The sequence below is a fragment of the Humulus lupulus genome, chromosome 3 (assembly GCF_963169125.1).
Source record: "Humulus lupulus chromosome 3, drHumLupu1.1, whole genome shotgun sequence".
In the NCBI taxonomy this organism is placed as follows: domain Eukaryota; kingdom Viridiplantae; phylum Streptophyta; class Magnoliopsida; order Rosales; family Cannabaceae; genus Humulus; species Humulus lupulus.
The window spans coordinates 19,598,342-19,742,520 of NC_084795.1; the positions used below are offsets into that span (position 1 = coordinate 19,598,342).

General features: G+C 36.3%; 7 protein-coding genes, 2 long non-coding RNA genes and 1 other non-coding gene across 10 annotated transcripts; 6 read left to right on the plus strand and 4 right to left on the minus strand.

The window, feature by feature from the left end:
• The first annotated feature begins 46,308 nt into the window (after positions 1-46,308).
• Positions 46,309-48,414, plus strand: LOC133822282 (tryptamine 5-hydroxylase-like). Its single transcript, XM_062254568.1, has 2 exons — positions 46,309-47,321; positions 47,534-48,414. Exons 1-2 carry the CDS (start codon positions 46,386-46,388, stop codon positions 48,152-48,154), a joined length of 1,557 nt encoding a protein of 518 aa, XP_062110552.1. The 5' UTR covers positions 46,309-46,385; the 3' UTR covers positions 48,155-48,414.
• Positions 48,415-48,447: 33 nt separating this feature from the next.
• On the minus strand, positions 48,448-50,516 carry LOC133822284 (protein HHL1, chloroplastic). Its single transcript, XM_062254569.1, has 6 exons — positions 50,163-50,516; positions 49,798-49,935; positions 49,324-49,410; positions 49,158-49,205; positions 48,920-49,059; positions 48,448-48,722 (listed from the first exon to the last, which is right to left on the minus strand). Exons 1-6 carry the CDS (start codon positions 50,427-50,429, stop codon positions 48,710-48,712), a joined length of 693 nt encoding a protein of 230 aa, XP_062110553.1. The 5' UTR covers positions 50,430-50,516; the 3' UTR covers positions 48,448-48,709.
• Positions 50,517-51,524: 1,008 nt separating this feature from the next.
• LOC133822285 (probable carboxylesterase 11) lies at positions 51,525-53,963 on the minus strand. The gene is made up of 2 exons (XM_062254570.1): positions 53,141-53,963; positions 51,525-52,409 (listed from the first exon to the last, which is right to left on the minus strand). Exons 1-2 carry the CDS (start codon positions 53,821-53,823, stop codon positions 51,872-51,874), a joined length of 1,221 nt encoding a protein of 406 aa, XP_062110554.1. The 5' UTR covers positions 53,824-53,963; the 3' UTR covers positions 51,525-51,871.
• A 2,598-nt stretch (positions 53,964-56,561) lies between these two features.
• LOC133820975 (uncharacterized) lies at positions 56,562-60,492 on the plus strand. Its single transcript, XR_009887243.1, has 3 exons — positions 56,562-56,632; positions 59,560-59,639; positions 60,153-60,492. It is a non-coding gene; the product is annotated as an uncharacterized LOC133820975 (long non-coding RNA).
• A 915-nt stretch (positions 60,493-61,407) lies between these two features.
• Positions 61,408-62,789, plus strand: LOC133823730 (uncharacterized). The gene is made up of 3 exons (XM_062256576.1): positions 61,408-61,917; positions 61,998-62,229; positions 62,320-62,789. Exons 1-3 carry the CDS (start codon positions 61,408-61,410, stop codon positions 62,787-62,789), a joined length of 1,212 nt encoding a protein of 403 aa, XP_062112560.1.
• Positions 62,790-69,363: 6,574 nt separating this feature from the next.
• On the plus strand, positions 69,364-70,845 carry LOC133823731 (uncharacterized). The gene is made up of 4 exons (XM_062256577.1): positions 69,364-69,435; positions 69,535-69,925; positions 70,019-70,167; positions 70,267-70,845. Exons 1-4 carry the CDS (start codon positions 69,364-69,366, stop codon positions 70,843-70,845), a joined length of 1,191 nt encoding a protein of 396 aa, XP_062112561.1.
• Positions 69,785-69,890, minus strand: LOC133828291 (small nucleolar RNA R71). Its single transcript, XR_009890919.1, has one exon. It is a non-coding gene; the product is annotated as a small nucleolar RNA R71 (small nucleolar RNA).
• Positions 70,846-81,918: 11,073 nt separating the features above from the next.
• Positions 81,919-82,866, plus strand: LOC133820976 (uncharacterized). Its single transcript, XR_009887244.1, has 3 exons — positions 81,919-82,175; positions 82,293-82,357; positions 82,560-82,866. It is a non-coding gene; the product is annotated as an uncharacterized LOC133820976 (long non-coding RNA).
• Positions 82,867-86,590: 3,724 nt separating this feature from the next.
• Positions 86,591-88,220, plus strand: LOC133822286 (stemmadenine O-acetyltransferase-like). The gene has a single exon (XM_062254571.1). It carries the CDS (start codon positions 86,724-86,726, stop codon positions 88,053-88,055), a length of 1,332 nt encoding a protein of 443 aa, XP_062110555.1. The 5' UTR covers positions 86,591-86,723; the 3' UTR covers positions 88,056-88,220.
• A 40,462-nt stretch (positions 88,221-128,682) lies between these two features.
• LOC133823734 (uncharacterized) lies at positions 128,683-130,102 on the minus strand. Its single transcript, XM_062256582.1, has 2 exons — positions 129,824-130,102; positions 128,683-129,711 (listed from the first exon to the last, which is right to left on the minus strand). The coding sequence occupies exons 1-2, from the start codon at positions 130,100-130,102 to the stop codon at positions 128,683-128,685; spliced, it is 1,308 nt and encodes a 435-aa protein (XP_062112566.1).
• Positions 130,103-144,179: the final 14,077 nt, after the last annotated feature.

Here is a 144,179-nt window from a genome sequence, read left to right on the forward strand (position 1 = left end):
GCACACTCCTAGGATATTAAGGGGTGCACACGCAAATGTCTGGATTGTTAACCTGACATGAAAATAAATAAGTGCACACGCAAGCTAAAATTGTTTGGATTTTTAACCCGACATGAAAATAAATAAGTGTATACGCGAGCTAAAAATGTCTGGATTGTTAACCCGACATGAAAATAAACAAGTGTACATATGTAACGACCCAAATTCGCTAATAAGGCTTAAGGGCCTTGATTAGTGTGCCTAGAGGGCATAATGGGAATTATGTGTGTGACTTTAACGATTAAGATGCATGATTATGATTTAAAGCATGTTATATGACTATTTGAATATCTGAGATGCATGACTATGTGTATTAGTATGCATATAGGCCCTGAATAGGTTAGTAGGGCATAATCGTAATTTTGGCCATTATGGGCATAACTGTATTGATATATGTGATAATTTTCAAGACCACATTATTATGTGGATATGTCTGTGATCTGCGACTCGAGATGATCCTAGTGAGCAAAGTAGCGAAAAAGTCATGGCGGGGATTTATACTCGACTCGGGGTGAACTTAGGGGTATAAATGGGAATTTAGTGAGTGTATTGGAGTCTGTCTTGACATTGAGGAATATTAATGGTGATTACTTAGGTATCGGGAAAAAAATATTAGAGACACTCGAGGAGTTAGCGGGAATTGGGGTAAAATGACTAGAATGCCCTTAAGTGGATTAAAGGGTTTAGACTTAATAGGGAGGGCATAATAGTCATTTGGCTTACAGGAGTTAAGTATTATTAAGGCTTTATGTTAGTGGAAAGTGTAGAGAAGTGTAGAAGTCTGAAAGAGAAGGAAAAGGAAGGAAAAAGAAAGGGAGAAAACAGAGAGAGTTTTCTAGGTCGGTTTATATTTCCTTCATCTGTTTCTTGAGGATTTCTAGAGCAAAGCTCAAAGGAGAACTGGGATAGACTGAACATCAAGGATTCTAAGCTAAGTTTGGGGAATTGGCAGAGGTTTAGCAAGATTCACTAACACTTGAGGTAAGACTTTAGAGTTCTTCAGTTTCTGTTTCTGGTTTTTGAGCTATGGTGTTTAAGTTGAATTGGATGGAAACTTTAGGGAATTCAGGCCTAAGACTGAGGAGGAGCAAGCCAAGGAAGTCTAGAAGCAACTTATGGTCGAAATCCCATCAAAGATATAAATTCTAAGCTCTAACTTTGATGTTTAACTGGTTTCAGCTGAGTTTCATTGTCTAGAAGTGGCTATGGTGAATTTTGAGTTTGGGGATGCATGTGCTTGAGTTCTAGGTATTTGGGGTGCTTGGGATGAGTCGAGTATGGTCATAAGGTTGTTTTTGAGTTTGGGTAAGATTTGGAAGATTTTTGGTTGAGGTTGGTTCGAGGAAATCGCAGGAAGGAGAACTGGGGTGGTGTCTGTCTGTGGCTAGCGCTACAGCGCTAGCCTTTGGGCGCTATAGCGCTAGGCCAAGTTTGCTGATGGGGTTTTGCTTTTGTTTGTAGCGCTGTAGCACCCTCCCATGAGCGTTGTAGCGCTACCCTGTCTTCTGAAGGGGATTTTAGGGTTTTTTACAAGGGCTTTTGACCTAGGGTTTGGGGTTTGATTCCACCACCTTGTTTGGTGGAACTAGGACTTCCGGGGGGCTCAGGATTGGCTCCGAGGCTAGGTTTTGGACTTGAGGATTGATGATGACTTTAGCCCATGGTTGTGTTTAGGTGAGCGCTAGGGCTCGAGGGGGATCGTGCTCGAGGAGTTGAAGGATCAAAGCTAGTGAATTGAAAGGTAAGAAAATTGCACCCGGTTATATGTTTGTGATGGGACTAAGTGCTCCCGATATTTGTATCATGTCAATGATGGTATTATGCCATGGGACATGTAAAAGCGGCCTAAGAGCGACGTACACTATATTTGCGCACAGGGCGCAACTTGGCCACTGGTAGCTGAGGACAGCTTAATATTCACTAAGCTCGGTTTAAGCGGGCTGGAGTCAGTGGGATAACGGAGGGAGCAACCTGAGGGCGCTAGCCCTAGTTATCATTTGTGAACTGTAAATGATAAAAGTTGATATGTTTAGTATGTGGAATACTTGATTATACTGAATGGTTATATGGTTGAGATTATGTGATGCAATGTGAGATATTAGTTTGCCTGTTGATTGCTTATGCTCTGTTGCTATATTTTCTTGCTGGGCCTTGGCTCACGGGTGCTACGTGGTGCAGGTAAAGGCAAGGGCAAGTTGGACCAAGCCTGAGATGGAGAGCTTCGAGGTGGAATGTACATAGCCAGCTACTCGATCACCACGGTCGAGGAGTGGATCAGGACAGGGATTGCCTAACTGTCTGTTTTTCCTTAGTATGGCTTGATATTGTATGTAAACCTTGTGTCATTTGTAAACGGTCTTTAAACTTATATTTTTGGGATCCCATGTAAACAGATAGTGTTTCTTAATGAAAATGTGGCTTTCGATACCAAAACATTTTAACCCTAGTTCCTCTATAGTTTCAGTAACACAATTTTAATTAAATGACTTGATTAGCAAGTCTAGCACTTAATAAACACACGGTGTAACGGTCTTGGCTATCCAGGGCGTTACAACACACTAGCTAAAAATGTCTGGATTGTTAACCCGACTTGAAAAAATATAAGTGTATGGATTATGAACCAAACACACAAGCTAAATTAGTTTGGAACAAACCAGTAAAACCTAATCGACAGTAAAAAATTTGGGATTTTAGATAAACTAGCTGCGAACTAAGTCGACTTCAAGGCTAGAAAGTTTTGCAAATAAGTCTCGACTTCATAACCTCGAAGACATACTCAAGGATGAGAAAAAGTGACTAGAAAAGCAAATATAACCAAACTACTAAAATAACATGCCAATTATACTTTCGAATACATGGTGAGAGTAAGGTTCAACCTTGACAATAACGAAGTCGAACATGGATACTTTGAGTAAATTGTGCATGAATGCATTGAAATTTGAGCTTAAATCCAATAGATCTATTTGTGCAAATAAACAAATATAAAAGCAAGCCTTTAATATCCACGTGCTCAAAATATTTTGACCCAGAAATGTAAAGCATAAAATTAAGGCAAAAAGCTGAAAGTAAAATCAAATGCATGCAGATTTTCGAGCTAGAGAATCATGTGCGTAAAGATTAAAATTACTATTTAATGATAATAAAAATAACTCTGAATCGAGCTATAAATTGTCTTCGCCCCAAAGGCACATATATATAAAAAAAATATATAAAGCGATAGTTACAAAAGTCATAATGGGACGCAGCCCATGGTCTCGGCATCATGGGTTAGACGCTCCCCAACCCTAGTGTTAGATGCCTTTGCTGCCTCCTTAGCTTCAAGCTTGGCCTCCTCTTCCTCAAGTCGAGCTTTCCATTTGGCAGCAAACTTGTCCTCGAGGTTGGCTAAGAAGTTGGTGTCGAGGTCGTGATTGTTCACCCAAATCTGGTAGATCGCCATGTCGATGGCACGATCCTTCTTGGATTTGAACTCCTCCAATAGGCAGGTTTTCTCACCTTTGATTATCTCAAAGGTTGCCTTCTTTTCCTCCTCCAACTTGGCATTCAGCTCTCGAAGTTCCTTAATCTCAGAGTCTTTCTCCTTGATCTCGGAATTCTTAGCCTCGACTTCTTTCAAGGTCACCGCCATTGTTGATTCGAGGTCAGACACCTTCTGGGCAGTCTCCAGCTTCAGCTCAAGTTCAAACACCTTCAGAATGGCTGCATCCCTCGCCACCACCTCCAGCTTCGCTGCCTTGAGCTCGTTCGCGAGCTTCAGCTGGGCATCTTTGGCCTCTTGAGCATGTGCCCTGCTCGTGGCCACCTCATTGTTCAACTTGAAGTTGTGTTGGACAAATGATGCAAATGCCTGTACACCAAAAATAAACATGAGTTATTAAAGGTACAATATAGGTTAGTACAGTACAAGAGGGTCAAAGTAAGAATGACTAACCGAGGAGATGAGCTCGCCACCCTTGTCAAAGATGGTGTTGGCATCGCGGCAAGATGTTATGAACTCCCATTGTAGGGTGCCAAGGGTGCTGAGACTTTGACCCACACGAGACAAGACATCCGAGCCCAGATTGAATCCGTGCGACCCAGATGCATTGTCAAGCACGTATTCCCGGACGTGAGTTGAGATCGTCCAGAAACGTTCCTGTGTGGGGGCTTGTTTTTTCTGGGCTGGAGGGGCTTGCTAATCTGGTTGGGTGACAGGAGGAGGTAGGGTGATGGCAGGCACCACTGGCTTGATCTCATTATTCACCCCGACCTCGGAGGTAGGGTCGGTAGCTTGATCCTGGTAACGAGCTACCGAGGCTGGAAGGACCACCTAGGGCCATTTGGGCTCTTCGAGGGGCGACCTCCCCGTTGGGACGCCCGCTGGTGTTTGCTTGCCTTCGCTGCCAGGGGTCGGTTGAGCACGTTGTCAAGATCATAATCCATTTCACTTAACAAACACAAAAGTCACAATTTAGTGATCGAGCATAGGTTAATAAATAAAGCAAGACTAAGGATAATAGAAACCTAACTGGTACTCTCGACAGAGCTTGAGCTTGGGGTCCATGAAATTCCCCTATCTTCTGAAGATGTTGGGGGAGTCCCATCTCTACAGGTGGGAGATAACCTTGAAAGGTCCATATATACGTTAGTTCCATATTGAATGGCAACCCTATCCCATACTTTGTTTAGACTATACATGGTTTGATACTTCCCTAACCAGCAATCGAACCTACGAACTCTATGATCTACCCATGACCATACAAAGAAATTATCCCAAGGTTCCTTAGAGAGGATCATTATGTCGAATTTGTGCTTAAGCAAAGAAGGAGACCACATGGAGGAGTCGAGCACAACTTTACCTCCATCACCCGAGCTTGGTGAGCCTTCGTCATGAGCCTCGTTGCCCGAGGTAGGCCGATCGTGTCGACGGGCTACAGGGGCACGTGACCACGAGTTTGAAGATCTCCTCCTTGGAGGAAGTCTGTCAGTGGGAAGCGGCACATGGTCCCACCTCAAATATTTTGTTAGGAAAAATGTATTTGCCTCAATGGAAATGGTAAGAGATTTACAACTCTATGCAAAAAAATACAATAGACAAGGATTGATTAAATAAAGTGTTACAACTCTATAACTGAAAATACAAATAAATAAGAGAAGGATTAGAAGAAGAGAATGATGAAATACAACTCTAAGCAAAAGATACAAATAAAGTAAAAGTGTTTGAAACAAAAGAAAAGAAAAGATTACAACTCTAAACAAGAAAAACAAGTAAATGAAGAAGAAGAATAAGAAGATGAAAAATAATAGAATAAAAGAGAATAACAAGTAACAAAAGACAAACAACTCTCACTCACATTACCAAAGTGAAGAGTGTTGGGGATCACCAACTTGAACAAGGTTTGAAACCTTTGTCCAAAAGCTTATTTCCCCTAACTCAAGCACTAAGGGATCTCTCACATATTTTGGAAATGCTTCCTGGAATAATCAAGCCTCAAGGTGATTTCTATCCAAGTGCTCTAATGGATAGAAAAGTTGTGTCTTACAAGTGAGCAATAAGCTCCTATTTATAGAGTTTAGGGACACCATTTGAATTTCAAATTCCACCAACCCCCATGGTTGTTACCAATGATTAATTGGATGTTTATGGAATTAAAAATGAGATTTGAGAGTTATTTGGGTTTTTGTAGCCGTTCAACAAAATTGGAAAAAACTGAAAATTTGGTCAGAAAAACACCTGTGGTCGCGGCCAGGGACATTAGTGGCCGCGACCACTGCTCTCTGTCCCACAGGTCACGACCACCAACATTCTGTGGCCGCGACCACTGACCATTTTCAGCACATGAAATTGTGCTGTTTTTCTAAACGGTTCCAAACCCTCCCAATTGATTTTGTAACCCCCAAAACACATTATTGGGGTGAAAATCATATCTCTAACAGCCATTTCACATATTGCTTTAAGAAATTAATCTCAATATTGTGTAACAACAAATTTACACAATAAAGGGTAATATTTGGAAGTTACAAATTTGTAGCTGAATTTGTAACACCAAATATGTTACATATTTGGATATTTCTCACAAATCTAAATATTGTAACTCTCTATTATATGTTACAATATGTGACACTCTTTGTCACATTTATTTAATCTAAATATTATATTATAAAATAATATAACATATTTGCGGTAAGCCGAGTCATCCGTAGACTGGCCTTCTTCTAAGAGGTCGCAGGCTCGGAGCCGATTTTTGTGAAGGAGGTAGGACAAAGACCTTCGGCCATAAGGCAGTTGGAGCATGGTTGCCATATGTTCCACTATCATTTTTGATGGGGTGGGGCAGTGGAAATTGGCCATAGGAACAAACGAGAGTGAATATATTGAGCCTAACTACTCAATGGAAAAAGGAACAAGAATGTTAAGATACTTACGGATACGACGAAAAGAATAAAATCTAGAAGGAGTGAGACCGTCTGTCTAGAAGAAGGCGAGCTTGAAATTCGGAGGGTGTGATAAGGTCATTGTTGTATTAATATTTGATAAGTTTTTCCATGCTTAGATGGTGTTATGATAGCATTTTTAGTAGTTTTAACATAGTTTCATGACACTACAACATATTTTCTACATTGCATTTAATGATGATAAATCTAACATTTTGATGGCAAGTGTAGTTTATAAATCATAGGTTGAAAAAAGACTCACTGAGATGACGTTAAAATGAAGTTTTAGGAGCATTCCAGGCTTTTGGGATTGAAATGTTGAAGTGGCGGCAGCGTACAAGCTATCTAAGGTCGAGAATTGAAGAAAGGTCGCGACCCATAAAATTCATGCTGCGGCACTTTAATTGGAATTGACATTTCATATTTTTTTGTTCCAGACGAGCCGCTGCCCAGATTTTTCAGGCCACTGCCTACTGTGAAGAAAAGTGAAGTTGGGTTGCTGCCCAGTTTTTTCAGGCCGCGACGTGCGTGGCCAACTTTTGCCAATATTTTGTTTTAGGTCACGGCCTGCAACGCTATTTTTCAGATTTTCAATTACATTTTAAATAGAATTTAAAGAAGACTATAAAAGATTATTAGAGTTAATTTGAGATTAAGTTTTTTATTACGGTTTAGGAGAGAAAAAGACTCAGAAAGGGCTGGAGAGAAGACTACAACACTACAAGATTATTGTTCATCAATCTAATTTCTTTTCTTCCCATAATTTCTTTAATTTTAATTATAATTATGTTTGTGATTATGATTACTATTATGGAGTATGTTCTTTTTAGGTTAAGGGTTAATTCAAAACTCAAGACATGAATTCTTGATTGTTGATAATGAATATTATTCTTTAATTTCTATCAATATTAAATTGTTTCTATTTTTCCAATTGAATGATATGAATTTTGTGATTTCTTGTTAGGTGGCCAACTAATTAAGGTTTTACATTATTCAATTGTCATCTTAGAATTACTACTCACCTAATAGTTTAGGATTCTAAGTGTATGTGATAAATTGCAATTGATAGTGATGTCAAAATAATTGTTGATTGTGATGAAACATAGAACCTAGGTTAATTGAATTATATGATTCATTAATTTATTGCCTAGATTAACTTGTCTCCATAGGACTTAATGCTTTATCTAAGTTAAATAGATTGTATGCTTCATAGATGTATTGCTTATCTAAAAGAGTTAATTATTGAGCGCTTTGCCTTGATTACTTATAATAGGGAGACTGAGATAATTGTCTGCTTCAGCGTTATCTGCAGGGTTAATAGTTTAATTGAGAAATTGGAATAATATTTATTATTAGTGATTGGCAATGATTGATGAGGGTGGAGATTAAGCTTTAACTGTTTCTTAATATCGCAATATCAATTTTTATTTGTTTTCTAGTTTATGTTATTTAATTTTGAGTTCAAAATCTAAATCCCCCTTTTAAGTTTTAATGTTAATTATTGAATAATAAAGTGAACGATAGTCCTCGTGGGTTCGACCTGTGCTTGCTATTATACTAAAATAATTGGAAGTAGTGAAAGAAAAATAATTGTTAAATTTGTTGTGGTATACGACACGCATCAAATTTTTGGCGTCGTTGCCGAGGACTATTGTTATTCTCTTTATCATTCAAATTTATTTGTTTGCGACTAATTAGTTTTTATTGTGGAATTGTCAAGTGTATATGTCTGGTGAGGACGATACACAAGATCGACTACAAAAAGATTAAAGATAATCTTGAGGCATCGTTTGCATCACACTCTTCCAGAACTATCACTGATAATCCACTCTTTCAGCATCATTATCAACGTGTAGAGTCTGTTAAAGAGTCATTATCATCTGACAACGAATTTGATTCTAACGATTCAGTTCGATCCTATAGAATAATGGCCTAGCAAAGGACGTTGAAAGAGTTGGCAGTGCCAGATCTTGACCAACAACCGCTTTGCATCAAGTATCCACCTTTGGTTGTTAACTTTGAGTTGAAGTCGAGCCTCATTCACTTATTGCCCTCTTTCCATGGGTTGGGCGGTGAGGACCCGAATAAACATCTGAAGGAGTTTCATATTGTCTATTTTAGTATGAAACCTGCTGTAGTGATTGAAGAACAAATTAAGCTGCGAGCAGTCGTGGTGGGCTTACCCAGGACTGTTGGTCAGCATGATTCTATTTGGGTGATAGTGGATCGCTACACCAAGTCAGCTCACTACTTGCCAGTGAGGACTACTTATACAATTGATCAGTATGCAGATCTCTATGTGAGAGAGATCGTGCGCCTCCATGGAGCACCGAGGTCGATCGTATCAGATCGGGACCCCACTTTTACTTCCATGTTCTGGGGGAGTTTATAGAAGGCCATGGGGACACAGTTGAAGTTCAGTACTGCTTATCATCCTCAGATAGATGGACAATCTGAGAGGACGATCCAGATATTGGAAGACATGCTGCGAGCATGTGTGCTGGACTTTGGTGGATCTTGGAGTAAGTATCTACCTTTGATAGAGTTTTCCTACAACAACAGTTATCAGTCTACGATTGGAGTTGCACCTTATGAGATGCTGTATGGTAGGAAGTGTAGATCTCCCATTCATTGGGATGAGACATGTGAAATGAGATACTTGGGTTCTAAGGCAGTTCAAAGGACTAGTGAGGCCATTGAGAAGATTAGAGCTTGGATGCTCGCTTCTCAGAGTAGGCAGAAGAGCTATGCAGATCTCAAGCGCAGGAACGTGGAGTTCCAAGTGGGAGACTATGTCTTCCTTAGAGTCTCGCCATGGAAAGAGGTGATAAGGTTTGGGAAGAAGGGTAACTTGAGCCCTAGGTTTGTAGGTCCATTTGAGATCCTGGAGAGGATTGGTCAGGTGGCTTACAGGTTGGCCTTACCTCCGGCGTTGTCAGCCGTGCATAATGTGTTTCATGTTTCAGCTCTTCGGAGGTATGTATCTGATGTGAATCATATTTTGAGCTATGAAGATCTGGAGCTTGAGGGAGATCTCTCCTTTGAGGAGCAGCCAGTTCGGATACTTGACAGAAAGGATAAGATCCTCAGGAATAAGACGATACCTTTGGTTAAGGTGTTGTGGAGGAACAGCAAGGTCAAGGAAGCGACCTGGGAGCTGGAGTCAGATATGCAGAGTTAATATCCCGAGTTGTTCAGGTAAATTTCGAGGACGAAATTTCTGTAAGGAGGGGATAGTTGTAATGCCCTGAAATCCCTAATGCGGTTTAATGGCTGGATTAGTAGGCTGGGAGAGCCATAATTGTTTAATTATGCCATTAACTAATAATAAACATGTTTATGTGAATTATATTGTAATATGATGTTATATGCATGCATGTGGGTCCACATTTGATTATTATGGTGTTTTGGTAATTTGGCCCGTTGAGGGCATATTTGTGTATTTTGGTGCATATTGTGAATTATGGATGAGATCCCATTATTATGGAGATATATTCGAGCTATTCGGCATGAGACGGTCTTATATTTCAAATTAGCGGTTTTGTCATAACGGGGTCATTTATTGGGATATTGAGTAATGAGAATGCTATTTGATGATAAATTGGGAGTTATTGAGATAAGGAGGAAGTTCTGGAAGTTTTGATTATAATGTCCCCGGGGGTGTTTTCGGGACCCCGAGCACTAGGTTTTATTTGAGGTTACTTAAGCTTGAAGTAGCTTGTCAGATAGAACCGTACGTTAGAAAATACTTTTTCTATCTTCCCGTTAGTTCCTTTTGCCGTTTGAGGCAAATTCAAAGAAATCTCGAGTTCTAGGAGTCAGAATCAAGCGAGGATTGAGGCATAGCGATCCTAGGAAAGATTAGAAGCTTCTTGACCGAAGGATTTGACGAGAAACAACCCAATCAAAGGTAATCTAAGTTAAGTTTTGAGTTTTTAGAGTTTCTAAGCTTCGAATTGGATTTTGTGAATCGTCGAGTTTTTGGTTCGTTTGAGCCTCGGGATTTGATGGTTTTTGATCCTTGCGAAGTTTGGGAACTTTGATTTTTAGATTTGGAAGTGCTTAGGTGTGTGTTTGGAAGGTTTGGGATGAAGAAGATCGAGTTTTGGCTGGTTCTGGGTGGGGGGCCGCGGCCCTGTTCTTTGGCGCCGCGGCCCAAGCTCGAAGAAGCAGCTCGAGGCTTTTGGCCTGTGCTGGGCGCCACGGCACTGGGTAGTGGGCACCACGGCCCTTGCTCCTAATGTGGTTAGGGGCCGCAGCTCTTGGGTGGTTTTGAGGCCGTTTAAGTGTTTTGACCTCGGGAACTTGGTTTTAGGCCTCGGGATTGTTCCTATTACCCAGATTAGTGGGGATTGATGTCCCGGAGGCTAGATCTTGGTTCGGGAACCTTTGTTGTTCATTTTATTGATGGTGTCCCATATTTGGTTATGACTAGGTGACTGCTAAAGGCTTAAAGGTTGATCGTTCTCAAGGGTCGTTCTTTTATTCATTCTCGCTCAAATCAGAGGTAAGAGAACTGCACCCCATATGTGACATGCATGGTTATTCATGAGGCATGTTGAATGTGTAAATGTGGACATGGATTGATTATTGAATGCTTAGCAAATCTTGCTCACTTGTGCATGGCACTAACTAATTAGTCAGAGTTGGCAAAGGTGTCAGTATCAACTATGAAGCTGTGACTTATTAGTCAAGTTCGGCAGTGGTACTGGGCACTGGTCACACAGTGCTGACTCAAAAGTCAGGAATGGCCTTAGTGTGTTCAATGCAAGCCAATAAAGATTAGATCTAATCGACATCTGCATTAAATGACTCAGAAGAGCATTAATGTCAGACCGACCTCAAGTTCGATGAATACTATAAGCGCATGTCTAGTCAAAGGCTAGTTACTTAGAGCCACAGTGACTATTTAGTCACATGGCTGTGGGTGCTGAGCCCCGTGTGACTTACCCAGCAGTCACTCATCTGTTCATCTGTTTAAGCTAGTGACTTACCCAGCAGTCACTCATCTGTTTAAGCTAGTGACTTACCCAGTAGTCACTCATTTGCTTGAGCTAGTGACTTACCCAGCAGTCACTCATTTGTTTAAGCTAGTTACTTGCTTTTCAGTCACTCATTATGGTTTACCAGAACCTCAAGTGTTAAATCACTCATTTGATTAAGAGCTATAAGCTCTTTCATGGTTATTGTAAACACAAAGTGATATTCACTCATTTTTTCAGAGCTATAAGTTCTGTATGATTATGATGATCATCATTTTATATTATATGTTTGCATTATTGTGTTTTCTTGCTGGGCTTTGGCTCATGGGTGCTATGTGGTGCAGGTAAAGGGAAAGAAAAGCTCACCCAGCCTTGAGTGGAGAGCTTAGGTGGTGATGTGTACATATGCGACCGCTTGACCACCACGGCCAAGGAGTTCTCAGAGGAACTAGGGGGTTTACCCTATTTTTGCTGCTTAGGTCGGTGGGTTTGTGAACTTGAAATTGTAATGACCATTTTGAGTTGTAAATAACTTGTAAATGTTTTTTATGGGCCCGTGAACAGTTTTATGTATTAAATAAAATATATCCTTTCTTTTTTATTGGTTTTCCACCTTAGCCTGTTAATAATACCTAGAAGCACATTTTTAACCAAAGAACAGGGTAGAGAGTTAAATTTCTGGTTCACCGTAACTATTCTGGGGTGACCAGGGCGTTACAGCCCTACTTTATTTGAGGGAGAAACCGAGGGTGTTAATGCTGTAGGAAATTTCACTGGTCAATTACGTCAAATGTACTATGAAACCTTTTCACAAACTTATAATCTTGGCTGGCCCGATCATCCAAATCTTTGTTATGGGAATCAACAACAAGTTGCTCCACAATCTACATCTGCGAGACCACCTGGTGTCACTTTTCAACAGCGGTCTCAACAAAATTTTGTACCTAGACCATCGCCAGCACAACAAACTGCTCCTCCACCAAGTGCCAAACCCTCCACTGAAGATTTAATCAATGCCATTGCTACAAATATGCTTCAGTTTCAGCAAACTACCCAAGCTTCCATAAAAAGTTTGGAGTATCAGGTGGGATAACTAGCAGCATCATATAACAGGTTGGAAGCTCATCTGTAACGTCCTACTACCCAGGGACCGTTACGGTGTGCATTTTTAAAACAGTGCTAAACTCGTTAATCGAGTCATTTGGCCATAATTGTGTAACTAAGTATGATTAACAGTTTAGGGTTAAATTTTTTTTGTTAAGATACAACGTTTCACTAAAACGTTTATTGTATACAATGGGATCCCAAAATATAATTTAAAGGTTAATTAGAAGAAAATATTTACAACCAGTCGACCTGAGCGGCAAAATGGGGTTCAAACCTAGCTCCTCTATAAACCCTCGGCTGTGGCGGTTGAGCAGCTGCATATGTACACATCGTCACCAAAGCTCTCCAACTCAAGGATGGTCCAACTTTCTTTTGCCTTTACCTGCACCACATAGAACCCGTGACCCGAAGCTCAGCAAGAAAACTCAATATGCTCATGAACACTAATAACATGTTACTAAATAATAATAGGCATGCCTAGCAATAATAGCTCTATTTATGCATGCAAATAAGTCCAAATAATGGTTGTGGGCCCTGCCCTTTGGTATAGATGATTTATGGGCCCTTCCCTTAACAAAGATGACTTATGGGCCCTACCCTTTTGTATAGATGACTATCAAGTCATATCGAGAATAGATGGCTAATGTGTCCATCTGAAATAAATGACTCAAATAAGTGACAATTAAGTCATGCACTTGGGCTCTGCACCCTAATCAAAAGAGTGAATAACACGTTATGATTTTAGTAATCATACTGAGGCTTGTAGACCAAATCAGATGAGTGATTAACACTTTGAGATTCTAGTAATCATGCTGGGGCTTGTAGCCCTAATCAGATGACTGAGTCACACTTTGGGCTTCGCACCCTAATCAGATAAGTGACTGATGAGTGAGTCACGAACTTGGGCTCAGCACCCATAGCCATGTGACGTTGTAGTCACCTGAGCCTTTTGGCCCTAGCTCTAAGTAACTAGCCTTTAGACTAGACAAACACTTTTAGTTTTCATCAAACTTGAGGTCGATCAAGCATTAATGCTCATGATGATTCATTCAATGCTTATGATGATTATATCTAATCATTTCAGCTTGACTAGTCTATCCAAATCTCAAAATTAAAGTTCCCAAACATCCTAATCTCCAAAGACCAATAAAACCCAAGCTTCAATTCATCCAAAAACTCATCAAAACATAAAATCCAATCAAAGCATAAAAACTTTAAAAATTAAGAACTTAAAACTTGGATTACCTCCGATTAAGTTGTTTCCCAAATAAATCCTCCAACTAATAAGCTTATAATCTTCCCTACAATCGCTATGGCTCGATCCTCGCTTGAATCTGAGTCCTAGAACTCAAGTTTCCTTCGAAAATGTGATCGGGTGCTGAAAAGGGAATGGGAGGAAGATAGAACGTTCTGAATGTTCTTTTATACTTCTAACAGGTTACTTCAAGCTTAAGTAACCTCAAGAAAATCCTAATGCTCGGGGTCCCGAAAACGCCCCCAGGGGTAAAATAGTCAAAATTCCCAAAATTTCCCACTGATTTCACTAACTCCCAATTTATCATCAAATATTTATTCCCATTACCCAATATCCTGGTAATGTACTAAATACCCCTTGACTCACTCCGAGTTAAGTATGAATCCCGTTGTGACTTTCCCACTAGCTTACCTCCTAGGATCGTCTCGTGCTGAGTAACCCTAGCATAACCAAATAATAATGAAGCACCCACACACATGCCACATATATGCCAAATATACCCGAAATGACCAAAATATGAAAATCACCCAATTAATTAGAAATGGGTTCACATGCATATTTAATACACCTAAACATGCATATAATCATTTAATTGCATAATAAATCAATTATGGCCCTCCCGGCCTTCTAATCAAGGCCCTAAGCCTTATTAGGAAATTTGGGTCATTACAACTATCCCCTCCTTACAAAAATTCCGTCCTCAAAATTTATCTAAATAGCCCGGAATATCAATCTCGCATAACTAATTCCAGTTCCCAGGTCGCTCCCTCAACCTCACTGTTTCTGTATCATACCTTAACCCAAGGTATAGGTTTGTTCCTCAGAACCTTGTTCCTTGTGTCAAAATCTGAACTGGCTATTCCTCACAGGATAACTTAGCCTCAATCTCCAGATTCATATAACTCAACGCATGAGTCTCTTCTAACCCATGTCCTCAACATGGAAATATAAAATACATTGTATACAGTCGACAATGCAAAAACTGAGGCCAATCCATAGGCAACCTGATCGATCCTATCCAGGATTCAAACGGTCCTTACTAATCTAGAGCTCAACTTGCCCTTATTTCCTCACCCCTTTCCATGGTGATACTCTAAGGAAGATATAGTCTTCCACTTAGAACTCCATGTTCCTGCATTTCAAATCAATATAACTTTTCCATTTACTCTGAAGAGCGAGTGTAACGCCCTGGTTACCCCAGAACAGTTACGGTGAACCGGAAATTTGGCCCGCTACCCGAGTCCTTTGGTTAAAAACGTCTTCTAAGTGTCATTAACAGGTTAAGGTGGAAAATCAATAAAAAGGAAAGGATATATTTTATTAAATACATAAAACTGTTCATGGTCCCATAAAAACATTTATGAGTTATTTACAACTTAAAATGGTCATTACAGTTTCAAAATTACAAACCTGCCAACCTAAGCGGCAAAAATAGGGTAAACCCCCTAGTTCCTCTGAGAACTCCTTGGCCGTGGTGGTCAAGTGGCCGCATATGTACACATCACCACCTAAGCTCTCCACTCAATGCTGGGTGAGCTTTTCTTTCCCTTTACCTGCACCACATAGCACCCATGAGCCAAGGCCCAGCAAGAAAACACAATAAAGCATGATATAATATCATTAATGATCATAATAATCATTCAGGACTATCAGTCCAAACAAATAGGTGACAGTCGCAAAAGTCACTAAGTTGGGTCTAGCTCCCTTTAGCCTTGTGACTTTGTTGGTTTTTATTGATCAAATCAGAGATTATACGCAGCGGAACAACAATCAAATTGTCAGTTTAATCCCAAAATATTTCTAGATCTACTTCTTCACATGCATATATATATTGAATCAAGGACAAGAATAGAAAAATTACCTCAGGTCCTTCCTTGCTGCTATCTTTTTGTATGGCTAAATCCTTGAGATCTCACACCAAGATCTTCCAAAATGTTCTCAGCACACAAAGAACGAGTGTGGGCTCGCTATACAAACAATAGGCAAAAAACTATTTATCAGATGTTCTCAACACATGAGATCTGATAAAGTTTGAACCTAAGTTTTGTGAAGAACAACGACTTTTGTTTTTGTCACTGAATACTTTCTCTGAGAGAGATTTCTAGATATTTTTCTATCCCTGAAAAGTTACGTTCTGTAAAACTGATATCCTATATTTAATATATCCAATATATTAAAATATTTGTTATTTTAAACAAATTCAAAATAACTGATCAGTTATCAAATTTTTGTTTAAATAATAATATTTTAATCATATTAAAATATCTCATTATTTATTTAATATTTAAATAACTAAAATTGTGGAATCAAGAGACTGAGCACACTCTCTTATGTGTGTAGCACAGTGACTATGCACTGTGCTACACGTGTACCACATGCCTGTGATGGCATGTGATTTTTCCCAATTTTTATTATTATTTAAATACCAAAAATCCCAAAAATAAATTAATTCAAAATTAATTATATTTTTGTTAAATCAAATAATTAATTAATTACACATAATTAAACAATAATTATGTTTGATACATAGAAAAATATTTTACTTATCACATAAGTCCTTTTTGCCCATTTTTGTATTTACCTTTGTCAGTGATTGTTTGAGCCATTTCGGGGACCATGGACCTATAACATTAAGCTCCAATAAATTGAAACTAAATAATTAAACTCTTTAATTATAATAGTTAATTTATTAATTCTGATATTACTCCACTATAAATTCAGAATTGCACTCTTTATGTTATAGATATACTTTTACAGAAATCTTTTCTTAAGTCGTCCATTGATTTAACCATCTTTCAATAGTTCAACCCTCTAATTAATTAGTTCATAAATTAGAATGGAAAATTTACCATTTTACCTTTCTAATTTACTTCTTATTCCTTAAGTACCATTAATTCACTAGTGAATAATTAATCTATAATCTAATTATAGATTTGAGCTCAAAATCATTCAGTTCCAGAATTAACCCTTAAGGGAACTAATATACGATCCGTTAGGAAAGATTAGATTCTGTATTGTTGATACATGTTCCCAGCCATCCATGATATTAAATCTCCAAAACAAAAGTCACTAGCCTCATTATTTGAAGAGACCTTAACGAATGAATCAAAAGATTTAATAAACATGAACAGGAGTTCATGAACACTCAGGATTTAGGTTGATCTATAAATGATCATCAGTTATGATATGAATTACAAGTCTTTATTGTTAAATGGTTTTTGGATAAAGACTTTAATTCATATCGGTCCATGTCATATATAACCATATTATATAAAGCACCTTTATCGAGATGTCTTTCCACATCAATAATCCGAATCTAGATTATTTCTATCATTATGATACTCAGTAAACCATACTTACAACTCTAATTAAAGAATTCCATAACTTTAATTTGTTGTTGTTGACTATTTTTATTCATTCATGTGATCTTAATTCTCTCGTACTAATACAAGATCACATCCTCAATAATGAATATGGAATTTTTCTGATATTTACAAAATTATTCAAACAATAATTTAACAATCTAAATATAATAATAATAATAAACAATTGTATTTATTTATTCACAGAAAAACAAGTGTCTTTACATGCTTTTAGGACACACTCCTAACACTTGTGACGATTGGGTCACCGGGGCTTAATAGATAAGTGAACTTTTATTAGTTTGAACAGGATAGGTGCATGGTGACTAGTCACCAACATAACCTTCCTCATGACCATAGAGTCATAACCCTGGAACAACGTTCCCTAGCCATTCAATAAATACAAAATTGTGACAAGCAGTCACCAGGGCCTTAGGCCCTGGCTCTAGTAACTAGTCTTAGACTAGACAAGCGCTTATAAGTTCATCGACCTTAGGGTCGGTCCATCGTTAATGCCTTAGAGCCATTCAACGCTGATATCGATTAGATCTAATCTTCATTTGGCCCTGCGTTCATGACGCTATGCCATTTCTGACTCTTAGGTCAGTGTCCCTGACTAGTCAGTACATATACAAGTAAACCACATTCGCTAGCATTTAGTAGGCAATCCATGTCCACATTTATAAATCAACATGCCTCAATAATAGTCACGCATGTCATGCATACACAGGGTGCAGTTTTCTTACCTCCTGTTTGAACGAGAGATAATAATAAGAACAACCCCTGAGAACGATCGACCTTTTGGTTCCTTAGCAGTTACCTGGTCATAACCAATTATGGGATTCCATCAATAAAATGAATAACAAAGGGTTCCCAAACCAAAACCTAGCCTCCGAGACATCGAATACTACTAAATTGGGTAGTAGGATCGATCCCGAGGCCTAAGGCTAGAATCCCCAAGCCAAAAACCCATTTCTGGCCAAAATGCCACTAAGGGTCGCGGCCCTCCTTGGCCATGCCGCAGCCCAACCCCCTTTTGAGCCAATACCCTAGTTTTTCCTCCCTTGCGATTTCCCTTGGAACCAACCTATCAAACCAAGCTCAAACACCACCCAAACATCCAATACAACCCCTAACTTGATCTATATGACACCCTTAACAAAACCCAAGTTAAACCCCAACCAAAACTTCCATCAATTCCAACTATCCACCACAAAATCACAAGCTGAAACTAAACACCAAAACAGAGCATACCAGAAAACTAGTGGCTAGAAACTTACCTCAAACTCAGGTTGTGATGCTCTTCAATGGTGGAACACTCTCCCAAACTCCCAAGGTCTACTTCCCTAGCTAGAATCCTCAACAAGGGCTCAAAAATCACAAAGAAGATGAAGGAGAAGGAAGGTACGGTAAGCTACAAGAACTTGCTCTGTTTTCCCTCTGTTTCACAGCCTAAAGGGGTTTATATCTATCCTAGGGGTAAAAAGACCATAATACCCCTAGGTCAATTAAAGGTTTCTAAAGGCTCCCAAGGGAAAAATTGTCATTTCCAACCTATCTCGTTAATCATAATTAACGCTCTCCAATTCCCGCTATTCTCGATAATCACAAACACCAATAATTCATATCATGTTACCCTTTAATTCCCGGTAACGCTCTAATCATTAAAATCACCCCGAGACTCATCCTGAGCCCCGAACTTAAACCTGTTATGACTAGACCGCTAATCAATATTCTAAGATTGTCTCATGCCGAATAGCTCGAACAAACCCACATTATAATGTGGTCTCAACAACATATCACCGACATGCATACAAATATACAATTATACCCTCAACGGGCCAAATTATCGTCACACCCCTGTAATTTACATGTTGACCCACATGCATGTATTTAACATCATATTATAATATAATTCACATAAACATGCATATAATAATTTAATGGCATAATTAAACAAGTATGGCCCTCCCGGCCTACTAATCCCACCATTAAACCATATCGGAGAATTCGGGGCATTACAGCGAGCATCCCAGCTCTAACCTTTTCATTAACTTCAATGATCCCCTGAACTACCTCAGGATCAAGTTATAACATCTCATCCAAATGAATGGGCAATATACATGCTCCTCCATACAACGTCCCATAAGGTTCCTTCCTAATAATTGGATAACTATCTCTCTGATCTTCAGCTGGTAATAACCAAATCAAAGATCCACCTTAAGGAATATTGTCTTATGCAATAACCGAGTCTTTAGTTCTTACAGCTCCGCTGAAGCCGTTCAATACATTGCCCTAAACCTGGTTTCATCTCTAGTACCAACCTAATTACCATTCTATCTCTTTATATAAAGGTAATTCTGGCAATTCCCCTGGAAACACATCCAAAAACTCACAGACTAATCCAGTCTGTCCTGGTCCCACTGGCACGACCTAAGTGGTATCCACCACACTAGCTAAGAGTTTTTTGCATCCTCATGCAATAGATCTCTAGCTCTAAATACAAATGTCATAAGCATACAAGGTCCATGCGCAGGGCCAACAAATACAAGGGTTTCTCACCCTCAAGCTCAAGAGTTACCATCATTTCCTTACAATCTATCCTTGCCCCAAACTCGGCTAACCAATCCATATCAAGGATAATATCGAATTCAGTCATAACCATCCCTATCAAATCAACTGATGAGTCCATTCTCACCATAATCTAACCCATCTCTTAAAATTACCAATAGAGGATGACTTTCTCATCACAACATAACCATGTAACCTGCATATCAACTCCATGCCTCTCTAAATGCAACAAGCAAAGAACAACATGGCACCAAAACCAATCAACATAATACAAGAATCAAAACCAAAAAGCTGACCTGCCACCACTGAGGAACCAGCCTCAGTCTCAGTCTCTGACTCTGACTGCATTGGAGCTGTAACGCCCTGGATAACCAAGACCGTTACACTGTGTATTTATAAATGTCCAAGACTAGCTAATCAAGTAATTATTTTAAAAACATGTCGCTAAACATGTAAGAGCTAGGGTTAAAAAGGGTTTTGGTCTCAAAAGACTCATTTCATATATTTAAACTATTATAAACACGGGATCCCATAAGAAAACAGAATTAAAATAAGTTTACAGACTCCCAAAATGCATGAATAATCATTAGCCATATTAAGGCAAAATAGACAGTCTTCAGGTCTCGCGTCCCTGCCTAAAATTCAACCGTGGCGGCCGGGCATCTGGCTATGTACATTCTGCTCCCTGAGCTCTCCAATCAAGGCTTATCTAACCTGCCATTGCCTTTACCTGCACCACGTAGCACCCGTGAGCCAAAGCCCAGCAAGAAAACATCTTATACAACTCAGTCAATGATATCGGACAGTTAATTCATTAAGCATGTATTCCCATCAGATAATCCACAATAGATATTCAGCACGTACATTCAGGTTCAAGATACAATCAATCACATATTACACTCATATCACATAATATTCAGGGCCGACGACTTAGGCCGCACCCTCTGTTTAACCCACTGACTCCGGCCCGCTTAAACCGAGCTCAGTTCATAATAAGCTGTCCTCGGCTACCAGTGGCCGAGCCGCGCCCTGTGCGCTAGTGAAACCCTTGGCACCCTTAGGCCGTTGGTTCACTAAATGGCTTGCATGGCATAATACCATCTTTTCAAGCGTTTACAATAGGGAGCCCTTAGTCCCGTTGCATATATTCAACCAGGTGTAGTTTTCTTAGCTTTAGTTTGAACAGTTATTGAATTACGAGCAACGCCCCTCAAGAACGATCCGTTCCTGAGCCTAAGCCTTTATCACCTAGTCACAAACAAAGTATAGGGTTCCATTAATACTCAAATATAGGTTTTCAGTTACAAAACTAACTCCCGAGAATCCGAATTCCACCAAGCACGGTGGTGAAACCAATCCCGAGCATACTAGACCACTTTCCCGTGCCTAAAACCCTCAAAAACTCATGTGTACAACCAAGGGCTGCGGCCCTTGAAGCTTAGCTGCGACCCTAGCCTAAAAACAGAACCCATGCCTTCCCAAACATAACACGCACCGCGGCCCTTGCTTTGGGCGCCGCGGCACCCTCCCCTGGCCGAGCTTCCTTGGCCCTTTTTCATCCTAGGGCCGCAGCGCTCTAGAACAGAGTCGCGGCCCTCCCATTCGTGCTCAGAAAACCCATCATTTCTAAGCTTGAAACCTCACCTTAAACCATCCCAAAGCTCCCCAACTCATAAAAAATTAATCCCAACTCCTTTAGCATGACTTAAACAACATAATTCCACAGAAAACACAGCCTAACACATATTAATCTTCTCTTTTCAATTTCTGAAACTCAAGAGCTATAAACACTCAAACCAGCCATTCAAATCCAATTTAAAACCTCTAAACCATGAGTTGAAACTTACCTCTTCTGTTGAACCACTTCACCAAGCCAAAGCCAAGCTAAGTCCCCAAGTTTCCTCCTCAATTCTGCCTTAAAACATCAAAACCATGTTTGCCTCAAAACTTAACCAAAACCCAGAATTTTCCAACCACAGAGGAGAAGATTAAATTGCTTACCTTAACCCTAGCTCAGTTCTTGATTAATCCCTGAGCTAAGCCTCCAAATCCCCACCTCAATCCTCAGAAATTCCAGCTTGATTCCCTTAAGATTTCAGTGTTTTCCTTCCCCTTTTGTTTTCCTTGAGAGTGAGAGAGAACTGAGGTAAAGAGTTTTAGTCGGTTTATCTTTTCTTCCCAGAGTTTCCTTAAGTCTATCTTATTGCTAAGTCAATCCCAAGGCTCGGGGTGTCGGAACCGTCCCCGAGGCCAAAACGGTAAAATCCCCTAATATTCCCGCCTAGACATCCTATCCTCAAATATATCTCCATATATTTATTTTCATGATCTGATAGTTCAAATCGCTACCCGATACCTAAAATACCCCTGACTTATCCAAAGTCATATCTTAAGTCCCGTTGTGACTTTTCCCGCTATCCGACCTTAGGATCGTCTCGAGTCGTGCTCTGCGAACCTGTCCACATAATAATATGGTTCTCACATATATCACATATTTATTTCATATTATCACATAATATCATCAACTATCATATAATTAACATTAATCACATATTCACACATTTAAGTCAACAATATCCACTCTAATCCCATTTATGCCCTCCCAGCATGCTAATCAAGGCCCCTAAGCCTTATTAGCGAATTTGGGTCGTTACAACTATCCCCTCCTACTGAGAATTTCGTCCTCGAAATTTACCTGAATAGCTCGGGATGTTGATCCTGCATTGCCGTCTCTAACTCCCAGGTCGCTTCCTCGACCTTGATATTCCTCCATAATACTTTCACTAACGGAATCGACTTATTCTGTAGAACTTTGTCCTTCCGATCCAAAATCTGGACTGGTCTCTCCTCATAGGACAAGTCTGCCTGCAGCTCTAAGTCCTCATACCTCAGCGCATGTGTTGTATCAGAAACATACTTCCGCAACATAGAGACAAGGAACACATTATGAACTCCTGATAGTGACGGTGGCAAGGCCAGCCTATAAACCACATGTCCAACCCTCTCTAGGATCTCAAAGGGTCCAACAAACTGAGGGCTCAACTTTCCCTTCACTCCAAACCTCCTCACACCCCTCAACAGTGAAACTCGCAGAAACACGTGGTCCCCAACCTGGAACTCCACGTTCCTACGCTTAGGGTCAGCGTAGCTTTTCTGTCTACTCTGCAAGGCAAGCATTCTAGCTCGAATCTTTTCAATGGCCTCATTAGTCTTCTGAACCATATCTGGCCCCAAATACCTTCTCTCACCCATCTCATCCCAGTGAATGGGCGATCTACACTTCCTTCCATACAACATCTCATAAGGAGCCACTCCAATCGTGGACTGATAATTGTTGTTATATGAAAACTCAATTAATGGGAGATACTTACTCCACGAACCCTCAAAGTCAATCACACATGCCCTAAGCATGTCCTCCAATACCTGAATCATCCTCTCAGACTGTCCATCAGTCTGGGGATGAAAAGTTATGCTAAACTTCAACTGAGTCCCCATGGCTCTCTGCAGAGCTCCCCAGAACTTAGAGGTAAAGATAGGGTCTCGATCAGATACAATAGACTTTGGAACCCCATGAAGATGAACTATCTCCCTCACATACAGCTCTGCGTACTGTTCCACGATATAAGTCGACTTCACTGGTAGAAAATGAGCTGACTTGGTGTATCTGTCCACTATCACCCACACCGAGTCATGAAGTCCAACTGTCCTGGGTAATCCTCCCACGAAGTCCATCGTAATATCCTCCCATTTCCACTCTGGGATACCCAAAGGCTGAAGCAATCCCGTTGGTCGCTGATGGTTAGCCTTAACCTGCTGACATGTCAAACATCTAGACACATACTCAACTACATCCTTCTTCATCCCGGGACACTAGTATAATGTCCGTAGATCCTGATACATCTTTGTGGTACCCGGATGAAGTGAGTATGGCGTAGTGTGAGACTCATCCAATATCTCACGCCTAATCCCCTCATCTGCCAGAACACATATCCATCCATGATATCGGAGCAAACCTGTCCCTGAAACTGAATAATCCTTAGCTGTCCCCGCTAAGGCATGCTGCCTACTTTCCTGCAACCGTGCATCTGTCAACTGACCCTCCTTGACCCGCTCTAACAGGGTTGACTGTAAAGTGATATTGGCTAAATGGCCCACCACCAATTCTATCTTTGCCCTGACCATCTCATCAGCCAATTCTCTCGAGATTTGAGTAGAACTATACAACTATCCTAGGCCCCTCCGGCTCAATGCATCTGCCACCACGTTGGCTTTCCCAGGGTGATAAAGGATATCACAATCATAATCCTTAACCAACTCCAACCAACGTCTCTATCTCATATTCAGATCCTTCTGAGTAAAGAAATACTTCAGACTCTTATGGTCAGTGTATATCTCGCACTTCTCTCCATACAGATAATGACGTCATACCTTCAGTGCGAACACCACTGCCGCTAACTCCAAGTCATGAGTCGGATACCGCTGCTCATACTCCTTCAGCTGTCGAGATACATAGGCTATAACTTTCTCATTCTGCATTAGCACACAGCCTAAACCCAACCTCAATGCATCACAGTAGACCACAAACTTCCCTTCCTCCGAAGGAAGACTCAACACAGGCGCAGAAATAAGTCGTTGCTTCAACTCCTGAAAGCTGTTCTCACACTTCTCTGACCAGATGAACTTCTGATTCTTCCTTGTCAACTCTGTCATCGGTGAAGAAATCTTCGAGAACCCCTCTACAAACCGCCTATAATAACCAGCTAACCCAAGGAAACTTCGTACCTCCGAGGCATTCCTCGGCCTCGGCCAATCCCTAACTGCTTCTACTTTGGACGGATCCACCTTAATCCCTTCTGCCCCAACTATATGTCCAAGGAAGGTCACCTCTGGCAGCCAGAACTCACACTTCTTAAATTTGGCATATAACTGATGCTCCCTCAACCTCTGCAAAACCTGTCGGAGATGTTGCTCATGTTCTGCCTCTGAACTGGAGTATACCAAAATGTCGTCGATGAAGACAATGACGAACTTGTCCAAAAATTCCTTGAACACCCTGTTCATCAGATCCATAAAAGATGCTGGGGCATTGGTCAGACCAAAAGACATGACCAAGAACTCATAATGCACATAACGCGTCCGGAAAGCCGTCTTCGGTATATCCTCGTCCTTAATCCTCAGCTGGTGATAACCAGATCGAAGATCAATCTTTGAGAACACCGTCTTACCTTGCAGCTGGTCGAATAAGTCATCAATCCTTGGTAGAGGGTACTTATTCTTAATAGTTAACTTGTTCAGTTCTCTATAATCGATGCACATCCTCAAAGTCCCATCCTTCTTCTTAACAAACAACACTGGAGCGCCCCATGGAGAGTAGCTAGGCCTGATAAACCCCAAATCCAGAAGTTCTTGCAACTGTATCTTCAACTCTTTCAATTCTGCTGGTGCCATCCTGTACGGTGTCCTTGATACCGGTTCTGTCCCCAGTGCCAACTCAATCTCAAACTGAATCTCCCTGCGTGGCGGCAACCCTGGCAGATCCTCAGGGAATACATCCAAAAACTCACACACCAATCTGGTCTCTCCCGGCCCTGCCGGCATACCTCTAGCGGTATCCACTACACTAGCCAGAAAACCTATGCATCCCCCTGCAACAAGTCTTTGGCTCTCAGTGCTGAGTTCATGGGTATGCGGGGTCCAGACACCGCACCCACGAAAACAAAAGGGTCCTTGCCCTCAGGCTCAAAAGTAATCATCTTCTTCATGCAATCAATCGTAGCTCCATATCTGGCCAACCAGTCCATCCCTAAAATCATATCAAAATCCTCCAAATCTAATTCAATCAAATCCACCGAGAGTTCCCTACTATCAACCATCACTGGCAGTGCCCTAATCCATCTCCTAGAGACTACCAGTTCCCCCGTAGGCAACAAAGTGCCAAACCATGCGGTCCGATACTCACTAGGTCTACACAGTCTATCAATCACTCTACTAGAAACAAAAAAATGTGTAGCACCAGAATCAATCAATACTGTAAAAGGAAAGCCAGTACTAGAAAGCTAACCTATCACTACTGAGGGACTAGCCTCAGCCTCCACCTGAGTCAAGGTGAATACCCAAGCTGGAGTCAAGCTATCCACCTTTCCTGCTTCACCTTTCTTCACCGTTGGGCAGTCTTTCCTGAGATGCCCCACTGTCCCACACACGAAACATGCCTTGGCCCGACACTCGCCCAGATGGCGTCTTCTACACCTCGGGCACTCTGGATAGGTCCGCCATGCCTCACCGCCACCCTGACCACCCCGACCCCTCCTATCAGGACCAGGAGCGGTCGAAGTGTCAGGAATCTTCCTCTTGAAGTCACTAGGGCCTCCGCCCCTACCTGCCCCTGAGTAAGGAGGCACCGCCCTGTGGCCCTCACGCCTCATTGCGCGCTCCCTCCATATCTTGTTCTCTGCTTCCTCAGCGGTAAGAGCCCTCTCAACGGCCTGGGCATAAGTTGTTCCTCCAGGTACCGTTGTGATCCTGACATCCCGAGTTATCATAGCATTAAGCCCCTTGATAAAACGATCTTGCCTAGTAGCATCAGTAGGCACAAGATCTGGTGCAAATTTTGCAAGCTTATCAAATTTTAGGGCATACTCAGTAACAGTCATATTGCCCTGTACCAAACTCACAAACTCATTAACCTTTGCTGCTCTGACAGCAACATTGTAGTACTTCTGGCCAAACAAATCCTTGAAACCTTCCTAAGTCAAAGTGGTAACATCCCTGGTCTGCAATGCCACTTCCCACCAAATGCGGGCATCCTCCCTCAACATATAAGTGGCATAGGCCACTCTATCCTGCCCCTCAATTCTCATAAAATCCATAATTATTGTAATCATGGTTAGCCACTGCTCGACTTTCAACGGATCTGGTCCACCCTAAAAAATTGGAGGTTGCTGCTTCCTGAACCGCTCATATAACGGTTCCCACTTGTTAACAACCTCCCCAGGCTGCACAGCTGGTACCACTGCAGGTGGTACAATAAGGGCAGCACCCCCTAATGGAGCCTGCTGTCGCAGAAAACGGATATGCTCATCCTGACTCAATAATCGAGCCTGCATCTCTGCCATTAACTGTTGCCAGTTCTCAGGGACTGGCGGGGGGGATCTGACCCTGATCATCACTACCGGTCCCGAACCTAGTGCCGGCTAGTCGTGCGGATTTTCTTGGACGCATAGCTATCCAAGTCAATCTGCAAATAACGACTCGACGGTCAAACCATGATGACAAGGTAAAAGCTTCTCCAAAACTCATCAATAGAGCATAATCAACCACAAATAACCAACATATAAGCATCCATGCACTATATATAATTAATCATCCATATTTTCATTTACATGCACGGCGATGTTAATAAACATGCCTCAATATTTTCACACAGCAGTCAAGGGCCAGGCCCTATCAGTATCTCATGCTTCCTAGTAATTCAGTAAATAACAACATGCATAGATCATCTCAGGCACATAAACACACATATGCACATTACCAAACCCTGATTTGAGCTTGTCTCTAGCAGCGAATGTACATGTCCAGGCTATCTTCAGGAACCCTTAAACTTAGGATGCTCTGATACCAAGTTGTAACGCCCTGGATAGCCAAGACTGTTACACTGTGTATTTATAAATGTGCAAGACTAGCTAATCAAGTAATTATTTTAAAAACGTGTCGCTAAACATGTAAGAGCTAGGGTTAAAAAGGGTTTTGGTCTCAAAAGACTCATTTCATATATTTAAACTATTATAAACACGGGATCCCATAAGAAAATAGAATTAAAATAAGTTTTCAGACTCCCAAAAGTACATGAATAATCACTAGCCATATTAAGGCAAAATAGACAGTCTTCAGGTCTCGCGTCCCTGCCTAAACCTCAACCGTGGCGGCCGGGCATCTGGCTATGTACATTCTGCTCCCTGAGCTCTCCAATCAAGGCTTATCTAACTTGCCCTTGCCTTTACCTGCACCACGTAGCACCCGTGAGCCAAAGCCCAGCAAGAAAACATCTTATACAACTCAGTCAATGATATCGGACAGTTAATTCATTAAGCATGTATTCCCATCAGATAATCCACAACAGATATTCAGCACGTACATTCAGGTTCAAGATACAATCAATCACATATTACACTCATATCACATAATATTCAGGGCCGACGACTTAGGCCGCACCCTCTGTTTAACCCTCTGACTCCGGCCCGCTTAAACCGAGCTCAGTTCATAATAAGCTGTCCTCGGCTACCAGTGGCCGAGCCGCGCCCTGTGCGCTAGTGAAACCCTTGGCACCCTTAGGCCGTTGGTTCACTAAATGGCTTGCATGGCATAATACCATCTTTTCAAGCGTTTACAATAGGGAGCCCTTAGTCCCGTTGCATATATTCAACCAGGTGTAGTTTTCTTAGCTTTAGTTTGAACAGTTATTGAATTACGAGCAACGCCCCTCAAGCACGATCCGTTCCCGAGCCTAAGCCTTTATCACCTAGTCACAACCAAAGTATAGGGTTCCATTAATACTCAAATATAGGTTTCCGGTTACAAAACTAACTCCCAGGAATCCGAATTCCACCAAGCACGGTGGTGAAACCAATCCCGAGCATACTAGACCACTTTCCCGTGCCTAAAACCCTTAAAAACTCATGTGTACAACCAAGGGCTGCGGCCCTTGAAGCTTAGCCGCGACCCTAGCCTAAAAACAGAACCCATGCCTTCCCAAATATAACACGCACTGCGGCCCTTGCTTTGGGCGCCGTGGCGCCCTCCCCTAGCCGAACTTCCTTGGCCCTTTTTCATCCTAGGGCTGCAGCGCTTTAGAACAAAGTCGCGGCCCTCCCCTTCGTGCCCAGAAAACCCATCATTTCTAAGCTTGAAACCTCGCCTTAAACCATCCCAAAGCTCCCCAACTCATAAATAATTAATCCCAACTCCTTTAGCATGACTTAAACAACATAATTCCACAGAAAACACAGTCTAACACATACTAATCTTCTCTTTTCAATTTCTGAAACTCAAGAGCTATAAACACTCAAACCAGCCATTCAAATCCAATTTAAAACCTCTAAACCATGAGTTGAAACTTACCTCTTCTGTTGAACCACTTCACCAACCCAAAGCCAAGCTAAGTCCCCAAGTTTCCTCCTCAATTCTGCCTTAAAACATCAAAACCATGTTTGCCTCAAAACTTAACCAAAACCCAGAATTTTCCAACCACAGAGGAGAAGATTAAATTGCTTACCTTAACCCTAACTCAGTTCTTGATTAATCCTTGAGCTAAGCCTCCAAATCCCCACCTCAATCCTCAGAAATTCCAGCTTGATTCCCTTAAGATTTCAGTGTTTTCCTTCCCTTTTTGTTTTCCTTGAGAGTGAGAGAGAACTGAGGTAAAGAGTTTTAGTCAGTTTTTCTTTTCTTCCAAGAGTTTCCTTAAGTCTATCTTATTGCTAAGTCAATCCCAAGGCTCGGGGTGCCGGAATCGTCCCCGAGGCCAAAACGGTAAAATCCCCCAATATTCCCGCCTAGACATCCTATCCTCAAATATATCTCCATATATTTATTTTCATTATCCGATAGTTCAAATCGCTACCCAAAACCTAAAATACCCCTGACTTATCCAAAGTCATATCTTAAGTCCCGTTGTGACTTTTCCCGCTATCCGACCTTAGGATCGTCTCGAGTCGTGCTCTGCGAACCTATCCACATAATAATGTGGTTCTCACATATATCACATATTTATTTCATATTATCACATAATATCATCAACTATCATATAATTAACATTAATCACATATTCACATATTTAAGTCAAAAATATCCACTCTAATCCCATTTATGCCCTCCCGGCATGCTAATCAAGGCCCCTAAGCCTTATTATCGAATTTGGGTCGTTACAGGAGCAAACACTCAAGCTAGAGTCGAGTTGTCCACCGCCTTTTGCTTATCCTTCCTTCGCCTTGGGAAATTTCTTCTAAGGTACCCATCTAACCCACATAAGAAACATGCCCTTGCTCAACATTCTCCCAGATGACGCCTCTTACACTGAGTGCATTGTGGGTAAACTTTCCAATCCTTGTTCTTGCCCGATCCCATAAACAGGAGTATCACTATCTGAGCTTCGCGATCGCCGGCACTTTCCTTCTCAATCTCATTTTCTATTCTCTCAACAACAAGAGCTTTCCCTACCACCTGAGCGTAGGTAGAGATTTCATGCACTGGGGCAACTCTAATGCCCTGAGCTATTCTGGGATTCAATCCCTAGATAAACCTTTCCTTCCGAGCTACATCCGTGGATACCTTATCAAAAGCAAACTTGACCAACCCATCGAATCCGTTAACATACTCTGTTACTAGGTTTAGAAACTCATTCATCTTAGCAGTCTTGACTGTGTCACAATAACATCTTTCATTAAACAGCTGCCTAAATTCTTTCCAGTCCATCATAGCTGTGTCTCGTGTCTGGGATACCACTTCCCATCATGTCCAGGCATCATCCCGCAACACATATGTAGCACAGATCACCCTATCATGGCTTACCATCACCATACTATCGAGGATGAAAATGACCATGCCCATCCATTGCTCAGCTCTGAATGGATCAAGGCCTCCCTCAAGGATTGGAGGGCAATATTCCTGGAATCTTCCACAAAGAAATTCCCACTTGTTCTCAACCCTAGGTTTTGCCAATACTGGTGCCGCTCTTGGCATAGCAAAGGAAGAGATGTTCCCTGACAAATGTTGCTGTTTCAAACATCTAATCTCTTCCTCTTGCCTCTGCAATCTTAATTGCATATCTGTAAACACCTGCTAGAAATTCTGAGGGGTAGGTGAAGAACTCAAACCCTGGCTGTAATTCCTAGCCTTAGTATAACCGCCACCAGGTCTCATTAACTATCTTGGATACATACTTTCTAATTAAATCTACAGTCAATAGCTTGACCCATTAAACATGATGAGCATATTCAAAATCCTTCCCTATGGACACAATCATACCACACTACATTCACAACCATTGCACTGCTAAAACACATGCCCGTAGCATTCGTACGTCAATTCATAATCCCTGCTCTTCCAACATACACACCATGCTTTCAACTCCAGCATGTAAATAACACATTTATATTTTCAATGAGCAGGTAATCATATAACCATATCAATAATCAAGAGTCGGGCTCTATCAGAATCTCATGCTTCCTAATACAGCGTGTAGGTAAAGCATTTACATTCTATTTAAGCAGTTAAGCATATAACCACATAAATAGTAACCATACCCTGAGTGAAGCTTGTCTTTAGTGACGAGTGTAAATGCCCAGCTTGTCTACAGGAATCCTTAACCTTGGCTTGCTCTGATACCAAGTTGTAACGCCCTACTACCCAGGGATCGTTACGGTGTGCATTTTTACAACAGTGCTAAACTCGCTAATCGGGTCATTTGGCCATAATTGTGTAACTAAGTATGATTAACAGTTTAGGATTAAAATTTTTGGTTAAGATACAACATTTCACTAAAACGTTTATTGTATACATTGGGATCCCAAAATATAATTTAAAGGTTAATTACAAGAAAATATTTACAACCAGCCGACCTAAGTGGCGAAATAGGGTTTAACCCTAGTTCCTCTTTAAACCCTCGGTCGTGGCAGTCGATGTAATACCCCAAATTTCCTAATAAGGTTTTGGACCTTGATTAGGAGGCTGGGAGGGCCACAATTGATTTATTATGCTATTAAATGATTATATGCATGTGTTAGGTGTATTAAATATGCATGTAAACCCATTTCTGATTAATTGGGTGATTTTCATATTTTGGGCATATTTGGCATATATGTGGTATATGTGTGGTGCTTCTTTATTATTTGATTATGCTAGGGTTACTCAGCATGAGACGATCCTAGGAGGTAAGCTAGTGGGAAAGTCACAACGAGATTTATACTTGACTCAGAGTGAGTTAAGGGGTATTTAGTACATTACCGAGATAGTGGGTAATGAGAATAAATATTTGATGATAAATTGGGAGTTAGTAAGATCAGGGGGAAATTATAGAATTTTTGACTATTTTACCTCGGGGGGCGTTTTCGGGACCCCGAGCATTAGGATTTTGTTTGAGGTTACTTAAGCTTGAAGTAACCTGTTAAGAAATAAAAAAAGAATGGTCTCTCTCCTTCAAAGTTCCATTTTCGTCTCCCGATCTCATTTTCGAAGGAGACTTGAGTTCTAGGACTCGGATTCAGGCGAGGATCGAGGCATAGCGATTCAAGGGAAGATTAGAAGCTTATTAGCCAGAGGATTTAGTTGGGAACGACATAATCAGAGGTAATCCAAGTTTTAAGTTCTAAGTTTTTAAAGTTTTTAAGCTTGAATTGGATTTTGTGTTTTGATGAGTTTTTGGATGATTTGAGACTTGGGTTTTAATGGTTTTGGATCATTAGGATGTTTGGGAACTTTTATTTTTGGATTTGGAGATGTTGGGATAGGTTTTTGGAAGGTTTTAAAAGAGGGCAAACGAGGTTTTGGCTGGGTTTCGAGGTGGGGCCGCGACCTTGTTCTTGGGCGTCGCGGCCCAAGCTTAGTACATGTAAAGGGAAAGAAAAGCTCACCCAGCCTTGAGTGGAGAGCTTAGGTGGTGATGTGTACATATGTGGCCGCTTTTCCACCACGGCCAAGGAATTTCTCGGAGGGAGTAGGGGTAACCCTATTTTTATCGCTTAGGTCGGCGGGTTGTAAATTTTACACTGTAATGACTGTTTTGTATTGTAAATAACTTCTAAATGATTTTATGGGCCCATGAACAGTTTTATGTTTTAAATAAAATATATTCTTTCCTTTTGATTGGTTTTTTCACCTTAACCTATTGATAACACCTAGATGCACGTTTATAACCAAAGAACTCGATTAGCAAGTTAAGCATGGTTCAAAGTTCACAGTAATGATCTTGGAGTAACCAGGGCGTTACAACTTAATATCAGAGTGAGCCAAGGTTAAGGGTTCCTGAAGATAAGCTGGGCATGTACACTCGTCATCAAAGATAGCTTCACTCAGGGAATGGTAACTATTTCTGTAGTTATATGCTTAATTGCTTAAATAGAATGTAAATGTTTTACCTGCACATTGTACTAGGGAGCATGAGATTCTGATAGAGCCTGACTCTTGACTAAATGATTACCGCTCCATGAATATATATAATTGTGATAATTGCATGCTGGGGTTGGAAGCATGGTAGATATCTTGGAAGCGTAAGGATTATAATTGATGTATGAATGTCGTGGGCATTTTTTTAGCACTGCAATGGTTTGTGAATGTGATGTGGTATGATTTTTCCCATGGGGAAAGCTCTTAATATGCTCATCATGCTTAATGGTTCAAGTTATTGACTGCAGATTCAACCAGCAGATATGTATCCAAGGCTGATAATGAGGCCTGACGGTGGTTGTACAGAGGCTGGGAGTTTCAGCTAGGGGTTGAGTTCTTCATCTGCCCCTCATAATTTCCAGCAAATGTTTACAGATGTGCAATTAAGATTGCAGAGGCAAGAGAAAGAGATTAGGTGTTTAAAGCAACAACGGAATCTGTCGGGGAACACCTCTTCCTTTGTTATGCCAGGAGTGGCACCCATTTTGGCTCAGCCTAGGGTTGAGAACAGATGGGAATTTCTCTGTGGAAGATTCCAGGAGTATTACCCTCCAGTCTTTGAGGGAGGCATAGATCCATTCAGAGCTGAGCAATGGATGGGCATGATCAGTTCCATTCTCGACAGTATGGGGCTGGTGGGTCACGATAGGGTGATCTATGTGACATATGTTTTGCAGAATAATGCCCGGACATGGTGGGAAGTAGTATCCCAGACACGAGACACAACTGTGATGGACTGGAAAGAATTTAGGCAGTTGTTTAATGAAAGGTATTACTGTGATGCAGCCAAGACTGCTAAGATGAATGAGTTTATGAACCTCGTTCAGGGTAATGCAACAGTAACCGAGTATATTAACAGATTTGATGGGTTGTCTAAGTTTGCTTTTGACATGGTACCCACATATGTAGCTCAGAAGGAAAGTTTTATTCAGGGATTGAATCTCGGAATAGCTCAGGGCATTAGAGTTACCCCAGTGCATGAGATCTCTACCTACACTCAGGTGGTAGGGAAGGCTCTTGCTGTTGAGAGCACAAGAAATCAAATTGAGAAGGAGAGTGCGGGAGAGTATGGAGCTTAAGCAGTGATACCTCCACTTATTGGATCAAGCAAGAAGAAGGAGTGGAAGACTTACCTAGAATTCACTCGGTGTAAGAGGCGTCATTTGGGAGAATGTCGAGCAAAGGCATGTTTCTTATGTGACATGGTTGGGCATTTCAAGAAAGATTGCCCAAGGCAAAGGAAGGATAAGCAAAAAGGGATGGACAGCTCGACTCCAGCTCGAGTGTTCATTTCGATGTAGCCAGAGGTTGAGACTAAGGCTAGTTCCTCAGGGGTGGCAGGTCAGCTTTCTAGTTTTGATTTTTGTATTATGCTGACTGGTTTTGGTACCACGCTGTTTCTTTGTTTGTTGATTATATAGAGGCATAGAGATGATATGCAGATTGCATGGTTATGTTGTGATGGGAATGTGATACTGTATTGGTGATTTTAAGGAATGAGGTAGATTATGGTGGAAATGATTCATCAGTGGTTTTGATAAAGTTGGTTATGACTGACTTTAGTATGATCCTGGATATGGATTGGTTAGCCATATGTGGGGCAATGCTAGATTGCAAGGAAAGGATAGTAACTCTTGGGTTTGAGAGTGGGAAGCCCTTGTGATAGTTGGCACTATGGATGGATCTTGTATGCTGATGACATCTGTATTGAGAGCTAGAGATCTATTGTAGGGGGGTGCATAGAACTCTTAGCTAGTGTGTTGGATACCACTTAGATTGTGCCAGTGGGATTAGGACATATTGAATTAGTCTGTGAGTTTCTGGATGTGCTTCTAGGGGATTTGCCAAGGTTACCTTTATATAAAGAGATATAATGGTGATTGGATTGGTGCTAGGGATGGAATCAGATCTAAGGCACTGTATTGAACAACTTCAGCAAATTTGTAAGACCTAAGGGCTCAATTATTTGATAAGGTGGTATTCTCCAGGGTAGATCTTTGATCTGGTTAATACCAGTTTTGCAAAAGTATAACTGTGGGGGAAATAGTGAGATCATTATGGAAAGAAGAGTAAGAAAAAATAGGTATTTCTTGAATTGTATGGGAAAATTTGGGGCAAGTTGAAAGAATGGAATTTATGTATGCTATGGTGTGATTTGAGCTTAAATGTATCTTTATCAACTACCCTTAACCTTAGCCATACATTACAAGCCTATAAATACCTTTTTATTTTTGATCATTGTGTGTTTATATTAGTGGAGAATGATTGGTTAATGTCTATGGAGTGGATGCTTATCATTGAAAAACATTTTGGTATATAGGGACTAATTTAAAAGAAAATGATTTTGCAAGTATGGATTAAATTTGATGCATTTGAGTTGGTGTTATGATTAACTGCTTAATAAATTATTTTTGAAAGTCAAATGGTGAATTACATATGGAGTTGAAATTCTAAAGATTATGAAAATCTAATTTGTTTTGGCATTACTTATGAGTGTGATTCTCAGAGACATTCAAGCTTTTGACAAAACCTTTGTTTAGTGAGTCTGGATTAGTTTGTATTATTTTCATTTTTAGTTTCGTTATTTTAATGTTTTGCTAAGGGACTAGCAAAATTCAAGTGTGGGGGAATTTGATAAGGTCATTTTTGTATTAATATTTGATAAGTTTTTCCATGCTTAGATGGTGTTATGATAACATTTTTAGTAGTTTTAACATAGTTTCATGACACTACAACACATTTTATACATTGCATTTGATGATGATAAATCTTACATTTTGATGGAAAGTGTAGTTTATAAATCATAGGTTGAAAAAAGACTCGTTGAGATGAGGTTAAAATGAAGTTTTAGGATCCAGGCTTTCAGGATTGAAATGTTGAAGTGGCGGCAGCGTACAAGCTATCTAAGGTCGAGAATTGAAGAAATTGAAGATAGGCTGCGGCCCATAAAATTCTGGGTGCGGCACTTTAATTGGAATTGACGTTTCATATTTTTTTGTTCCAGACGGGCCACTGCCCAGATTTTTCAGGTCGTTGCCTACTGTGAAGAAACGTGAAGTTGGGCTGCTGCCCAGTTTTTTCAGGCCGCGACCTGCGTGGCTAATTTTTGCCTATATTCTGTTTTAGGTCGCGGCACGCATTTTCCAGGCCGCGGCCTGCGATGCTGTTTTTTAGATTTTTAATTACATTTTAAATATAATTTAAAGGAGACTATAATAGATTATTAGGGTTACTTTGAGATTAAGTTTTTTATTACGGTTTAGGAGAGAAAAGACTCAGAAAGAGCTGGAGAGAAGACTACAACACTATTGTTCATCAATCTAGTTTCTTTTCTTCCCTTAATCTCTTTAATTTTAATTATAATTATGTTTGTGATTATGATTACTATTATGGAGTATGTTCTTTTTAGGTTAAGGGTTAATTCAAAACCCAAGACATGGATTCTTGATTGTTGATAATGAATATTATTCTTTAATTTCTCTCAATATTAAATTGTTTCAATTTTTCCAATTGAATGTTATGAATTTTGTGATTTCTTGTTAGGTGGCCAACTAATTAAGGTTTTACATTATTCAATTGTCATCTTAGAATTACTACTCACCTAATATTTTAGGATTCTAAGCGTATGTGATAAATTTCAATTGATAGTGATGTCAAAAAAATTGTTGATTGTGATGAAAAATATAACCTAGGTTAAATGAATTATATGCTTCATTAATTTATTGCCTAGATTAACTTGTCTCCATAGGACTTAATACTTTATCTAAGTTAAATAGATTGTATGCTTCATAGATTTATTGCTTAGCTAAAAGAGTTAATTATTGGGTGCTTCGCCTTGATTACTTATAATAGGGAGACTGGGATAATTGTCTACTTCAGCGTTATCTGCGGGGTTAATAATTTAATTGAGAAATTGGAATAATATTTATTATTAGTGATTGGGAATGATTGTTGAGGGTGGAGATTAACCTTTAACTGTTTTTTAATATCGTAATATCAATTTTTATTTGCTTTCTAGTTTATGTTATTTAATTTTGAGTTCAAAATCTAAATCCCCCTTCCCACTTCAGCTCGTGGTATAGCGACCTGAGGGCTGATAAAATCCTGAAGGAATTGGTTTGGAGCTGGAATGGGGCGAGCCCAACGAAATCCTGAAAATTCTTGAATATGATTTTAGGGGTAGTAGATCCCCTACCCTCATGTGCTCGCGGCTCCATGAGGCGAGCTTGATTTTACAATCGGGGCTGCCATCTCCCGGGGCGAAGAAGCTCTGTTCGTTCGAAGTTGCAGGCCGACACATCAGGGAGCTAGAGAGCCTAAGGCCGTGGTACACCAACAGCTCAGATATTTGACTGGTAGATGTAATTGAGCTCTAATAGTGCTCAGCCTTGAAAAATTCCTCTTTTAAGGTGGGAGTTGAAACGACTTGGGAGGTGGAAGGACGCGTTGAAGGGTCTTCCATCAAAGAGAATGAGAGTGAACCAGGCTCGAACGGGACGGTGACTTTGAGTTTCGGGTCCAATGGAACAAGCCTGATCTCGAGATCCAGATTGGGATATACCACCACTTGGAGTATCCTTCTCTCTTTTTTTGGCGTCGAAAACGGTCTCGAATATCTTCTTGCTCACACCTTTCTCTGTGCTCGCATAGCAGTCGCTGGTTTCGGTTGAAGGGCGATTCAAGACTGGGAGTTAATGGGAAGTAAGGGATAGCAAACTCAGGCCCCCACCGATTCTCAGAGTACTGCGACATCTAACAAGAAAGAAAAGGGTGATGGCCCAATATATTAGAAATAATAAGGAAAACATGATATCGATAACTCGAGCTCGAAAAGCTCGAGGTAACAAGATTGTCTCAATCGAGACTAAAGCCTCAAAAGGGCGAGATTAACTTGGATGTGATCCCCGAACTATTATAAAGTTCGGACATCGAGGGTGCACTCACACGAGAGTGGGGAAGTTAATACCAGTTTAATAGAATCCTAGATTTTTAGGGAAAAATCTGGCAGTTATCCAAAAAGGTGATGTTTTTGGGATTTGTGTATTTAAAACCCTAAACCAAAAACCCTTATTTCTTAAGCTACACAAAACCTTCTATTTCCAGGAAAACCTCATTTTTACATGTTTATACTAGAAATTTTGGGTCTGAAACAATGATTCCAACTCCATCAAAATTATTCGGATTAGAAGTTTGCCTAGTATCGACGTAAAAGCTTAATAAAACTGGTGAAAACCAATAAATGTGTTCTCACAGACAGAAGAAATATATAAAAAAAAAAAAACATATATAAAACATGCCAAAGAAAAGGATTAAGAACATGAACTTACACAAAGTTGTTCGTGGGAATGATGAAATCATCGACTGGAGGATTGGTTGTAGGAAATATTGCATGGAGTTGAATGTACTAGAGTTACTTTGCTTCTTCAGTTTAGTGAACATGCAAAGAAAACTTTGGTTTTTCTTCTTTCTTTCTCTGGTTCGAGTATTCTAAGAGGTAAAAACGATGAAGATGGAGGAGGGTGAGAATATATATATATACCCTTGTGGGGATATCAAGGGTTAGAAGAATTTGGGTTGTTGGTTTGATTTGGAATCTGATCTGACGGATAGGGTGTAAATATGATAATGGCAGCAAAAAGGGGATATACAAAAAGACGTGGGCAGATTTAGAGGGTACTTAAGTACTCTGAGTGTGCAACTGTAACGTCCCAAATTTCTTAATAAGGCTTAGGGCCTTGATTAGGGGGCTAGGATGACAAATCTTGGAATTATATGATTATGTGATATTTATGTGTATCATTATGTGAATATGTGAGTTATATTATAATATGATTAGATATGCATGTTTAGGTGTATTAAATATGCATGTGGGTCCATTTCTGTTTAATTAGGCAATTTTCATATTTTGGCCATTTCTGGTATATTTGGCATATATGTGGTATGTGTGTGGTGCTTCATTGTTATTTGGTTATGCTAGGGTTACTCAACACGAGACGATCCTAGGAGGCAAGCTAGTGGGAAAGTCACAACGGGATCCATACTTGACTCGGAGTTAGTCAAGGGGTATTTAGCACATTACCAGGATATTGGGTAATGGGAATAAATATTTGATGATAAATTGGAAATTAGTGAGATCAGGGGGAAATTCTGGGAATTTTGACTATTTTACCCCCGGAGGCGTTTTCGGGACCTCGAGCATTAGGATTTGCTTGAGGTTACTTAAGATTGAAGTAACCTGTCAGAAACATAAAAAGAACGTTCAGAACGTTCTCTCTCTCTCTCTCACTCTCTCTCTCTCTCTCTCTCTCTCTCTCTCTCTCTCTCTCTCTCTCTCTCTCTCTCTCTCTCTCTCTCCCGTTCCATTTTCGTCTCCCGATCACATTTTCGAAGGAAACTTGAGTTTTAGGACTTGGATTCAAGCGAGGATCGAGGCATAGCGATTCTAGGGAAGATTCGAAGCTTATTAGCCAGAGGATTTAGCGAGAAACGACATAATCAGAGGTAATTTAAGCTTTGAATTCTGAGTTTATTCTATGTTCTTGGTGTTCTTGAGTTTTACGAACTCAAGACTTGGATTATGAGTTCCTATGGGGATTTTGGGTATTTGTTGATGTTTTAATGTTGCTAAGCTATTGGGTGAACTGTTTGGGGGATTAAATTGTTGATTTTAGGGGCTAGGGACTCGTTGGGGGTCAGATTTGGAGCTTTGAAGCTCGAAGAACACGAGTTGAGGAACCCAGAAATCTGGTTTGGGCGTTGTAGCACTAGGTTGGTAGTGCTACAGCACTGGGTTGTCTATTTGGGGGTTGAGGTTCTTCCTGTAGCGCTACACAGTCTTCAGAATTTGGTTTTTTTTGGGTACTTTTTGGGGTTTTGACCCGAGGGCTCGAGGGATGATTCCACCACCTTGTTTAGTGGGATTGGAGGTCCTGAGAGCACGGGATTGGTCCCGGGATTGGGTTTTGGAACTTGAACTCATTGAAACACCGTTTATGGTTGTGACTAGGTTATCGCTAGGGGTTTGGAAATAGGATCGTGCTCGAGGGTTGTTCATTGGTAACCTGTGCTTGGACCAAATGTAAGAAAACTGCACCCAATATGTTATGTATGTGATGCATAGGATACATGTGATTAGGGCATGGCATGAATGTTGAATATGAGATTGATCAGAGCTTGAATCTCTATAAATATGCATGATCATAATTATGCTAGTGAATGTTGAGTAAGCATGATGAATGCCCTGTATTTGGATATTTGACATATGATATATGCCTGGTTGCATTGCTTACTTGTGAGTGAAACTAACTCCCTAGTCAGAAATTGGCAATGGTGTTAGTATTGATTATGAAGCTGTGACTCATTAGTCAAGTTCGGCAGTAGTTCTGAGCACTAGTCGTATGGAATTGACCTATGAGTCAAAAGCGGCATAAGTGTAATGAACGCAGAGCTGAAAAGATTAGATCTAATCGACATAAACATGAAATGCCTGACCGACCTTAAGTTCAATGAAAACAAAAGTGCTTGTCTAGTCCAAAGGCTAGTTACTTAGAGCCAAGGACAAAAGGCTCAGGTGATTGTAACGTCACATGGTTAGGGTGTGGAACCCAAGTTCGTGACTCCATAGTCACTTATCTGGTTAGGGTGTGGAACCCAAGTTTGTGACTCCATAGTCACGTATCTGATTGGGCTGCAAGCCCCAGCATGATTACCAGAATCATTATTGATATTCACTTAGGATTGACTTGATAGTCATCCATACAGGAGGGCAGGGCCCACAATCACTCATTTGGACTTGCTTGCATGCATGAATAGGGCTATTATTGCTAAGCATGCTTATTATGATTCAGTGACATGTTATTACCTGTTCATGAGCATATTGAGTTTTCTTGCTGAGCTTCGGCTCACGGGTGCTATGCGGTGCTGGTAAAGGCAAAAGAAAGCTGGACCATCCTTGAGTTGGAGAGCTTAGGTGACGATTTGTACATATGCGGCTGCTCGACCACCACGGCCGAGGGTTTAAGAGGGAACTAGGGATAAACCCTATTTTGCTGCTTAGATCGGTTGGTTGTAAATATTTTATTTTAATTAACCTTTAAATTATATTTTTGGGATCACAATGTATACATTAAACGTTTTAGTGAAACGTTGTATCTTTGACCAAAATTTTTAACCCTAAATCGTTAATTACACTTAGTTACACGATTATGACCAAATGGCTCGGTTAGCGAGTTTAGCACTGTTTAAAATGCACAACGTAACGGTCCCTAGGTAGTAGGGTACTATAACAACCCTTGGCTGACGCGTGTCCAAACTCGAGTACATTAGGTGACACGATTTTCGAAAGTAGAAGTTCAAAAGTTTCCTTCTCATAGGATTCGAACCAATACTTTTGAGGGGGCAAAATGTTACACCCAAATTTCGAGAATATAAATTTTGATCTCAAAAGATAGGCTCGTAAAGTGTAAGCTCGAAATAAGCAAGTGTGCCATGTCATCAACATTTATGTGAATTGGGTTTGACAGTCCCGCTCAGTATTAAAACGACGACGTTGGAATTGGTGAGCTCAGAAACTGTGCGCGGTCTCGAAGGTGTCCCGAGGTCACAAGTCAAGCTCGAAGCTGCAATTACAGGAGTTCAACACTTGTATAAATTTCCTGGTTTATTCTTGTTGGCAATCTAGTATCAGTTAAGAAGGTTCGAGCTTGGGTATTGCGAGCTCGGAGAGGATGATCTCGATAAAGTCACTTGCTAAGGCCGAGGCAAACCAAAGTAGCAAGCTTGCGATGATTAGTCGATCTCGATTGTCATGGAATATTATGTAATTAAGAGCGTTTATTTGTATTTATTTGAAATTTAAATGATAACTTCCTGAAATAAGAGGGAAGATATTCTGTAAACCAGCCTATAAATAGACTGGAGAAATTCATTTGTAGATACGCTGAATTAGGTACTGGGAATACTCTGCTAAATTGCTTTCTAAAAGCTTTGGGAGAATTCCGCAATTGAATAATACCGACTCGTGGACTAGGCAGATTTTAACTGCTGAACCACGTAAAATATCGTGTGTTTATCATTGATTTTTATAATTTGGTGTTTAATGCTCACTTTTTCTAAGTTGACGAAAAAAGGCGTCAACAGAAGTGATGTAAAAATTTAATGTAAAATAGAAAAAAGAAGAAGAGATTTTAGTGATGTATCACTACTACAAAAATAGACTTTAACTTCAGTTTTTATACATAGAATTGTTGGTAAATACATAAAAAGCGAAGTTAAATTAACGGACTTCTAACTTCGCTTTTTGGTTTAGCACTTATAGGAATTAACCTACTACTTCGATTTTATTGAAGATAAGTAGGGTAGAGCTTTCAACTTCGGTTTTTTTTAAAACCAAAGTTAAATTGTACCCTTTAACTTCAGTTATTATGAAAAGACCGAAGTTAAAGGGTACCTTTTGTTAGGAAAATATTGTTTTTCCTCAATGGAAATGATTATAATATTACAACTCTATGCAATAATATTACAAGTAAATATAGATTGATTAAATAAGGTTACAACTCTATAACTGAAAATACAAATAAACTAAAGAAAGGAAGAAGATGATGATGAAGAAGAGAATAGTGAGAATACAACTCTAAGCAAAAGATTACAAGTAAAATAAAGTGTTTAGATCAAATGAAAAGATTACAACTCTTAAACAAAATATACAAGTAAATAGAACAAGAGAATAAGAAGAAAAGCAATAGAATAAAAAGAAGAACAGAAACACAATCAAACTCTCACTTACACAACCTAAGTGAAGAGAATTGTGGATCACCAACTTGAACAAGGTTTAAAACCTTTGTCCAAAAGCTTATTTCCCCCTAACTCAAGCACTAAGGGATCTCTCTCACATATTGGAAAAGCTTTCTGGAATTATCAAGCCTCAAGGTGTTTCTAGCCAAGTGCTCTAGTGGATAGAAAAGTTGTGTCATACAAGTGAGCTATAGGCTCCTATTTATAGAGTTTAGAGACACCCTTTGAATTTCAAATTCCACCAACCCCCATGACTGTTACCAATGTTTAATTGGATTAATATGGAATTAAAAAAGAGATTTGGGAGTTTTTTGGGTTTTTTGAGCCGTTCAACAAATATTGAAAAAACTGAAAATTGGTCAGTTTTTTGGCCTGTGGCTGCGGCCAGAGACAATGGTGGCTGCAGCCACTAGTCTCTGTCCCACAGGCCGCGGCCACAGACCAATTTCAGCACAAAAAATTGTGCTGTTTTTCCAAACGGTTCCAAACCCTCCCAAATGATTTTGTAACTCCCAAAACACATTATTGGGGTTAAAATCATATCTCTAACAACCATATCACATATGACTTTATGAAATTCATCTCAATATTGTGTAACAACAATTTTACACAATAAAGGGTAATATTTGGAAGTTACAAATTTGTAACACCAAATATGTTACATTATTTGGATATATCTCATATATCTAAATATTGTAACTCTCTATTATATGTTACAATATGTGACACACTTTGTCACATTTATTTAATCTAAAACATTATAATATAATTTTACATTATATTATAAAATAATATAACACCTTTTAACTTCAGTCTTTTCGTAATAACCGAAGTTAAAGGTCTTTAAAACACCCTTTTCCACTTGAACATCTCCTCATTCTGAAATGCAAAACAGACCCGAAAACCTTCATTACCACCGTGAGAGAGAAAAGGGTTTCACCTATTTTCCATCATTTTTCTTGTTTTCTTCCAATTTCTTCCATCATTTTTGCTAAAAAAAATTCATATAGGTCATAAAAAAATTTGTTTATATTTAGTTTTGAGAGGAAAAAGTTGTTCATTTTATAATGGGGGGGTGGTGGTCAAAAATACCCATTGTTTTGGGTTTTTGAATGGATTTTCAACATCCAAACACGTTGTTGAGCTTTGAAAGGGGTATGGATCATTAAATAACTGTTCATATTATTTTTTTATATTTTTTTGCTTATTATTTCAGATTTATTATATTTTGTATAATATATTGATAATGTATAGGTTTTTAAGGTTGATAATCTTGATTTGGAGTTGCATTTCACTATTTAAAAATGTATGAATCTTCCAAATATGTGTTTATGATCATTTTCTTTATTAATCCGAATTTGATATTATTATATTAATAAATTTATAATTTTTTGTTATTTATAAAATATTATTATTTATAATAATTATTTGGTGTATTAATCAAGTTAATTTTTTATTGTTGAAAAAAAATTAATATGTTCTTGTTGTACAACAAAAATAAAGTTAATATTTCGTTTAAATAGTCATTTGTATAAATATGTTTTAATGTTTAGTTTGTATTAAATATTAAATATGTTTGGTACTAGTTATATATAAAGTCAATAATTTTAACACTTTATTTTTGTTTAAACTTTTTAGGACAATTATTGTTTTGGCGGTATTTTGGTTTTGAATAGGCGGTTACTAACTTGATAATTAATTTGTAGGTGAGGAAGTATTTTAGTTCAATTATTTATTACTATTGCACATATTTATAGAATTATAGTTAAATTATATTGAATTTAGGGAAAAATAACTTTGAAAATTAGTGAAGTAGGTTCTGGAAAATTTGTGTGTTGCGGTGGTATAAGGATAAAATTATGCATGTTGATTGTTGTTTTTCTTTATATTGAATTAGTAGTACTTATGAAATTGAGATGTGTTATGAAAACATATGAAACTTTGCCCAATTTTTTTAGGATTTATTAATTGAACATATTTTTAAATATGTAGTATTTATTCATAGAGTTATAATTTAAACTTTTTAGGTTTGGCAGTAGGTTTTGAATAGGATATCGGGAATTCGTGTGCTGTGTGATAACCATAAGTCCCTAGTTTGAAGTAATATTATCATGTCTCTTGACTAGATAAGGTTACTTTGAACTACGGAGCTTATGGATACCGTCAAAATTCAAGGCAAGCATTCAAGATGGAAAATGGATTAACATGAGTTATATTGTAATTGGAGACTAAACTTTGCTTTTTGGTATGAGGCATTCCTTCAATTTCTGATAAACTTGATATGATTATTATGCTTATCTGCTCTCTGATCTGTTGCAAATTTTAGTTGTAAATTGAATGTCAACAGGTTTGGGTAGTCCTATTTATAGGGGAAATTCTGCTAAATTTTTTGAAAAATATTTATTACTTAAGAAATTTAAATATTTCAAATAATTACTTAGGTGAACTTCACATGTTTAGTTGTATGAACATTTTAGATGTTTATGTGATACTTAGCTTTTATTTAAATATGAATGTGTATATATACGTACATTAAGTCTATATAGTTTGTGAATTTTATTTTATTTTAAGTTTATTGGAATGGTCAAATATATTTATTAATATTAAAATAATTACAAATTAGAATTAAAATATTTTATAAAAAACCAAAATAATAATACAAAGAAAATAAATATTTTTTTTTTTAGGAAAAAGTACATTTAACTTCGGTTATTATGTAAAAATCGAAGTTAAAGGGCTTTGACTTCGATTTTTACATAATAATCAAAGTTAAAGGGTACAATTTAACTTCGGTATTTAGATACTTTTAACTTCGCTTGAATTAACTTCAGTTAATATCTCCACGAGATCCGAAGAATAACAAGCGAAAAAATAGAAGTTAAAGCCTATTTTTGTAGTAGTGTATTTTGAAGGATAGAGTAGACAAGCTAGTGTGAGTGGTTAATGATCAACATTATTTAATAAGTGAATTGAAAAGTAATTTTTTTTTTTAGAATTGCTAAGGGGTACCACTAGTATCCAACACCACAAGTAGGTGGCATACCACTATTGGTGCAATCCAATATTGGGTCCCACTTATTTGAATTTAATAAGGATTATGAGGTATGGCTAACCAATCATTAGACGATACCTCATGTGATGTTGAACACCTTAAGGTGTCAAATAACAACACTCAATTTTTTTTAAATGGATGAAAATGTACACCAACTCTCAAAACTAATGGTCAAGATAAAATAAATAATTAAACAAGAAAACTAACTACCAAGATACTACAATAATGACACATTATAATTTGTGTTCAAAGAAATATACAATATTACACATTTCATTTTTATTTTCGTGAAAAAAATTATTATTATTTTAGGGTAACAATCATTATTATTATTATTTAAAATAAAAATAGTTATGTCATAAATAATTAGCATTAGTTAGACTATTATCCCACGTAAATTACATTATATCACTATTATAATCAATAAAAAAATTACAAAATTGACTTTATATTTCACCCTATTTAATATTCTCTCAACTAATTATTTATTTTTGATAGCTGTAAGATAAAATATTTAAATAATGTTTACAAAATTCTTATCATCTGTCCTATAAATAATAACAAACTCGTTCATGTCACAAAAATTAAATAATAGCACTCAAAATCTTGTGCTTTTTCTTATTAGCTCTGTAGATGCCCTTCGAAATTATTGAATGGACTTTTTAATTCTTCTCTCACTTACCCTCGCTATCCTACTTGGCGCCTCCTTATTCGTCCACGTCATAAGCCTACCCACGTGGCCCACTAAGAAGCCTACGTGGCAGACCGGTAGGGACCCTCCTTCGCCGCCATGCATTCCCGTAGTCGGCCATCTACACCTCCTAACGGACATGCCCCACCACTCCTTCGCACGACTTGCCGACCGACTCGGCCCCGTCTTCCTACTTCGACTCGGCCGAGTTCCGACCCTCGTCATCTCCTCCGCCCGACTCGCCGGACTCGTCCTCAAAACCCACGACCACGTCTTCGCCAGCCGACCCCAGCTCGTGGCCGCTCAGTACCTCTCTTTCGGCTGCTCAGACGTCACCTTCTCCCGGTACGGGCCTTACTGGCGCCAAGCCCGAAAGATATGCGTCACCGAGTTGCTCAGCCCCAAGCGAGTCAACTCTTTTGGGATCGTCCGGCTCGAGGAGATGAACCGTATGTTGAGTCACATCTCGAGTCGGTGTTTGTCGTCTGAGGTGGTGGACTTGAGCAAGGTGTTGTTTACCTTAGCGAATGATATTCTGTGCCGAGTGGCGTTTGGGAGGAGGTTTCTGGGGGAAGAAGTGGGGTCCGGCGAGGGGCAGAAGAGTCATTTGGTGAGGGTTTTGGTGGAGACGCAGGAGTTGCTAGGTGGTTTTTGCGTAGGGGACTTTTTCCCGGACTGGAAGTGGATCAACTCGGTGAGTGGGTTCAAAAGGAGGTTGGAGAAGAACTTGGAAGATCTGAGAGCGGTTTGCGATGAAATAATAGAAGAACATTCCTCAGTAGTGAAAACGGCGTCGTTGGATAGCAGAGAAGATTTCGTGGACGTGCTTCTTCGGGTGCAGCGGCGAGATGACTTGGAAGTTCCCATTACAGATGACAATCTTAAAGCTCTTGTTCTGGTAAACTAGTTACTGAGTTAAGACATGTTTGATTTTTTTATTTTTTTGTATAACTAATTGACTTGTTTGTCATAGTCATTATTTATATTTGTTAATAGTAAATCTTTATTTAACTTAAGAATTTGATAGAGCTTGTATTCAAATATCCCACATCTAAGTTTTCTTAGCAGACTATTTCCTCATAGTTATGATGCTTCTAATGATACATACAGGACATGTTTGTAGCTGGAACAGATACAACATCAGCCACTTTAGAATGGACAATGACTGAGCTAGTTAGGCACCCAAAAGTGATGAAGAAAGCACAAGAAGAAGTTCGAAAAATCGCTTCAACTGCCGGCAAAGTTGACGAGAGCCAACTTCAGCATCTTCATTACATGAGAGCTGTTGTGAAGGAGGCAATGCGATTGCACCCCCCAGTGCCTCTCCTTGTTCCTCGGGAGTCCATGGCGGACTGCACTCTAGATGGCTATGACATACCTGCAAAAACTCGGGTTCTGATAAACTCCTACGCCATAGGAAGGGACCCTAAATCATGGGAAAATCCCCTGGAGTTTAATCCTGAGAGATTTGAGGGTTGTAACATGGATGTTAAAGATACAGATTTCAAGTTTCTACCATTTGGTGGAGGAAGAAGAGGCTGCCCTGGATTTACCTTTGGCTTGGCAACAGTTGAGCTTGGACTAGCTCTGCTCTTGTGCCATTTTGATTGGAGATTGCCTGAGGGAGTTAGCACTGATGATGTAGACCTTGATGAGATTTTCGGGCTCGCCACAAGAAAGAAGACTCCTCTTATTCTCGTCCCAACTTTGAATAAGGATTTCGCATTATAGTGATGCATTTGTATTAAAATTAGTGATAAGTACTGATGCACGGTACTTTACTTTCTGCCTAATTGAGACCCTGCTTCTATAATGTCGTTTGTTACTAAGAGCTGCCATCTGTTTCTTTATTTGCTGCTGTTGTTGTTTGAGGATTTCGTGTTCTAAATAGTTTGTAATAAGGTCATGCTAAAACGTTACGTTTGGACCTTTTTATGTAATCGTTTCTATGATACTTAAGTTTGAATAAGAATTCTCGAAGTTCGGTTTAACCTTAAGGAAAAACTTCAAATAAAGACATTCCCTTCATGCAAACGATGTACTCTACTCGATTCCAGGAGTTTCAGATGTTACAAAAAAAATATACAAGTCCGGAACTTGTTAAATCTGTCTATTAACATCGGTGAAAAATAACATGAAACTTTGTAAATGAGCAAAAGATGTATGAACAAAACTGAGGATGAGACTTGTGCACGAACTTTCCGAGCAGCGTTGTATGTACTGCGGAAGATCTCTATCTCCCTGAATCAGTGGCCACTGTGAATCAAGCAATTGGGTGCTTTAACTTCAGCTGCTAACCCTGGTAGATGAACCAACAAACCATTTTAGCCCAGGGAGTTAAAATCAATATAGATCCTAAAATGTAAGAAGTGGTGGAGTGGCTTAGGTTAGAGCATTGCCAGACAAAATAAAACAAAGCCTCTAACTTCTATAACTAAAGCATCTTAGAAAAGAGAATAAAATAGCTCAGAGAATGGTACATATGTAACTACTCACTTTTGCTTTTCTTTGGTGTTTTCCTCTGACTCCTCAGTTGGGGCATTTAACGAGGACATCTTCCCAAAAGAGTCCTTTGCATCACCAAAAAAATCTTTCACTTTGTCTACTACTGTCTTGAGCTTATCTAGTGTTGGAAGCTAGGTTCAAGTGCAGATAAAAAGATGTTAAATGGGAAATACCAGAAGCTCAAGAGTTAAAGAATTATATATTTGCAACCTAACAGCTTAATTTATACCTCAATAACATCTGAGGTAGAAAGTGCAGCTTTTATATTCCCATCTTCCTGTAAGTTCAGAGCAACAGAAACTCAGCTAATCCATATTGAAATAGATCTTCGGGGACAAGACATCTCAGAAAAAATAATAATTTGTCATGGACAGTAGAGGATTTAGGATCATTACGACAATTTTGTATCCATATCTGAAGTTCTTAGCTGACCGCAACACTTTAAACTGCTTAAGTGCTGACTTCTGTATTTCCTTCTCATCCTATTTAGATAAATAACAAGCTATTAGCAACATAAACATATGAATATGAACGAAGGCTGCAAATTGCTACCTTAAAATTTTTGGTTCTGCCATTCCAATCATGTGATACACAAGTAAACCTTGATACACATATCATTACAAAAAATAGTATATGTTATTTGAAAATTAAATCATAACAATGAAATATCCGAATTCAGATTGAATCAATTATACTGGTATGACAGAGAATGTGCTGGGAAAGATAGATCATTTGGCAAAGCACTATTTCTGGCCCAAACTTAGTTTAAGGTTGCAGCTCATGATCTTCAAATACTTTCCTTATGAGTGAAATATCAGCACATGTAAGAGAAATATAGTTTTCAAAATCATAACAAGCAGAAAACTTACTCTGTAGATAACTGCAGCAAGATTTCTAGCCAATGTGTCTTTGTATATGTATTTTCCCAGAAAATTATCTTTGGCTGCAACCATGATTTTAGCAGTGGTGCCTCCTGTTACTACACTAAGCGGGTACCAAAAACCAACCTGAAAAAATATAAATCATTACATATACAGCATGATTAACCTGAGCCAATTGAAAACTACTGTTCAATATTGTGCGCAAATTGCAATTATTAGAATTTAACGCTGATAAAGCTATAAGAACCATAGCGGGTTGAAAGTTTTTAAACTTTAGAAACGCACCAAAAAATTCAGATAAAAGTTTAGAAGTTTGAGTTGAAAAACAAAAGACAGGGATAAAAGAAACGAACCTCGGCCATACGGATGAAGATAACAAAACGTGGGTTTCCATCGTCTTCAATCTTGGGCATGGGAGGAGGCCTCTGAAACTGGCGTTCTTGCATTCCCTTCTTGCCCTTGGCCTGAACCACTAGTGTTTGGTGGCGTTGCTGTTGCCTCTGTTCGGGGTGTTGCTTTAGACTCGTCCGGCTGGAGGAGCCGAGTGAGTGCCTCACCAACCCATCTTCCTGGGTCCTGAAGTTTGACAATGGGAGCCGGAGCACGGCGTTCAGGGACATTTTGGCTGACTTTTTATTGGTTTTGGTTGTTCGCCGAGTGCGTCCCCTTCTCTAGCTATATTGTCCGACACTCCGAGAGACTCTTATCCACACAGTCGGAGTGGTTGACAGCAGAACATGAAGTGAATATCCCACCATACACGTGGATTATTGCCCAGTTTTATTTATTTATTTTTATTATATACATTGTCGTTTTTACAATTATTTTAGTTTTTTCGTTTCTAAGTTTGTGTCGTTTTTATGAATATTGTCGTTTTGTAGGAGTATATCATTTTCTTATCTCCACTTATGTTTTTGTCATCTTTCTAATACAAATTACAAAAATAACGTCCCTTCACCATGACCGCGTGTACCCCACATCTATATTTGACATTGACTTGTCCTTTTTTCTCATTAATGTCGTTTTTAATGGAATATTGTCGTTTTTTATAAATATCGTCGTTTTGTCTGAGGATAGCTATTTTCTTATCTCCACTTAACCATGACCGGGTATGCCACACATCGATGTTTGACATTTCCGTTGTCGTTTTTTCTCATTAATATTGTTTTATGATTTTGTGTCGTTTTTTAATATGTTGTGGTTTTATATAAAATATGGTCGTTTTGTAGGAATATAGCCATTTTCTTATCTCCACATATGTTTTTGTGATCTTTCTAACACAAAGTATAAAATTAATGTCCCTTCACTAACATCTATGACCCACATCGAAATGTTGTCGTTTTTCCTCATTAGTGTCGTTTTATGATTTAGTGTCGTTTTTGTGAAATATTATCGTTTTATATTTCGCAGGAATATAGCCATTTCCTTATATCCACATATGTGTTTGTCATCTTTCCAATACAAATTATATAAAATCAATATCCCTATACCATCACCATGTATGCCCCCACATCGATGTTTGACATGGCCGTTGACGTTTTATGACTTAATGTCGTTTTTCTTATCCACAATTATTATAGTGTTGGTTTGTTGATTATTGTTGATCAATATCAACGAAATCCCAGCAAATTTATTGTTAGAGAGAGGGGTTATAACTTAGTAGGTAGTCATTGGCCCTTTGGATATGAAAGGGACAAAATGAAAATACTCTAGAGTAGATAAGATTCTTTACATTTTAATATTCTTATTTTGCAAGATGCATAGAATACAATATATTTCGGAGCCGAAATAATTGTCAAACTGTATAAATATGATTATAATCTATCATAAAAGAAAGAAAAATGAAAGAATAGATAGGCTGGATAGTTCATTTACAAAGGGTCCTATACATAGACAAGCACTAAGCTATACACGAAGAAGAAAAAAAAAACTAATAAAAAATAGCCAAATCGAAGGAACATGCTATATCCACAAAACTGTCCCCTCCTAACGCTTAATCTCCGCAAACATGCTTCTTCAATCCTCACTGTAAATTCCTCCCGCTCCCAATAAAATAATAATATCAATAAGAAAACTCATGGCCTCTAAGTGAAATATACTTTTTGATCCAAATAGCAATATCATCAGCACAAGCCAAGGCCTGAGGAGTGTGAAGGAGCACTTCAAGAGTGGCAAAATCATGCACAGCGTCCTTGTACTCAAGTACCGGCGCATCCACATTAGCTCTCCGCAGCTCCTCTGAATAAGCAGTGGCCCGATCACGCATCAAATCATGCTCGGCAACCACTGTGAGGGTTGGGGTCATGCGTTTCAGATCCAACTCTCTCCCGGAAACTAAGGGGTTGGCTGCAGGGTGGTCGAGATCGAACTCTTTCTCGGGTAAAAACAGCTTCCATGCCATAGAACACATAGCCTTGTCGTAGAAATAAGAATTTGAAAATTTGATCTCTGACTTTGTGGGAACATTTCCAGTGAAGAATGGGTACATTAGGACTTGTGCTACCACCTTAATGGGATTCAAAAGCTTCCCAGCCGTGACAGCTTTCCGAGCTACGTAGTCTGCTATGTTTGCACCAGAGTTCACCCCAAGTAATACACATCTGCCATAATCAATAACAAGATTGTTACACATTACACAAGCAAGAGCAAAAGTATGGCTAGAACTAGAAGCATCGCACTAAATAGAATGATACAAGTGAGGGCCATTACAAACACTTGGTTAGCTTCCAACTTTCTATTAGAAAAGGAATGAGTTTAATCTAAGCAAGCTATTAAAAATCCTGGTTCTGAATCATGTTTTACAATCCATGCTTTTTCTGTAACTAATACAAGATCAAAATCTTTCAAGAATTCAGGTTAATAGCACAAGTTTTATTTTACACTAAAACACACATCATACGTAAACAAGCAAACAAGAAACTAAGAGCAAATGTAAAAAAAAAATGGCACAGTATTTTCATAAATATGTTCAAGGGATCAGAAGCTAGAATACAATTTATACATTTATGTTTTAACAAGTCCTTATGTATTCATAGAATAAGGTTAGCTTTCAGAATTCTTATCAGATTCAGAATCTTATGTAGTAATTCGCTATTCTAAGGTTCTGAAAATCCAAATTCTAAGCCATGTTCTACAATTCTTTATGGTAGTAGTTCGACATTATGTGGATAAAAATCTCAAATTTCCAATGATTTCTTAAAAGCACAATTTTTTATTTCTATTTCCAGCACAGAGGTCATGCTTGAAAATAAATAAGCAAACTTGAAATTAAAGAGCATCAGTATAAGACTTTCACAAATGATTTTTATAGGAATAAAAAAAGAAGCCATACCTGGATGGATCACCGTGAGCAGCCAACCAAGGCTCCGCCAAAGACTCCCCAAAGCTATCAAAAATTCGACGATTAGCACGGACGTGTCTCACATTACGAAGAGAAGCCAAGTTCGCCTGTTTCCCAAGCCAATTCAAAACCTTAAGCCCATCCTCAAAAGCCGCCGGGAACCGACTCTCCGGCGCTAACCTATACCCCACAGCCACAACAATCACATCACAGAGTTTCGCCATCCGCCGACAAAACGCGTCATTCTCCGGCGACGCGTTGCTCCCACTAACAAACCCCCCACCGTGAAATTGCAACATCACAGGAAGTTTCCGGCACCGACTATCCGATGTCGACGGAGGAGAATAACCACCGTAAGCAACACCATCATCACGGCTGCTCCGACTCTTATCACCAATAGAAGAATCAGAAACCCCTAGGACGGAATCGGGGAGGAAGATTCGAAGAGAAAGAGAAGATAAGGGATCAACATGGATGTCTTTAGTAGCGACGCCGTTTTGGAATGAGGGATTAGCCTGTACAATAGAGTCCCCGGGTCTGGATGTAATTCCAAACGGGTCATATCCGGAATCGGAGCCGGAGCCAGTGGATTGAGACGATGATAACCTGTGTAGTAGTCGTTTGAGGCGGTTCTTGTAGTAGAAGCTGTAGACCTGGACGGTGAGAGTCGGCATGGTTTGATTGAGGAGGAAAACAGTTTCTAGGGTTTGAAGGTCTGGTATTTATGGATTTTGAAGTGGTGGAGAAGAAGAATGAAAAATGACTAGTTCAATTCAAATTAGGATTATGAGAATAAGAAGACGGCGTCAGGTGGGTGCGGTGGTCTCAATCAGAGTTTATATAAGGAAGCTTCGATTTAAAAAATGTTCCGGTGCTTCGCTGTCTAAGGGTTTAACTATAGACTTTCAATTTGGTGGCATGAGCGTGCTGCCACGTCAAACCATATTACGTCTGTCTTTTCTCGTTGCTGATCTGGCATTGGATCTCTCACGTGCACCACTTCGTTTATTGATGTTATCGGGTTTTATTAATTTAAACTGTTGAAAATCAACAAAAAAATCTCAATATTTGTTTTTTTTTAAATATCGTATAATTCGTTTCACTAAATTCAGCGCAGTAAATTATTATTAAAATTTATTTTTATCTAATATCTAAATTTTAAAACTAAAATTAAATTTAAACAATTTTTTTTAAAAAAGAAGTAAATTTAAAATTTAAAACAATTTTGAATTTGCAAAACTCATAAAACCTAAATAAACTTATTATAAACAAAACCTAAACAATGAACCACGTGATTAATTATTTTGAATCTTGATTAATTAGTATTGATTAATATATATTAAAATAAGAAAATGGGTTTGGACCTTTGCTTTACCTTAAGGCTTTTTTTTTTCAAAATTACATAAAATACTATTTTTTTATTAAAATATTATATTTCTACGGTCAAATATATATTTTTTAATTGTATGGTTTTAAATTTTTTTTTACAATTTTACAGTTTTTTTTTTTATGTTGTTTTCAAATTGTTTTCACGTTATTTTTTTGTTTTTACGTTGCTTTTAGTTTTTTTTTGTCGATCTTTAGTTGGTTAAGTGTGTTGTTTTCAAGTTGATTTTCATAAAAACCGTATTTTCGTAATTATGAAACTTTAAAAATCGTATTTTTTAAAATTTGAGTGCGTATTTAAAAAAAAACCGTAAGAAAATATATATTTAAGAAAAAATCTCTTTTTTTTTTTGACAAAATACGTTAAGGCTTGTTATATCACACAAAGTGAGTGTACATTTAATTATTTATATCACCGCTATGCTTTTATTTGATTTATACCACTTTTTCAGTAAACCACTATTAAATTTTATAGTAAAACTATTAAACTGGTAAACTAATCACTCAAAAATTATACTGTGTGGTTTACTACTGAACTAAAAGAAAGTGGTACAAATATGTAATTATAAATTAGGTGGCATAATTCATTTAGTGATAGTTTTGAAGTTAACCCTTCACTCCATAGTTTGTAGAGACCCAATATCAAACCGATAAGCAGGTCGATTGCGAATATAAGCCCAATAGACTGCATTGCTTGAAAATTTGGGCTGGGCTACTCGGGTTCAAAAGTATCTTCCCATACGCCTTGGAGATAAAACAAGTCCATAAAGGGCAAAAAAAAAAAAAAAAAAAAAGGAGAAAAGATTCATAAGTTTTGGGCTAAACCTTATAAAAAAAATTATAGTAAATGGCCAAAAATAATGATATCAAGAAGCTAATATCCTCATTTTTTAAATTATAAAAAAATAATCATTTTACATTGTTAATTACTTAAATTATCATTTTCTATAGTTTTATTTATTTATTTAGAAGCGTATAAATTTAATATACTGGTATTCGTAAATTAGTTTTGTTTAACTAGTTTTTATTTTAAAGTTATATTGATTTTTTAAATTTTTATGGGTTGTTGGCATATTATTTTCCAATTAATGTATATGTTTTTTGTGCTATGATATATCATTTTTTTATGATATTTAACTTCTATCTTATTATACATAATGGTAGTATATATTTTTGTATCATGATATATACATTTTAATGGTAATATATAATTTTATTAGCATAGTATATATATTTTTAGTAATAATTTTGTTATTTTTGTTGGTATATTATTTTTTAACTCAGTACATGTATTTTGTGGTATGGTATATTATTAAACAACCCATAAAAACGAAAAAAAAAATCAAAATAACTTCAAAATAAAAACTAATCAAACAAAATTTATATACATATACCATAATATTAAAATATTTAGAATAAAATAATAATTTTTTAAATGACATATTTGGTAATATGTAATATTAAAAAGATGGTTAGAGTATTTTACTACAAAATTAAAAACATGAACATTCACTTAATTTCACACACCATTAATGGTCATTTTGCACCAAACCCCTAAAAGAAGTCCATAAATGGAAAAAAAAAAAAAAAGAAAGGATTCATAAGTTTTTGGCTAAACCTTATAAAAAATAACAATTATGGCCCTGTTCGGTAAAAAAATTTTAAATAGTTTTTTGATTAAATAATAAAATTTTTGATAACAACACCGAAAAACATGTTCGGTGAGTTAAAGTTTTTTTAAACTTATTTTTAATTTTTTTAAATTTTAATTAAAATTGACCAAATTTTGAAAACACCATTTTCATACTTTCAATCTTTTTTTAAACCAATTTTTTTTTCTCCCATCTCAAGCTAGTGTATAGAGACCTCTCTCAAGCTTCAATGGCTTCTCATAGGTCTCTCCAAATTTTCTTCAGGTACACCATCTCTTTCATGTCTCTCCCTCATATGATTTCTTCTTCTTCTTCTTCTCAATCTCTTTTTCTGATTTTGTTTGGGATTAGGGTTTCTGATTTTCCTCTATTTTTTCTCTTGTCTAATATAATTGACACAGGACTCTGAGATTTTAGCTAAGCTCAGTGTATTCTTAATTCACAGGTACATATTTGTTCTTTCTTTCTGGTTTGAACCTCTTTTGGATTCTTGATTTATGTTTTTTTTGAAATTGTGTATTGCGGCTCTTTCCTCTGATATGTTGTGTGCAAAGAAGATATTGACAATTAGCGTAACTGGTTTTTCACTTTGTAAGGCAACGCTTCAGATGCAAATTTATGTTTCATAAAATAACTCCAAAAAAAAGGATGTTCAGACTTGTTTTTGGTGATGTTGATATTCGAAGTGTGGATTGCACAAGGAATGAGAGGGTAGGAAGGGATGCTTTTGGTTTTTCTCTCTTCTCTCTTCTTTGCTAAGCGTACTGTGAGATTATGGTTGTTTAGGTATTCCATAACCCCTTTGGCCACGGACTTGGACGTAGGGTGCACTATGACCTCACTGGTCATGGTTAAGAAAAACTCCATTACCCTACTGGTTTTGGATGAATCATTAGATATGATATTAGGGACAGTGGAGCCAGTAAACATTACTGGAGTTTCAGAACTGAACTCAAGGTGTTCATATTGACACTCTCTAAGGATGGTGGTACTGTCAGAATTGCTGAATGAACCAGACTGTAGGGCTTCGAGCTATTAGTTCTATTGATGCGTGCGTCTGCTTGGATTCTAGAAGCTCTTGAAGACATATACAACGCTGAGAAGATATTGAGATACAAGAAGCAATTCAGAATCAGTTCTGCAAGCTTATTGTTAGAGATTTTTCAAAACAGAAGGGGGAGTATACATGAAGCTATCCAAGTTAAGTAATAACTTGGTAAGGAGCATCATAGTCAAAATGGAGGAGAAGCTCCTAGGAAGGAGGAAGTTTGAGGAGTGTTTGGACAGGATTGTTGGATAGCAAAGATATAGCAAAGATAAGTTTCGGGTTGCTTGGAAAGAAGGAAGAGATTGCTCTGCATACAGTGAACCTTGTAAAGTTTCTAAACATTGGAATCAAGTAGTTCTCATTTTTAGAAATGATTGAACTGTGGGAAGCTATACAGTACCGAGTAAAAGATACGCTCAAGAAAAAATATGAGATAACCCTGTTATTTTATGAGAGAGCAGTACTGTAGTATTTTAATGCCAAGGAAAGATTAAGGTTGGAGAATATTGGCAAGTTAAGACTACCTGCAGTTACTACTATAACTTTAGCTTAGTGATAGATTCTACTCCTCTCTTGATAGATTAGTGCCAAATAGGGGGAGAAAGTGAGCTTTCTTAGTATTCCTAATAAAATAAATTACCTATCTATTGGTTAGCTAAAAGTGAATCTAGCTTGATCATATGTTGGAATGAAGGGCTATTGACTTATATTATGATAATAGAAAATTATTTGGAAGAGTGAATCTAGATTGTCTTTAGGGGCTTTCTTCTTCCTTCTTTGACCAAGTACATGCCAGTGTGGTGTGCAATTCTGGTTAGTTCAGTTGTCTTTGCCATGGCACATTTCAACGTACAGAAGATGCTTCCGCTTATTTTTCTTGGGGTTGTGATGGGTGCTGTCTTCGCATGGTCAAGAAATCTATTGCCGCCAATGCTCTTGCACAGCCTTTGGAATAGCTTTGTCTTTCTAGACTTAATGAAGTAAGCTGCTCTTCTCCATTATTAGTTAGTTTTACACTACGACACAATGAGAACATTTCTTCTTATTAGCTTATTCATTTTGGTGTTGCTAAGCCATACCAGCAGCACTAGTAATGTCTCTTTGGGTTCACCACCACTCACTGCACAACTTGATAAAAACGAGTCATGGCTATCACCATCTGGTGAATTCGCCTTTGGTTTCTAGAAAATCCAAAAAGGTGACTTCCTTCTTGCTATCTGGTTCAACAAAATACCTCAGAAAACCATTGTTTGGTCAGCCAATGGAAACAATCTTGTTCACCAAGGCTCCATCGTTAAACTAACCAGCCTTGGCTTAGTTTTGAGAGACTCAACAGGAACAGAAGTATGGTCTAGTGTTATCTCTGGCCTTGGAGTTGACCATGCAGCCATGTTCGACATTGGGAATTTAGTGCTCGCCAACCAGAATAATGTCAGTCTTTGGGAGAGTTTTTCTAACCCAACAAACACATTGTTGCCTAGCCAAATTCTTGGTCAAGACACACAACTCGCTGCTAGGTACTCTGAGTCAAATTACTCAAAAGGGAAGTTTTATTTTAAAGTTGACAAGGGAAATCTAGTGTTCTACGTTAGACAACTCTCAATGCCTAGTGAAGGTGATATTTCTTACTGGCCGGACAACCCAACCCCAAGCAACGACATAAGGGTGACTTTGGAATAGCATGTGAGAGAGACAGACAGAGAGAGATAGAGAGAGAAGGATAGAATAGTTTGTAAATGATTATTTTCCTGTTGATCTCATCTTCCATTCCAGCATTACAAAGTTCTTGTAGTTCCACAAGCCTGGTTAATAATTTATTTATTTTTATTTTCAACTCAGATTACTAGTACACAAGAGCATAGAATTAACTTAAAATGAGCAATAAAATTAGTGATGCATGATTTGTGTTTGCCACTGAAAAAAACAAAACAAACAGAGATAATATCAGATACAACATTACCTATATATTGGTTAGCTAAAAGTGAATCTAGCTTTGATCATATGTTGGAATGAAGGGCTATTGGCTTATATTCTGATAATAGAAAATTATATGGAAGAGTTTTTTACAAATACCAATGTTACCAGCCAGGGTATCTATTGCATTTTCAAGCTCATTTTTGATGATCTTTTGTCTCCACTTAGCTTCATTCAGCCTCCACTTATGGGAGGTATGATGGCCAACTCATTTTTGTCTTTAACAATGTTGATCTTTTGATAGATCCATATTACATGTTGCATTAGTTGCCATCACATTCGACATAGCATTAGGTTATGTTGCTGTAAATATGAAGTGCTTACTCTCTTATTACATGTGCTTTATGTAGGAGAATTGATGATCTAAGCTTGGAAATTTCAATTTCAGATCAAAGACCTCTTTGGCCCTGATCCCTTTGCTTTACTCAAGGTACACTCTCTTCCAATCCAATCATATAAATATATTACATATTTCTTTCATTATGGCTGTTCCTCCATTGTAGATTTGCGATAAAGTTTTGCTGCCACTCTTTGAATCTGATTCCATTTGCATTTGTGGATTTCTGCATTGTGGTTTTATTGGCTGTTTGGCAGCTGGGTTTTTGTTTGTTTTGCTTTTTCTTATGTGGGTGGATCTTACTTGGTGGTTTGGTAACTTAATATTATTGTAATAGATTCTGTTAGTGTTAATAAAAGATTAACTTAATATTATTCAAATTCTGATCTTAATAATGTTTAGGAATGTTTAGTCATTCAAATAATATTATTTTAACAGTTTCTGTTAGTGTTAATAAAGGATTAACTTAATATTATTCAAATTATGATCTTAATAATATTCAGGAATGTTTAGTCATTCAAATAATGTTCTTGAAATCGTTGTTTCTTTAGGAATAGTCTTATATTTGCATTTAGATTTCTTATTGAATATTTAGGTCTTACCTAGATGGCAGGTGTTGATAATGAAGTTCTTATTATTGAGAATAATGATGAGGCTTCTGTTTGGACTCAAAAGCATGAAGAAATTTTCATTGAACTTATGGAAGAAGAAGTCTTAAAGGGAAATAAGAATACCACAACCTTTACTAAGCAATCATGGAAATATATAAAGGAGGAGCTTTGTGGACGAGCAAAAAGAAATTATAGTGATATGCAACTAAGGAACAAATACAATCAATTAAAGCAAAAGCATAAGGATTTTAAGTCTTTACTAAAAGAGACTGGTATGTGATACAATGCAGCGACTGGAGAAGTTAGTGCGACAGATGAAGTTTGGGATAAACTTATTCGGGTAAAAATGATTTAAAATGGATTTTATGCTTGATTTATTTTGATAGGTATTAGTATATTTTATCAATATAATTTCATTTCATGTAGGTTAACAAGCCTGCTAAAAGATTTAGAAAGAAAGATTGTAAGTTTTATGAGAAATTATGCACTATCTTTGGTGATACTACTACAGCTGGTTCCAATGCTCATCCTTCAACTCGAAGTCCTTCTAATGATGATGATGCAACGTCAATAAGTCCTTCTACTATGAATGAAGAAAGTGGTTTTGATGAGGATGGTAACAAAAGAAGAGGTAAATCAACAGCCACTTCGAACTCTCGATCAGTAAAAAGAGCAAAGTTCTCATCAGCTTTGGCAGATGCACTGGCAACATATAATGAAATTGCAAAGCGAAAGACAGAATTGATAGAGAGATCAATGGCAACATCTGCATCACATTACTTATTGGATGAGAGTGTTGAAGCTCTTAATCAAATTGATGGAATTAGTGGAGAAGTATACGCAAAAGCTATTGAGAAGTTTGAGAACGAGGTGTCCAGAGCATTGTTTCTAAAGATGCCAGAGCATAGAAGAATAGATTGGTTGCTGAATTTGAAGTGAAAAAGTTTAGACTTTGTTTAGCTATGAACAAGATGACTTTATTTTGCTATTAACTTTAGTTTTGTTTAGCTTTTGACTGGATGACTTTGTTAAGCTATTGACTGGATGACTTTATTAGCTATTAACTGGATGACTTTAATAGCTATTGACTGGATGACTTTGTTTAGCTATTGACTGGATGACTTGTTAGATATTGACTGGATGACTTGTTTTGCCTATTTTGTTTTATGGTTTGACTTTGACTTTGAGTGTTTGTATATTTTTATATATTGAATGTAAAATTTAAAAGTTTTTTCTACTATCAAGATAAAATGTCTTTAAACGTTGCTCGGTTCAATAAGGATAATTTACTGGACGATTCAGATGATGAGTTTGGAGAGATTTTGCTATATTTTGCTTGCGAGGAATATAATCAATTATATCTATCTAAGCAACCTTGTAGAAATTCAGCTCTTTCAGGCCATGAATACGTTATGGAAGTGTTGCACGGGCATTGGAGTAGGTGTTATGATTTGCTTAGAATGAACAAAGATGTCTTCAAACTATTTTGTGGTGTTCTAAAAGAAATTTTTTTATTGAAGAACTCACGATATCTGTCTGTTGAAGAACAAGTGGCTATGTTCTTATTTGTGATTGACCATAATGAACGACATCGTGTGGTTGTTGAACGATTTCAACACTCCATCTCAACCACATCTCATTATTTTAGGAAGGTTTTGAAGGCAATATGTCGTCTATCCAAAGAACTAATTACTCCACCTTCATTTGATGTAACTCCTCCACAAATTCGATTCGATCCAAGATACTATCCATTTTTTAAGGTACAAAAATTTGAATTATTATTTTTTCCTTTCTTTCAATATTCAATAAAAAAAATATAATAATTTATTTTGTATTTTAGAATTGTGTTGGAGCTATAAATGGGACTTATATTTCTGCGCATGTTCCAATTGATGAACAAATACCATATCGAGGTCGAAAAGTGGATACAACTCAGAACGTTATGTGTGTATGTTCATTTGACATGAAGTTCACATACGTTGTCCCTGGATGGGAAGGATCAGCTAATGATGCACAGATTCTTCTAGAATGTGCCACAAACCTAGATTATGGATTTCCAATGCCGCCCCAAGGTAAGTATTTATCAAACTTATTATGTTGATTGACATTATTTTATATAAATATCTATAAGTAAAAACTAACATGAATTATCGTTGGATTAGGAAAATATTATCTTGTTGATTCTGGCTATACAAACATGCCTGGTTTTCTTTCGCCATACCGAGGGGAAAGGTATCATTTGGGCCAATACACAGATCTTAATCCCATAGGAAAAAAAGAGCTTTTCAATTATCGACACTCTTCCTTGAGAAATGTCATTGAGCGGTGTTTCGGCGTGTTGAAGGCCCGTTTTCCAATCCTAAAGCAAATGCATTCATATGATCTAAGAATACAAAAGTACATTGTCATTGCTTGCTGTGGGATTCATAATTTTACAAGGATAAATGCAGAAGCAGATGTATATTTTGATGGAGGTGAAGGAAATTCTGATGTACAGACCATTACTTTACAAAGCACGGATGAAACTTTGACTGGTAGTGTAGAGTTCAGTATTTCTAGAACTCATATACGTGAAATGGCTCATGTTCATGATGAAATTGCTGATCATATATGGAGAGCTAGTCGACGATAGTGAGATTGAGTAAAGACATTAGTTAATTGTTATGACTCGTTTAATACTTTACTTTAAGTTTGGACAATTATCAGTTCATATGTTTTTATTTTACTATGTAAACTTTCTTGATTTTGTGTTATCTCGTGGATAGATATTAAGTTTTGAAATTTGAGATTAATTGAATATTATTAATATGATCTTTTTTTACTATAATTTTCTTATTTTTTATTTTAAAATAATAAATAGTGGTCACAAAAAATATTTTTATTTTTTAGTTTAGAAAATGAAAATAAAAAATAAATTTAAAAAAAATATTTACCAAACATGTTTTTTATTTTTTATTTTTTTAAACAAAAAATAAAAATAAAAGTTACCAAACACATTTTTATTTTTATTTTAAAAAAACAGAAAACAAAAATGTTTATCAAGCACATTTTTATTTTATAAAAATAAAAAAACATAAAACAAAATATATTTTTATTTTTGAGTTTAAAAAATTTAAAAACAAAAATTTTACCAAACACAACCTATGTTATTGTTTGTAACAGTTTTCTATTTAATTTGTAAATATTGTTATAAAATTGTAACATATGGTTATAATTTTTTCAAATTTAGTTACAAAAAAATTGTATTGTCATAAATTTGTAAATTTTGTTTACAAAAACAAAATTACTCAGTATTTATGATTATATCACTCCGTATTTTTGCAAATTTTTAAAATACAGTATTTTTAGTATATATATATTTTTAAATCTTAGACATTTTTTTAAGTTAAAAAAACCAAAGAGGGAGGAGGAGGAGGATTTATCACGTTTTCCAAAAGTTTATTCACAAAATTATATGTATTGTAATTATATAGGATAGTTATATCTCTATATAGATATAAATATAGGAAAATTTGGGTATTTATATATATTGTGGGTTCATATATCCAAAAAATGCCACCCTATATCAACCTTACAAAATAATGCTACTATTTGCTTTGTTTCCAAATATACCCCTTTCATTTTTTTAGTCTTCATCTCTCTTCTCCCCCTCTCTCTTGGTTCACCATTTGATTCTTTGGAGAGCCATGACATGCCACCACCAAACCATCATCACCACCAAATTTATTTGAAAAAAATATCCACAACTTTGGCATCCTCCTTGGATTTTTTCTTCTCTCTTTAAAGTATCTATGGAGACTAAAAAAAATATTCATGATTGTTTTTTATGATTTCGAACTTAAACTTACTAAAAGTTCAATTAAGACACCAATATATGCATTTTCGAACAGATCTGTGCAAGATTTTTTTTGGTTTTTTTGGAATTTTTTCACAATTTTTTAGATCTAAAATGTAAGAATTTGCAGAAAACACGATATACCTCGATGTACCTTGATGCCCAGCTCGATAGGTCCTTAAAAATCATGATTTTCATGAAAAAAAAACCATCTGTCTTGACACACCTCGATGGAACTCGATACAATTCATAGAAAGTGCATAACTTTTCACTCGGGTGTCAGTTTGAGGTGTTTATAGATGCAATTACGAAACCTAAATATAAGTTTATAGATGTAATTACGAAACCTAAATATAAGTTTTCATTGACTACAGAAGGTATTGAAAGCCTGGGATTGAATTATTATTTTATAATTTATGAGATGGTGCATATAGAAAACTAATTTTTCTTTTTGACATGTTTTATTATGTAGGTGAATATTATGTTTTGGATTTTGAGTTTCCATGCACAAAAGGTTTTCTCCTACCATATCGTGGTGAAAGATACTATTTACAAGAATACAATAGTGGAAGTAATCGACCACGTGGTATGAAAGAACTATTCAATTATAGGCATTCTTCACTTAGGAAAGTCATTGAACGGTGCTTTGGTGTACTGAAAGCATGTTTTCCTATATTGAAGATGATGCCACCTTACAAATTGAGTAGACAACCTTTGATAGTTATTGCTTGCTGCACTCTTTATAATTTTATTCGTCAATGCACACAATGTGATCGTATGTTTAGAGAATGGGAAGAAGAAGAAGTTGAGGGTGAAGACAACATAGATGAAGCTAACACTAATGTGTCAAGATGTGAAATCAATTTGTCTGATGAATCTGTTGTAGTAATGGCAAGATGCCGAGATCGTATTGCTCAAGCTATGTGGACAACTTATAATAATATAACTTAGTCAACTATATTTTATTATTAGAAAATAATTTTAGTATTTAAATTGTGTTTATGAGGACATATTGTAGACTAATGGTGATTTTATATCTACTTCAGATTAAATATTTTATTTAAAATTTATTTAGGTATTAAAATTTCTCATATTTTTTAAGCATTATAATATTTTCTTGATTTATCTTACTTTTAAAAATTATTTATATATTAAAATTTATAATTATATTTTTTCAAGCAATATGATATTTTGTTAATTTATATGAAAATTAACAATATTATACTAAGTTACATTAAATATGCATGTGACATGTCACTTTTTATTAAAAAATCATAATAATAAGTATTAAAAAAATTCTTGTAAAAAAAATTTTGTTTTCTAAAAACTGCTTGTTTTTTTTATCATCCAACACATGTTTTTGGTTTTTGAAAACTATTTTTAGAAAACATTAGCCAAACACCATTGCATTTTTAAAACTACAAAAATTGTTTTCTATTCTCATTTATGAAAACACAATTTTGAAAATAAAAAACAATATCAAACAAGCCCTTTGTTTTTTTAAACTTTTTTGTGGTTCTAGTTGCTTTGTTGTGCTTGGGACCTAGCTTCCTGTTAGGTGTGTTTAGTTGCTTAGTTATTTAGTTTGGGTAGTCGGTCTGTCTGTGTGTTTATGCTATCGGTCAATGTTGTTGTTGTTTCAGTTGTGTTTTGGCCTCTTCCTTTGGAAGGGGTTCACCCAGGAAAAAAAATAGCAGAGGAGTTGATTTATATTTCAAAGATATCTTTTTATATAAAAAGTATGTATATAACAAAAATTATTAGTTTTAACAGTTTTTTTTTTGTTAACTTTAACATAATATTATAAATATTTAATGAAATATACCTTTAAAACTAATTAAAAATAGACATTTATTAATTATATTAATATAAATTTAAATATTATAAAATATAATTATTATAATAATATTTAATATAAAACTGCATATTTGTTACGCCCAAATTTCGAGAATGAATTAGCAACCTAAAAATATAGGCTCGCAAGTGGAAAGATCGAAAGTAGTAAAAGTATTTGGCACGATTACTTGTACTGTGAGCTCAAAAGCAGAGGTTTCCTCCGAAAGGTAGTTTTGAAAGACTGATCAGATAAGGAGGCGACGTTACTGGAAGCTAAGCTCGAAAGCGCGTTAAAGCAACACATGAGAATGTAGTTGTAAATTCCTATTTATGTAGGTTTGGTTAATATTGTGTGCAAACAACCCTATATTTAAGGGATATTTATTTAAATAATACATTTAATTTTTATTTATCGATATTTATTTATATTTTGAATTCAAATAAATTAGGTTTTAACTTCCCTAGAATTAAGGGAAGAATATTCTGTAACCGGGTCTATAAATAGCCTGGATGATAGTCATTTAGGGTTGCGCTAAATTCTTATACACAAAAAACTCTGTGAAATTGCTCTCAAATCTTTCATGCAGATAGATAAATGAAAGTGACTTGTGGACTAGGTAGATTTAACTATCGAACCACGTAAAAAAATCTTAATTCTTCTTTTCTTTCTTAATTATTCATTTGCTTAATTGCTCTTATTTTGAGTTGACGAAAAACATAGTCAACAGTTTGGTGCTTTCATTGAGAGCGTTAAACATTCTTTCAAGCGTCCCATTTTATAGACATGGCTATTGTAAACATCCCCGAAACAGGAAGTGGAGGACCACTCCCAGGAATTCGTGAAGAAGACACTCCGCGCACTGAAGAGCATCCTCGAAGGCTTGGCAAGCAGTCAGTCAATGATCAAACTCCCGATGAAGGGAACGTGTCAACCAAGTCTCGGGACCCTAGTCAAAGTTATAGGCCACAAAATCAGGATTATTATAATCCTGACAGATATGTTCCAATGGTGGAATTAGAACATCAAAGGCTGCAGGATAGATTAATCAAGGCTACTAGGTTAAATGAGGAGATGGCTAGATAGGCGGCTAAAGCCTAGGCACCCCCACAGAGAACTAGGGGGAGACCTCGAGGCAGTACGACAGCTAGAATGGCCGAGCAGAGAGCCTAACAAGATCAAGCAAGGGCTAGGGCAAATGTTGGGGTTAATTGTTAGGGGTTATGCCCTGAAAAGCTGTATTAGACATTTTCAATATTAAATAAAGTGAAAATTTTAAATATGTTTGATTATTAAATTATTATTTAAATAATTTATAGTATATGAATATTAGAAAATTCCATATTCATTTATGAGGGTATGATCTTGTATGAGTACGAGAGAATTAAGATCATACACAATAAATAAAATTGTCATCAACATATTAAAGTATGGAATCTTTAGTCAATGGTTGCTAGTACGATTTACTAAGCACATTATTTGGTGCAAGCAATTTAGATTCAGATTGCTGATGTAGATAGACATCTTAGTAAAGGTGTTGTATATAATTATGATTATATATGACTAGACCGATATGAATTAATTTCTTTATAGAACTTGTCGTTTATTTTAAAGACTTAATTCATATCACTTAGATGATCAATTAGTAGATCAGTCTAAATCTTAAGTATTCATGAACTCCTGCTCATGTTTACAAAGCTCTATTATTCACTCGTTAAAGTTTCTTTATTAATGAAGCTTGCAACTTTTTTTTGGGAATTTAGTAACATGGATGGCTGGGAACATGATTTACAGGATAAAATCCTGAGTTTCCTAACAAATCGAATATTGGTTCCCTTTCAGTGTTAATTCTGGAACTGAAAAGTTGTGCACAAATTTAGATTTGATCTAAATTAACTTTCACTGGTGAATTAATGGTACTAAAGGATAAAGAGATAATTAGAAGGGTAAAACGGTAATTTTGACCAATTCTAATTATGAACCGATAACAGGAGGACGAACTACTAATATTGTTTATATCAATGGACTACTGCTAATAAACTTAGTAGATATAATTCTATAATTACTAAGAGTGCAATTCCATATTTATAATGGAGTAATAATGGAATTAATAAATAAGATTATTGCATTGATGAGTGATGAACGAGTTTTAGACTCGTTTATCTATGTCTTTTTAGGTAGAGTATTATGTGTTTAGTTTTGTTTTGTTCTATTTTACGCTTGTTTTTGTGTGTTTTCAGGTGTCGAAGGGCTTAGGTGAGTTAGGTGTGGAAGCATGGTGGAAAAACCGACATAAGGACAAAAATTGGTGGAAAACTATGTTTCGGAGCACTTTCTGCGACCGTAGGAATGATATCCTACGATTGTAGGATATGTCTAGAAATGTGAAAAATGCATATTTTTAATGAAGGGTGTTTTGGTCATTTCATGTTTGGGAGAAATGCTAATCAGGTTTAAATTACGATTTTGGAGAGAAAAAAATGCACTTTTTGCAGACCTAGACTAGGAAAAGAGGATTGGGATCACTTTGGGAGAAGAGCTTGGATCGGCATAGAGTTCTTTTCTTTTCTTTTTATCTTTACTTTATGTTAATTTATTGTTTATGGATTTCTTCATTATGACCACGAACTAATTTTATTTTCTAGGGTTTTTAATGTAATCACTTGGATCTTTGTTATTTTCTATGAGGATTTCATGATTCTTTCTTCACTTCTATTCTAAATTATTTGATATGTTCTTAATGCTTATGAATGCTTGATCACCATTTGCATGATTTATGATTTTGATTCGAAATCTGAAAAGTGAGAATTGATTATGCTATGATTGAATAATCACAATTTTCATATTGGATGAAAATACCTATATGAATTGTGTAGTTTTAGGATTATTGTGTTCAATGCCTTTTATGTGTTGGAATTTATCACAAGAATGTAGAAAATTCACATGTAAATTGAGTTATATGTTTCTTGAAAAAGAGTAAGAATCATTTTTGTTAATCCGCTATTAGTTTAGGAAGAAGAATTGTGAAGTCTAATTTGCAAAATAATGAAGTGAAAAGTTGATGAAATTAAAATCCTTAGTTCTTTATTTTTGAAGTTTTTACAATTATTTGCTTTCTTTCATAGTGTTATTTTATGTTTATTGCTTTTGTTATTTTACTATTTTTGAAACCAATTTATTGTTGAACAAATAGAAATAGAAAATTAATTTGTTGGTAATTAGTAAATCAATCTTTGTGGGAACAATATTTATTTATCATTGTATTACTTGTATCGTTACGTATACTTGCGTATCAATTTTACACAACGAGTTTTTGACGCCGTTGCCGGGGATTGATTTTTATTAATATCAATACAATTAATTTTTATTCTAAATTGGTGTTTCTGTATTAATTGTCTCTAACTGTTGTGTTTGAGAATCTTAATTTCAAGTGTCAATTGGTATATGCGACGTCAAGGGATTAACAATCTTTTGCCCATTAATACTGAAATTGAGAGGACTTGCAGACAGAACAGAAAATAGAAATGGTTAGCAGAGATGGCCCAACATCAGGGCAATGTGTTGAATGGGGACTCTGCTGAGCCAGTAGTTCGAACACTCAGAGACTATGTACTCCTCGATGTTACTGGAGTACAATCATGCATCCAACCGCCGGCAGTTGTAGCCAATAATTTTGAAATTAAGTCGACGATTCTGCAAATGGTCTAGTCTACTGTCCAGTTTGGTGAACTCCCTACTGAGGACCCCAATACATACATAGCCAATTTCCTGGAGTTGTGTGGAACTTTTAAATATAATAGGGTCATCGACGATGCTATTAGACTGAGATTGTTCCCGTTCTCACTACGGGATAGAGCTAAAAGTTGGTTTAAATCTCTTCAAGCTAATTCAATTACTACATGGGAGGCATTAGCTTTGAAATTTCTTGCTAAATTTTTCCGTCCATCCAAGGCTGCACAGTTAAGAGGGGAAATTAATAACTTCTCTCAATTTGATGGAGAGTCTCTTTATGATGTATGGGAGAGGTTTAAGGAGCTTTTGAGGAAGTGTCCTCATCATGGGATTGAACAATGGATGTTAGTCCATAATTTTTACAATGGTCTGTGTGGGACGACTCGTACCATTATTGACAGTGCAGCAGGTGGTGCTTTTATGCGCAAGAGTGCTAATGAGGCCTATGAATTGCTTGAAGAAATGGCCATGAATAACTATCAGTGGCCTAGTGAACGGGATAGAAATAAGAAGGTAGTTGGTATGCATGAGTTGGATGCTATTACTGCTCTCATTGCTCCTGTTGCATCATTGACCAAGCAACTGCAAAAAAATTCTATGGCCACTCAAGTCATGTAGATCCAAGCGACATGTCATAATTGTGGTGGTTCTCACCCATATGAGTAGTGCATGGTAGTTGAGATGAACAATTCCATTCCCATGGAACAGGCGAATATGATGGAAAATTTCAATAGGCAAGCTAATTATCCATTCTCCAACCTGTTCAACCAAGGGTGGAGAAATCAGCCTAATTTTGCATGGAGAAATAATCAGGGTCCTCAAGAAATTCAGCACCCTATGATTCAAGCTCCATCTCATGCACCGTTACAACCACCGGTACTACCTGTTTCTCAAGAGAAGATAAATGAGTTACAAGCTGCACTGTTAACTCTGACCAACTCTCAATCTCAATTTATGACAGAAACTTGCTCATCCATCAGGAATCTTGAGATGCAAGTTGGTCAGTTGACAAATATGTTACAAAGTAGGCCTCAAGGAAATTTCCCAAGTAATACAGAGGTGAATCCTAAAGAGCAGTGTAATGCAATCTCTTTGAGGAGTGAGACGAAGTTGGAAGAGCCATTTAAGAAGTCTATACCTATACCAATAGTTGAAGCTGAGAATGAGGGTAAGGTAGAAGAAGAGGTTATTGCCAACCTTAAGAAGAAGCAGTCACCTGTGAGCTATGAGCACCACATCAAGATTCCATATCCTCAGCGAATTCAAAAGAAGACCCTTGACAAGTAGTTTTCAAAGTTTCTAGACATTTTTCAAAAACTTCACATTAACATACCTTTTGCCAAGACACTTGAACAAATGCCAAGCTATGTGAAGTTTATGAAGGGAATCTTGTCAAAGAAAAAGAAGTTGGAGGATTATGAGACAGCAACGCTTACTGAGGAGTGCAGTGCTATTTTACAGAAGAAACTACCTCCCAAGCTTAAAGATCCAGGTAGTTTCACGATTCCTTACTCAATAGGAGATACTGTTATGACCAATGCCTTATGTGATTTAGGGGCTAGTGTAAATTTAATGCCCTTATCTATTTTTCGGAAGCTGAAATTGGGAGAAGCTCGCCCCACTACTGTGTCCTTACAAATGGCAGACCTCTCTGTTAAGCAACCTCATGGAGTAATTGAAGATGTCTTAGTTAAGGTTGGTAAATTTATATTCCCTGCTGATTTTATAATTCTAGATATGGAGGAAGATGTAAACATTCCCATTATTTTGGGAAGACCATTCTTAGCCACAGGGAGAGCACTAATTGATGTACAAAAGGGAGAGTTGAAGCTGGGAGTGTAAAATGAATATGTAACATTTAATGTTTTTGCAGAAACTGATATTCCAACTTGTTGTAGAGTGGATGTGGTATGTAGTGGTGGTAGTAATTTGGAAACCACAAAGAGAAAAATCAATGCTGAAATTGGTAGTCGAGCAGTTCGTCATTGTTTGAAACAGTTCTATAGTGGGAAGGCTCGAAGGCTACATGAGCGATGGAAGGCTCCGACGATTAGCAACATCAAAAGAAGAGTTTTTGCTTATGACACTATGGCTCTAAAGGATGAGCGGGGTGGACTTGACTCGGGTTGAAGTTTAATGAAGGAAGTGAGCGTCTAGTTGGAAACGTTAAATAAAGTGTCACTAGGAGGCATCCTAAGTTCATTTAATTTCTTTAAGTTTGTTAAGTTTTTAAGCTATTTTAGTTGAGAAAATTTGTATTTTTTTAGTTAGTTTTTGTTTGATTTTAATTTTCTTGTAAATATTGTTGATTATGGAATCGTGAAATACGTGAAAAAATAATTGAAAATGGTGAAAAAAAGGAAAGAAATTGTGGTTTGTGGAGCAGACTTGCGACTGCAGGAACCACTTCCTACGACTGCAACTCCAGTGGTCTAGGCCTATTGGTCAGCTTTGTACGATCGCATTACGTATCTTGCGACTGCACGCGACACTGCTGAAAAATCGCCTAGGGGTTCAATCCTGCGACCGCAGGAAGGGTGTCCTGCGGCCACAGGATCACGTTTTTTTATAATAAAAAATAAAAAAAATCCTAGAACATAAACCAAAGGATGGACACTTTGGTGTCTCAATTCCAGCAGCACCACTTATGGAGTGTCAATGTGGCACAGAACCAATATGCCTACAACCAAGCCTTCACCACTCATTTTGGCATTGACACTAGTGGATTTCCACCATCCACAATAACCTAACTTTGGGTATCCTCCACCTGAGGGGGATGCCGAGGGTAGGTCCTTCATCGTGAGTCGAGTTAGGTAAGTTTCCTTTCCTTAGCTTTTATTTAAACAATGGGGACAATTTTTTTGGTAAATTTGGGGAAGAGGGATTTATTTTAGTTATTTGTGTTAAGTTAGTTGAGTCAAGTTGCTGTTTAGTTTGGTATTTTGTTAAATTGTGTTTGGTTTTGTGTGTTAATTGTGTTGCGTGTTAGGGTATCTAGAGAGTCTGCCGAATCAAGATAACAATGATTAACCGATGAGAATACGTGAATGACTTGTAATATAATTCGAGAAAAATATATTTGATTGTAAAAAAATCTGTGTGCTTGGTTTGATCACTTCTTTGGATTACTTTAATTCATTGTAAAACTCAATATTTGATCATGATTGGTAAATTCTTGCATTTAAATGTATGTACACGTGCTGAATTTTGAATGTGGAAAGAATGTATGAACAATTCTAGAACTTTCTTGCTTGTTAGTTGAGGCGAAATCATAGACAATGCATGTGTTAGGAAAATGATTTAGGCAAATTTTTTTTGGAATGTTTGAATCTTTCAAGCCAACCTTGATTAATTTATCCCTAGTTACCTATTTTGGAGCCTAAAAGTATAACTTTTTTATTGTTAACCACTTATTTTGAGCCTAATTGAATACTTTATTATTTTTCATTCCCTTGATTTATACCATGAGCATATAAATATGTAAATGGGGATTGATTTGTAATGGGTGTTATTTTGTGATTTGGTTGTGACAATAGAAAAATAAAAGAAAAGATTGAGAGAAAAATGCGAAAAAAATTGAGATTGAAAATAAACTACACTTCTTATGTTTGTTCACATTGAAAAACATAAGTTTGGGGAAGTGTAGTTAAATAATAATAATAAAAAAGATATATCTAGTGTGAATTTTTCTCAATCTTGGAAAATAAAGGGAAATTTGGGGTTGTTTGGATTATAATATGGATATCAGGTTTGGTTTGTTTTGATTATATGCTTATGGTATATTTGAGCTAAAATGACTATCTTATCTACCGTTACCTAAGCCTCTCAATACAAGCTTTAAAAGACCTTTTGATTCTTGAACATGCGTTGATTTATATTAGTGGAGAATAATAAGTTAGCAAGCATATGGAAATATAGGATTTGATGGATTGATGGTGAGAATTTGGTGTGTGTAAATTATTTTAAATGTGTGTTATTTACTGTTCATGGTTGAGTAGACAAAAATGATCAATGGGTTAAGGTAAGTTGAAGAAGTGGTTGGATTGAAAATCTGGATTACTTGTCAGTTATTTTTCAAGAATTATATATGCTTGTCATTCATTAATTTTGAGGCTTAAAAATTGTGATTATCTTGATTCATTTGTTTAGTTTGTCTTGAGTCTTGTTTTCTTTGCTAGAGGGCGAGCAAATGTTAAGTTTGGGGAAGTTTGATGAACAAGTTTTAGACTTGTTTATCTATGTCTTTTTAGGTAGAGTATTAGGTGTTCAGTTTTGTTTTGTTCTATTTTACACTTGTTTTTGTGTGTTTTCAGGTGTCGAAGGGCTTAGGTGAGTTAGGTGTGGAAACATGGTGGAAAAATCGACAAAAGGACAAAAATTGGTGGAAAACTGTGTTTGGGAGCACTTTCTGCAATTGCAGGAATGAGATTTTGCGGCTGCAATTCCAAAAAAGTTGGGCATTTCTAGGGCATTCCTACGACCACAGGAATGCTATCATGCAACCGTAGGATATGTCTAGAAATGTGAAAAACATAGATTTTTAATGAAGGGTGTTTTGGTCATTTCATGTTTGGGAGAAACGCTAATCAGGTTTAAATTACGATTTTGGAGAGAAAACGAGGCACTTTTTGCAGACCTAGACTAGGAAAAGAGGATTGGGATCACTTTGGGAGAAGAGCTTGGATCGGCATAGAGTTCTTTTCTTTTCTTTTTATCTTTACTTTATGTTAATTTATTGTTTATGGATTTCTTCATTATGAACATGAACTAATTTTATTTTCTAGAGTTTTTAATGTAATCACTTGGATCTTTGTTATTTTCTATGAGGATTTCATGATTCTTTCTTCACTTCTATTCTAAATTATTTGATATGTTCTTAATGCTTATGAATGCTTGATCACCATTTGCATGATTTATGATTTTGATTCGAAATCTGAAAAGTGAGAATTGATTATGCTATGATTGAATAATCACAATTTTCATATTGGATGAAAATACCTATATGAATTGTGTAGTTTTAGGATTATTGTGTTCAATGCCTTTCATGTGTTGAAATTTATCACAAGAATGTAGAAAATTCACATGTAAATTGAGTTATTTGTTTCTTGAAAAAGAGTAAGAATCGTTTTTGTTAATCCGCTATTAGTTTAGGAAGAAGAATTGTGAAGTCTGATTGGTGAAATAATGAAGTGAAAAGTTGATGAAATTAAAATCCCTAGTTCTTTATTTTTGAAGTTTTTACAATTATTTGCTTTCTTTCATAGTGTTATTTTATGTTTATTGCTTTTGTTATTTTAATATTTTTGAAACCAATTTATTGTTGACCAAATAGAAATAGAAAATTAATTTGTTGGTAATTAGTAAATCAATCTCTGTGGGGACGATCTTTATTTATCATTGTATTACTTGTGTCGATTACGTATACTTGCGTATCAATTTTACACAACAATGAGTTCAATAAATAATCTGGTTTATTGGAGCTTAGTGTTATAGGTCCATGGTCCTCGAGTCACCTTTATACCACACTGTCAAGGGTATGGATGTCACAAAATAAAAGAGGAAGGAGAATTTATTTTGCAAGGGTAAAATAGTAATTGTTTATTTTATTATAAATAAGTAATATTAAATAAATTGGGAAAACACCATTGTCTGGACAAGATAGATGTTGGCGCCACCTATGCTGTTTGGACAACAGCATTGGCGCCAACCAATGTGTAAGAACAGTGGTGGGTGCCTACATCATAGGGTGGAGTCCACTGGGTTTAATTTTGGATTATTATTTTAATTCAAAAATTAAATATTTATTTAAATTTAAATTTAATAGTTTGTTATAGATATTTTAATGTGATTGAAATATTCTCTCACAGGTAGTTGAGAGATTCTCTCCTAGCAGTTGAGATATTCCCTCAAGTGGTTGAGAGATTCTCTCATTCGGTTATTAGATATTAAATTATTTAAATATTTAAATTTGAAATAATATCTATAGAATAATCGGTTAAAAATATTTATTTAAATATTTATAATATTATTATTTAATGTTTAAATAAATAAATGTCTTTATTATATATTATTATCTTAACCTAAATAATTTTATATAGGGTTAATTTAATTATACCGGTATAATCATAAATCTATATATCGATACATTTAGGAAACCTTAAAAGGTTAATTGAATTATTTACTCTCCTCTCCCATTACTGTTCTTGCTCATGAGTTGAGACAAAAACAAGAACACATAATTTTGTGAATCCTATTAGCCCACACTGATACTTGAGTGTTGAGGTAGGCTTGGAAGACTACGGTGTGAGTTTTTTCATCATCCATCATCATCATTTTCTACCAGCTTCGATAGGAAGATCGTTTTTAATACGAAAAGAAAGCAAAGACACTTGATAGGCATTAAGAGGTATTTTTCTGCTACCATTATTGCTTTATGTTTTAATATATGTCACATATGGGGGATCCTTGGGGTCAGTACAATGATAATCAACATAAATGCTTCCGCTGCAAATGTAGTGTCTCAGAATTTTACTTAGCTAGATAATAGTAATAGTAGTAGTAGTAGTAGTAGCAGCAGCAACAGTAGTAGTAGTAGTAGTAGTAGTAGTAGTAGTAGTAGTAGTAGTATAGTAATAACTTGTAGTATTTTAGTTTACATGGTTATTGGTTCAAGCCGGGATTTAGTTGGAAACTCATAAAAACAATTATAAATTTTATAAGTTTAACCTATAGTTTAGAAATATTAATTATAACATAAGGTTTGATTAATATACTTGCTGCTAGAAATATTATTTATTATAACCTAATGTTTAGATAGAATTGATAAGAACGTGACTTGTCACAAGCATGTTTATTAAGGATTTAAACATTTTGGATGAATAATTTAATAAAGGATAAATCTAGAAGCTCTAGAACCTTCCAGCAGCTGTTAGGATCACATTTTACTCAGTCAAAGTTGTTTAAAAAATTCAAAATATGTTGAAAGAGTGCAGAAACGTGTTTGATATATCAATGTATGCCGATATATCACCTACGGGAGATACAGAAAACACGTTGACTTCGCACGAACGAAAGCACGGGACATAGGTAGAGGCGATATATAGCCTAGGGTAGGCGATATATCGGCTCATGAAGCCAGTTTTGAATCTTTGTGGATTTAAATTAGAAATAGCTCCCAACCACTTGGACTTGCTCTTGAACGTTTTTGACCGAGTTCTGGGCATCTGTTGAAACGCAAATTCAAATCTTTTCAATTATTATTCATTTATTTATTCATTTTAAAAGGGGTTAGTTTCACTCCTTGAACTCTATAAATATGACCTAATACTCAGCCATTTCACTCATCATTCAAGCATTCTTCAAAGCTTCCAAGCTGCTAAGATTACTCTTGAGAGAAAACACTTGGGTTTTGGGTTATAGGTTTTCCAATCTAGGCTTTTCTAAACATTTGGGAAGTAAGATAGAGTGACTTTTCGGTATCGAGGTGTAGATCGGAGTTCTAGATCATCCAAGGTATTCTTATCCTCAGGTTTAATCCATCATAGTTCTTTTATTTTCTTCCATTTTCTTTCAGGTCCTAACTCATTATTATGGCTTTTTGGTTAGGTGTTTAAGTTCCTTGAAACTTAAGGTTTTTCAGTAAGTTTCTATCTTAATGGTTTAGTTCTCTTTTTCATTTTTTTTAGAAACTCATGGTTTTTACTGTTGGTTTTAGGAGTGTTCCAATCCTGTTCTTGTCTCCAATATCCCGGTTTTTGGTAAGGAAAATAGGTTAGATTATATGTGTTTATATGATGTGTTATGATATGTTTATATGATATGATATGTGCTATGTATATATGCATAAATATGTTTTGTATTCACTTGGGGTTTATAGTTGCTTAGATAGCAAACCCCAAGATTTTTATCATTATCGTGGATTAGAGTTATGATTTACCCTACCTCGATTAGTAGACAGAGGACCTAGATGGGTTATCATATACTATTTTGTGATCTAACCTACCTCGATTAGTAGACTGAGGACCTAGGTGATTTTATCACATTCTACGGTAATGAGTTAGTGACCATTAATATTGTAGTCCTATATGATATACGTTTTTATGTCATATATTTTATAGTATATGTTTTATGATATAGTCTTATGATTTATGATATATGTTTTAAGTAGATTTTCCTTGTTGGGCATTAGACTCATTCCTTTTGTTTTAGATGATACAGGAAAATGAACTTGGAAGGTAGGACAGATTCGTGGCAGCTTGGCATGTGTATTGGGGATGAATGGATTGAATGGATTGCGGGAAGATCGAGGATGACGTTGTTTAAAGTCTTTTAATTTATGTTTTATGTATTTATGAACTTAGTATATAAACGATTGATTAAAGTTTATGTTTTTATGTTTTATATACTAAACAATGGGTACCCATACCTTATTTTGTATTTCGTACCGTATTTTCGATTTTTAATAAAGTTATAATATTTTATGTATGTATAAATTCCAAAATAGTAGTTATGTTTAGTAGTTTTTAATGGTCCGAGGTCTAGAATTAATCGGGGCATTACAACAAACCTAATTTAGTACCGTAAAACCAACATTAACCAGTCAAGGGTTTCATCTTGAAACCCGGTAATAACCAACCAAGCTAGAGAAATTCCCACTAACACTGGGAATAACCGAGCTCCCCCACAGGCGGCTTGGAGTATTAACCCAGATTTTGCGAGGCCAACTGCAAACAATGAAAGGCCATTACCATCTCCAATAAGGCATCTGTCCTCTCTAATAAGGCACCCATCACCAGTGTGAGAGATGCCATAGGCACCAGGTGGACCTCGAGCTGGAGAAGGGGAACCTTAGAGGCCTGTCTGATGTGCAAGGAGTGCAAGTTGCGACAGGAATCCTCAGTCTCAGCCTGAGCAAATGAGTAACCACGAGGCCCCAATAGGGGCTGACCAAGGGAATAGACGAGTGAGACAACCCAGCCGTCTGGGAGTTATCTGTCGAGGTCACGGGCAACTGGGAATAGAGTGCACATGGACAATCCACCTCGAAACTATTCCCAACCAGAACAACAAAGGGCTATCAGTTTTCTCGACGACAAACAAGACTACAACAGGTCGGTGAGTGTCTATAATACCGAACCGAGGTACTATGCGATTTATTCTAACAATGGACCCGATATTCGAGACCACTTGAACCATAGCCAAGGGCAGTACAACTAGAAAAATTCAGACTTAAGGGCACATCTAAATGCCCAAAGAGAACCCTTACAGCCTGTATACGAGAATACTTATAAGCCGATACTACAAGGGGCTGGAGTTCCTTGGAACAATAACTAGCCCACAGTAGTGCAAGCTCCGCCCCTAGTAGATCTGGTCTAGGAAAGGATAAATTAGCTTGAGGAGTAGTTCAGGATCCATCGAAAGGGAAAGGACAAGGAAAAGGCTTACGATTCAGATGAGGAGCTCAAACCTTGCTCCTCATATCTCGAGCATGCCTTTCCCGAATAGGTTTAAGAGTGGCACCATACGACGGGAACACCGATCCTAGTAGCCACTTGAGCACATTCAACACGATGATGAAAGCCAATAGTGTTGGCCTCGAGCTTAGATGCATGCTCTTCCCAACGAAGCTGATGGAAGCTACAAAAAGTTGGTTTGACAAGTTCCGAAGACATTCAATCTCGTCATGGGAACAATTGTCAAAGGAGTTAAAAAAGCAGTTTCGGGCGCCATTGCAAATACAATAGGATGGCCAAAGGAAAAAGAATGATGAGGTTCGACTGGGCATCAACAAGGGGGGGCTCTTGATTCAGATGGTATGGTGGAATCTAGTGTGGCTTGTAACTCAGAGGAGGGTATTTCTTGTGCTATGGATTTCCCATCTCTTTCTGAAATTGATAGATTGGTGACCCATGCTCTGCAATGGCACTGGTAACAATGAGGCTCCTAAGTTGGAATGTCTAGGGAGTTGGGAACGCTAGCCTGAAACTGGATATGGCCAAGGCATATGACAGACTGAAGTGGCAATTTATTGAAGTCATGATGTTGAAATTGGGGTATAAGAAGGAGTGGGTCAAAAAGATCATGGCTTGTATTACTTCATTAAGCTTCACCTTTCTTATTAATTGTGAAGTGAAAGGCAAGGTTTTTCCTCAAAGGGGGTTATGCCAGAGAGATCATCTTTCCCCACACTGGTTCTTATTTTGTGCGGAGGCTTTTTCTTGTGTGATTAAGAAGGCAGAAATGGGGGGTAAAATAACAGGGCTAAACTTTGGAAAGAATGGTCTATCGGTCTCACATCTATTATTTGCATACGATAGCCTTATCTTTTTTGAGGCTAAGGAAGAGGAATGTAAATGTTTTAAGGATTTGTTGGATAAGTACACCATAGCATCGTGACAGACAATCAATTTTTTATTAATATGAAATGTGCTTGGTAGAACTACTTGTAATAGTGACAAATGTAAGTTAGCTGATTTGATGGGTGTTAAAGTGGTTGATAATTATGGGAAGTATCTTGGGCTGCCTTCTTTTGCTGGGAGGAAGAAAAATGAGTTGTTTGAAGAGATTAAAAATAGAGTGTGGAATAAAGTGAAGGGATGGAAGACTCCTTTATTTTCGGAAGCTGGTAAAGAGGTGCTTATAAAGGCCATTATACAGGCTATTCCCACATACACAATGAGTTGCTTTAGGTTACTTAAAAGTTTGATCAAAAGCCTACATGGGATGGCAGCTAGATTTGGTGGGGTTCTTCTGAGAAGAATATAAAAATTCATTGGTGCAAATGAGATTTTCTTTGTAAGCCTAAAGAGAAAGGTGGGCTTTGATTCAGGGACTTGAGCTTTTTAATCAAGCCTTACTAGCTAAGCATGTGTGGAGATGCTTAAGTTTTCCTAACTCTCTTCGTAGCAAAGTTATGTATGAATGTTATTTTCCTAAAAATGATATTTTGAAGGCGAAGTGTCGATCCAATGCTTCTTTTGTTTGAAGGAGTTTGATGTTGGGAAAGAAGGCAATTCTTAAGGGCTATAAATGGAGGACAAGGAGTGGTAATGAAGTGCAGGTGGTGGAAGACTCATGGCTGTCAGGATCTAGGAGTTTTGGCATATATGATAAACCATGAATTCCCCCTAGTTTGTATAATTGATTTGAAAAGGGCAGATGGTATGTGGGATTCAGACTCTATAAATGTTGTTTTCAATGAAGATGATGCCGAGCTGATTTTACAAATGCTAAGTGAGGAGTAGGAGCTGGAAGACAAGGTGATGTAGCAGTATACTAAAAATGGGAAATATTCTGTAAAGAGTGGTTACAAAGTGGCTATAGAAATTCGTGAGACATGAAAATAACTGAGTCATGGTGGACCTTAATTTGTGTAGAAGTTGAGAGTACCACCTAAAATTAAACACTTTTATGGAAAATTAGCCAATCGTGGCTGCCCACTAACCGTGCTTTATCTTGCAGGTGGGGCCTTGGTGTTTCAGATGTAATGGATGACAAAAAGAAGAGATATTTATCATGCAATTTGGCGATGCAGTGCAGTCTCGCAAGTTTGGAAACTATACGGATTTTGGAATCAGATGAAGATGCAAAGAGATGAATATATGATATCTTTTCTTAGTCGAATGTCACACTATTGGTCTCGACATTTATGGACAATTAGGAATAATATTAATCATGGAGGATACAACCCCGTGCTTGTGATATTCAATCTGAGCTGGTGTGGCAGATTTGTGTGTGAGTTGAAGGATAATACAACTGAGAAGGAGCAGCATGTTCAGAGAGAGACTGCTAAGTGGGAGGCCCGACCTATTGTCGGCTGCTAATAATGCGTGGATGCTGGTTCTAACAAATTAAAGGGATGCGCTATATAGTGTGGGCATTATTACAAGGGAAGCTACTGGTATGGTGATTAATGCTAAAGCTAAGTTTATTGATAAACCTTTTGAATCTCTGACTATGGAATTTATTGCTATCCGCGATGGATTAAGAGCCGGGATTGATTACCAATTGCCTAATTTCTGTGTGGAATTCGACTGTCTTGCAGCTATTCAACTAATTGGAGCATAATGAAGATGGATGCAGGGATGTAGATGGACTCTCAAGATTATTAGGACTTTAATTAATGCAACATGATTATTTTTGTGGGTTGTAATTTGTTTATAGAGAGGCCAGTCAAGTGTCTCATGTTTTAGCCAATCAAGCTTTGTTAAACAAAGTTAGTGCTATGTGGATTGGGGTTTCACCCCTTGTTTTAGTCAGGCCTTGTGGCTGGACATGCCTTTTCCTATGTAATGTTGTTTTAGATGAATGAACTAATTACATTTCACAATATATATAGGATATTTCTTATTTGAGGGCAGGTGATGGCATTTTTTGTGCAGACTGAGTCAATTGAGTGTCATTTCGTTATGATGGAATTGTTTGCATCTATTTTTTACTTTTAAGTATATTATTCTGATAGCCCACGTGCAACATTAAATGTTGTATCTTTTTTTATAGCTTTCCCAAATATTTGATTAGGGTTGGAGCCACATAAATAGTATAATTTTTCTGGTTTCTTCTATCTTCTAATTACCTCTCCCTTCTCCAAAATCTTGCAAATGAATATTGAGATACAGGTTTGAATATGATCTTATTACATACATACCTTTTGTGAAATGTAAAAGATTCAAATTTTTCGTATAAAATAATTTATGAATCAATTGATACTGATTTTGTTAATTCAATCTATGCAGGTAAAGTGTTTGGAGTTATTTGTCGAATGCAGTATTAGTGAAGGAATGACTTAATTATTGATCTTGTAAGTGATTAAAGTTTGTACATTTCCATTTGTTTATATTTGCCCAATCTTTTATCTCTTTATTCACATTAATTGATTTGAAGTTTTTTTAAACCGATTATTTATCCTTCATATGTTTGATTGCTGTTTTGGTTTGTATACCATGTTTTAATGTTGTAATATTCTACATGTTTTAATTTGTTTTTTATATTAAATTTTTCAGGATTTATTGTGGATATTCGGTGTATGCACAGAAGGTGTTTGACAAAATAATTTAGAGATGCACAGTATGTAATTGTGAATTGGTTAAGAAATTATATTTTCATTTATATGTGTTAGTTGAGTGAAGAACGATAATTGCAGATACAAAGTATGTTTCGATTTTTTATTTCACTGCCAGAATACAAGGGGAGCACATGAAAGATAGTAATAAGAAACATAAAACTTGTATAACTTATATAAGACAATTCTAATCATAATATACTTGTTATCTTATACTCAAAGTTGAGGGCATTTTTTTGTCCATTGATTTTTAATCCAATAGCTAAGATGTATGTTTAGTTAAAATAGAATTGGGTGGATTTGATTTTTCTCTCGTTTATTTTATTAAATGTGTTTCATTAAACATGTTTCTTTCTTAACTAACCATTCCTCATAAAAACCATTCCTCTCAGATGTTATTATTTTTCCTATAACTGAACTTCATTAATAGTTTTTTTTAACACCATCATCTTGCCATCAAGGTCCTAAGTCTAACAAATGTATATGTATCTGTTCTGCACAAAGTCCTCATAAGGAAGTAAAAGACTTTATACATTGCCACATCCTTGACTTAATCCACAACTCATTCAGGTTGTTTTACTGACGTAGTGTTTTGTGTTATAAGATTAGCACATATTGTCTATTTCCTTTATTGCTTTATACAATTTTATATTAATTTCATATAATCATTTGATTTATTTCCTTTCCCAATGAAAATTCATTAAAAAAATGGTTTTGCTTTATTATCTTTATGTTCTTCGCATCATAAAAAAATTGCAAACAACATTAATAAACCTAATAGACATACCGAATCAAAGTGTCATTCTATACACATATATCTTCATGCTCTTCGCATCATAAAAAAATAAACCTTTTATCAATGACCAAAATGTCAATGTTTTGAAACCCAAATCTTATTACAACACACAAATCATATATATAGAAAAACCACATTATTAAAATAATATATTCATTTGAATATTATTTCAAACACATGGTGGGCACTAATTAAAACTATTATCAAACTATATAAACCTCCTTAAAATCACTACAGAACAATATTATAAATAATGAAAATACAATATATATATATATATACTTAAACCATAATTACATCATCAGAAACAGATTTATATGCATTACCATTTTTATATGATTACAAAGAAAAATTATGAATCAACAAAATCAGTATCATAAATTATTTTATACGAAAAATTTGAATCATTTGCATTTCACAAAAGGTATGTATGTAATAAGATCAGATTTAAACCTGTATCTCAATATTCATCAGCAAGTTTTTGGAGAAGGGAGAGGTATTTAGAAGATAGAAGAAACCAGAAAAATTAGACTATTAATGCAGCTCCAACCCTAATAAAATATATGGGACAGCTATAAAAAGAAGATACACCATTCGTGGGCTATCAGAATCAAAAACTTAAAAGCGAAAAATCAGATGTGCAAACAGTTCCATCGTTACAAAATGACACTCAATTAACTCAACCAATCAACCTGCACAAAAAATACCCTCACAGGTGAGGGCAAAAAGGATGCCCTCACATAATAAATATCCTATATTTTGACCTTGATTTATATAACTACGTCTACATATTCATTTTATTTTTTTGTTGGAAAATATAAGGTAGGTCCACCAAAGATTTATTAAATAAAATCTACGTAGATACTTAAACACTGCAACATCATCCATTTAATAAATTCATCTCACAAGACTTTTTGTTTTTTTTTCCTTATATTATCTGCATTGAATTGCTCAACATGATCAACTCGTTTACTTTTCTGAATTTAAGGACTATCTCCAATTAACCTTGCTTTCAGTGAGCCATTGGCCTGGCTAGAGTCACAATTATTTGGATTTTTTTTTTAATTTAGTGTAGTATTTGGTCGAAAGTGTGAAATCAGATATTTGACCTTATCAAATAATTAAGAGTAATTAGTTGAAATGACTTTTTTTTTAAATCATTTTGCATTCTAGTTTAATTTTTTTAATTTTTTTTGAAAGAATATGGATATATATAACTATTAAATAAGGGCACGTATGTACTCAATTGTATTGATTATGAGAATACTCATACTTGGTTTTAAAATTTTCAATCCATAAGTTTCCCATTTATAACATTAACATGCATTGCATATTCGTATACAAATATATATATATATATATATATATTTATGTTGACCTTGAACATACGAATACAACTACGTCTACGTACGTACTTTTCAAAGATTTATTAAATAAAAACTACGTACGTTCGTACGCGTACTTCAATTGCAACATCATCCGTTTAATAAATTTGTGTCACAAGACTTTTTTTTTCCCAATATTATCTGCATTGAATTGCTCAACATGGTCAACTTATTTGCTTTTCTGAATTTGATATGAATACCACATGTTTGTTAAATTGCTCCAAACCTTGATTTCAGAGCTCCATTGGCAAGAGTCACAATTATTTTATTTTTTTTAATTTATGGTTGGTATTGTATTATTTTAAATTATGTTTAATAATATATTTAGTATTCACTTGTAGTTTTTATATGTAAATATATAATATTTTAATAAAAGTTAGTACCAAATATAATACTATATAAAAAATTCTATATACTACTATATAATATAATAGAGAGTAACAAATAAAACCTTAGTACAGTAGTTAGTACAAAGTATCAAAGCTAATATTTTACTTTAGTAAATATTTGATTTGATAAAATATGTATATAGCTATGGACAAGTCATGTACTCTTGAGAAAGATTATAAGAATACTCATAATGGGTGTTTTAAATTTTCAATCCATGATAATAACTTTCCCTTTCAGATATATGGATCCCACCACAAACAAAGTCTCGTGATTTAACTTCTTTTTAAAAGATAAATTAAAGCAAGAAGGCACCATATATGTGTTTTATTCTTTCAATATGTGTAGTGTAAGTAATATATTTATATATATATTCAAGATCGAGTTGTTTTTTTTTTTTTTTTTTATATAGGTATAATATTATTTATTCACAATTATTCATTTTTATAGTTACAAATTAATCGTTGACATTTAAGGCAAATTTTACGCGTAAATGTCCAACAAAACTTAGAATATCACATCGGAGAATATTATTAAATTTGTGAGCAATGACAAAATACCTTTCTTACAAAATTTATAAAGAAGAAAAAAATCAATTTCTAGAATCTCTCCTTTTTATAATTATCCCTTAAAAAGAAAACCTCCTTCTTGACGCACGTACGTGTTATATGAGCCGATGATCCTATCTGACGTATATGGAAGAAATTATGTAAGGTTTGAATTTGACAATTTTAATTGAATAACATTTTCCCACACTTAAGCTTAAAACGGCAAACACCAATAAGATTAATTTCCCCAAACTCATTTACTTACACGTAATTGGAATAACTTATAATTAGATTTATTTCCAGTTTAATTAGTGAATCAATATCATAATAAGCTGTTTATTTACTATCAGGAGGAATCGAAATTGTATTCAACAATTATTTTACCTTGGAATTGAAATAAATAAATTACAAGTTATAGAAATACCATTAAATAAAATTAATACAAAAAATAAATTCTAATTTTGACTTTTATTATAAGGACAAATTTGTGAATACATCATTAAATTGATAAATGAGAATAGCAATCCCGCCCCAACCTCATATAGGATTGCCAATCTTATTTCTTAATATCCTAAATTTAGGTGAGACACACATATATAATTCATTCCCATTCTTAACTACATGTAAGTACAGCATTAGAAAGAGTATCTAACCCCATTATTCACTGAGACAACTTGTGGGTTAGCTGTCCGAATCTTAATTTATAAAACTCTTTTCACTGTACATGTGTGTACAATTTTGTGTACTTTTGACTGCTGACTAATATATAGTTTTGAGCAGGGCTAGCTATATATCTTACATAATCTCTCTCCCTCTACATATCCATCCATCCATCTATCTATCTATTTATCTATAAATACAACACACTCCCAAATAATTCTCTCGTACCAATTTGCCCATTTCTCACAATTTTCATCCTTAAACATTAGTATCATCATCACCTTAACCTAGCTAGCTATTTAGAGCAACTTATATATATATATAAAACAATGAAGCTTGAGGTACAAGTTATTTACGAAGAGAGAATCAAACCCTCGTCTCCAACCCCAGATGAGCTCCGCCGTTACCAGCTCTCTTTCCTGGACCAAATTGCCCCTCCAGTTTACATGCCGCTGGTTCTCTTCTTCCCCAAACGCCCAGATTGTGATCTCACCAGGGAACAACGCTGCAACCGTGTCAAGCATTCCTTATCCAAGGCCTTAACCCTTTACTATCCACTAGCTGGTAAAGTCAACGAAGCTGAGCTCTGCGTTGACTGTCACGACGAAGGAGCTTACTTCGTCGAGGCCGAGGCAAACTGCCACCTTTTTCAGATTCTCGAAAACCCTGATCCAAACGAGATGGAGATGTTTCTAGCTGTGGAGGTAGCCGACGACAGAGTCAACGAGCTTCCCATCGGAGTCAAAGTCACGTTCTTCGCCTGCGACGGCATGGCCATCAGTCTCTGCCTCAACCACAAACTCGGCGACGCCTTGTCGTTTATCATGTTCCTCAACGCATGGTCGGCCCTCGCTAGAAACCAAAACGACGACGTTTGCACAACCCCTCCTCCCTTGAGCTCCGCCGAGCTTTTCCCGCCGAAAGAGCTGGCTGGCTACGCCTCCAAACACGGTATTATGAAGAACAATATCGTGACAAAGAGGTTTGTGTTCCAAGCCGATAAGATCTTGGAGCTGAGAGACAAGTACGCCGACAAGAGCAGCGTCGAGTTCACACGTAGGCCCACACGTGTGGAAGCCTTGTCCTCTTTCATTTGGCGGCGGTTGATGATATCCACTCGACCGAAAGACCAAACTGACGATAACAGAGTGTTCACTGTTCTTCATGCTATCAACCTCCGTACTAGGGTTGACCCACCGTTGCCGGAGAACTATTTCGGTAACATAAGCAGAATAGCGATATCGGTGCCGCCGTTGGAGCCGAACAAGGACGGGAACTACACCATAGTGAGCCACGTTAGGAATTCGATCAAACAGATTGATGCCCAGTTCGTTAAGAAGCTTCAGAAAGAAGATGATCACTTGAGTTTCTTGAAAAAAAGACTGGCCGATTTCAAGAGCGGTCAAGTTGTTTCGTTTAGCTTCACCAGTCTTTGTAGGTTTCCGATATACGAGGCCGATTTCGGGTGGGGAAAACCCGCTTACGTCGGGTCGGCTAGATTGTCTTACAAGAATTTGGTGGCTTTCTTTGATACAAAGTCCGGTGATGGAATTGAGGCTTGGGTTAACTTGTTGAGTGAGGACATGGCTAAGTTCGAAGCTGACCCGGAGATCCTTGCTTATGTTTCGCCAAATCCAATCCTTAACAAAGCAAATATTTGATTAATTAAAGGGATGCATGTTTTGATATATTTAATTGTTATTATTATACATGTGTGGTTAATCTACGGTTTTTAATTTCTTTACGTGATGTTTATCATAATTATTATTATGCAATAAGTTTGTCATCGTGAATTGTGAATTAATTGGCATAAGATGTTTCATAGCTATACATATAATATATATGTAAGATTGTTAAATATATTCGTTTAAACCATATATATATATATGTATGTACATGGTGGTGCTCATTAACTTGTGCCAGTACTTGAAAGCTGTTACGATTGTACTGTAGACATTCCCCACATAGTCATCTCTCTTTGTGATTTAGTATATATCCAACGTATTGTTTTATAAATTCAATTCGTATACATATGAATATATGTTATATATATATATTCACCGTGTAGTCATATATATACATAATAAAGTTTCCAAAGTATTACATGTAGAAAACAGGAAAGAAGGAGCTGGCTCAGACTTAAAAATTAATTAATAAAACATTTTAACTAGAGAAAACTTTTACTGATATAGAATATTAATATGTGCAGGTAATTATTATAATTATAAATACAACCCATTTTGATGTAGTCTTTTTGATGCCGGCTTTTGACCAGCAGATATATATAATGCACTCCATTATTTGTATAATTTCAATTATTATGCTTGAAATTATTTGTATTATTTAATGATAAGATCGGTATTGAAAAAGAGACTGTCTAAACATTCTATCTCAATATAGTACAACTTATAATCTATTATTATTTACTACTTCGATATATGTATATATTCTTATAAAAAATTTCATCACCGTATTAATTAATTTTATTGTGCTCGTCCCACTCTGCAGGATTGCAATTTTTTTTTTTTGCATTAGATATATAACTACAAGAGCCTGAACAGTAACTTTTGTTTTTTTACTCGTAATACCTATTAAAATATACAAAAATAAAGTAATATGGTTAAAAATTAAACAGACAAGAGTTAAATAAATATAGCTAAATATATATATATATGTTGAATATATCTTTGAAATGTAAAGCTCGATCACACTTCTTAGTTCTTTTTTAATATGGCGGAATTAATTAGTCTCATTGAATAAAGTTTTGGTGGCCACTTTCATATATTTTAATCGATCTTTGCCTTGTAACAGTTAATATTCAATACACAAGAAAACAGTATTACTAAAATATATGGTATATAGTGTGATGATGTATATGTGTGTAGAGACTTGAATCTGTTGTCGTATTGCTGACGAATTTTTCTCAAAAATATCGATACCAACTTGATCTCTTATATTTTTTGCCTTTATTATTATACATATACAATTATATCGATAAAAAATTTATATCATTTTCTGTGGGCTCTAGCAAGTTTGGTATTATATTATTTTTCTTTTGTCAACGTTACGACTTATTACTATTAGAACGTCCAATTACTATATATTTGGAGTGTAGTGGCCGAAAAGATTGGCTTGGCCATATTACAATAGAGGTTTCAAATGGGCACTCACCGCTGATATTCATGAAAATATGTTTTCACACTACAACAAAATAGGCATTTATTGGCTATATGGGAGAGACATTGTAGACATTTGATGTCTCCCCCTAGGGGAGACGTTATTGGAGGGGCCATCTAAAGTGGCCCTATGACGTCTCCCATGGGGAGACTTTATAGACATCCAACGTCTCCCCCTGGGAGACGTCATAGGGTGTACGTGTACAACCTATGACGTCTCCCAGGGGGAGACGTTGGATGTCTACAAAGTCTCCTCATGGGAGACGTTATAGGTACCTACAACGTCTCCCCATGGGAGACGTCATAGGATTTTGTATTTTTTTTTAAAAAAATTAAATAATTATTTTCAGTATATTGATTAATAGAATTAAATATATTAATTTTTTTTTGAAATAGAATTAAATATATTAATTAAAAAATCTAAATTATATACAAATTTAAATTTTGAATTTTCATTAATAAAACCGAAATGTGTATATCTAATATGTTTTTGCTAGCTAAATATACAAAATTGTAATATTTGTTGTTAAACATACAAAATTAACAAATATTACACTAGCTAGCTAAACATATAGTAAGAAAGAAAAAGTAAAAGTAAATGACAAAAACCTAATATGTGGGACGATGACTTTGAATTATCGGTAGCATATGGTTCGTCCAGTGTTGTCGCATTTCATTAATCTATGCTTGTGTATATGGCGTAGTGTTTAGCTACAAAAAATACAAAGTAAAATATATTAGTTAATCAATTATTTGATTATATATACTTTAATAATAAATAAATTGTTAACTTTGTATAAATTTATATACATACATCTTTCTTCAAGTAACGTCCAGGTCGTGAATGTTCAATGTAATCCTTGAACATTCTCATCACATAATATCCACATGCCACATTGTCTGGTTGGTGCGGACACTAATATTTAAATAAAATATCAAGCAATTAATTTAAAAAATATCAGTAAAATTCAAGTATAATTAAAGTTGTAGTTTCTTACTTTCGGTTGCACAATTTCTATATTATTTGGAATCTCGGGAGGTTTTGGTAGACTAGTCAGAAAAAGGTTGAAAGCATTGACTATTATTGCCACAATTTCATCACGGTTTTCCAGTTCTGAGTTCACCGGATCACAACAACAAACGTAATATGCACACTACAACAAATTTTATATACAATGACTCCCTACAATGTCTTACACCATTGGTGTAAGACATTAAAACTTATCAGGGGTTTTAAATGTCTAATAGTGTAAGACATTGAAAGTTTTTATTAATGACTACAATTGGAAGACATTAAAAATGGTGGAAGACGTTGGAAATAGGTTGAGAAGTGGCCAGGGAGACATCTAATGTCTCCCACTGGGAGACATGGGACATGTGGCACGTCTCCCACTGGGAGACATTGAATGTATAGAGGGGTACATCCAACGTCTCCCACTGGGAGACGTGGGACACGTGGCACGTCTCCCAATGGGAGACGTTGGATGTACCCCTCTATACATTAAATGTCTCCCAGTGGGAGACGTGCCACATGTCCCACGTCTCCCAGTGGGAGACGTTGGATGTCCCCCTGGCCATTTAATGAATTTTGGGTCTTTTTCTTCCTCATAACACCAAACAAAGAGAGCACACCAAACAGAGAGCACGAAAGGGGGCTGCGATTTTAGGGTTTTCAAGGTTAGTTTTTTTTAATTTTTATGAATTTTAGTTAATTATTTTGATAAAAAATCATAGGTTTAGCATTAGGATGAGTAATATACATGATTTTGTGTTAGTTTTACATTTGTATGCATTTTTTTCTATACATTGTTAGATTTATTTGTTTTTCCATGGAGGTTTTTTTATAGATTTAAGATTTCATAGTTTTTTTTTAATTTAACCTATCACATTGTATATATTTCATTATAATATATATGTTCATGATTTTTTTAAATTTTTATCATTATTTATTTAGAAATTTAGATATATTTTTGTATATATATTTAAACTTCTTTTTTTTTTAAATTCTAACTATTTTGTTATATATATATAGTTATTATGTTAAAATAAATTTATTAAATAATTTTAAAAATATAAATATATGAAAAAATTTATGTTTTTGTTGATTATTGAGATTTTAGGTTATGAAATTTTTTATTGATTTTTTGTTTAGGTTATAATTAGTGGCTCATTGGAGTTTTTTTTTATTTGTTTACCAATCATTTACTTATTAGGAATTTAGTGATATTTGTTTAGTAATGTTTAACATATTAATTAATTTAATTTCGTAGGTTGTGATTTTGGTGGTGAGATTTTAGAGAGTACTTTGCATCAAAACTTCTATATCTATCAATCACACATTTGAGGTTATTAAGTTTCTAAAATTATAATAATAAGTTATATATTGCTAGATATTTAGTGATATTTTATTTATTATTTATTAATTTATTTATATTGGTTTGTGGATTTAATAGCGAATTCGATTACTACTTGAAGTAATTTTGCTAGCTTTTGGATTATTAATTGCAAGCGGTAAATATATATTCTCTTACTTTTACTTTTAATATTATTAAACAAATGTTAGAAGAGTTTGAATATCTTAAATATTCATCCATAGTGAAGTAGGTTCTGAGATTAAAATTGTGTGCTGCGGTGATAACGGAAGGTTAAGAACTTGTGTGTATTAGTGAAGTAGGTTCTGAGAAATTTGACTGTGTGCTGCGGAGCTATAAGGAAGAAACTTATTGTATGTTGTTTGAATTGTTTGTTTTGCTATTCACATGTAGATGGTTAGGTCACTATTATAGGGGAAATGCTGCTCGATTTTATCTAGGATAATAAACAATTAATTTTATATAGGCATTCTATAAGGAAGAAACTTATTGTATGTTGTTTGAATTGTTTGTTTTGCTATTCACATGCAGATGGTTATGTCACTATTATAGGGGAAATGCTGCCCGATATTATTTAGGATAATAAACGATTAGTTGAGAACGGGCATTACTTGATTGAACATGCGAGTCCCGGGCATTACATGAGAACGGTATTATTAATTAAAATTTACAAATTATTTTTGAAACTATAAATGTAATCAAATAATTAATTAATATATTTTACTTTATATTTCTTGCAGCTAACAAGCACATCATATACAGAGGCACAAATTGATGAGTTGCGACAATAATGAGCGACATATATGTTGCCGATAATCCAAAGTTACCGACCTCGTTGATAGGTTTTTTTTTTCTAACTCTTTCTTCATACACAATGCAATATTTGTTCATTTTGAATATGTCTAACAAATATTGTATTTCTTGTATATGTCTAACAAATTTATTTTTTTCTTTCAATTTAATTGATTATTAAATCAATTTAAATTTAGATTAAAATCATTTCAATTTAAATTAAAATAATTTCAATTTAAATTAATATTATTTCAATTTAATTAATTATTAAATCAAATTAAAATAATATTAATTATAAATTTATTTAATTTATTTTTTTAAAATTTGGGAGACTTTCAATGTCTCCCATTGGGAGAGGTGGGAGACTTCCCACGTCTCCCAGTGGGAGAGGTTGAAAGTCAAACATTGACTTTCAACCTCTCCCACTAGGAGACGTGGGAAGTGACTCACCTCTCCCAATGGGAGACGTTGGATGTCTCCTAGGAACTTCCCACGTCTCCCATTGGGAGAGGTGAGTCACTTCCCACGTCTCCCAATGGGAGAGGTTGAAAGTCAACATTTGACTTTCAACCTCTCCCAATGGCAGACGTGGGAAGTGAGGCACGTCTCCCAATGGGAGATGTGGGATATATACCTACAATGACCCTAGCAGCAACGTCTCCCCAATTGGGAGACATTGTAGACTTCCAATGTCTCCCAAATAAAGTCATAAAACCTCTATTTTGTTGTAGCGGCATATGGGGCCAATATAATCAACATCCAATGATCACTGCACAAGAAAAACAATACTTGGTATAAGTCTCCAACGCAAATGTTATAAGGACTAAGTATCTGGCAGTAACAAATTTTTGAACTTACCCATGGTTCCAGGGGACAATCATAAGTTGCTCACTTGATCTTAATTGACGATAGCGCTTTAACAGACCTTGAACACGCTCTTCAAATGAACTTCCTTTAGTGGCTACAACATTAGGATTGACAAATAAAAACTTATTTTGGCGCCCTTGTTCTACCAAAAAATTGTATAACAACCTATTAAAAAAAGAGTAGTAGTCAAAAATATAATTTAGGAAATTTGTTGTTAAAATAAATCAAATAAGAAAGGTTAAGTAAAAAAATTGTGAGATACCTCATGTAGCAAACGACAACTCCTTGTCCAATCTTTTCCATTCGAATAAATTGAAGTATGTCCTCTTTGCATATGTAAAGACTTGAAATATCCTGACCGAATACATCACTACAAAAAAGGAGACTTTTGCCGGCGCAAATTTGCGCCGGCAAAAGTATGGTTTTGCACTGGCAAAAACCATGGAGTTTTTGCCGATGCAATTTTGCGCCGGCAAAGAATCGCGTCGTATCTCCGTCGCTAATTCCACTTTTTCCGACGCAAATATAATGCGCCGGCAATGGCCTTTTTTGGCGACGAAAAAATACGCCGGTAAAAATATGAATGCGCCGGTAAAAAAATCTGTCACGATATTGTGAAAGACACTTTTAGCGGCGCAATAATGCGCCGGCAATAGTTTAATTTTTTAGTGGCGCATTTTTGCGCCGGTAAAGGTGTATATGTGAAGTTAAGATTGAAACTTTTTGCTGACGTAATTTTGCGCCGGTAAAAGTATTTTTAAAATAATAATTTTGATTAAATTACTAATATTATTTTCAATATATTAATATTAATTAATAATTTTCAATTTTAATATATTAATAATTATTTAATTTTTTAGTAATATTATTTAATTAGAAATAAAATTAAAATTAAAATTTTATAAATTAATAAATAAAAAATTACAACTATTAATATTTATTGTCTCCACCAAACATGAAAATATAAAAGTAATTTAGTAAAATAAATGTCTCATAAATTAAATTTTAAATAAATAGAAAAAAAGTTCTACAAATGAGTACTGGCCGCCTCATCATTCCCGCCCCCGTCAGCATCATCGTCCTCGTCCGAATCCTGGTCTGGTAAGTCAACAGTAAAACCAGGAGCCAATTGACCAACCTGCTTCAACAAAGCACTGAGCAGGAGATCTTGACGCCGTTGACGACTCTCAAGTTTAGTCGCATGCTTCTTTAGGTTCTGATTTTCTTGCATAATGTCCTGATTTTGCTGCAAAATGGTGTCCACTTCAGGTGGCAATTGCCCGGACATTTGAGAAGTTGACGAAGATGCTGCCCTCTTTGCGCCAATTGCCTTCAACCTAGGCAACCCCCCAAACCCTTTCTTATAACGCGAGCGGGGTCCAAGGACATCTGTGACAATATCCATATCAGGCGGGAAATGACTGTCGACATTATCGCCGACATAAGAAGCAGCAGATGATGCAGGGGCCGTACTCTGCGATGCTCGATGTTCGGTCATCTCATTCTGCACAATAAAAATCACGTATTTCGAATTCCAATATAACATTATTTGAAAACCTAACTTATAAATTTTTAATATAACAACATATAAAATATAACTTTATTATCTATCTGCCAACATCCTATCATTAATGACTGCAGACCAGTGATTGAAAAAGAATGTAATTAATTTTGTTCCCGTATCAGGGAGCAAGTGGGCTAAAGTAAATTTGGTCATGAAAATCCATTTCTGATTGAAAATCATGAAGATATTATTGATATATACGGTAGGTGCAGTTAATTCCATTAATGGGGAATTTACGTCTCCAAACATATACATCAACTACATTTGCATGTTTTTCATTCAGAAATGGATTTTCATGACCAAATTTACTTTAGCCCGCAAGCTCCCTGATACGGGGACAACATTAGTTACATTCTTTTTTTTTATCTTAGTCCACAATCATTAATCATAAAAATATTGGCACATAGATTATAAAGATTTCATTGTTAAAAATTTAATTAATAATTAATAAATAATTACTAATTGACAACAACCAATTAATAATTAATATTTATTAATTATTTACTAAACTTTTTTAAAGTTAAATGATCATAAATTAGTTAAGGTTATGCAACTTACATGTTTTGTCGCCGCTGCATCACTAATCCACTTATCCTTCTTCTTGTGCAGGTGCTCGAATGTGTCGATCATGCTCGGGAGCTGGCCAGTAGATGGGTCCATCTAAAAAAGCAAATTATTTAAACATTGTGACATTTATAATATTTTCGTAAATGTAAGGATATAAGTTATTATAATTTACGTGATCATAAACATGGGCAACGATGGATTTGGAACCGTGTCCTCCTGGTATGGTCATTTTAGCTCGAGCTTCTTTATTTTTCTTCGATATACGCTTCAAAAAGAAAATAGTACTCATTAATCTAAATTGTAATTTTATAATTAAAAATTAATGTAAAATCTACGGCATACCTGGTGAGAATCAGAAGCCCAAAAATCACACAAAATTGCCCAATCAGAAGAAGTAATCGACACAAAAGGTTTTGACTTCGCTCTCTCATTGTCCACCTCTCCTCCAACATCTACCCAGTGTTTCTTCATCGTGTGGCGCCAATCAGTCAGATGTTTTTGCATTTGTCTTACCATGGCATCGTTGATTACTGGATTGTCTTCTGGATAAATGAATTTTTCCTAAAATCACAATTAAAATTGGAATTTGTTAAAATATTATGAAGATAGACAAAATATTTAATAACGAGTTATTAAAGGTTTAAAGAATGCTTACAGATAGTCTCTTTCGAATAACTTCGATATCAGCTGGTTTTACTTGTTCCCAAGCTAGTGTAGTTAGGGGTACGGTGCTACGCAAATAACGAGCCATGGAATTGTTGAACCACTTGCCGTACTTTTGAATAGCTTTTCCAGTTTCTTTATCAAACTCTACTTTCAAATGACTAACTTTTTTTATGGCCAGCTCCTTCTCGATATTGGCACCGTAATAAGCTCCCCTGCCTCTCTTGGAGCCACCACCTGTGTCATTACTTGTTTCGGCCATTCTACATTAAAATATTCATTAATTAACTAATTCAAATTATGTATGTCTGTTGTTTTTTGTTATAAAATTAACATTTATTCATTATGGTATTTCCAAACCTATCCTATTCCGACCTAGTGGATACCTTGGAGATAGTAAGGAGTCATGTACTTCTCCTCAGTTTTTTAAAATGTTTCTCAAACATTTTAAAAAAATGAGGAGTAGTACATGAATACATTATCTATCCCCAAGGCATCCGCTAGGTGCATCACTATTGTTTTTTGTTATTGAATTAACATTTTATTACTTATTGTCTTTCCCAACCTACCCTATTCCGACCTAATAGATCCCTTGGAGATAGTAAGCAGACATGTGCGACTACCCATATTTTCAATATATTTCATCAAATATATTGAAAAAATGAGTACCAGTACATGAATACATTGACTATCCCCAAGGCATCCACTAGGTGCATCACTATTGTTTTTTGTTATTGAATTAACATTTTATTACTCATTGTCTTTCCCAACCTACCCTATTCCGACCTAATAGATCCCTTGGAGATAGTAAGCAGACATGTGCGACTACCCATTTTTTCAACATATTTCATCAAATATATTGAAAAAATGAGTACCAGTACATGAATACATTGACTATCCCCAAAGCATCCAATAGGTGCGTGTGTAACTATATCTGATACTATCATTAATTAATAATAATAAATAAAGTTTTCATTGAATTAAATAAAAAGTTACATACACTTGTTTAAATTACATATCACTGTCCTCATCATCACTAACTACAACATCATTACGAACATCACTATCACTATCACTATTAACTAGAACATTATCGTCATCCTCATCGTCTTCATACTCGGCCAACGTGTCGTCTTCAAATTCAACTTCATCATCGACAACAAATTCATCTGAACCTTCGCCAACCAAATCATCAACGTTGTGCACTTCAGTGGCATTGACATCAACCCGATCATACTGAAGATTATCAAAAATTGGAAGTTCTACCCACAACTGAAATGAAGAAGAATTAACTTCTTGCAATATTGGTATATCATTTGTGGTCTCAGTTTCATCAACATCGGAATTTGAGAAATCCCATACATTCCTTAGAATGTATTCATTAACGAGCCTCCAATCATCCCCATTTTTCACATCTCGAAGATAATACACCAACTTCGCTTGAGATGCGAGAACGAAAGGATCATCTTTATAACATTCTTCTTTCACATATACGCTCGTAAAATTGGATTCCACTTTAATTCTACTTGTATTGAACCATCTACACTTGAATAGGACAACACTGTAACCCATCAAGTAGGACAATTCAATTACTTCTTCCAAAACTCCATAGTAGTTCACTCCTTCCTCACTTGGCACCATTACACCGCAATTTTGTGTTTTAAGCTTCATATCACGACCACGAGTCACAAATTTCACATCATTCACTATCATCCCTGGATATGAATACACGGTGCCGCTTGATTTGTTTGCGAGAGCATACAATTCATTATTCACTTCAGTAGGTGTTGACTCATGCAAACTGTTCACCTATCAACATTAACATTGAAAGTTAGTTTTGGATTGATTAATTGGGGTTTCAGAAAAGAATTGACTAATATACATACTCTTTCTTTGAACCACTGAGGAAAATCAGTTTCTTGTTGAACTTCAAGATTCGAGCCCCCCCGTCTTCTTAATTCATCCATATGCTCACTACAAATGAACAAAAAAACTATGATTTTGGCATTTACTCGGTATATAAACCAAACATCATTATTGAAAAAATACTAGAAAACACACCTAAGGTAGTCCTTAATTTCGGCACAATTGTTCAAGATATACCACTCAGCCTTTTGCTTTAACTGCGGATTGAGGAGCATACTTGATTTCTTACCAAATGGACGACCAACAGCCTTATAAATAGAATATTCCCGATTTGGTTGGGATTCAATGCGATCGTCATTCCTCTCAGGTCGATTGAATCGAGTCTCAACCCCCCGCAGGTACATTGAGCAAAAGGTTAAAGCCTCGTTCACCACGTAAGCTTCTGCGATTGAACCTTCCGGACGTGCACGATTTCTTACATACTGTTTATAAACTCCCATCGAACGTTCAATGGGATACATCCACCTAAAGTGCACGGGACCGCCAAGAATTTCCTCTTTCGGAAGGTGCAAAACCAAATGCACCATAATGTCGAAAAATGCTGGAGGAAATATCATTTCCAACTTGCATAAAATGGTGATAATGTCTGTCTCCATCTTCTCAAGGTCTTTAGATTTTCCCTCTAAGTTCAACAAAGTTCCCAAGACACTGTCGCAAACATTCTTCTCAATGTGCATTATGTCCAAATTATGCCTCAACAATAACTCCTTCCAATAATCAAGCTCGAAAAATATGCTCTTCTTCGACCAATTAAGTTCAATCGGAGCCCTTTTGCGTTTCACACCACCAAATTCTTTGTGTTTCCCAGGATGTCTAATCAGCAAATTCTCTAATTGCTTCAACACATCATCACCGGAGTAATGTTTTGGTGGTGGCCTGAGTTCCTTGTTACCGTCGAATAGTGCTCGTTTGCTCCTCCATTCATGATCCATATCAAGAAATCTCCTATGGCCAATGTATGCAATTTTACTTCTAATCCCTACAGAGGGAGTTTCTTCATTGCATGTGGGACACGCCTTGTACCCTTTTGTGCTCCACCCAGACATCATAGCATAAGCTGGGTAGTCGTTAATGGTCCACAAGATTGCTGCACGCATATTGAATAAGGTACTATTGTATGCATCTCTTGTCTCGACACCATTCATCCATAACTCCTTCAACTCATCAACCAAAGGTCTCATATAGACATCGATATCTTTTCCAGGTGAAGAAGGACCTGGAATAAGAATAGACAACATTAATGACTGTGGTTTCATGCACTTCCACGGCGGCAAGTTGTATGGGACAAGTATCACAGGCCACATGCTGTAAGAGTTGCTCATGTTCCCAAAAGGATTGAAACCATCTGTAGCCAACCCAAGCCTAACATTTCGAGGTTCGGCTGCGAAAGATGGGTACAACTCATCAAGGTGCTTCCACGCCTTACTGTTAGCGGGGTGCCTCATCACACCATCTTCCCTTGGCCTTTTAGAATAGTGCCATCTCATATCCTCTGCAGTATATCTGGAACTGTACAGCCTTTTCAATCTCGGCGTCAACGGAAAGTATCGCATGACCTTATGGGCCACTTTCTTCCCGTTCCCACGATTATCTTGCCAGTGACACTCACCACAAACCGGACAGAATTCCAAATTCGCATTCTCCTTCCAAAACAGTGCACAGTCATGCTTGCAAGCATCGATGGACTCATATCCCAATCCAATACTCTGCAACTTTGCCTTCGCCTCATAGTTAGACTTAGGTAAAATTGTTCCGTCAGGCATAGCGTCGACTAACAATTCCAGCAAACCATCAAAGTAATGATTGCTGCACTTGTTAATTACTTTGAGATGCATCAGCTTCACCAAGAAGTTCAACGCGGAATACTTTTGGCAACCCGGGTACAGTTCACTTGACATCTCCTTAAATAAATTGTCATACTTATCGTGATGTTGAGGATCATCTTGGGGAGGATCATTATAGTTTCCAGCGGGAACGTCATCTTCAGCGTAAACATCCTAAAGGATATCCGCTATCTCATCTCTATCATGATCTCGTACCACAGCTGGTGGCGACGGCAGCGCCTCTCCATGGTAATGCCACACTTTGTAGGACTGTACGATGCCATTGTTGAATAAATGCATCGAAATTGCATTTATAGGCTGGAACTTAACATTCCCACATTTCTTGCACGGACAGCGAACCAAACCCCGATCGTTCAACTGATTTTTGGCGATATCGAAGAACTCCTTAACACCATTTCTATACTCCAGAGACCAACGATTCCTCGCACTCATCCAGCTCCTGTCGCTCGCCATCTTTAAGCGAAATAATTAAGAAAATATTAATAATTGTCTTAAAATGAGGGAAATGATAGTCAAAGTATTTCATGACTGTTTGTCTCCCTAATTATCACTAACTGATAATAATATCCTATCCCTGGCAAAAATAATTATTTATAGAGATATTTGCGGCTAAATTACTCAAACTTACAACTTACTAACACTTACATGACACGTGACACCACATGATTGGTACACATTATTATTATTATTTTAAATAATTTTTCATAAAAAAAATCATTTTATATTTTTATTTTAAAAAAAAAATCCAATTTATTGTTTTCCAATTTAAAGGTAATAAAAAATAAATTTTTTTTTTCATTTTTTACAAAAAAAAATAATAATCAAATTTGCTGCTTTTAATCAATTATTTAGGATTAAGTAAAAAAAAATATTTAATCTTAAATTATTGCTTAGATTTTAAACAAAATTACTTAATCTTTAATTGCAAACAAGTAGACAAAATGATAAATAGGAAGATTTTAATAATAATAATAATAATAATAATAATAATAATAAATTAAAAAATTTGATGATATTAACAATATAAAATTAAATTTAAAAAACACATGTATTTTTCATACTTAATCTTAAGTTGAAATTTTTTTTGAATTTTTTTTAAAAAAATGTAAATTTTATTTTTTTGTTAAAATAAAAATAAATTAAAAATTATTTTAAGAATAATAACAATGTAGATCAATCATGTACTGCCACGTGTCCGTTGACTAGTCTACTTTAACATTTACTTATTTATTACTTTTAATTTAAAATTAATTTAATTATACATTAATCTCCATTTTGTAATTTTTTATTAAATTCTTTAATTTGTATTGGATTATTTACTTAATCAGTAATAATTTTATTATATTTATATTTTATTAAATCATTTATATTTTTAAAATTTTCAATTACAAAACATCTAATATTAATGTTAAAATTAATTATTAATTATTATGATTGGTAATTTTATTTTATTTAAATTATAGTTTAAAATTATTTTTCTGATGAATTTTTAATTATACTTAAATTTTTATTTAATTAATTATTAAACTTTTATTAATTTTACTAACTCCAACAAAATTTGGGCAGCATAACGACTATATTTCAAACTATCCCAAAAATTGAAAAACTTACAAATTAAACACATATATAACTAGAATATTCCCAGAGCAATATACAGAACATTCTCATAACATGCACAACATAAACCAAGATTAATAACATATATCAAATCTTTTTATATCATTTTATATCAGTAACATCAAAACAATTTATTTAATAAATATTTATAAACAAATAATATTTAATATAAAAAGTATAATATATATTTTTTTAATATACATAATCTAATCTATTTTTTTAATATACATATTAAGCATTAAAATTAAAAAATATACATACTCAAATCAAATTTTTTTAATAAATACTAAAATCGTATTTTATTTTTCATTATTAATCTCATTTTTATAAAACTACACATGTTTATTTATTTTTTTAAAAGAAAAATATAACTATAATACCAAATATCACACACATACATTTATATTAATCAATTTTCTAAAAAAATTTAACATTAAATAAACATATATACACACACATTTACACATATACATAAACATATATCCATACATATACTGATATGCATATATATAAATATATATATACATATATTCAGATATATAAATATATACATATACATATATTCAGATATATAAATATATACATATATATAAACTGATAAATATAAATATATATATATATATATAATCAGATATATATTAATATATATAACGAAATAAATAAATATATATATTCAGATATATATACATATACTGATATATATAAATATATACATATATATAAACTGATAAATATAAATATATATATAATCAGATATATATTAATATATATAACGAAATAAATATATATATATATAAACCGAAACATATATATATATATATATAAACTAACCTTTTTAGTCTTATTTTACCGAGAGGAGCTACACACCTGTTTATATTAGGGAGAGAATAACAAAAAAAAATACAATTACAAAACAAAATATAGAGGAAAAAATCCAAAAATGTTAAAAATACCGAATACTAACCATGAGAGATAAGCTTCACTAACCTTGAGAGAGAAGCCACGGTGGGATTATGGCTCACGGTGGTCGGAGAGATTATCACAGAGGAGAGAGAGAGAGAGAAGCTTTGTTTCGAAACTGTAAAACTGAAATGGGGAAGAAGGAGGCTCGGGTGGCTGGGTATATCGTTATAACTTTTGCCGGCGCGTTTCGTTGCGCCGGCAAAAGTCTAAAACTGCGCTGGCAAAAGTGTTTAAGTAAACCCTAAAATAAAACAACGTCGTTTTAACTATCTCGACTTTTGCCGGCGCGTTTTTGCACTTTTGCCGGCGCAACTAAACGCGCCGGCAAAAGTATGCCCACCTACCTTATTTCAAACGTGTGAAAATTTAAAAAATACGTTGACTTTTGCCGGCGCATTAGGTGAAATGCGCCAGCAAAAGTTTTGTATGTTTTATTTTGAAAATCTGGCATTACTTTTGCCGGCACAATTAGTGGTTGCGCCGGCAAAAGTAATGCCAGATTTTAACACGATACTTTTGCCGGCGCAACCCCCGAATTGCGCCGGCAAAAGGTTTGATTTTTGCCGGCGCAATTCACGAATTGCGCCGGTGAAAGTAATTTTTTCCAGCGCAATTCGGAATTGCGCCGGCAAAGAACTGGTTTCTTGTAGTGCATCCTCATCTATGCCTGGATTGACACAGTCATTGTCATTCCAATGAGATATAATATTGTATATCTGTTCCAAAGGACTGGTGTCTTGTGTTAGAGGATCACTCAAACATTGTATTCTTTCTCGGGGTCGTTGTGTTGAAGGAGCAATTGGTCGTTCTGATATGTTATTACTTCTAGAACAAGTCTGTAAAATAATATTAATAATTAGAAAATTTACAAACAAATTGAAATATATAATAACAAATATGATTATATAAACATGATACATCACCTGTTCATGTATATCATCAGATACGATGACCAATTCCTTAGGCCATGATATAGGATGCCCAATAGCCTGAATGACTATGTACATATGCTGATCAGGTTTTGCATAAGGAAGAGGTGTCGCCGGCTTAATAGCGTCAGTAATCACCACTTGGTAGTTGTTACCCAACTCTTTGTCAATGAGCTTGCCTGATGCAACAATATTGGATAGCGAACCAATGGCTAACTGACAACTAGGTACCTGCACATTATAATAAGTAGCATTATGTATATATGTGTGTATGCATGTACATACATAGTCATTTTCAACTATCAAATTGAAATGACCTCAGTCACAAATGGTACTGGTGGTTCAGGCTGATAGTAAGATGGTGCTGGTGGGTCGGGCACATAGCAAGATGGCCCTGGAGGGTCGGGCACATAGTAAGGTGGTGCTTGTGGGTCGGGCACATAGTAAGATGGTCCCGATGGGGTTGGAACTACTGGTGGGACTCCAATATTGGTTCCTGAACCACTCTGTTGGGCCATGAAAGATCTCAACATTTCCTCTTGTTTACGAAAACGTTCTTCTAGACGCGCTTCTTGTTGACGATGTCGTTCTTCTTGTTGACGAAGTCTTTCCTCAAACTCATTTCTCATAGCGCTAGCTGAAACCGTGTCTTTCGATTTCCCTTTCATTTTGGTAGGTTTCGGAGTATCCCAAAACAATGCAGGGGACACACCGAAACCTTTACCCGAACACGCCCTCGTGGCTCGGGGGTGCCCAATGCCCTCGCCAACACATCATCAGGGCCTTGGGGTTCCCATTGACCCTCCTCAATGAGTTTTCGATAATGAGCCTGTAAAATAAAAGTAATTTATTTAAGTTAGTTATATTAAAATAAATAGATTATATAAGTTCAATATATATATAAAAACTTACAATGTTTTTTTGAACCTCAGCTGCCTCTCTAATAAGTTCTCCTTCTTTATTCTTCGGTCGACCCATCGTCCATAAATCAGCTCTATCAATATCAGATAATTGTTGCCCATTCTATTGTTGAAGCATCTCTTCCACACGCACGTAACTTCCTCTAGATAGGTTGTGGTTGCATTTGTTCATTCTTCGATATTCTTGCATTTGTAACCTCTTATCTTTCCACTCTGGTGTTAATCTTGAGTTGACAAATTCTAACCATTGCTCATCTGTAATGATCTCCTCAAATCCAAATGGTTTCCTAGGGGGAAACTCATATGGTCTTTTCTCTAAAGCATTAAAGATGTGCTTCCTTGTCGTGTCAGTCTTCCATTGTCTGAACATCTTTGCTGCGTCTTTCATTGTCTGCTTTTTGAAGCTATATTCCAACTGAAAATTTTTCTGCAAGTTTGAAATAATAATCATATTAAATCACATATTTTAAATTCTTTTAAGTGAAATAGAAGTAATTAAATCATACCTTCATTAAATCCCATATATGAGTTTTGTTCTCCACTGGAACTTCGTTCCAGGAGTTACAGGTGATGGGCACAATAGTCCTCACCATAGAACCCAACGCTGAAGATCGATTACTTCTTGCGGTACCTATTACTTGACCATACTTATTGAACTTTACAAGTATAAGATTTCCTTCACTTCTATTCTTAATCAATTTATTCATCCATGTGTGTCCTCGCACATTTTTATCATCTGTAATCTCTGCCTCAGTATCAGGATTTTGTTGAGGATTTTCCTCCTCATCACTATCACCAAAAGGATCTGACATCTGTGAAACATAAAAATCAATATGATAAGTTATATATATAGAAAAAAAATGACAAACAAAAACATATCATAAACAAACCAAAATCATTTTTGCAATAATGACAAACATAATTATATTATACCTCACATCAGGTTATCAATCCATAAACCTTCACCATTATCACGTAAACAAACACCATCATCATCAATTTTATCATTACATATTGGTGAAGTGAATATGATTGATTCTTCTTCAATAGGTATATCATGCAAATCACCATCTTTGGTATTCCATTCTTTTTTTGGCGTTGTAAGCACAATTGACCATTGGTTGTTTGAAGGATCATTCACATAAAATACTTGTTTTGCTTGTGCAGCCATTATAAATCTGTCAGATTTGTGCCCTAGTCGATTTAGGTTTACTAATGTGAAACCAAAATCTTCATATATTATGCCACTGTCACTCTTCACCCAATCACAAAAGAAAACAGGTATTCGAGTTGTGATATAATCTAACTCCCAAATTTCTTTAATTACTCCATAGAAAGTCATATCACTTTGAACAAGATTTTTGTCTTTCACATTGGATATTTGCATAGTTCTAGCGACAAGACTAACACCACTATTTTGTGTGGTTCTATTGGTATCATGCTCCCTAGTATTGAATTGTGTACCATCGATTACATATGATGAAAACTTCATGACTCTATGAGAAGGGCCTCGAGAGATCCACTTAACAATGTCTGACACATTATTTGATGTGTTTTTCAATTCATTGACAACCTATTAAAAATAAAACTAGTCAAACAACATACATTACTATATAATAAAAATAAAATAAAAAAATCAACATAATATACCTTATTTTCTATCCAACTATTAAATGTACGACAATGTTCGTCTTGTAACCATTTGGAGTTCCTTGACTTTGATGGAAATTTTGTCTTGATCCAGTTAAAATGTTCCCTTCAAAATTACATATGCTGTTAGTGAACTAATCGTGAAAGTTATCACATATTTACATTGCATATGCATTATATCTATGAAGATAAACTTACTCGATATAAGGCTGGATTTCATTAATATTTTGCAATACTAGACGATGTGCTTCATCTAGTTCATCCTGACTCACTGCGCAAACAACACTACCCCGACGACTCTGAATCTCAGCATTATTAACTTCATTTACCCCAATCCTCTGTACACCAGCCATGTATTCTGAACAAAATTCAACTGCCTCTTCAGCAATATAACATTCCACAATGCACCCTTCTGGGCGACTTCTATTTCTGACATACCCCTTAAGAATCTTCATATATCGTTCAAATGGATACATCCATCTTAAATAAACGGGACCACAAAATCTCAATTCTCTAACCAAGTGAACTGTAAGATGAATCATTATATCAAAAAAGGAAGGTGGGAAGTATTTCTCCAGCTCACACAAGACCTCAGCAATTTCATCATGTAACTTTGGTAACTTAATAGGATCAATCACCTTACAACACAATGACTTGAAAAATAAACATAACCTTGTGATAATCTCTCGAACTTTTTGAGGTAAGACAGAACGAATTGCCACTGGTAGCAAGTGTTGCATTAGAATATGACAATCATGAGATTTCATACCACTCAGAGTACAGCTTTTCATGTCTACCAATGACCTTATATTTGATGAATAGCCATCTGGAACTTTTACATTAAATAGACAGGAACAAACTTCCTTCCTTTCATCTTTAGTGAGGGTGTAAGCATCAGGAGGCAAGTATGTTTGTCTCTTATCTATTTTCGGAGTTAATCCTTCACGTATACCCATTGCAGCCAAGTCTTGTCTAGCCTTAATTCCGTCCTTAGTTTTCCCAGGAATATTCAACAAAGTTCCAATCAAACTATCACATACATTTTTCTCTATGTGCATAACATCTAAATTATGGCGTACAAGTAAGAATTGCCAATATTCAAGCTCGAAAAAAATAGATTTCTTTTTATAACAACTTTTGGGCTCTTCCACAACCTTAGCCTTCCCACGACCCTTCCGCTTTGTAGGTGTACGAACTTTAGGCTTACCTAACTTAAACATGATTTTAGACATCTTCTCAAGTACTTCACTCCCATTTAAAGCTTGAGGAGCCTCCTCAAACTCTTGTTTGCCATTGAATGCCTTTTTCCAAGTTCGATATTTATGCGTACTAATCAAGAACTTCCTATGACCCATATAACATACTTTTCGGGAGTGCTTTAAGTATTCAGAACATGTTTTTTCTTCACAAACGGGACAAGCCTTATATCCTTTCACACTAAACCCGGATAAATTTCCATAAGCAGGAAAGTCATTGATAGTCCACAACAATACAACTCTAAGATTAAATTCTTCTTGCCTGTACGCATCATAAACCTTAACCCCTTCATCCTACAAAGTTTTCAAATCATCGATAAGAGGCGAAAAATATACGTCGATGTCATTGCCAGGTTGTTTAGGTCCCGATATCAACAATGTCAACAAGGTAAATTTTCTCTTCATGCACAACCATGGGGGTAGATTGTAAATGACAAGCATAACAAGCCAACAACTATACTTACTACTAAGAAAAGTGTGTGGATTAATCCCGTCAGTCGAAAGACCTAGACGAATATTACGAGATTCATTTCCAAAACAAGGCCACTTCAAATCAACCCTCTTCCAAGCTAGGGTGTCAGCTGGATGCCTTAATTTACCATCATTTATTCTCTCATTAGCATGCCACGATAAATTTTTAGCATGTTCAACATTTCTAAACAACCGGATGAAACGAGGAATAGGAGGAAGGTACCACAAGACCTTGGCGGGTACTCCTTCCTTGACATCCTCACCATTTCTTTTCTTTTGCCATCGTGACTCACCACAAGTAGGACACATTTTTGCATCTGCAAAGTCATTCCGATATAACATGCAATCATTAGGACATGCATGAATTTTTTCATATTGCATGCCCAATGAGCATAATGTTTTCTTTGCTTCATAAAATGAAGTTGGCATTTCATTACACTCCGGCAACAAATCATTCAAAAAACAAAGTAAATCAGTCATTCCTTTATCACTCCAACCGTGTTTAGCTTTCAAATTGTACAACCTAAGGAGTGCGGATAACTTTTTAAATTTTTTACAGCCGGGGTAAATCGGTTTCTCAGCATCACTAAGTAGTGTCTCAAACTTATCTGGGTCTACTCCGGATCCATAATGTGCATCATCAATCATATCATCTAATGCATCGCAATTCTCCTCTACTATATTCCTCCTTACTTCATTGGGTCTACTTGGTGGAGTTGGCGCGACATGCATTCTCTCCCCATGCATATACCAAACCGTGTAACTTTTGTCGATTCCATTGAAAAATAAGTGTTGTTTGATCTTACTAAGATCCATTTTCCTTACATTTCCACACTTAATACATGGGCAACGAGTAAATTTTAGGTCTTTCACATTCTCCGAACAAAATCTTAAGAATAAATCGACCTCGTTTTTATATTCCACGGATAACCTATTCGCTGACATCCATTTTCTATCCATATCTTCTCCTATGTCTATGAAAAATTAAACAATAAAAACTACATAAGCATATGGCCGAGTGTATGAAAAATTGGGCAGCATTTCTTCTATATTAGTAACCTAGCCATCAGTCAATCTTATCAAATCCAATCAAATAAGCACAACACAATTCAAATATAATATTAGAATACATAATTCTAGACAAAATCGGACAGCATTTCCCCTATAATATTGATCTAACCATCTGTTAACAACAAGTCAAACAATTCAAACAGCACACAATAAGTTTCTTCCTTATAGCTCCATAGCACACAAACAAATTTTCCAGAACCTACTTCACTAAAACACACAGTTCTCAACCTTCTATTATCACCGCAACACACAATTTTAATCTTAGAACCTACTTCACTATGGATGAATATTTAAGATATTCAAACTCCTCTAACAAAAATTTAATAATACTAAAACGAGAGATAAGATAATGTACGTACCTCTTGCAATTAATAGTCCTAGCTAGAAAATTTACTTCACTCTGCAATGCACTTTGCTATTAAATTCACAACCAACAAAATTGAATTAATTAATAAATAAGAAATTACTAAACAAATATCACTAAATAATTGGATTAACAATACTTATTCTTGCAATCTTAGAAACTTAAAAACCTCAAATGTGTTATTGAAATAGAAATTTTGAGGCAAAAATCTCTCTAGTTAAAACCACAACCTACAAAATTAAATTAATTAATAAATAGAATATTACTAAATAAATAAAAAAACATAATATATATAATCAACCTACTTCAATGTTAATAAAATATTTAAAATATATTTATACAAATATATATAATTTTTTAATTAAATAATAATATAAATTAAAAAAATCATAAACATAAATATTTGAATTACTTATATCTATATATGCAATTTAGTATGTAAATTAAAATTAAATTATTTTCCTTATTTTAGATATATATATATATATATTAATACTTAATCAACCTAAAAAATTAATTAAAAAATCTACAATTTTCGGATTAAATAGTAAAAAAAATTAAAAAACAGTAAATAATGTGGTATAATATCAATATCACAATTCTTAATGTCAAATATTCACTAAAATTATTTTTCAAACTTTAAATAAATATTTCTAATATCCTAAAATTACCCAAAACCGCACTATACACAAATACCCTAAAATCCCATCATTAACCCACTATATTTAAAGAAAATAAATAAAAAACATTATTCTGACTATTATACAGTAATTAAATCTTAAAAACATACCTAAAAGTAATTTTTGTTGATGAAAATCAACCAAAAACGGAAGCCAAAATCGCCTTGAAATCGCCTCTTTCCGCCTCTGGTTCGTGTGCTCGGGGAAGAAGAAGAGTGAAGAGGTTATATAAAAGGGAAGCCTCCAACGTCTCCCCTGGGAAGACGTGCACACTTCCAACGTCTCCCCTGGGAAGACGTCCGATGTGGCACGTCTTCCTAGGGGAGACGTTGGAAGTGTGCACGTCTTCCCAGGGGAGACGTTGGAAGTGTGCATGTCTTCCCATGGGAGACGCTGGAAGTGTACACGTCCTCCCTGGGGAGACGTTAGAAGCCTAAAATTGTCAGACTTATATATATTTAATTATTTTATTTCGATTTTTTAATTAATTATAAATAACGTCTCCCACTACTTTTAATGACTTACACACTTATTCATAAACAATAACTTTTGATGACTTGCACACTTAGACTTTAAATATCCCTGATTACTTTTAATGTCTTACAAATTGGTGTAAGTCATCATAGAGAGTCATTAAAAGTGAAAATTGTTGTAGTGTCACATGCATTAATTTGTAGTTTTAACACAATTAAACCTATTCCTCATCAATTAGGTAATAAATTGGTCTAACTAAAAAGAAATAAAAAATATATAATTATATATTTACTCTAATTAAAAAATGCAACAAAAAAAATTATTTTTTTAAAATTTAAAAATCAAACTTTGTGAAAATTTAATTACATATAACATTAATACTAATAAATAAAAATATTTAATTAAGTGAATACTTGTAATAATGAATACAATACATACTATAATACATTTTCAAAAATAAAATAAAATACATACTTGTGAAGATTGTGACTTCTTTCCTCAACCAATCAAAATATTACTCAAATGACAACTCACAGTAGTTTGTAGTTTCAGTTAAGACTACTTAGACTCCAGTTGCATCTGCATTGATACCAGCTGTTCATAATAGAATAACGAATCATTGTTAGTTACTGTTAGTTTTCGTTAGGCTCTTTGGTTCTTGTATCTCGTCCCTATTGTAATAACCATGTTTTACTGCAGGTGTTATTATTTGACAAATCATGATCCCATATGCATCTGGGATGTGTTTTGGTTGCATCTGGTGATCTTCGTGGTTTTATTTGCCACGTGAGATTAGTTTTTAGTTTGGTATTAACTAATTCTGTTTAGTTTGTTATTAGGGATTTCTGTTAGTTTTTTTACCTACTGATAAATACTCGTCGGTTTTGGGTCTTGAGAGCTGAGCTAATTTTTCATTGTTGCAGAGAGCTTTTGTTTGTTCTTGTTCTTTTTCTCTCTAACATTTTTGATGCATGCTTCTTTGTTAGGGTTTCAAGTTTGCAGATTCTACAAAGTGAAGAACAGAGGGATCTGTTCTGGGAGTTCTGAAGGGATTTCAGACACTTAGAGCTGAAGGGAATTCAGCTATTCCTCTAAGGGAGTTAGAAGTCTAGAAAGTCGAGCGGGACACTCAACTTAGGATACAAGGGCCTCCCTATGCGAGGCCCTTCCTCAAAACTCCCCGCGAGAACCGTCTCAGGTACACATCCACCGAGGCGCCAAGGGCGCGCATGCCCCGTCCTAAAGGATGGCCACGTGAGTCCCTGTGAGACCCAAGGGCCTCATTATGCGAGGCCCGTCTCGGGAACGTATCTGCCTAGGCACCAAGGGCGCGCATGCCCCTATTTAAAGGATGCTCGCGTGAGATCCCGCAAGACCTAAGGGCCTCGCTATGCAAGGCCCGTCCTGGGTACGTATCCGTTGAGGCGCCAAGGGCCTCGTACAATGAGACTCACCTCCCAAGCCTCATGCAAGCCCATCACCAAGCCCCGAAGTCACCCTTCTACACAATAAGGGGACCCGTGCTATCTTTGTTGAGGGATCCATAAATTGTTCAACACTTAGCAAAATATGAAGAAGTTTGGAGAAAAGATTTATGCTAGAAAGGTAAGAGGGACCATCAAGTACGAGGTACGTGTACGGATACGGGATGAACAACCCTGAGGAGGACAAAGGCGTGACCTTGACATCCATATCCGATGCATACTGGTGGTACGAACTTGTACGAAGAGTGGAGGTATTACCTTAGCACCCCTGACCACGTACTAGGGCCGACAGTATGACCCTCTGCACCACTACATCATGCGCCACTACACCCCGCACCATTACCCTAATAATGCACCTACATATGTTCTTGTCCCCTAAAACCACCATGTATCAGGGGCCATTAGAGCCCAGCTATAAATAGACCTCCACTTCTCAGAGTAAGGGATTGGAAAATTCACTGTGTACTAAGGCTACTAAGTAATATACGAGCATCTCTTCTCCATTATTGTTCAAAGCTTTTCTTCTTCAAGTTTTCTCTAAGTTCATCATTTTCTTAGATCTATCTTCGAGTTTTCTTACCTTATATCGTTGACGGATTCTCACAGTCAACACTTGCTTTAGATTGTCTATGGAATTCATTCTTGATCTCTATATTTTTGTGTTACGACTTTATTGCTTTCTATCTGTTTGTTTTCTGGTTTCTTTTCTTCTTGTTTCATCTAACCCTATCTAAGATCCATCTCTGAGAGCATTTTCCTTGGTTGTGTGATAACAAAGTTGTTTAGGGAAGGTGGATCTACTACACGACATCCCATGCTGGAAGGCGCAAACTATCCATACTGGAAGAAAAAAATGCGTGCATTCCTCTGTGCAGTAGATGAGTCCGTATGGATGGTCGTCACTGATGGGTGGAGTCCTCCAACAGTCAAAGAAGGTAATGTCGAGAAATCTAAACAAATGAAAGACTGGATTGTCAGTGATAGTCCGCGAAGAGTGGGATGACTATGTCTCAAGATGTTGCTTTATGGCTTGTAGTCTTTCTTAAGTATCATCGCCAGGCATATACACTTGCAAGTAAAAGTTTAAACTAGTTAGTATGTAGTTAACATATTTGAATAATAAAAAAAATTACAATAGTCACCGGCAACGACACCAAAAATTTGACGGCTGTCGTATGCTGTATCAAATTTAAATATTTATTTTACCAATCACTTATATTAACTACTTCAGTATAGCGGTAAATAAGAGTCTAATCCATGAGGACTACGATCAAATTACTATTCAAAATAAGAACTAATCAGAAGTTAGATATGGGGTTTAGTTTTAAAAACTGAAAACATTAAATAAAATGATGATTAAAGATTAAATAACTAAGGACATTGATTTTAACTAATCATGTTGATTAATCATGCTGATTACACTTCTTTGATCTACACATATAGAGAAAAGGAGAGATTGGGAGTAATGAACACTACTCTATCATTCTCTCTACACCATAGCCACACTCATTCCACCTTAATCATCAATCAAGAGCACAACCCTTTATATAAGGAATTATGGGCCAATTGGGCTTACATGCCCAATGTGAGAGAATTAGTTGTCTTGGCCCAATGGGCTGACCAAAGACGTTTTAGAGCGTGTCCATGGGCCCCAAGCATGTTAGTACGTTATGTCCATCCCATTATAGCCCGATAGTAATATCATGCATTACCGATTATATAGTTATCATTACATGCTAATACCGACACTGTGTGAGCAACACTTAATTATGTTAGTCCATATAAAATATTCTAACATTCTCCCACTTAGACTACATAATTACACCAATATGTGCTCACTAAGCAACAATATCAATACACAGAAATCTCAAGAAACAATAATGTCTATAAACTAATTATGCACCATATTGTATCGACAGGACACAAATATAATACATAATGAGACATCTGAGATTCATAAAACATGATGATAACTACTGATCTGGATCCACTCGAACATAGCACTGAGACTAAGCCACTGGCTTGCATCAACAAGTGTGTACACACAACATCAAAGAGTTATCCAGAATATGCATATATTCAACAACCAATAGCAATCCTTAACATGTCGATCATACATGAAAGACAATGACTCCCACTGATCAAATACATCTTTGGCTCCCAACAATCCAAACAAGAAATGACTTCTTAGTACATACGTTCAGGTAACTCGTGTCAGTGTAGTCATTAGCATGTTGTTTGTAAGTGCGTGTTATGATACTAATAGAGGACTTGACAACTTTCTCACTACATGTGGAACGTCATTATCATTAATGGAGCAATATTACTCCCCAAGTTCCGAGAGATAGATATCATTGCGATATTTATCACATAAGTTCAGTAAGTTCACAATAGAGTCAACTACTCTTAACACTGAAACAGAATATCGCAATTGTAATGTACAATCAATGTCCTCGTAACACGCCACACACTCTACCTTCACATACGAGGATGTTGTCAATGTCCATGCAACACCTAATCACATATAACTTCCCTTACCATTATACTCACTTTGTATGAGAGAGGAAGTTGTAGGTGTTCATATGACATTTAATTACAAAATAGCTTCTTCTAGAATCATGAATGCTTATAAGTGTATTTAATCATCCATGCAGCCTTTCCAATCGATATCACTAAAACCAACTACTATATGTCACAATGTTGGTTTGTCGATTGCTAACACATCCTTGGTACCAAAAGGATGACAACTCAAGTACCAATCCAGCATGCTTGTAACAGATATCACGATAGGAATGTGTATACTTAAGTAAGCCCTAGGCTGCCTTCAATAAGCATATATGTGAGATAATCTCAAACTTGATCTCTCGTCATTACTAATATCATGGACTTTAGGCTGTTCATAACACATCACAGTTTAGACTATTTAAAGATTCTCAATGAAATCGAAACATTAATCACTACAATAGTTAGTCAATGCAAACTATGAGACAATTCAGTCTACCGTTGATCTCATCACGAAGAATCTAAATTTTTAGACCATACAAGGTTTATCAAGAATTCTTCATCTGACAGATATTATCAAATAACGGCTTAATTTGTCTCCAAAATAGATCAAAATCATAAGATATTAGCAATGTACTATATCAAGTGACAATATAAACATATCATTGCTCCCACTGATCTCTCATATAGTGTTGACTAACGATAATGTTTCGAATTGACTATTTTGAGAATTACAGTAATCACTATCTTGATGTCCTGCCTCAAAATGGATTTAATGCATTGAACTTGGGTGTCCTTTAAACAAGAATTTAGTTCTTGCATCCTTATATATTGATTTCCAAATAGTCACCACTTTACAACTCAATAATAGTAATGAACAAATTCATTGTTATAGTGGAGACTAGCTATAGGCTTTAATTCACCTTACTTTAACCATCAAACAACTTATTCTTAAAATGAACCACCATCAAGAAAATCTTCCAATTATTATGGGATTAAGCCTAAACTTTCACGCTTGATCATAGCTTGGAAATCATGAAATAACCATATCAATTCTCCAAATAAGGATTAAGAACTACCAATGACTATCGATTAGAAATTTAGAGGTATATGTAATTAAACTTATCTCGTGTATGGAATCACAGGTTTATCAAACTGATCCTTTATCTTTATTTGTCTGCATATGGAGTTTCTTACAATAATCTGGCCAATTGTAGGTCATCAATAATAACAGCGGAAGCAACAAAATGAGGGATAAATCCAATTATTCCATAAATAAAATTTTAACCCTTGTCTAATGCCAGCTTAAAACTCCAACATAGATAACTTTATATACTTATAAAAAATAATAGCTAGAAGAGCCATACATATTAAACTCGATATTCTCAATAAAACACTTAAATGTTCATCTTCTCTCATATGATTAAAATCCAAGATTGTCAAATGCAATGTCCTATATTGCCTCATAACATTAGAACTTCTGAAATAGCCTTAGATGTAAATTCTTATTCAATCACAACATTCATAAGGCTATTCAGAATAAAACGATATGATCCATTGAGTCTTAGTATCTTGAGTGTTGCTGCGAAAGACTTATCTCACATTGTCTCTTTCGAAAAACAACTAACATGGTTGTGAATATGGAATTATATTTGTGATTATATTAGTCCATACAAGATTCAAATATCTCTCCCACTTGGACCAATATAATCAACAAACAACATATTAATCTCCAGCATGCAATAGGCAATCAAATAAATTATGTATGATATCATATCGATAGGATATGTATACTACACATAATTTGGCCTGAGAGACATTCAAATATAATAACAACCATCAAACCAAGATGCATGGAGTACAGCAATTAAGACTATCTACCAGTCTTGTTGTGTCCTTGTCACTTCGAGAAACAATACACATAAAAAAGTGACTGCATATCATTATGCATGCATGGTTTAATCCCTTAGGTGTTTTCCACTATAAAGCTTTCTAAAACATAAAAGCTTTCAAACTTTGATGAGTCAAAACTTTGAGAAGACTGTGCTCAAGATAATAATGCATGAGAGATCTTAACAAAAGAGTGATAAATACTCGATATCTCTCAAAATTTGTATGCATTATAGATTAATCATTGTGGAAAATTGGGTTGTAAAACTATTATCAATAATTATGATAGTCATTAGCGATGAATATGTGTACTGAGATTGAATAAGTCAAAAAACTTATATCCTCTATTCTTTCCATTTCTCATCCAAAATTGTAACTAAGTTATCAAAGTCACTATACTGAAAACTTTGTTCAGACTTAAATCAATCCAAAATTGTTGCCTAAATATAGCTTAGCTATCCTCAATTTTACTAGCAACAACGATATGATATCGAGTACATATGCATTAACCCATTATCTTGAATTCACTATATTTATAGACATTCACAATTAACACAATCATCTCTTCGGAATAGACAATGACAATCATACATCCATTGTAATATTGATCCAAAACTTGTCAACTTATGATCTATGCCTTATCTTGATCCTTAAGCATAAAAGTATTGTAATAATTGATTCATTAGTTCCACCGAAACTATTTCAAGGCACAAAACCAACGTACTAGTCTCCTGAGCTCATCATTGTGTAGCAAACGTAGGAATATCACTTTAGATGCCCAAGAAAAATTCCTAAGTGATTCCACCCTCATAAAATTTGTCAATAGGGATCGATCGACACATATATACCTTACTAAAACCAACTGACACCCATCGCAATACTCCCACTGAGCATGCAGTAACTTGGCATCTTTGAATTCAAATGATTTCAAGATTTGTCAATTTCGAGGCCTAGTCCAATTTTCTAATGAGAGATCGATATGACAAGACATATTATAGTCCCATCCGATAACTAAGCGGTAGAGGTTTTAGGATTGCTTCATACTAAAAAAAAAATATCTTAGAGCAGTGCCACTATGTGAAAACAAGGATTATGCAATCTGTTCGTTTTCTTAGCTTTCTCAATGATCTATCAATGGAAACGATCATGTCATGTTAGAGTCGTTCAAACAAAACATATGACTCTAACGCAGGTAAGGACTACTACTTTAAATATCATAACCAAATTCAGCTAATCCACTACCGATAGGGTAGAAAAGATTGTGTGGTTCATGACATCTAATGTGTTTCATTCACCATCTAAGCATCCTACTTTACAGTAAAATCATTGACAAGATGACTAAATTGCATGTATGGATCTTAGTTTTTAATTGTGATTGATACGGGAGAAAAGTATTTAACATGAATCACAATTTTCGACAATTGACATGTGAAAACTTACGACAGGTAAGCACAACACATTCAATGAAAAAATTTAATCTCATAATTATCTAATAAGGCCGATTGCGCATTTTTGTATTTCTAGCAAATTTTATTACCAAAAATATTAATTAAATATTGACAATAATTTTTATAATAAATGCACAAACCATGACCAATATCTTATTACACATTTTCCATAGTATATGCCCCGAAAGAATTCATAATAATAACAACAATGAAATTCACAAAAAATTATCAAAATCACGAAAGGCATATATATAACAAAATTATGGAATGATAAACAAATAAAAATGGCCTTGTATGAGATTAAATTAATTAATGATAAATTTATCACAATTATCACAATTTTATGAATAACAAAATTGACATGCTTAGACTCACGATAGGTGAGTACATAAGCACTCAATTAATTATTCATTAACATAATTATATTATCAAAAATGTCAATCATCTATCAAATAATTTTTATGGCATGAATATAATTATGCCTTCATCCAATGAAATAAATAAAAAATAAAATTGTGAGAGAAAAAAAAAATTAATTCAAATTAATTATGTGATTATGCGTCAATTAAAAATTTAAATTGACTAAACCCAAGATATAATCACACAATCAAATGATAAAAATTAAAAGGAGCAAAATGGTGAAAATTTGGTCCAAAATGGAATCTTCACGCGCCCAAAAAAGTTTATTTTTTTTAATTTTTTTTTGCTGAAAAATGCCCAAAAACGACATGTAGTTTTTTAGAAAACTACATGTAGTTTGTCAGAAAACGACATAAATCATAAAAAATGACAGCAATTCAGAAAATGACAAAAAACCAAAAATGATACTAAATCAGAAAAACGACGTCGTCGTTTTGAGGTTGTCTTCAACCTCCAGCAGGTCTGTTCGACCCGTTTCAAACCCAAATTCTGACCCCGTTGGATTTTAGCCACCAGAGCTCCGATTTTGATGTCGTTTGAGGGGTTTTTCTCCATTTTTCATGCTCTTTCTATTTCCAGTACCCATTCAAACTTATAAATATTCGAAACCCGTAGATCTAATAGTCATTTTCGGCCATTAACAAGCTTTGAAAAAGCTTGAAGTTTTGGGTGTTTTCAACGTAAACGAAACGGAAAATACAATCTAAAATATTGATAAACTCAATACTCATCCTCCAATCTGATTTTATCTACCAATAATATATAATATCGATTTTTTTTTTTTATGTAAATCAGATTTGAAAAAAAAAATTATTCTAATAAGCCCTAAAATCAAATGACCTGTCTCTGATACCAATTGTTATAATTAATACACAATGAGCACTAAATAAACAATAATCAATATCAAATCATGCTCCTGAATTTCCATGATCAAACATTTTATTTAGGGCATTAATATAATAATATACGTACCTCCAATTATCGTCTTGATCTCTAATAATCATGTTGATTACACTTCTTTGATCTACACATATAGAGAAAAGGAGAGATTGGGAGTAATGAACACTACTCTATCATTCTCTCTACACCATAGCCACACTCATTCCACCTTAATCATCAATCAAGAGCACAACCCTTTATATAAGGAATTATGGGCCAATTGGGCTTACATGCCCAATGTGAGAGAATTAGTCGTCTTGGCCCAATGGGCTGACCAAAGACGTTTTAGAGCGTGTCCATGGGCCCCAAGCATGTTAGTACGTTATGTCCATCCCATTATGGCCCGATAGTAATATCATGCATTACCGATTATATAGTTATCATTACATACTAATACCGACACTGTGTGAGCAACACTTAATTATGTTAGTCCATATAAAATATTCTAACATGGAGTCCTCCAACAGTCAAAGAAGGTAATGTTGAGAAAGCTAAACAAATGAAAGACTGGATTGTCAGTGATAGTCCGCGAAGAGTGGGATGACTATGTCTCAAGATGTTGCTTTATGGCTTGTAGTCTTTCTTAAGTATCGTCGCCAGGCATATACACCTGCAAGTAAAAGTTTAAACTACTTAGTATGTAGTTAACAAAATTGAATAATAAAAAAATTACAATAGTCACCGACAACGACACCAAAAATTTGACGGCTGTCGTATGCTGTATCAAATTTAAATATTTATTTTATCAATCACTTATATTAGCTACTTCAGTATAGCGGTAAACAAGAGTCTAATCCACGAGGACTACGATCAAATTACTATTCAAAATAAGTACTAATCAGAAGTTAGATATGGGGTTTAGTTTTAAAAAATGAAAACATTAAATAAAATGATGATTAAAGATTAAATAACTAAGGATAAAACGATATTAAATAAATAGTCAAGAATTACTCTCCATTTTTGACGATCAATATCAAAATGACAAATAATATTCCCTATTCCCAATTAAACTATTAACCCCGCAAATAATACTTAAGCAGTCAATTATCCAGTTTTCCTATAATAATTAATTAAAGCTAAGCACTCTCAATTAATCCTTTGTACCAAGAAATAAACCAATTAAACATGCGATCTATCTAACCTAGTAAAAACATGACACTTTATGGAAACATGTTAATCTAGGCAACAAATTCATTAAGCATGCAATTCATTTAAACTAGGTTCTATTTTTCATCACAATCAAGATACCCGTCACAATACCTTAATTGTAATTGATCACTCTACTTAGAATCCTAAACTATTAGGTGAATAGAAATCCTAAGATGATAGTAGAATAATGAAAAACCATAATTAGTTGGCCACTTAACAAGATCTCACAATATTTAGAGCATTAAATTAGAAAAATAGAAACAATTTTTTTTTTTGTTTTGAAAAAGATGGATTTTATTAACAAACATCCTGCACCAGTACATCCAACACACTAGAGGCAATATCCTCTTTAAACATCATACGATCAGCAACAATAGGCGATGCTCGTATAAGAGCATGGGCATCCCTATTAGCAGAACGCTTAATAAACAAAACAGAGACATTTTGACACTCCTTCAGCAGAGATTTACAATCATCAACAATGTTACCAAAGTAAGAAACCATAGAGATAGAACTCCTTATTTCTTGAACAACCAACAAGCTATCTGTCTCAGTGATCACGTGAGTCCAGCTTCTCTGTTTTAGCCAGCTCAATGCCTCACGAACGCCCATAGCCTCGGCTACTTCTGGAAGAACATCTCCCATGCGACACCTGGAAAAGGCTTCAATCAGACCTCCCTCATGGTCTCGGGCTAACCCAGCAAAGAAAAAAGAAGAAGACTCCCTAAATATGGAGGCATCAACATTAATTTTCAAATGACCCACAGCTGGTTTCCTCCACGACACCATTCCATCCTCAGCATCTAAAAAAGATGGCGCTGGCACATCAGATTTCTCCTGGGATTTAAGCCAATTTCGAAGTGTAACGTCCGCCATGAGGAGCACCCCGTACACCGAACTTTTCTTCCGCCTCCAAACCCATTCATTTCTGCGATTCCAGACCGCCCAACACAGCATAAACACCTTCTCTATCTGCTCACCTGCCAGCCCAATGATGCAATTCTTCAACCAGGTTGTGAACGTTTCCGCCTCATGACCCAACGAGCCAAAACCCAAAGTAGCCCAGCAAGGCCGAACACTACGACACCCAACCAAGCAATGGAGAATAGATTCATTGTCAGATTCGCATAGGGGGCAAAGGAGATCGATGTTCACGTGTCTCAATCGGAGCTGAACCTTGGTGGGAAGACATCCAGAGGCAGCTCTCCAAACCAAATGCTTAACCTTAGGAGGGACCCTTACTTTCCAAATGATCTTCCAAAAATCCCTTTCCAAATCTGAAGCCTCCCCAAATTTAAGCAGCTGAATATGTTTATAACAACTTTTCACCGAGAACAAACCCGAACTCTCAAGAGACCAGTACCAATTGTCGACTGGATGAGAATCACTAAGAGGAATGCTGAGGATGCACTTCACGTCCCTTTCGTTAAATAACTCCCTCACCAGATCCAAATCCCACTCTAGATGGTCAGTTTGAAGCAAAGAGGACACCTTGGCTGAAACCAAAGCGGGATGAGAGGAAGAGACACACAGATTATCTTTGCAAGGCAGCCAAGGTTCACGTAATATACTGATACAAGACCCATTACCCACACGCCACCTAGCACCTGCTTTGACCAAAGACTTTGCTTAAAAAATACTTCTCCAAATGTAACTTGGGTTCGACCCCAACTCAGCATTCAAGAAGTCTCCAGATTTGTAATACCGAGCTTTAAATACACGGCCAACTAATGAATTTGGTCTACTTAACAATCTCCATCCCTGCTTGCACAAACATGATAAATTAAAATCATGGAGATCTCTAAACCCCATACCACCTTTAGATTTATGCACCGTCAATTTCTCCCATTTCTTCCAATGTATGCTTCTGCTAGATTTGGAAGATGATTGCCACCAATATCTGCACATATATTTCTCCATCTCATTGCACATGTGAAGAGGTATTAAGAAAACATTCATAGCGTAAGCAGGCGAAGCTTGAGCCACAGATTTTATCAAAATTTCCTTCCCAGCTTTGGATAAGAAACGGCCCTCCCATTGTTGAATCTTTTTCTGCATTTTCTCCTTTATGTACCCCAGCAAAACAGATTTTTTCCTACCCAGAATATTTGGTAATCCCAAATACATACTCGAATTACTAGCTTCTGGGATATTGAGAATAGAACATATACCACCTCTCTCCTCCATACTCACATTGGCACTAAAAAATAATGAGGATTTGGCCAGATTCACCTGCTTCCCCGATGCTACCTGAAAACAATGGAGCAGATCTGTGACTTGTCTTGCTTCCTCTCTCGATGCTTTACAAAACAGATAGGAGTCGTCAGCAAACAACATATGCGATATCATAGGTGCACCCCTAGCCACCCGACACCCCGTGAGCTTCTTATCCTGAACATACTTAGAAACCAACGCAGAGAATCCTTCAGCGCAAAGAATGAAGAGATAAGGGGATAATGGGTCACCTTGTCTCAACCCTCTCGAAGGAACAATCGGATCCAGCTCTTGTCTAGCAGTAAAAATTCTGTACGAAATTGACCGCACACACATCATAATCAAAGCCACCCAGTGCTCGCCAAACCCCATCTTAATCATCATGGCTTCAAGAAAACTCCATTCAATCCTATCATACGCCTTGCTCATATCCAGTTTGATGGCCATGAAACCCTCTTTACCAGACACCTTCCTCTTCAAATAGTGCATAATCTCAAACGCCACCATAATATTATCCGTGATCAATCGCCCAGGTATAAAAACACTCTGAGTTTCGGATATTACCTGATTAAGTACCTTCTTCAAGCGATTCGCCAACACTTTCGACACCACCTTGTAAATTACATTACACAATGCTATCGGTCTGAGGTCTCCCATAGAATCAGGATTTGATTTTTTTGGGATCAACACGATGTGAGTATCTGAAAGGTGCTCAGGAAATCTACCAGAAATAAAGAACTCCTTAACCAGCCGAATTACATCATCACCTACAATATCCCAATACTTTTGGTAAAAACCTGGTGAAAAACCATCTGGCCCTGGCGACTTGTCAGGATGCATTTGGAATAACGCGATCTTCACCTCCTCATCTTCAATGGGCGATATGAGTTCATTATTCACCTCCTCAGTTATGGATCGTGGGATGTAGTCAGTTACCCTTTCCCAGTTCGTATTAGAAGCTGAAAACAACTTGCTAAAATAAGCCACCATCAAATTGCCCAAACCGTGCTCCCAATCCTTCAATATACCATCATCATCCTTAAGAGCCATAATCAGATTTCTTCTCCTTCTAGTATTAGCTGATGCGTGGAAATATTTGGTATTAAGGTCACCCGCCTGTAGCCATAGTTGTTTGGACCTTTGACGCCAAAATATCTCTTGCTGAGAGAGGATTTCAAATAACTGAGCTTGGGCATCCTTATATTGCTGTACCGAGATGCTATCACGTCGCCCCTTGGTAACTCGAAGAATAGCTTTGCAATGAGCTATTATGTGCTTAAACTGCCCTGCAATATTGCGACCCCATTCTGCCAACGAAGTACTACAACACTTAATCTTCTGGCGGAACGAATCAGAGTAAGGAACCCCCCATCTATCCTTCACAATTTGACGACATAAAGGATCCCTGATCCAAGCATTTTCGAATCTAAACCCTGCATTAGAAGCAAACTTTCTCCCTAAATCCAACTTCAACCACAGAGGAGAATGATCCGATGCAGAGGCTCCAAGGTTATACAACTTAGCATTCTTGAACATGGAAAGCCAAGAGTGTGAAACCAAGGCCCTATCCAACCGCACCTCCACCCAGCTATCAGACCCACGACTCTTCTCCCAAGTGAACTGGTGACCCATCAGCTCCATATCAACCAAATTACAATCATGAACCACCTCCTGGAAGCCATTCAAAAGCCACGCAGGATAAGGACGACCTCCACTCTTATCATGATTAGAGAGAGTATTGTTTAAGTCTCCAATCAAGCACCATGGAAGCGTAGAAACACTAGCCAATTGTCGAATCTTATCCCACGTCATTCTTCTCAAACCACGACTTGGCTCACCATATAGACCAGTGAGGCGAAAACGAGGGTGTGACCCTATCTTGACTTCTAAATCAATATGGTTAGCTCCATAGTTGATCAAATTGGCTTCTTCCTGGTATCTCCATAACATAACCACCCCTCCACTATGCCCCTGACAGTCCACTACAAAGCACCCTTCATAACCCAAAGATCTTTTCAGAACTTCCACCTTCTCTTTTTTACATAACGTTTCACACAAAAACACTATATTGGGTTTCTTTTGATAAAGCATGTCTTTAAGGAATTGAAAGACCCGTGGGTTCCCAAGCCCACGACAATTCCAGCATATAAGACTCATAATCCTTGGCGGGTCCAACTGGTGGAACCCGCCCCAAATTCATTTTTTTGAGACACTGTAACATGAGAGGAATTCCCAAAATTCCCAGTATCCACCACACTCTCACCCTCCTCCACTGTTTTCCCTTCTCGGCCCACATACTGCTCTTGGTCCACTAACATCTCCTCACTTCGGCCCAAGGTAATCATTGAACCTGGGCCCAATACCAAATCTCTTTCCTGGGCCCCACTACCCAATTCATGGGTTCTTCTCCTCTTCGGATCATTAAATGGGAATCCTTCGGTCAACTCAGCATCTACTCCCATAACACTCGTATTAATACCCCCATTAACTTCCCCAGTTTGACCCTCAATTACTCCCACGATCCCCAAATCCGAGATACACGGAGCTACCATTACGCGACTCACCTCTGCCCCAACAGCTCCTTGAAGGCTACCCACCAAATCCGATCCTATCCCACGATTATCTCCCTTCTTCCTGGAATTACGCACCATTAATTATGGGTTGGCTGGCTCCGATTCAGCCGCCTTCTGCCCACCCTCCGTCGACCCATACATTCCCAGAGACACTTCCAATGGCCTAGCCATGTTATCCCTGAGCCACCTCGCCCCTATCTGCTTGTTGGCCCTCCTATCTGGAGCTCGCATGAACATGCCGTATGGTCGGACCCCATTGTCATCACCTCCATCAAACATCTTGTGGCAAAATTTTTCAGAATGCCCCAAGATCCCACAGAAAAAACAAAAGGTAGGAAGACGTTCATATTTGAAAGTTGCCCAGAAAAATTATGTTTTAGAAGTGAATATTTTCATCCTCCGTTTAAGCGGCTGCTCAATGTTGATCTTCACCCTAACATGCAAATATTCTCTCCAGATTCCAGTATAGTTTTTAGGGCACGATTCCTCGAACTGCCCCTTGTACGCCCCACACGCTTTCAAAATGCGATCTGACATGAACCCCGGTTTCAGATCATAAACCTGCACCCAAATCTCCAATTTGTTCAGAACGATCTGTCTGGGATTGTCACCAATCTTCAAACGCTCCAATAACACCGGAGTCCTGTTAAAAGTCCACGGGGAGCCATCCAGAACTCTCTTCACATCCAACTCATGGAAGAATTGGAATAGGTACTTATTAGATTCCAGTTCTTTCACAAACATCCCCTTCACAGGTCGCCAGAGTGATGCCATAACATTCCTGAATGAGTCATAATCGGTTGACCGTTCGTACATAATCCTTCCAACCAGACACCACCTCGCATCGATGTCATCTTCATGGTCAACAGATTCATCAAATGCCAGCCCTTGCTCATTCTCATCATCAATCTGAAGACTGTCCCACCTCACTTCCAAACTGTCCGTATTCGTACTTGAAGAAGCCATAGAAATCTCTCAGTTGTCTGTATTCAATAACTTGCACCCACGGAAAAAACAAACCAACAAAACATGTCAAGAGACAAGACTTATAAAAAGTTGAGTTTATTACTGTCCGTATAATAAGTTTTAAAAATAGAAACAATTTAATACAAGGGAATAGAAGGAATAAAATTTATGATTGCATTCAACATCTCATGTCTAAGGTTTTGAAATAACCCTCAACTACAAAGAAAACTACTCCATAATCACATTCATATTCACAAACATAAATATTCAATGAAAATAAAGGAGTTTTGAGAAGAAAGAAAAATAGATTGAAGAATGTAGATGATGATGTCTGTTCTCCTCTTTTGCTGCTTTAGCCTCTAATAGTTATTATAAAAGTTAACACTAACCCCTTTAATAGTCCTTTCAATAATACATTTAAAAATAAAAAATTAAAGAAAAATCAATCGCCGGTCGCGACTAGTGTTTCTTGGCGGCCGCGGCCACTAGAACACGTATTTTCTAGAAAATCGGGCTCCGGCCTGGGACATTTCTGGCCGCGACCTCTATGTGTTGTCCCCCAGGTCGCGGCCAGTGACCATTTTCAGTACGCGTGCATTTTTCTTCATTTTTTCGTGTTTCTTCAACTACAACTACTGATAGTATTTTAACCATAACTTCTTTGATATAACTTGCAATATGACGATTAAAAAAGCTATGGAAAGCTAAGAAAAAGATCTAAAACTTGTATTTCTTGAAAGATTTTTAAACAAGCATTGGAAAATTATCAAAATCAAGAGTGAAGTTTCAGACTTGTAATTCCGAGCTTAACCATTGCTTATAAAACATCTTAAATTCATTATTTTTCACCCAAATGTCTTGGAAGTCCTAAAAACACAATAAATGTATTAAACATATATAAAAAATAATCAAGTGCATAATCATTGTGGAATAATGAATTAAAAATAGACAAATTTGATACTTATCAAATTCCCCCACATTTGACATTTGCTTGTCCTCAAACAAACAAATAAAAACTAAACACATAAGCAATGGTTTTGTCGAAAGCGTTAGTTGTCTCAAAAATTGATCAAACAACTAAGTCATAGGAAAAATTTGAATTTCACATTCCTCAAAATTTCAACTCAATGCCAGTTACCACTTAAACTTGATCTCTTATGATTATACACAATCAAACTTACCACAACATGAACATTCGAATCAATTTATGCATGCCAAAGTATCTTGTATAGTAAATATTTTCATGAAAAATATCCACTCCATAGACATTAACTAAATATTCTCCACTAATGCAAACACACATAATCAAGAATCGAAAGGTCTTTAAAAGCTTGTAATGTAAGGCTAAGGTTAAAGGTAAATGAAAAATGATTATTTAAGCTTAAATCACACCATAGCCTATATTTTTTTCTTTCTATTCTCTAGATATTCCCACAAATGTCCCATACAATTCAAGATAATACATGATCTTTCCATTTTTTCTTTCTACATTGATCTTACTATTTCTCCCACACTTATACTTTTGCAAAACTTTTTTTTCAATATTTCTTAGTGCAGATTTTTTGTCTATTTTTTTTTTCTTTTCAATTCAACTAATTGGAAGAAATAGTAGATCATATACTTTCACATTATAATCCAACAAACCAATACAACTTCCCCTTCTTACAATCCATAACCCAACCCACAAAATCAAATAATCATATAAAACTATGGTGTAATGGGTCACAAAAATAGATAAAATTTTCAAGCTACAAAGGTTTAGATATTGGCTTATACAAGAAAAAGATTAGGCATTATGGCTCAAAAATAGGTAAGCTTGAAAGGCTCAAACGATCCAAAGAACATATCTTAATCATCTTCCTAATCATGTGTACTTAGGATTTCATCTCAAACAATTAATCAATGATTTCTAGAGAGGATCGAGACTATATATATAGATGATAGCATGCATAAATATCTCTAAACAATAGTGAAAAGGTAAATATAATTGTACATACATTATGTTTAAAAATCGAAGATCATGCTTAAGTAGAAACCACACAAGAGTTAAGCACATAATTCATGAAGAATTCATCAATTTCCTAGAAGTAGTCTTATCTCAATCATAAGTTTTATCATCATCAAATGACTTTCAAGACAACCATGCTTATGACAACCTAACTAAAAAACTAAAAAAAAACCTAAAAACAACTAAACAACACAAACACAAACACAAATTACAACTAAAGAAGTGACAAATAAAAATAAACATGCAGTTTTCCCTTCCCCCACACTTAATTTAAGCATTGTCCTCAAGGAATATACTAAATAAAAAATCAATGCAAAATAAAAAGATAAGGGTAAGAAAAACTCCCACATGTTTGCTTTGTTTAACGCCGTGGAATGCTGCTTTCAATATCTTTATGTTGGGTATTTTAATGAAGTCTCCTTCCCTTTTATCTTACGAGGAGAATCAAACACATTGAATTCGATAACTTCACCATTAAATTCCATTGTTAGTTTTCCTACTCTAACATCCAGCTTTGTATTTGTTGTCATCAAGAATGACCTCCCAAATAAAACAATGTTGGATTGGGTATTGATGCATCCCCCATTTCAAGTATATAGAAATCTACTAGAAAGACAAGTTTATCAACCTTCAGGAGCACATCTTCAACTACCCCTAAAGGATAAGCATTAATGCGATCAACAAGTTGAATAATAACTCCTGTCTCCTTTAATGGCCCAAGATTTAAGGAACCATATGTTGAATATGACATGACATTAATCGCTGCTCCCAAATCTATCATACACCGCTCAATCCTTTTATTCCCAATCATACAAGGAATTGTAAAGGTTCCAGGATCCTTGCATTTTGGTGGCAGCTTCTTTTGGAGAAAAGCAGAGACATTCTCCCCCACACTTATCTTCTCATCACCCTTACATTTCTTCTTATTCGTGCATAACTCCTTTAAAAATTTAGTATAACGAGACACTTGTTTTATAACATCAAGTAACAAAATTTTTACCTCAACCTTGCGAAAAGTCTCAAGAATTTCCTTGTCACCTTCCTCTTTCTTAAACTTTTTCAATATTCTTGGAAAAGGCGGACGAGGGACATAGGTTGGCATAGTTGGTTTATGTGACTTTTTCTGCGTTGATGGTTCATCATGGATAGAGTTGTCTACTACTTGCTTTTGCATTGGAGTTGGCGATGAGGGTTGTGTGGGTGGCTCATATTGTATACCACTTTGCAGTGTTATCACACTTACATTTGCTCTTGGGTTCCTTTCTGGCTGGGGAGGTAATCGTTCAGAATTTTGAGCTTCAAGCTTGCTCAGAGATGTAGAAATATGTCCTATTGTGTTCTCCAAATTTTGGAGAGACACTTGAGTACTCTGAAGAATTACTTGAGTCTGTATATTGGAAGCCCCCAAATTTTTAAGCATGTCTGGTATTGATGGTTTGTGATCTCGTGGAACTCCAATAAGAGGTTGTTGAGGACAGGGTGCATAGGCTTGTTGAGGCATTTGTTGGTAATTAAACCCTGGTGGTCTGGTAGGTGCTGCTATTGTTGGTTTCCATATCTTAAATTAGAATGATCCCTCCATCCCTCATTATACATATTTGAATAAGGATCATATTGTTGTCTTGCTGCCCAGGAAACCCACCAATGGAATTTACTTGCTTAGTCTATACCTCTTGAAGAGTGGGACAAGCATCAGTAGGATGCCCCACCACCTGACATATCCTAAAAGGTCTTACCTGACGACCTAAGGTGATTTGTTGAACCATACTAGTCAATTGTGCAAGTTGCTGCTCTACTTCAGAGTTTGTCTCATTTACTCCCTTAACTGACACCTCATGACGAACTCCAAACTGTTGGGAATTGGCTGCCATATTAGAAATTAAACTCCTAGCTGCAACAAGAGTCTTGTCCACCAGTGCTCCCCCACTTGTTGCATCAATCATGCTCATGTCCAATGGAAATATTCCTTCATAAAAGTATTGGATCAGGATTTGTTCACTTATTTGGTAGTGGGGGAAGCTAGCACATAGCCTCTTAAATCTCTCCTAATACACATATAAAGACTCCCAAGTCTGTTGGCGAATGCCACATCTTTTTTTCCTTATGCTATCAATCTTAGACACTGAGAAGTAATGCTCCAAGAACAACTTCTTCATTTCATTCCAGGAATTAACAGTTCCAGGAGGAAGATAATAGAGCCATTCCTTTGCACCATCCTTCAAAGAAAATGGAAAGGCTCTCAATTTAATCTGCTTTTCAATTACTAACGCTGGCTTCATACTAGAGAAGACTATATGAAATTCTGTCAGATGCTTATTCGGGTCCTCTCCTGGTAGCCCATGGAAAGAGGATAATAAATGTATGAGGACCGACTTGAGTTCCAAGTTAATGTCCAACGCCGGATATTGAATACTGTTACGAATTTTCTACATGCAAGTATACGTGTTTGTTTAACAAGTAATATAATGTAAGAAAGGTCGAACCCACAAGGACTGTTACCAAGTACCAATCACTAATCCTAATATTCTATTTGGTTAACAATAATTTGATCATAAGAATTAAGTAAAACTATTGAAATAAGAACGTAATTGCAGGAATAAAAGAATAGCAAAAGAAATAGAATTCAATAATTAAATGAATTAGGGAAATTAACTTCATCTACCATCCACTTTATATTTTAGTAACACAAATTATACTATTCAATTCTCTCTCGTGATAGCAGATCAACAAAAGTAACTTATATTCTTACTAGAGTATACAAGTCTCAACCTTATGTAAATTTTCTACATCTCTGTGATAAATGAACATAAGACAGGCATTAAGCAAGACAACCCTAAAGCTACACAGACTAAATAGGTACTCTCGTCCTATAATGAAATCTATGTCTATTCAATTATAGCATAATCAATTCTCACTTCTCAGATTTCGAATCAAAATCATATAAATCATGTAATAGATGACCAATCAATCACAAGCATTAAGCATAAATTCAAATAGATCACAAGATAGAATAGAAATCATAAAACTTGCATTAATTCAATATAAAGTTTCAGGAGAATCCATTAACACCCTAGAAAAATAGTTTAGTTCATGAAAAAATTCATAATAACCATAGAAGAATTAAAAAGCATCCAAAATAGAGAAATTCAAAGTAGAAAAGAAGAAAACTGTGATGAATTCTTTGATTCCACTTGCAATCCTCCACAATGTGCCTCTAGCCGTCTCCTAGGGTTAATCTCCCTTTAAAAACATCATTAAGAGAGCTTTTATAATCACTAATTAATTCTATGCAAAATGACAAAATTGCCCTTGAAAAATGCCCTAAATTTGGCTTCCGTACGGATTGGCGCCGCGACTCCATGTGATAGCGCCGCGACTCTAGTGCATTTTATGATCTAGATTTTGTCTCTGGATTTTGTAGCGCTGCAGCGCTGTCTGACAGAGACGCAACTCTAATTCTGATTTTAATAGAGCCTCAGTTCTGTCTGATAGAGCTGCAGCTCTAATTCTGGCATATTCTTTTCTTCTTCTCTAAAACTCTTAGAGCTGCGGGTCTACACCATAGAGCTATGGCTCTAATTCCAATTTTTCACCAAATCATCAATTCGACCCCCGGTTTCGCCTAGTTTCCATTCCTTACCCCGTTTAACATCATTTCTTCAATAATTAAGCGCTTTTCCTCCAATATCAAGCTATTTCCTTAATAACCACACTTAATCCTGAAAACATAATAAATACCGGCATAATATCGCACAAAACCAAATAAAAGACTAAAATTGCATCTTAAAACACGCCATAAAAACATACCAAAACTAGACCTAACAAATTTCCCCAAACTTTCTTTACTCGCCCTCGAGTAAAGAACACAACTAAGACTCGATAAAACCTAAACAAACCAAATTTACAACCATTAAAATAGCCTCAAAAATCATGAATACCATATGCATATAATTCTAAAGAAAAGTAACGTGCCACTTCAAAAATTAATCCAGAATTTCAATCAAAATACTTCACCTATTCACTGTAATTCATTGATACTCATGCTCATTCACCCATAACCAATAAATGTAAATAATTGAACCAATCTATGCATGTCAAATTCTCACCATCAATCCACTTAACACTGTTATTCCATATGTTTACTATACTTATTATTCTCCACTAATGTAAACAAATACACATTTAAAAATCAATAGGACTTTACAAAGCTTGTAATAGATGGCTTAGGTAAAGGTGGATGAGAAGACATTTTAGACTCAAGTATACCATAAGCATTCAAACTAAGCAACCTATCCCTTTAACTCAACTTCACATCCCACTGTTACTCCTTTTTTTCTTCTTTTTCTTTTTTTTAAAGATTGAGAAGAGTTGACTATTTATTCATCACATTTTTTTTTCAAACTACATTCTCCAAAACTTAGATTTTTCAGTAAATAACTTAAGGATGTAGTTTATTCTGAATTTATAATTTCTTTTCTCTTCTTTTTTTCTTTTTTTTTTTCAATATATTTTTTAAATGCACTGAGTAACCACATATTTCTACATATGTCCCTTAAAAATTCACTCCCCCTTCCAATCAAAAGATATGTTTTTATGCTCATGGTATAGGACAAAGGAAATAATGAATATACAGATACAAGTATAGGCTCAAAACATGTGTTAAACAATGAAAAAGGTAAATTGTAAGGCTCAAATAGGGTAAATAGTGATAAAAATATATAAGGGTTAGCTTGAAAGGCCAAACGTTCCAAAGATGGCCTATATCCTCCTCTCAAGTGTGTATTGTTTAGGATTTCGTCTCAAATAGCAAGCAAGCAAGTTCTAGAAAAATTTCAACTTGTACAATCCACAATCCAAATTCAATATGCATATACAAAGTTCAATTCCCACATTTACAACTATGAGCAATAATTCAAACAAGTATTCAATTAACCACAGTGAAGTGACAAAGTATTTCAATCAAGTACACAAATTTTTTATACAACATAGCAATCATTCAATCAAATCAGCAACAAATTATCAACTTGGTTTACACTCTAACAACCCCGTGAAAACTAGAATCAAACACAATAACAACTAATACTAAACTTGAAAAACAATAAATAATAGCAAAGCTAAAAATAAATCCCTTCCCCCAAACTTAAGACTAACATTGTCCCCAATGTTAAACTCAAATAAAAAGAAGAGACTTACCTGAGACCCCATTGTATAACATTAAAATGGAGGAGGAGGTGGAGTGGGAGTCGTGCTAATTTTTTTTTATGGAAACCTTTAAATTGTATTTCTGGGCCCAATTGGCACCGCGGCGCTGGTGTATAGAGCTGCGACTCTAATTCTAACTTTTCTCAGCACTTGCTCTCTGACTTCCCTAGAGCTGCGGCTCTACTCCATAGAGCCACAGCTCTAATTTCTTCTGATCACATTAGAGTTTCGGCTCTAATTCAACTTTTGTGCTATTTTGTTGTTGTTATTTTTTTTCATGTTTTTCACGGTTCTAATCACATAAAATATTAAAAAAAACTAAACAAAAATAAAATAAAATAAAATAGAATTGTTCAACTAAAAATAGAATAAAAATAAAATAAATAATAAAATAAAAACGAAAACATAAACTTGAGATGCCTCTCAAAGGCGATGTTGTTAATGTCATTTAGCCAGACGCTGACTACTTTCGTAAATTCAACTCGGATCCAAACCACCCCTCATGGCCTTAAGAGCCATAGTATCATGAGAAGACGCCCGTTTCTTAATATTGCACATTTTTGGAACTTTCCACCGCTCATGAAACAATCGAGCTTTCTCACTAAAGATCTTTTTCACTTTATGACAAATAGTTCGCTTTCCACCTTCAACCATAGATTTCTTCTTAGTAAATTTCAGCTTATCACCCTTACTTTCCACCACATCAACTCTACAACAAGTTGGAACCTCCGTTGCTGCAAAAACAATAAATGTTACCTCTTCTTTTTGTACCCACAACTTCAACTCTCCTTTTTGCACATCAATTAAGGCCCTACCAGTTGATAAAAATGGCCTTCCAAGAATAATTGGGATATTTTCATCTTCCTCCATATCAAGAATAATAAAATCGGCAGGGAAGATGAATTTATCAACCTTTACTAACACATCTTCTATGATCCCCCTCGGATGAGCCAGTGATCGATCTGCCATTTGCAAAGACACGGTAGTAGGTCGAGCTTCTCCCAATTTTAACTTTCAAAAAATAGATAGAGGCATTAGATTTATACTAGCCCCTAAATCACATAAAGCCTTTGTCACAATTGGACCCCCTATAGAGCATGGAATGTTGAAACTACCCAGATCTTTAAGCTTGGGAGGTAGCTTCTTTTGAAATATCGCATTGCACTCCTTAGTAAGTGCCACTATCTCATAATCCTCTAGTTTCCTCTTCTTCATCAAAATTTCTTTCATAAACTTCACATAACTCGGCATTTGTTCAAGTGCTTCGGCAAAAGGAATGTTGATGTGTAGCTTTCGAAAGATATCCAAAAATTTAGAAAACTACTTGTCAAGCTTATTCTTTTGAAGCCTCTGAGGATATGGGATCTTTATATGGTGATCTATGCTTATTTCTGGCTGCTTTTTCACAAGGTTCTTATTAGCCTCTTCTTCAACTTTACCCCTTTTCTGCTTGTTCTCTGTGATAGGTGTCTGTTGATCCTACTTCTGCTTAACTTTCTTCTCCATACTTGGTCCCTCATACACTGTTCCGCTCCTCAAGGTAATAACTTGACACTGTTCATTAAGATTTCCCTTCAGATTCACTTCAGTAGTGCTTGGCAAGTTCCCTTGAGCTCGGTTTGCCATTAACGTGGCCAACTGTCCAATCTGAGTTTCCAAGCTTCGAATAGATGCCCTCGTTTCCGTCATAAATTGAGTTAACACATCAGCCTGACCATCTTGTTCTGCTTGCATCGGTTGTTGTGCAGGTCTTACTAGTTGCTGCTGATAAAACCCAGGAGGAGGTCGGGGATACTGTGGTTGATTATGTTGAAATTGTTGCTGACTGCCCTGACCACTTGTCCAAGAAAAATTTGGGTGATTCCACCACCTAGGATTGTAACTCATGGAATATGGGTTGTTGGAGGGCCTTGGGAAGTTCCCTATTGCTTGCACTTGCTCCATAGGAATGTTATTAAAATCCCTCATTGTGCATTGTTCAAATAAATGAGGTCCCCTACATAACTCACACATAACCTGCATCTGCATAACTGGATCTTGAGCTTGAATGTTGTTCTGCTGTAACTGTTTGGTTAATGTTGCCACTTGAGCGGACAACATTGAGATGGCATCCAATTCATGCATCCCAGCCACCTTCTTTGGGGTCTCCCTCTGTGATGGCCACTGATAATTGTTCATTGCTGTAACGACCCAACTAATCCTAGACTTTGGACCATTAATAACTACTATACATAGACACTAATCTTTAAGAAAACATACATATGAAATAATCACAACTTCATTAAAACTGTAAAACAAAGGTTACAATACATAAAATTCAGAACATGATATGGGATCCCATTGTCTGAAAATAAAGTAAAACATGACTTAAATCTTAAAGAAATTGGTTACAAAATCAAGTGCGGAAATACATAGAAATCATAATTAAAAGACTTAAACAACTTCATCCTTGAATCGTTCGCGCAATCCACTGAATCTATTCTCCCTCAATACAAAATCCCAAGCCGCCAAAATCTTTCCGCTTCCATTACTATTTTCCTGCACATATAAAACAAAGGAATGAGCCTAATGCCTAGCAAGGACAATCTACTACAAGCATGAAACATATACATAAACATAAGCTATAAACATATAACATATACTATAAACATATATATCATAATTCTAACCCATGTACATGGTAACTATTGGGGTTCGCTAACTAAGCAACTATAAGCCTCAAAATAATGAGGTTTGCTAGCTAAGCAACTATAAGCCCGAAAAACATAAAAGTGTTGGGGTTTGCTATTTAAGCAACTATAAGCCCCAAAACATATAACATATAAAAACATACTATAGCATAATCATAACATATAAAAACATACTATAGCATAGTCATATAAGCATATAATACTATCCTATTTTCCTACAAAAACCTGAGATGTGAGAACAAGGACGAGATTTTGGAACACTCCTAAAAACCATTAATGAGAAGGCGAGTATTTCTAAAAGAAAAGATGAAAAGAAATGAACTCAAACCACCGAGAAGATACTTACCGACAAGAGACCTCAAGTTCAAAAAATTTAGATGCCTAACAAATGAAAACAGCGAGTTAGGAATTGAGTAAAGAAAAACTATAAAAACTAATGAAACCATACATAAAGGAACTAGAAATAAGAATACCTTGAATGCACTATAACTGAACTACACCTTGATCTCGGACTACACACTATTATCCTTACCTCCCAAGTGTTTAATAAGCTTAGAATGATAAAGCTTATAACCCCAACCCCCAAGTGTTTAGCACTCTAAAGTAAACCTAGCAGCTTGAAGGCTCTGAACTCAGCTTGATGAATAAAAGAAATGGCTGGGTACTATGTCCTATTTATAGAGTTCAAGAATGAAAAGATCTTCTTTTAACTTGAATAAAAATAATGACTTTTTAATTGAAAATCATTTGAATATTCATTCAGCAGAGGCTTAAGACTCAGTCAAAAAGATTTTGGACTTATGAAGAGGTTATGGAATAAAATGAGCTCAGTTTCAAAATTGTTCAAAAATCATGCATATCGCCCATGCTAGGCGATATATCGCCTGGGCTGATATTCCCGAGGCTCGTCGAAGTGGTCGTGCGAAGTTACGTGTTTTTTGTATTCCCCGAGTGGCGATATATCGCCCCCTAGAGCTGTGATATATCGGCATACTCTGAAATATTATACACATAATTGCACTTTTTCAGCCTAATTTGAATTGAGTAAACAACTTTGATTGAGTCCTATAATGATTTCAAAGCTGCTGGCAGACTCTGGGATTTTCAAATATTTCTCTTAATAAACTATTCCTCAAAAATACTTAATTTCTCAATAAACATGCACATGACAAGTGTCATTATCTTATTGGGTCTATCTAAACCTTATAGTATAATAAATATCATCTTCATAATCAGCTATATTAATCAAACCTTATGTTATAATTAATATTCTTAAACTATAGGTTAAACTTATAAAATCTACAAGTGTTGCTACGAGTGTTCAACTAAGTCCCGGCTTGAACCAAAATCCACAGTAATAAACATACAATAACTCTTACTGCTATTACTATTACTACTACTATCTAACTAGCTAAGTAAAGTTCTTGGACTCTACAATTCTCCTCTACTAAAAAGAATTTCATCCTCGAAATTTACTTACCAAACAATTCCGGATACCGGTCTCGCATGTCTTCCTCCAACTCCCATGTTGCCTCTCGTTCAGAACTATTACTCCATAGGACTTTGAATATCGGAATAATCTTGGACCGTAACTGCTTCATCCCTCTATCTAGGATGCTAACTGGTCGTTCCTCGTAACTTAAATCTTTCTGGAGTACTATCGTATCGTACTTGAAGACGTGAGATGGGTCTGACACATACTTGCGTAGCATTGAGATGTGGAACACATTGTGGCTATCTGCTAGGGCTGGCTGTAGGGCTAATCTATACGCAACTGCTCCCACTTTGTCCAATATCTCAAAAGGACCTATAGACCGGGGACTAAGCTTGCCTTTCTTCCCAAACCGCTTTACGCCTTTCATAGGAGATATCTTTAGGAAGACTTGATCTTCAACTTTGAATTCCACATCGCGTCGCTTGGCATCTGCATAGCTTTTCTGACGGCTTTGAGCAGCAAGCATACGCTGTCTAATCAACACTACTGCTTCTTGAGCTTTTCTAACAGCTTCGGGACCGAGAAGCGGCCTTTCTCCTACCTCGTCCCAATGTAGCGATGATCGACACCTTCTTCCATAAAGTAATTCATAAGGTGCCATCCCGATCGTTGACTGGTAGCTATTGTTGTAGGAGAACTCTATCAGCGGTAAGTACTTATTCCATGATCCACCGAAATCAAGTACACAAGTGCGTAGCATATCCTCTAAAATTTGTATCGTACGCTCGAACTGATCGTATGTCTGAGGATGAAATGTTGTACTAAGACTTAACTTAGTACCCATGACTTGCTGTAAACTTCCCCGAAATCTCGATGTAAACACCGACCCTCTATCCAAAACTATTGTCTTGGGGATTCCATGCAACCGTACTATCTCTTGGACATAGATGTCTGCGTATTGATCTGCTGTGTATGAGGTCTTAACAGGCAGGAAATGAGCTGACTTGGTTAGTCTATCTATTATTACCCAAGTTGAATAATGTTGCTTACTTGTTTGTGGCAAACCTGTCACGAAATCCATGGCTATATCGTCCCACTTCCATTCTGGTACGCGAAGTGGTTGCAATAAGCCTGCAGGCCACTGATGTTCTGCTGTCACTTGCTGGCATACTAGACACTTAGACACAAATTTCACTATGTCCTTCTTCATCCCTGACCACCAATACATTGCCTTGATGTTGTGTGTCATCTTCGTCGACCCTGGGTGAACTGAGTACAGGGTACTGTGCGCTTCTTCTAGAATCGTCATCTTAATCCTTTGATCATTTGGCACGCATACCCGATCCTTATATCTCAATAACCCTTGACCAGATATTGAGAAATATGTGGCCTTGCCTTCTCTAACTGCATCCATGTTTGCTACGAGTGTGTCATCATGCCCTTGCCCAATCCGTATATCTTCTAGCAGATTTGACTGGATAGACAAGTTAGCCAGCTTGCCAACAAATACTTCTATTCCGGCATTGATCAGCTCCTGCTGTATCGACTTTTCTATTCCGACTAGTGCTGCTAAACTTCCATAGCTCTTCCTACTTGGCGCATCGGCAACTACATTTGACTTTCCCGGGTGGTATAGTATTTCGCAGTCATAATCTTTCACTAGCTCTAACCACCTGTGCTGTCTCATGTTAAGCTCCTTCTGAGTGAAGAAGTACTTCAAACTTTTGTGGTCCATATAAATCTCGCACCGTTCTCCGTAAAGATAATGGTGCCATATTTTCAACGCAAAGACCACAGCTGCCAACTCCATATCATGAGTTGGATAACGTTGTTCGTACTCCTTCAGCTGCCATGAGGCGTAGGCTATCACCTTGTCATTTTGCATCAGCATGCAACCCAACCCTTGCTTCGACGCATCGCAGTAGACTAAAAACTTGTCATTGGGTGTCGGTACACAGAGTACTGATGCTGATCACAGCTTGTCCTTAAGCAACTGGAAGCTTTCTTCACATCTATAATTCCAGTTGAATGTTTGCTGTTTTCGGGTCAGGTTGGTGAGCGGAGTGGCTATCTTAGAAAAGCCTTCTATGAACCTCCGATAATAACCTGCTAATCCCAGAAAGCTCCTTACTTTGGATGCGTTCTTTGGTCTTGGCCAATCCTTCACAACCTCTACCTTAGATGGGTCTATAGCAACTCCGTCCTTGGATATAATGTGCCCGAGGAATGCCACTTGCGAAAGCCAAAACTCACATTTCTTGAAGTTGGCGTAGAGTTGATGATCCTTTAATCGTGACAAAATAAACCTCAAATGTTCCTCATGCTCGACTTCGTCCTTGGAGTATACTAAGATGTCATCGATGAACACTACGACGAATTTATCCAAGTAGTCCTTGAAGACTCTATTCATTAAGTCCATAAATGCGGCATGAGCATTGGTAAGACCGAAAGACATAACTAAGAACTCGTAATGCCCATACCGAGTTCTAAAAGTTGTCTTAGGAATATCCTTTCCCCGCACCTTGAGCTGATGGTACCTGGACCGTAAATCAATCTTTGAAAATACGGTCGCACCTCGGAGTTGATCAAACAAGTCGTCAATCCGGGGTAGCGGGTACTTATTCTTAAAATCGTTACCTTATTCAGTTCTCGGTAGTCTATGCACATACACATGCTTCCATCCTTCTTCTTCAGAAATAGAACCGATGCTCCCCATGGCGAATGGCTCGGTCTGATGAAACCCAAGTCTCGGAGTTCTTGTAGCTGTGTCTTTAACTCTTTGAGTTCTGTAGGTGCCATCCGGTATGGTGCCTTGGAGATAGGCTTGGTGCCCGGTACTAATTCGATCGTGAAGTCAATTTCCCGAGTCGGTGGCAATCCTGGTAAGTCATCGGGAAATACTTCTGGGAATTCTCGTACAATGCGGACGTCTCCAACCTTAAGCGGTGTTTCCTTTACTACATCTGTGTTGCTGGATAAGAATGCTTGAAATCCTTTTTCTATCACCCTTTGAGCTTTGAGAGATGATACTAGCAGTGTGCGTAATGCTGAAACTTGTCCCATGAAGCATAGTCTCTGGCCGTCAGGAGTCTCGAACGTCACTTTCTTGCATTTGCAGTCGATGGTTGTGCCATGCCGTGCTAGCCAGTCCATGCCTAGTATCACGTCGAAGTCCTTGATCTCTAGTTCGATCAGGTCTCCTTCTGATTCTATGTCCTCAATCTTGATCGGTATGCCTCGTACTATCTGTGATGATAGAGCTACTTTGCCCAAAGGAAACTCGGTTAGAAACGTAGTTCTAAATCTTTCACAAGGTTTGTCTAGTTTTCTATCATTCTTAACGAGATATACGAATGAGTGGCTCCCGAATCAAATAATACATAACATATTTTATTGAGGATAGAAACCTGACCTGTGACCACCTTATTGCTAGCGTCAGCCTCTCCTTGGGTTAAGGAAAATACCCTAGCAGGAACCATCTTATCTTCCTTTTTCCCTTCTGTCTTGAGCTGAGGACATTCTTTCTTTCAGTGTCCTTCTTGACCATAGTTGTAACATTCCTTGGTGTTTGCCCGGCATTCACCAGGATGTTTCTTCTGTCACTTAGTACACTGCGGGTACTCTTCAAAGCCTGACCTACTGCTTCCATTGTTTGTTCGTGCCCTTTTATCGCTATCGGACTGCTTATTGTCAGGATACATTCTTTTCTGAGCGTTGTTATTGTTGCTGGACTGATTGTTGTTGTTGTTGTGGTTGTTGTTCCGACTTGTCTGAGGTTGACCCTGCTATCTAGGCTTAGGCTTACTGGCTTCTTCTTTACTAACATTAGCCTGCAACCTTTCTACTTCTATAGCCGTTTCTAGAACATCGGCATAGGTAGTGTTCTCTGGCCCCTAGCTCGATCTTCAGTTGAAGTCCTCTAACGAACTTAGACACCCTCAGATAGTCAGTTGGAACCATTTCTGGTGCGAACTTAGCTAATCGGTCAAACTGTCGAGCATACTCTGCCACTGATAAATTCCCTTGCTTCAGGCCAGCGAACTCCTCGACTCTTGAGGCGATGACAATCGAATTATAGTACTTTTTGTGGAATAGCTCCAAAAATCGGGTCCAAGTCATGGTGGCAACATCATGCATTTGCTGAACTAAGTCCCACCATATCCTGACATCCTTCTTGAGCAGAGACGAAACACATGATATGAGGTCCGCGTTGCCTAGATTCATGTGTGTCAAGATTGGCTCCATGTTTCTTAGCCACTCTTTTGCCTAGAAGGGTCTGTAGTCCCTTGAAAGTTCAGAGCGTGTTGCTTACGGAACCGTTCATAAACTGGCTCCATGTGCAGAACTGGATAGGGCGCATAGTTCGCCACTGCCCATCCCCCATATGGACCAACTTGTTGGGGTACCGAGGCCATTTTCTGTGGCTGTGGTTGCGGCGGAGGCAGAGGCTAAGTCTGAGGCTGAGCTTGTTGTTGCTGTTGCTGTAATAACTCCTCAACTTGTTGTCACAGTCTGGCGATCTCCGCAGTGTTTTCAACCGGCGGCGGTGCATTGCGGCTGGCAGTAGCACGCACTCCCCTTCTGCGAACTGGAAGGGCTTCATTGTTCACCGGAGCAACGTTGGAGGCATTTCCATTGGTGCAAGCAGACCTTCGGAGCGACATCTTCAATAGAGTTCTAATAGTTGAGAAAAACATGTTAGAACTTTTACCCTAATAGGCTCTAAGGAAAAACTTAATCTAAACAAACATAACTTGGACCTATTAATTATGACTTCTTATGAAAATTATATAAGTCTTCTTTATTATTAGAGTGGGTTTCTATACTTAGAAAAATAAGCCATCTTTATTATTTTCTAAGTCTGTTTCTAATCATTCTAGATGACTTAATTCTCAGGCTCGAAACTCATCTTTGTCCCAAAGTTAACCATATTGAGGGAGGGTTGGGATCAGTAAAATCGTTCCCACTACTATGGCCCCCTAACTCTTAATATAGAAACTTGGTTCATTGATTTGTATTCACCCTCACTGAACTTAGTCATTATTTATTAAATTTATTATTTATTATGATTGCAAAAGAAAATAAAACTCATACATGATAACAAAATAACCATGATATTAATTTGGAAAAGAAAGTTTTCATTATTTACAATCATAAAAGAAAACGAATAATAAATTAAAATAAACAGTGAAACTAGTCTATTCTAAAAATCAGGATCTTCTACATCCGATCCTTCATCTAGCATATCGTCATCTATCTCTTCGTAGTCATCATTGTCTTGTGCCTCAAAATGCCCTCGAGGAAGATTCGTAAAAATTCTATGTTTTTGTTCATTTGTAAACTGAAATTCCATTTTTGAAGTGAACCTAAGTATGAGAAAGTAATATCTCATAGCTACCGACAATTCATCTTCATTATCTATCGTCTCCCAAATTTCTTCTAAGGCTGCAATCACAATAGGATAATCTCTAAAGAGTCTGATTACTAAAACGTATTGCTCCATGGATCTCGTCATGATCTGCTTAGATTCTTGGAGGTGACCTATCTCCCTATGGAACAAAAGTAGCCGTCGAGTGATTCTTTCTAGCACTCCTACGGTGTTTCGAGGTTCTCTAATTCTTTTTAAAGCCTTAATGACTCGGATATCCTCATAAGTTAATGCTCCATTCATTCTTAACTGAAATCATAAAGACTAAACTTGTTAGCTATACATATAAACATAATAACTATAACTTAAACACTTACTTGGCAGTTAGATTCGGAGCTTTGAGTTTGTGTATCGAGGAGAAATTCATGCGAATGAACCGTTGCTCTGATACCAACTGTAACGACCCAATTAATTCTAGACTTTGGACCATTAATAACTAATATACATAGACACTAATCTTTAAGAAAACATACATATGAAATAATCATAACTTCATTAAAATTGTAAAACAAAGGTTAAAATACATAAAATTCAGAACATGATATGGGATCCCATTGTTTGAAAATTAAGTAAAACATGACTTAAATCTTAAAGAAATTGGTTACAAAATCAAGTGCGGAAATACATAGAAATCATAATTAAAAGACTTAAACAACTTCATCTTTGAATCGTTCGTGCAGTCCACCGAATCCATTCTCCCTCAATATACAATCCTAAGCCGCCAAAATCTTTCCGCCACCATTACTATTTTCCTGCACATATAAAACAAAGGAATGAGCCTAATGCACAGCAAGGAAAATCTACTACAAGCATGAAACATATACATAAACATAAGCTATAAACATATAACATATACTATAAACATATATCATAATTCTAATCCATGTACATGGTAACTATTGGGGTTTGCTAACTAAGCAACTATAAGCCTCAAAATAATGAGGTTTGCTAACTAAGCAACTATAAGCCCCAAAAACATAAAAGTGTTGGGGTTTGCTATTTAAGTAACTATAAGCCCCAAAACATATAACATATAAAAACATACTATAGCATAATCATAACATATAAAAACATACTATAGCATAATCATATAAGCATATAATACTATCCTATTTTCCTTACCAAAAATCGGGATGTGAGAACAAGGACGAGATTTTGGAACACTCCTAAAAACCATTAATGAGAAGGCGAGTATTTCTAAAAGAAAAGAAGAAAAGAAATGAACTAAAACCACCGAGAAGATACTTACCGACAAGAGACCTCAAGTTCAA

Excerpts from the sequence above, each read along its gene's own strand:
- LOC133822282 (XM_062254568.1), top strand. The coding sequence starts at position 46,386 with ATGGACTTTTTAATTCTTCTCTCACTTACCCTCGCTATCCTACTTGGC. Across the intron at positions 47,322-47,533 it reads ATCTTAAAGCTCTTGTTCTG|GACATGTTTGTAGCTGGAAC; the intron begins GTAAACTAGTTA and ends TGATACATACAG.
- LOC133822284 (XM_062254569.1), bottom strand. The coding sequence starts at position 50,429 with ATGTCCCTGAACGCCGTGCTCCGGCTCCCATTGTCAAACTTCAGGACC. Across the intron at positions 49,936-50,162 it reads TCTTCATCCGTATGGCCGAG|GTTGGTTTTTGGTACCCGCT; the intron begins GTTCGTTTCTTT and ends ATATTTTTTCAG. Across the intron at positions 49,060-49,157 it reads CTACCTCAGATGTTATTGAG|CTTCCAACACTAGATAAGCT; the intron begins GTATAAATTAAG and ends ACTTGAACCTAG.
- LOC133822285 (XM_062254570.1), bottom strand. The coding sequence starts at position 53,823 with ATGCCGACTCTCACCGTCCAGGTCTACAGCTTCTACTACAAGAACCGC. Across the intron at positions 52,410-53,140 it reads GCTCACGGTGATCCATCCAG|ATGTGTATTACTTGGGGTGA; the intron begins GTATGGCTTCTT and ends TGATTATGGCAG.
- LOC133823730 (XM_062256576.1), top strand. The coding sequence starts at position 61,408 with ATGTCTTTAAACGTTGCTCGGTTCAATAAGGATAATTTACTGGACGAT. Across the intron at positions 61,918-61,997 it reads GATACTATCCATTTTTTAAG|AATTGTGTTGGAGCTATAAA; the intron begins GTACAAAAATTT and ends TTTGTATTTTAG. Across the intron at positions 62,230-62,319 it reads ATTTCCAATGCCGCCCCAAG|GAAAATATTATCTTGTTGAT; the intron begins GTAAGTATTTAT and ends TCGTTGGATTAG.
- LOC133823731 (XM_062256577.1), top strand. The coding sequence starts at position 69,364 with ATGGCCCAACATCAGGGCAATGTGTTGAATGGGGACTCTGCTGAGCCA. Across the intron at positions 69,926-70,018 it reads AGTCCATAATTTTTACAATG|AAATGGCCATGAATAACTAT; the intron begins GTCTGTGTGGGA and ends AATTGCTTGAAG. Across the intron at positions 70,168-70,266 it reads AAAATTCTATGGCCACTCAA|GCGAATATGATGGAAAATTT; the intron begins GTCATGTAGATC and ends CCCATGGAACAG.
- LOC133822286 (XM_062254571.1), top strand. The coding sequence starts at position 86,724 with ATGAAGCTTGAGGTACAAGTTATTTACGAAGAGAGAATCAAACCCTCG.
- LOC133823734 (XM_062256582.1), bottom strand. The coding sequence starts at position 130,102 with ATGAGCATGATTGATGCAACAAGTGGGGGAGCACTGGTGGACAAGACT. Across the intron at positions 129,712-129,823 it reads CTTGTCCCACTCTTCAAGAG|ATATGGAAACCAACAATAGC; the intron begins GTATAGACTAAG and ends TTCTAATTTAAG.